At 33.2% G+C, this 141,977-nt stretch overlaps 16 protein-coding genes and 2 pseudogenes across 38 annotated transcripts; 10 read left to right on the forward strand and 8 right to left on the reverse strand.

Annotated features, from left to right (window-relative positions):
• The first annotated feature begins 1,146 nt into the window (after positions 1–1,146).
• On the forward strand, positions 1,147–3,007 carry LOC107912215 (putative pentatricopeptide repeat-containing protein At5g47460). Its single transcript, XM_016840298.2, has one exon. The coding sequence runs from the start codon at positions 1,186–1,188 to the stop codon at positions 2,989–2,991; it is 1,806 nt and encodes a 601-aa protein (XP_016695787.1). The 5' UTR covers positions 1,147–1,185; the 3' UTR covers positions 2,992–3,007.
• Positions 3,008–3,097: 90 nt separating this feature from the next.
• Positions 3,098–5,030, reverse strand: LOC107912216 (metalloendoproteinase 4-MMP). Its single transcript, XM_016840299.2, has one exon. The coding sequence runs from the start codon at positions 4,894–4,896 to the stop codon at positions 3,811–3,813; it is 1,086 nt and encodes a 361-aa protein (XP_016695788.2). The 5' UTR covers positions 4,897–5,030; the 3' UTR covers positions 3,098–3,810.
• Positions 5,031–15,831: 10,801 nt separating this feature from the next.
• On the forward strand, positions 15,832–20,804 carry LOC107910920 (O-fucosyltransferase 29). Its single transcript, XM_016838841.2, has 9 exons — positions 15,832–16,062; positions 16,157–16,247; positions 17,209–17,285; positions 17,538–17,626; positions 17,719–17,908; positions 18,403–18,586; positions 19,135–19,229; positions 19,321–19,649; positions 20,427–20,804. The coding sequence occupies exons 1-9, from the start codon at positions 15,832–15,834 to the stop codon at positions 20,782–20,784; spliced, it is 1,644 nt and encodes a 547-aa protein (XP_016694330.1). The 3' UTR covers positions 20,785–20,804.
• An 819-nt stretch (positions 20,805–21,623) lies between these two features.
• On the reverse strand, positions 21,624–33,338 carry LOC107912213 (uncharacterized). Of its 10 annotated transcripts, none has more exons than XM_041105455.1 (18): positions 33,183–33,338; positions 32,918–32,982; positions 30,024–32,128; positions 29,548–29,913; positions 29,023–29,184; positions 28,212–28,609; positions 27,780–28,038; positions 27,623–27,695; positions 26,955–27,007; positions 26,754–26,858; positions 24,930–26,674; positions 24,577–24,688; positions 24,037–24,217; positions 23,393–23,460; positions 23,156–23,271; positions 22,224–23,069; positions 22,012–22,102; positions 21,624–21,887 (listed from the first exon to the last, which is right to left on the reverse strand). In XM_041105455.1, the coding sequence occupies exons 3-18, from the start codon at positions 32,116–32,118 to the stop codon at positions 21,871–21,873; spliced, it is 6,687 nt and encodes a 2,228-aa protein (XP_040961389.1). In that variant the 5' UTR covers positions 32,119–32,128; positions 32,918–32,982; positions 33,183–33,338; the 3' UTR covers positions 21,624–21,870. The 10 variants fall into 10 exon arrangements, with proteins under 10 accessions (XP_040961389.1, XP_016695786.2, XP_040961392.1 ...); XM_016840297.2 differs by having other exon boundaries at positions 32,891–32,982; XM_041105458.1 differs by having other exon boundaries at positions 32,918–33,055; positions 33,183–33,335.
• A 1,581-nt stretch (positions 33,339–34,919) lies between these two features.
• Positions 34,920–36,671, reverse strand: LOC107912212 (60S ribosomal protein L15-1). Its single transcript, XM_016840290.2, has 4 exons — positions 36,535–36,671; positions 35,966–36,132; positions 35,410–35,607; positions 34,920–35,319 (listed from the first exon to the last, which is right to left on the reverse strand). The coding sequence occupies exons 1-4, from the start codon at positions 36,536–36,538 to the stop codon at positions 35,074–35,076; spliced, it is 615 nt and encodes a 204-aa protein (XP_016695779.2). The 5' UTR covers positions 36,539–36,671; the 3' UTR covers positions 34,920–35,073.
• Positions 36,672–37,782: 1,111 nt separating this feature from the next.
• LOC107912211 (uncharacterized) lies at positions 37,783–41,025 on the reverse strand (annotated as a pseudogene).
• A 2,317-nt stretch (positions 41,026–43,342) lies between these two features.
• Positions 43,343–44,305, reverse strand: LOC107911269 (ethylene-responsive transcription factor ERF038). The gene has a single exon (XM_016839143.2). The coding sequence runs from the start codon at positions 44,260–44,262 to the stop codon at positions 43,576–43,578; it is 687 nt and encodes a 228-aa protein (XP_016694632.1). The 5' UTR covers positions 44,263–44,305; the 3' UTR covers positions 43,343–43,575.
• Positions 44,306–49,565: 5,260 nt separating this feature from the next.
• LOC107912210 (peroxisomal acyl-coenzyme A oxidase 1) lies at positions 49,566–55,110 on the reverse strand. Its single transcript, XM_016840289.2, has 14 exons — positions 54,698–55,110; positions 54,027–54,135; positions 53,874–53,935; positions 53,487–53,696; positions 53,127–53,214; positions 52,891–53,053; positions 52,264–52,462; positions 51,861–52,058; positions 51,474–51,605; positions 51,157–51,277; positions 50,767–50,877; positions 50,479–50,548; positions 50,043–50,226; positions 49,566–49,942 (listed from the first exon to the last, which is right to left on the reverse strand). The coding sequence occupies exons 1-14, from the start codon at positions 54,833–54,835 to the stop codon at positions 49,733–49,735; spliced, it is 1,995 nt and encodes a 664-aa protein (XP_016695778.1). The 5' UTR covers positions 54,836–55,110; the 3' UTR covers positions 49,566–49,732.
• Positions 55,111–57,273: 2,163 nt separating this feature from the next.
• Positions 57,274–61,724, forward strand: LOC107910919 (DEAD-box ATP-dependent RNA helicase 10-like; annotated as a pseudogene).
• Positions 61,725–62,841: 1,117 nt separating this feature from the next.
• LOC121223611 (uncharacterized) lies at positions 62,842–64,000 on the forward strand. The gene is made up of 2 exons (XM_041105459.1): positions 62,842–63,369; positions 63,727–64,000. Exons 1-2 carry the CDS (start codon positions 63,218–63,220, stop codon positions 63,914–63,916), a joined length of 342 nt encoding a protein of 113 aa, XP_040961393.1. The 5' UTR covers positions 62,842–63,217; the 3' UTR covers positions 63,917–64,000.
• An 11,892-nt stretch (positions 64,001–75,892) lies between these two features.
• On the forward strand, positions 75,893–77,664 carry LOC107912209 (homeobox-leucine zipper protein HAT4). Its single transcript, XM_016840288.2, has 4 exons — positions 75,893–76,316; positions 76,430–76,749; positions 76,845–76,924; positions 77,018–77,664. The coding sequence occupies exons 1-4, from the start codon at positions 76,184–76,186 to the stop codon at positions 77,349–77,351; spliced, it is 867 nt and encodes a 288-aa protein (XP_016695777.2). The 5' UTR covers positions 75,893–76,183; the 3' UTR covers positions 77,352–77,664.
• An 816-nt stretch (positions 77,665–78,480) lies between these two features.
• LOC107912208 (phosphatidylglycerophosphate phosphatase PTPMT1) lies at positions 78,481–85,030 on the forward strand. 4 transcript variants are annotated; one of them, XM_016840286.2, is made up of 6 exons: positions 82,567–83,318; positions 83,481–83,603; positions 83,779–83,872; positions 84,027–84,109; positions 84,194–84,283; positions 84,405–85,030. In XM_016840286.2, the coding sequence occupies exons 1-6, from the start codon at positions 83,082–83,084 to the stop codon at positions 84,777–84,779; spliced, it is 1,002 nt and encodes a 333-aa protein (XP_016695775.2). In that variant the 5' UTR covers positions 82,567–83,081; the 3' UTR covers positions 84,780–85,030. The 4 variants fall into 4 exon arrangements, 1 of the variants encoding a protein (XP_016695775.2); XR_005920918.1 differs by lacking the exons at positions 82,567–83,318; positions 84,027–84,109; positions 84,194–84,283; positions 84,405–85,030 and adding exons at positions 78,481–78,689; positions 79,506–81,231; positions 81,295–81,390; XR_005920919.1 differs by lacking the exons at positions 82,567–83,318; positions 84,027–84,109; positions 84,194–84,283; positions 84,405–85,030 and adding exons at positions 78,482–78,689; positions 79,506–79,639; positions 80,192–81,390.
• Positions 85,031–103,643: 18,613 nt separating this feature from the next.
• Positions 103,644–105,590, forward strand: LOC107912207 (phospholipase A1-Ibeta2, chloroplastic). 2 transcript variants are annotated; one of them, XM_041105460.1, is made up of 2 exons: positions 103,644–104,878; positions 104,963–105,590. In XM_041105460.1, the coding sequence occupies exons 1-2, from the start codon at positions 103,786–103,788 to the stop codon at positions 105,313–105,315; spliced, it is 1,446 nt and encodes a 481-aa protein (XP_040961394.1). In that variant the 5' UTR covers positions 103,644–103,785; the 3' UTR covers positions 105,316–105,590. The 2 variants fall into 2 exon arrangements, with proteins under 2 accessions (XP_040961394.1, XP_016695774.1); XM_016840285.2 differs by having other exon boundaries at positions 103,644–105,590.
• Positions 105,591–110,292: 4,702 nt separating this feature from the next.
• Positions 110,293–113,146, reverse strand: LOC107912205 (GTP-binding protein YPTM2). Its single transcript, XM_016840284.2, has 8 exons — positions 112,888–113,146; positions 112,295–112,367; positions 112,124–112,171; positions 111,982–112,029; positions 111,620–111,691; positions 111,374–111,529; positions 111,160–111,263; positions 110,293–110,605 (listed from the first exon to the last, which is right to left on the reverse strand). Exons 1-8 carry the CDS (start codon positions 112,899–112,901, stop codon positions 110,509–110,511), a joined length of 612 nt encoding a protein of 203 aa, XP_016695773.1. The 5' UTR covers positions 112,902–113,146; the 3' UTR covers positions 110,293–110,508.
• Positions 113,147–119,543: 6,397 nt separating this feature from the next.
• LOC107911267 (hydroxycinnamoyltransferase) lies at positions 119,544–120,809 on the forward strand. Its single transcript, XM_016839140.2, has 2 exons — positions 119,544–120,210; positions 120,269–120,809. The coding sequence occupies exons 1-2, from the start codon at positions 119,752–119,754 to the stop codon at positions 120,635–120,637; spliced, it is 828 nt and encodes a 275-aa protein (XP_016694629.1). The 5' UTR covers positions 119,544–119,751; the 3' UTR covers positions 120,638–120,809.
• Positions 120,810–128,161: 7,352 nt separating this feature from the next.
• On the forward strand, positions 128,162–132,740 carry LOC107912204 (cell division cycle 7-related protein kinase). Of its 6 annotated transcripts, XM_041105462.1 has the most exons (16): positions 128,248–128,407; positions 128,529–128,621; positions 128,707–128,783; positions 129,000–129,683; positions 129,833–129,899; positions 130,000–130,062; positions 130,181–130,244; positions 130,359–130,452; positions 130,528–130,611; positions 130,687–130,776; positions 130,897–130,924; positions 131,037–131,573; positions 131,646–131,707; positions 131,874–131,983; positions 132,065–132,152; positions 132,234–132,740. In XM_041105462.1, the coding sequence occupies exons 1-16, from the start codon at positions 128,392–128,394 to the stop codon at positions 132,462–132,464; spliced, it is 2,388 nt and encodes a 795-aa protein (XP_040961396.1). In that variant the 5' UTR covers positions 128,248–128,391; the 3' UTR covers positions 132,465–132,740. The 6 variants fall into 6 exon arrangements, 4 of the variants coding, with proteins under 4 accessions (XP_040961395.1, XP_016695772.2, XP_040961397.1 ...); XM_041105461.1 differs by having other exon boundaries at positions 128,162–128,621; XM_016840283.2 differs by having other exon boundaries at positions 128,162–128,621; positions 131,037–131,558.
• Positions 132,741–133,325: 585 nt separating this feature from the next.
• On the forward strand, positions 133,326–135,180 carry LOC107912203 (bax inhibitor 1). Its single transcript, XM_016840282.2, has 6 exons — positions 133,326–133,628; positions 133,830–133,973; positions 134,060–134,151; positions 134,426–134,612; positions 134,703–134,858; positions 134,966–135,180. The coding sequence occupies exons 1-6, from the start codon at positions 133,518–133,520 to the stop codon at positions 135,014–135,016; spliced, it is 741 nt and encodes a 246-aa protein (XP_016695771.1). The 5' UTR covers positions 133,326–133,517; the 3' UTR covers positions 135,017–135,180.
• Positions 135,181–135,287: 107 nt separating this feature from the next.
• Positions 135,288–138,166, reverse strand: LOC107912202 (uncharacterized). Of its 5 annotated transcripts, none has more exons than XM_041105467.1 (5): positions 137,916–138,152; positions 137,421–137,516; positions 136,778–137,119; positions 135,507–136,440; positions 135,288–135,342 (listed from the first exon to the last, which is right to left on the reverse strand). In XM_041105467.1, the coding sequence occupies exons 3-4, from the start codon at positions 137,053–137,055 to the stop codon at positions 135,507–135,509; spliced, it is 1,212 nt and encodes a 403-aa protein (XP_040961401.1). In that variant the 5' UTR covers positions 137,056–137,119; positions 137,421–137,516; positions 137,916–138,152; the 3' UTR covers positions 135,288–135,342. The 5 variants fall into 5 exon arrangements, with proteins under 5 accessions (XP_040961401.1, XP_016695769.1, XP_040961400.1 ...); XM_016840280.2 differs by having other exon boundaries at positions 136,778–137,153; XM_041105466.1 differs by having other exon boundaries at positions 136,778–137,153; positions 137,421–138,166.
• Positions 138,167–141,977: the final 3,811 nt, after the last annotated feature.

The following is a 141,977-nucleotide window of genomic DNA, read 5'->3' on the forward strand; positions in this document are numbered from 1 at the left end:
AACAGAGAAGGCAATATGACAGTGATTTTAACAGTCCAATAACTTAAATGAAAACTTTTGAATGGTTTAGTGAACATGTTATAACTTTTTAAAATTGAGTGACCAAAACATAAACTTACTAATAGTTTAGTGACATTGGGTGCAGTTTACCCATTTTATTATATTTCTAAAATATTTCTTAAATTATATATATATTTTAAAAATCATTCTAATTAGATTACACTTAATTTTTTTAAAACATTTGGATTTAATCATTTTAATAATTTTCAATGCAGTCCTTAAACAGGTAAATTATAATTTTCAACGCTTTAAAAATAATAAAAGTAATTTGACACGCTACCACACGAAGTTGTTGTGAAAATTGCAATGCGAGTCTCACGTAACGTTGTTGTTAGTAATAGATTGAAAAAAAATAAAAAAACCATATTATTTTTGCAAATCAGTACACTATCTTTTTTATCCTTGACATTAGGATCCCTTAGCGGTTGTCTTCTAATCTTTCATTTCAATACAGAACTAAATAAAAGCAACTAAATATTCAAAATAACATTACAGTATGGGATCAAGATGCTATAGACAACTAAATAAAAACTATAGGCAATTGTTGTAATTTCTTTCTACCCACACAAGGTTTATATGGAATACCTAGGCCTTCCTTACATCGCACATCTCAATTGCTTTCTCTCTCTCTTTTTGGTAAGATAATGTCTAATTTCAATTCCAATCTCTCTATTTTTTCTGTATTGTAATTTCAGTTTTAATCCATAAAATTAATCTCTATACTTTAATTTTGACATAATTTAATACCTCAAATTTTATAATGTTACTAGTTAGTCTAAATATTTTATTCTAGTTAAAATGCGTATGTGAATTTTTAAGAATGATTAATATCATTAAAATTCCCTATTAAATTTAAATCTATTATGTCGACAATTTTTTTTTTAATTTCAACATGTCATACTAAATTCATAGATGAGTAAATCGACCTAAATATATTAAATGAATTTAAATTTAGAATATTTATATCAAATTATAAATATAGTATTTATAAATTTAAATGATTTATTAATAACATAAAAATTATAAATAGACGGTATAAAATATAAATCTTAAGTAGTATAGATTCTTAAAAGGTTTAAAGCGTCCGAAAGATTCTTTATATTTCCAAGCCATATATTAAAAGCTATGCGAAGAACACTCTTGGGGAGAGTCCAAAACTACCAGCTTAAACAACAGCAGCGATCATATAATCTCCTATCAAATCACCTTATTAGCACCAATGTCGTCTCTAAAAGGAACAATATTTACAACCAAGTTCGAAAAGAAAGCTTTGAACCATGGCTCAACCTCATTTCAATCCTTGCTAATGGAGGCATTGACATGGACCTTACGTTACACGAGGCTTCAAAGATGCTCCACTCCGGTATTAAACCAAATGACTACTCCCTAGTGCACCTGGTTCGGATCTCAACTGATCTGGGTTATGACTCTTACTGCCAACAGCTTCATTGCTACCTTTTGAAATCTGGGTTTGCCTCCAATGCGTTTGTTTCTAATGCTTTGATGAGGTTTTATCGGCGAATTGACTTGTTGTGTGAAGCGGATAAGCTGTTTGTTGAAATTCCTCAACCGAGTGTTATTTCTTGGAACTCTATGATTTCTGGGTATGTTCAAACGGGGAAGTTCCGTAAAGCTTTGGGTTTGTTTCTTGAGCTTCATAGGTCTGAAGTTTGTAGCAATGAGTACTCATTTACATTGGCTTTGGCTGCTTGTGGTCAGCTGGGGTTTTTGCAATTAGGCAAGTCAATTCACTCCAACGTTTTGAAATTTGGCTTTGAATGTGCTGTTGTTGTTGGGAATTGTTTGATTGATACGTACGGAAAATGTGGGGCTATGGGCGATGCCATTTTGGTTTTTAATACTATGATTGATAATGATATTATTTCATGGAATTCAGTTTTAGCAGCCTGTGCTAGAAATGGAAACCTTGAACAAGCCTTCAGTGTATGGAGCGAAATGCCTATCCGTGATACTATATCTTACAATGAATTGATTAGTGGCATTGCTCAGTTTGGCAACATAGATGATGCAATCGATCTTTTATCTAATATGCCAAACCCGAATTCATCTACATGGACTTCGATTATGACAGGATATGTTAATCGAAATCAGCTGCGGGAGGCTCTTCGGTTTTTCAATGAAATGCACTCCAATGATGTTCAAATGGATGAGTTCTCATTTTCAATAATTCTAAGTGGAATTGCAAGTCTCTCAGCTTTAACATGGGGAATTTTGAGCCATTGTTGTACAATAAAGCGTGGCTTGGATACATCTGTTGTTGTGGGAAGTGCTCTCATTGACATGTACTCCAAATGTGGGCAGATTAAGATCGCTGAGTCTATGTTTCAGTCTTTACCTAAAAAGAATTTAGTGACCTGGAATGCCATGATCTCTGGTTATGCTCACAATGGTGATTCAGCGAAAGCAATCCAGCTTTTCGAACAGCTAAAAACCAAAAGGGACTTGAAACCTGACTGGGTCACATTTCTTAATGTGTTAGCTGGATGTTCTCATAATGAAACACCACTTCAACAGGTGTATCAGTACTTTGAGTCGATGATCAATGATTATGGGATTCAGCCTACCATTGAGCATTGCTGTTGTTTGATTCGGCTGATGGGTCAACGAGGAGAGACCCGGAGAGCAGGGAAGCTGATTTATGAACTTGGTTTCGGATCATGTGCTGTTGTTTGGAAGGCTTTGCTCGGTGCTTGTGGAGTTTGTACTGATATGAAGGTCGCAATGATTGCAGCCGCAAAGGTAATTGAATTGGAAGGTTACAATGATTATGTTTATGTAATGATGTCTAACATTTTTGCTTACTATCACAAATGGGGGGAAATGAGTGTAATGCGAAAGCTTATGAGAGAACAAAGAGTGATTAAAGAAGCTGCTTGTAGTTGGATTGAAATGGAAAATGTCAAGCAATAAAAGAACTCACTTAACACTTCTCTTTGCATTAGGCTCAATATTGCAGAAATCCCGAATGACTGGATCATCCAATAGAAACTGGGATTTGCCATGTCTGAAAAGTGAAAACGTTGTACTTATGCGTGAACCCTTGCTGGAGCTTCACAACCTCCTAATTCCGTCAAGCGTCTTTCTTCTACCATAAGAATCGTTCCGCCATATCATAGAGAACACACAAACCAACCATTTTTTATGGTGGACTACTTTGACGAAACATTCATCAATTATCACTTACATACCTTACAGCTTAATCACCTCATGCCAAGTTTTCAATCTAACAATGAACCAATGAGTGATCAGTCGGCATATCAGGAGGCAACATATGACAAGGGAAGTCAACCCATATTTATATCCCATTTGCTCCCTAAGGACTCTCTTCGCTCCTCACACTCTTCTTCGAGCTCCAATCTCATCTCTTCATTCTCTCTTCCTCTTTGCTCTTCCCTTTTTTCCCTCATGCATACCTCGCAGCTCTTCGTCCATACAGGGTGAATTTACTCTGATTTTTACGCCACTTTTTGGTATCAACAAAAACACAACACGTTAATTGTCAATTTTCATGTGTGTCAGCCTTTCATCTCTAGCATACATCTGAACTTGAGCACATATATGTACATTTGTTTTAGAGACCTATATTTGAATCATATCTGGACAAAAATAAGAGTAAAATTACAAATTTACATCTTTAAAAACCAAAGAATTGTTTTAAATAATGGATGTGAACATATTTTTCCTTCACCCATAAATAATCCTATAAAAAAAAACAAACTAAATCATCATCTAAAGAATAAAAAACACTAGCACTACCAAAGCAAAAGTCCATTTTGATGATCTACAAACGAGACCATTTCCTTTGTTAGAAGAAATTTCAGATTCCCACAAAGAGCTGAACTTGAAGTTAGGGTTTGACCCATACAAAGCTTGGACACCTTTTACATCATCAAGTTTGAGGTCTACTTTTCTGCTCCGAGGACTCAAGCTTGGATACATGACGGCGTCCTTCACCGAACTATGACCCAACCCAAGTATATGACCAATCTCGTGCGTCGCCACCGATTCCAAATCAACAGCCGCCTTTGATTTCACTTTATTGAAATCGACGGCCCACGTTTCAGCTTCATCGAAGTGAAGCCTTCCGTTCTCCGGCGAAAACGCGTGAGCTAAAACACCTAAAACCCCGTCGAACGGTTCCCCGTCTCCGTGATCTCTGCCGAAAAACCCGATTCGGATATCGGCTGATTCATAGTCTTCTGTTTCCGTAAAGTTTACTGGAATCACCGAAGCCCATCTTGTAAACGAACGATTAAAAACTGTTCTAATTTCCGATGAGCTTATGTAATTGATCATGTCCGAAGTAGAAAAAGCGTATGTTAATGTCATAGGCATATCCGAACCCGACTTGGCGTTCCATCTCGGCTTTCCATCAAAATAAGTATAGTGTTTCGTTGCATGGATCATCCCCGGAGCGGTATCAGTGTCACCACACCTCGGCGACATGATCGTCGATATCGTGTCTGAATCGAGTTTTCCGGTGACCCGTAACCCGAGCTTTTGTTGGTATAAAATGACGGCGGATTCGAATTGAGTGTCGTAAACGTCGGTGAAGTTACCGTCTTGGCCGTCGGGGATGGACAAGTACCCGAAACGTTGGAAGTACTTCTTGAGCTCCGACATGCCGTTGATGACGTGGCTATCCTTATCGGCGCCTTTAAAACGAGTGAAATTAAACCACGTGGACTTGTGAGTATCATCGGTAGTTATGACAGTTATTCGTTCGGGTGTGATTCTGGCTGGGAAACAAGAACGTGGGTAAAAACAGAGGAAAATAAAGAAGAAGAAGGAACAGTAACGTAACAACAGAAACATGGTTTTCAGTTGTTAGTTACTTTTTAGGATTTGAAATGCAAAATAAAAATGGGAGGAATTGGTGGAATGGTTGGTTTTTATTATGTGATTGGGTAAAGGATCAAACCCCTATTAAGTACGACTTTTCAAATAGAATCCTGGTGGCTGTATTTAAAGAGGTAGGCAAAAGCTTAAAATGAAAAAGTGTTATTTTAATCCTGTTATAAATATATGGCGAAGTTGCAATTTAACACTTAGAAAATAAAAATAAAAATTTATTTTTAAATCTTTAAAAATGACCTCTCAAATAATTATAATTAAATTTTCACTCCTAAAGAAATTTATAAATTCACTCATATATGTTGAAATGAAACATTAGAAGTGAATCGGACAAAACTACAAGTAAAATTAATTTTTAAATTATCTTTTAGTTTTTTTTAAGAAAAAAACGGTGTTTAATTATATTCTGCTTTGAATTTTTATTACATTTTTTTTAAAAAAATTTCAATATTATTAAACCATTCTATGTACAATTCATGCATAATTAACAATAACAAGTCATTATCACACATCAGTAATAGATAATTCTTATGATTTGATGAATATAAACGCTTAAAATCATTTAGCTAAAGTAATTGAACTAAAAATCATGACTTCAATCAATTTAACTCCAGTTAATTTTTTATTAAACCGGGTTTTTTTTTAAAGCAAGGACGTTTCAAAGTTCAAACATAACGAAGGCGAGAACAAAAAAGGAACGGGAAAGTCTCGTAAATTCAGCTAAACTGGCCGTTTCAACGAGACTCATTGACTTTGAAAGCAGACATTGGTGGGTTAAGTTAACCAATAGTTTCTAATTAGACTTTTATTAATTAATAATTCGGATTTATGATCTTATTTTGAACCTGATTTGGTTCAAATTTGGTTGATGAACTGTTTATTATTGTTTGTTGACCAAATTACTTGATTTCATCATTCATCACTTCAATTTTTTTTCAGACAACTTTCTATTTTGTACCATAACTTATAACACAGACAGACAAATACAGCCGGTTGACTGGAACATCTTTAATTACGTGTTTCATTCTCCCATCATTTTGACAAGTGTTCGGTAGTTTTTCCTGAAAATGAGATCCATTAACGTACTTCACAATTTAAAAGCCTTCACTGAGAAAATTCCAAGTCAGACGAAAGTGGACACGAATTTTCAGCATTTGAAAAAATTTGTTCACGCCATGCACCAATCTATACGCCCATTGTCAAGGAAAAAGAATTCCAGAAATTTTAAAAAAAAATTGTCGTGTTTTTTTCGGTTTTTATTTTATAAATAAAATAGCTGAAATTCAGTTTGAATGAACTAGGTTATCTATAGTATTTTTCTATTTTCAAATAAATTTTACATAATTAATTGACCTCATATGCTAGCATTCATTTCTAAATGAAAGATATTAGATTAACATGTTAGAATGAGATAAATAAGCAAGTAAATTATTATTGATGCAATTTTTAGATTTTTTTTTGAATTATAAGAGGAGGACAAAATACTAATAATAAAGTAATTAGCGCGACTGGAATTTAAATCACACTTAAAATAATGAATACGTTGATCATTAGACTAACATATGAGGTTTATTTTGACACTTTTATTAAGAATATAAAAGGAGTCAAACTTTTAAATTAAAATTGTTTTATTTAGAAATAACTTTTCATTTTTCCAAAATTGTTTTTGCTTTCAAAGAAATTTAAAGAAGTATTAAAGCAAATCATAGGAAAACCATATTTAATTAGAAATATATATGTGCTAATATAAATAAAGTACCCAAATTGTAAATTCAACAATGTATTGTAAAAATATTGTATTTTAAAAAATATTTAAAAAAACATGGTGATTTTTAGATTATTTGAAAATATATGGTAATTTCCTCTCTCCAAAAAGTGATCTCAACATGTAGATGGTAAGTTCACTATGCGTAAGATACGTGTCCTACTTTACATTTCTTTTTAAAAATGAGTACAGTCCAATTCAATATTATTATTTTTAAAATTTAAAATATAACATGTGGCACATTTACAATAAATTTGTAATCTAATATGACTGGATCGCTTTTTTTTTAAAATCTATCATTTTTTTAAATAATCCAAAAACAACCATATTTTCTAAAGTCTAAATTCAAATTATTATTTAATATTTATATTTATTTAACTTTAATAAAATTAAGGAATTGTGAGCCGGGCCTGGGATGAACATCTCCATCACCTGGACATTTCAAAGAAAGAGAAGAGGGGGGCTGCTTTTTCAGTTTGGTATGGCAAATGGCATTTTAAGGCTAGAAGTCTTCCGTAGTAATTGGTTTATACCCACACATTACTTTTTACAATTGTTGATTGGTTTCACTTTCAAATCTACAGAGATATTCAGCTTCGAGCATTAAAAAAAAGGCAGGTAAATGTAATGATTGTTTGAGATAAGTGATATTATTATTTATCGACCCACTAATGATAATATTATTGATCGACCCACTAATCAACTTCAACACCTTGTAGACTGGTTTAAACATGAACCGCTTTTTTGTTTTCTTTTATTTTTAAAATTCACTATTACAAATACAATACAAGTTAAATTAACTATAATAAAAAAATAAACTAATATAAAAATACAATAGACTAAACAACATTACATTTATCATAATATTCACATTTAATTATTTTAACAACTCCACCCAACAAGTCAAGACAATTTTTTTCAATTGTTTTTACTCCTTTCTACATTATCTTTTTTATATTTGCAGTCCAAAAACCTCGTTAATTCTGTAAAAAAAGAATATACTATTATAAAATAAAATCATTAGTATTGACTGGATAAATGAATTGTGTGTAAATAAATAAAATAATAATTGTGTCGTGAAAGAACCACTGTTTTAGAAGAAAATTCGCCCCTTGATCGGTTAACATAGTACTTCAATATTTGTACATCTGAATAAAAAAGATAGAACAAAATTAGTGTTGCTCTTATTGAAGAAACAGAAAAATAATTGGAAAATAGAGCTGGAAAATTGATCGGAAAATATAATGAAAAGAAACAGGTGAGCTATGGGAGAAAAGATAAGTTATTGTTGTGTATTGTTGTATGAAATGAAGAGAATATTGAGCAATTTATAGAACATTCTGAAAGGAAAAATTGTACCTTGCAGGGTTAATCTAACTGCCAGAAGCCAAATTTTTTCAAAATTATAACAAACTATTAAAAGAAAAATATATATTTAAAAAAAAAACAACAAAAAATTTATTCAAAACAAAACACGGGCGGTGCATATTAACACGGACACAAACTAAATTGGGCGGGCAACAACGACGACTGTATTAGAACTTTTAACTTTAATTACTCAATAAAAATAAGAGAAAAAACTATATTTAAACTCTTTTAAAAGCATTCCTCGTTACCAACAAAGCAACATGTCATCAACATATATATTTTTTGGTTCAACGATGTCATCGACATTTTCGATTTTAAAGTGCAAAGAAGTTGAGTTACGTGGAAAAAAATTGGGAGTGGCGGGTGCTACTTGTCTTATGAATTGTTCTTATTATTGCTTATTTCATTTGTCACTTAGTCATTGGATATACCCCAAATGGTCCAATGCCCGTGTTTGCTTTCCTTTCATATCGGTTTCTTTGGAATGGTTTTATTTGATTCCATTGATTAGATAAGGTGGTTATAGAACATATGCTGTCTCCTTCTTGGGGAATACACCTTGGATTTAGACTCATGAGATTATTTCCTGTAAAATTATAAATAATAATAATGGTGAACTTTGATATTATAATGGTAAAAGTTAAAAATTAATAGCGATGCATGTATTTAGATTTAAATACAATGATATCCATAAAATGAATTAAGTGAGAAGTTATAAATTCGAAGATTAATACAATCAAAATTTTAATTTGTTTTAATTTTTGAAATTAATAAATAATAAAAATTATATTTATGTTGAATAATAATTTCATTAATATTAATTAAAAATAATATTAAATAATATGTTATACTTTTTTCCATTATTGATTAAAATATTTGTTTTTAATTAATTAATTTAATTTTGCAATGATAATATCTAACTATTATATTATTGTATAACTTTTTTTAAAAAAATAATTGTAGAACAATAAAAATTATTATGGTTTTTAGAAAAATATTATACCTCAAAATTTCATTTCAATTAGACATCGAGACAAGAAATAATCCAAAGAGAACTTTAATATCTTAAACAAAGTGATCTCCAAATGTTTGAGTTTTTCAATCAATCAAATTAGTGTTAACATTGATAGGGAATGTTAATTTTTTTAAAAATAGTTTGCGAAGTGTCGTTCATCCAAAATCAATAGATCCCACAATAGGTTGATATCATCCTCAGGTCGATTTAGGGATTTGTCTCGACTTTTCAAAAAACTCAAGTACTTGAAGAGACTACTTGAGTCTTGTGTACATAGAGCAAAAGCCTCTAGCAAGGTCGGATAATGCGCCACTTGATTTGGAGACAATACCAACTTATTGAGGAACTTAATAACTCCAAATGAACGATGTGTTTAACAGATTTCTTCCAAAAGAATTGACCCCTTCAACAAACTCAATTGATATTGTTCAAAATGTAAAAAATTGGGATTAAAAAATTAGCTTCCATTGGTTTATTGGATTAATAATTAAATTTGGGTTTGATTAATGAACTATGACATCCATTTCTCTTATAAAGAAAATTGATTATCCAAGTTTACTTTAATTTAGTCATGAATTATATATAACATCAGTAGTAGATTTAGAAAAAAAATTTAGGTGGAATTAAATTGTATATTTCTACAATAGTAAAAATTAATTTTATTATTTTATATTTTTGTCATTTTTAAAAGGTTAAATTAATTTCTTATTATTTTTTAGGGGTCAAAGTATAATTTTATTATTACTAATTTAATATTTTGTAAATAATATGTAATTATTATTTTTTAAAAGTAGGCAAAAAATAGTTTATTTTTGCTTTTTTTTTTGGATGGAATTAAATAAAATAATTTAAACAAATTAAAGTAAGATTACTTAACACATTTATTTTGGCGGCAAACACATTTATTTAACGGTATTACTAAATTGACCCTCGTCTTAACCGAAATTTCTATCATAATTATAGCTTATGTTAAAAAACCGTTAATCCTCTTCTTCATTCATCAACTTCCTTATAAACCTGAGCAATCCCATGCATCTCCCCCTCTCTCTCTAATCTCTATTCTTCAATTTTATTTTTGAATTTTCTTTCACATTTCCCCCTATCTGTAAACAAAATCAGAAACCTCTAAAATCTACAGCATTTCGGAAAAGCTTTGAGAATGTTGATCGCAGGACGGAAAGAAGAACTGTGATTGTTTTTCAAATTTGACCTCCGTTATCGTGTTATTTACGAACATACCCTAATTATTGTATACTCATTGATGGTCGTAGTCTTTGGGGGATAGTGACAGAAGACATGGCGTTTTCATGAAATTAATATGGTGAAGTTAATGGCGGAGTCGGTTGTTAACATTAATGGAAGACAATTAATAATGGTTGCCATTAACATTAATGGGAGACAATCAATAATGACAACCACCAACTTTGGAAAAGTGGCAAGGGATAATTTTTTTTTGGTCCTTGAGATAATGGGCTATTTATTGTTTGGTCCTTAAACCTCAACTATAAATAGGCCTTCTCATTTCTCATTTCAATTCATCCCAACCAATCTTTCTCTCTTAGTTTTCTCTCTTCTCCCATTTGAGAATTCTTAAGGAATTCTATTTGTTTGTAATACTTTGGAGATAGTAAAGTTATCATCTGGTGTTAGTGCCCGAGGATGTAGGTATAATTTACAGAACCTCGTTAAATCTCTTGTGTTCTTTCTTGTCCTATTTTTCTTTCAATATTTGAGGGTATAATAGTAGTATTTAATTGTGCTATTAAATTACTATAGAAGGGATATTCTGTCTAAGGAAAGACTTGGTATTTAAGAGATCCATGTGATCCACCTCTCTTCCCTGGGAATTGAACTTTGTGTGATTTTTTAGTACAATAATTTACACGCTTCCGACCCTATTGGAACAACAAGTGGTATCAGAGCCTAAGGTTAATCGTAGTATGCTCTGTGGTTGCAGTTTAAACTGATCTTCCACATCAGAAAAGATTTCCTTAGGTATATTGAAAGATTATGGAGAAAACGGTCGGTGTAGGAGCTTCAACATCGTCCATGTGGACAAGACCGACAATTGCAAATGCAAGATTAGCCGTGGAGATCTTTGATGGCACGGGCCATTTTGGTATGTGGCAAAGTGAGGTTCTAGATGCCCTTTTTCAGCAGGGTCTAGACATTGCCATTGATGAAGAGAAACCAGATGATGTACAGGAGAAAGATTGGAAGGCGATCAATCGGTTGGCATGTGGCACAATTCGATCATGCCTTTCTCGAGAGCAGAGGTATGCTTTTTCAAAGGAGACTTCTGCAAATAAGTTGTGGGTGGCACTTGAAGAAAATTTTTTGAAGAAAAACAATCAAAATAAGCTCCACTTGAAGAAAAGACTGTTTCGCTTCACATACGTCCCAAGTACCACAATGAATGATCACATCACCAAATTTAATCAGTTAGTCACTGATTTGCTAAATATGGATGAGACATTCAAAGATGAAGATTTGGCTTTGATGCTGTTGGGGTCACTTCCTGAGGAGTTTGAGTTCCTAGAAACTACTCTACTTCATGGCAGGAGTGATATATCTCTGAGCGAAGTCTGTGCAGCCTTATACAGTTATGAACAGAGAAAGAAGGACAAACAGAAAAACTCAATCAGAGATACAGAAGCTTTAGTAGTCCGAGGTCGTTCATACACTCGGAAGAAAACTCAAAAGGGGAGATCAAAGTCAAAGTTCAGACTCGGGAAAGATGAATGTGCTTTTTGTCATGAGAAAGGCCACTGGAAGAAAAATTGTCCAAAGCTGAAGAATAAGGGAAAAGCTGCTGTAGATGCTTGTGTTGCAAAGCATGATACTAGTGACTCTGAACTATCACTGGTTGCATCATCATCGTCGTTCCATTCAGATGAGTGGATATTGGATTCGGGTTGTACCTATCATATGTCCCCTAACCGGGAGTGGTTCTCTGATTTAGTAGAACTAAATGGAGGAGTTGTTTATATGGGCAATGACAATGCCTGTAAAACTGTTGGGATAGGTTCAATCCAATTAAAGAATAAAGATGGATCAACCAGAGTTCTGACTGATGTTCGGTACGTGCCCAGTTTGAAGAAAAATCTCATCTCATTGGGAGCCTTGGAATCCAATGGTTCAGTTGTTACTATGAGAGATGGGGTTTTGAAAGTGACATCTGGCGCACTTGTGATATTGAAGGGCATCAGGAAAAATAACTTGTATTACTACCAAGGTAGTACAGTTATTGGAGCAGTCGCTGTAGCTTCCGGCAACAAAGAATTGGACTCAATACAGTTGTGGCATATGAAGTTGGGACATGCCAGCGAAAAATCCTTGCAAATTCTGGCAAAGCAAGAATTGTTGAAAGGTGCAAAGGCTTGCAAATTAAAATTTTGCGAGCATTGTGTTCTGGGAAAGCAAAAGAGAGTGAAATTCGGTACTGCTATCCATAATACAAAAGGTATTTTGGAATATGTTCACTCAGATATGTGGGGGCCTTCCAAGACACCTTCATTGGGAGGAAAACACTACTTTGTTACTTTTGTTGATGACTTTTCCAGAAGAGTTTGGGTGTATACCATGAGAACTAAGGATGAAGTGCTTAGAGTTTTTCTTAAATGGAAAACTATGATCGAAAACCAAACTGGCAAGAAAATCAAGCGGCTTAGGACGGACAATGGAGGGGAATATAAAAGTGATCCGTTCTTCGATGTGTGCCAAGAGTATGGTATTGTTCGACACTTCACAGTTAGGGATACACCACAGCAGAATGGATTGGCAGAGCGTATGAATCGAACATTGCTGGAGAAAGTTCGATGTATGTTGTCCAATGCTGGGTTGGGCAAGCAATTTTGGGCTGAGGCTGTGACATACGCTGGCCATCTTGTTAATCGTTTGCCATCATCTGCATTAGAAAGAAAAACTCCTATGGAGGTATGGTCTGGAAAACCGGCTACAGATTATGATTCCTTACATGTGTTTGGAACCACTGCATATTACCATGTGAAGGAGTCAAAGTTAGATCCGAGGGCAAAGAAAGCTCTCTTTATGGGAATCACTTCTGGAGTGAAGGGATTTCGTCTTTGGTGCTTAAGCACAAAGAAAATGATCTGTAGCAGAGATGTTACCTTTGATGAATCTGCGACATTGAAAAATGTAGCAGATAAAGATATTCAGACGAGCAATACTCCACAGCAGGTGGAGTGTACTCCAAAACAGGTGGAGTTTGAGCAGATGGGGATTTGCCCAGTTAATAAGTCTAATTCTCCAGCCACAATGGAGGAATTAGAGGTTGAAGAGGTTCTGACCCAAGAACCACTAAGTACACCAGAACCAGTTGCAGTTGCAAGGCCACGGAGAGAAATTCGTAAACCTGTTCGATTTACTGATATGGTGGCCTACGCCCTTCCCGTTGTTGATGATATTCCTATCACTTATCAAGAAGCAATGCAAAGCTTAGAAAGTGATAAATGGAAAAGCGCCATGGATAAAGAAATGCAGTCTCTCCGAAAGAACAATACTTGGGAGTTGGCGCAATTACCGAAAGGTAAAAGGGCAATCGGATGCAAGTGGGTATTCGCAAAGAAAGATGGATCTCCTAGCAAGAAGGATATTCGCTACAAGGCAAGATTGGTAGCTAAAGGCTACGCTCAGAAGGAGGGAATTGACTACAATGATGTATTTTCCCCTGTTGTGAAGCATTCCTCCATTAGAATTTTGTTGGCCTTGGTAGCACAGTTGAATTTGGAGCTAGCTCAACTTGATGTTAAGACGGCTTTCTTGCATGGTGAGTTAGAAGAGGAGATCTATATGACTCAGCCCGAAGGATACACAGATGCTGGTGGTAGAAATTGGGTTTGTAAGCTTAACAAATCGCTATATGGATTGAAGCAATCCCCGAGGCAGTGGTACAAGCGATTTGATAGCTTTATGAGAAGGTAGAAGTACACAAGAAGCAAATATGACAATTGTGTATATTTGCAGAAGCTGCATGACGGATCTTTCATTTATCTACTCTTGTATGTTGATGATATGTTAATCGCTTCGAAGAGTCAAAATGAGATAGATAAGCTGAAGGCTCAGTTGAATCAAGAGTTCGAGATGAAAGATCTAGGTGAGGCCAAGAAGATTCTCGGCATGGAGATAAGTAGAGATAGACCGAGAGGCAAGCTCTGTTTAAATCAGAAGCAATATCTGAAAAAGGTATTACAATGTTTTGGTGTAAATGAAAACACAAAACATGTAAGTACCCCACTTGCTTCTCATTTGAAACTTAGTGCTCAATTATCTCCGAAGACTGAAGATGAAAAAGAATATATGGCGAAAGTCCCATATGCTAATGCAGTTAGGAGTTTGATGTATGCGATGGTGTGTACGAGGCCTGACATTTCACAAGCTGTTGGAGTTGTGAGCAGGTATATGCATGATCCTGGAAAAGGACATTGGCAAGCTGTGAAATGGATTCTACGGTATCTTCGAAAAACCGTAGATGTTGGTTTAATTTTTGAACAGGATGAAGCACTTGGTCAGTTTGTAGTTGGATATGTTGATTCCGACTTGCTGGTGATTTAGATAAACGTCGTTCAACTACGGGGTATTTGTTTACTCTTGCGAAAGCCCCAGTGAGTTGGAAGTCTACCTTACAGTCTACAGTAGCTGTGTCTACTACAGAGGCAGAATATATGGCAGTTACAGAAGCTGTTAAGGAGGCTATTTGGCTTAATGGATTGTTGAAAGACTTAGGAGTTGTTCAAAGTCACATAAGTTTATATTGTGACAGTCAGAGCGCTATTCATTTAGCGAAAAATCAAGTCTATCATTCAAGAACCAAGCATATCGACGTAAGATATCACTTTGTGCGGGAAGTCTTTGAAAAAGGAAAAATTCTACTTCAGAAGATTCCGACAGCAGATAATCCCGCAGATATGATGACCAAGGTGGTAACAACAATCAAGTTTAATCATTGTTTGAACTTGATTAACATCCTGAGAATTTGAGCACCTTCAGGTGTATGGCGCTCGAGAGCGCATTTGTAGGCACTACAAAAGATAGCTTTATCGAATTTGGGGAGTTGAAGGAAGTGTGTGAAGATGTGATTATCCTAATCAAATCTTCAAGGTGGAGATTGTTAACATTAATGGAAGACAATTAATAATGGTTGCCATTAACATTAATGGGAGACAATCAATAATGACAACCACCAACTTTGGAAAAGTGGCAAGGGATAATTTTTTTTTGGTCCTTGAGATAATGGGCTATTTATTGTTTGGTCCTTAAACCTCAACTATAAATAGGCCTTCTCATTTCTCATTTCAATTCATCCCAACCAATCTTTCTCTCTTAGTTTTCTCTCTTCTCCCATTTGAGAATTCTTAAGGAATTCTATTTGTTTGTAATACTTTGGAGATAGTAAAGTTATCATCTGGTGTTAGTGCCCGAGGACGTAGGTATAATTTACCGAACCTCGTTAAATCTCTTGTGTTCTTTCTTGTCCTATTTTTCTTTCAATATTTGAGGGTATAATAGTAGTATTTAATTGTGCTATTAAATTACTATAGAAGGGATATTCTGTCTAAGGAAAGACTTGGTATTTAAGAGATCTATGTGATCCACCTCTCTTCCCTGGGAATTGAACTTTGTGTGATTTTTTAGTACAATAATTTACACGCTTCCGACCCTATTGGAACAACATCGATTTCGTTGAGTCCGTGATGGGCGTGGATAAGGAGTGGAGGTTTAGCGTGGTATGGCCAACAAGCCGCTGTTTCATTACCAAAACGGCAGCGTCGTAACCAACAAGCATGTGTTTGGCAGGCGGCGATCCTCTGCTGCGTCGCAGAGGAAGCCGATCTCAATGCCGCTCCTCTGTGGCATGATGCTCTTCTGCTTAGGTATGCTTTCGCTCTTCACTGGCCAAATGGCGTCTGATCTCGACCGGTACTCCCAGCGATTTATGAAACAAAGTCTCTTCAATTTGGTAAACTGTAAAAATTAATCGTTTATGTTTAAAGTTTTGAAAATTTCTTTTTATTTTTTGAACATTTTTTGTTATCTTGATGCAAATTCTGTAGGATGAAAACAATAGAGGACCGATTGATATATGGGAATCTGAATATGCAAAATACTTCTATGGATGCAGCGTAAGAAGTGCTACATTTCCTGGTAAGTTGTATTTAGTTATTTATTTTTAAATGCATTTGGTTTATTTTTGGAAATTTTGATATTCTTCACTTAAAACTGGAATAAGACTGAACTTTTAATCCTAACAGGATTTGTAGTTTTATATCTGTAATTCAACACTCGTTTTTCGGTATCAATTCATAGCAGAGTGTTAACTGGTGCACAATTGTTGCTTTAGATGTTTATGTTTCTTTACTTTGTTATGCAAAGTTCTCATTTCTTTTGTTTGAAGTTTCAAATTGTCTGCATCTCTTTAAGTTTGTGAGTTTAGAAGATGGCAGCAGCTTTAGATTCTTTTGTTGACAGTCACTAAAATGCTTGGTTCTGAGGTTAGCAAAATTACATTATGTTATTGTTTAGCTATGTGATCTTTTTTCAGCGTCTAGACTTGCAACTTTTATTTCTTTTCCTGAAGTATTCTTTGTTTGATGTATCTCCGGATACGAGTTTGAAGATGTCTCAGAAAACTTAAAAAACTGAACATACTCGAGTACGAGTAGCATAGCTTGCAAATGCGACTCTATGGTACTCTTATTTATATGTGTAGTTGGTCATGTTGAAATGGATGAGTCCTTAATATATCAGAAAGTTAATCGGTTACTACAATGTTTAGCTCTTTCTTAGTACTTTGAATTTGCCTATGTGTATAATGTGTCAACTGATGCTACTGGTGTATTAACTTTGAAGGCTAAAACTAAATTTTATATGATTTCTTCCAGGAGTTGAATAAGATGAAATTAACTTGGTCTGAGCAATTTGCTGGAGCTTTATTTTTCTTTGTAGCTTAAGTTTTCTGTAAAATGATTCAAACTACCAGATATCATGTATCATCTGTTTCACTTTTTAGAAAAGAACCCATTCGACAGTGTTTTCATTTATATTTCACCAGTCCGTCTGTTTCAGTTTACTGATTCTTCGTTTACATTGATAATTTTATATCTAGATGCTATTAGTGAGCAATCACCAAATGGTTATTTGCTTATTGCTGCAAGTGGAGGACTGAATCAACAAAGAACAGGAGTAAGTGAAATTATTTGTCACCAGCTAAGCTGAGTTACTTTGACATTTCATTTTTTCTTTCAAGTATTTGTACCAAACACCCATATACAACGTATATCCAGAAATGTGTATAAGGATATGATCTTCTGAAAATCCTCTAATACATGAAAAATCTTAGAAAAACATTAAACATACGTTGCCTGCTTTTCCATTTCCATTGCTTACATCCGAGTCTGAATAAGTATAAATTAATAATTTGCTTCTGCCACACAGATATCAGATGCTGTAGTTGTTGCACGAATTCTTAATGCAACCTTAGTGGTACCTGAGTTGGATCATAATTCCTATTGGAAAGATGATAGGTAAGTTGAATCAACTTATTAGAAGTTCTGCTAAATTGATATCATCGTATTCCTCTGTTACCTTATCAAGTGTTTTTTTTACTAACATGCAGTGACTTCGTCAACATTTTTTATGTCGACTGGTTCATTTCTTACCTTGCAAAAGATGTTACTGTTGTCAGAAGAGTTCCTGATAAATTCATGAGGTCCATGGAAAAACCTCCATACACTATGCGTGTCCCAAGGAAATCCCCTCCGGAATATTATCTAGACCAAGTTCTGCCAATACTTAAAAGAAGACACGTAAGACTACTTGCAGATACTCCACACTAATGCTATTTTAGGTTGATTATAAGGAATGGTTTCCACAATTTTTAACTTTCTGTTTCTTGTTCATTCCCTCAGTGTTCTGTATAAACCCAAAAATTTGTGAAATTAAATGCATTTAGTTCCACAAAATATCTAGCCTTCCATGTCATTAAGAGAGATTTTAAACAAGAAGAGTGGCGATAGAAGTTATTAACTTCAATCCCCTTTTAGTTGTTTCGGACTTTCGGCTTAAAAGAAGAAAAAAGACAAATAAAAATTTCACATTTTTCAGCTATGTTTTGTTTCTCCACTTCTAGAGAATCTGATTAGTAGCTTAGAAGATAGTTTTAACAACTTATCCTGTTATCTTCTCTGCATCTCTCCATTCCAGGCACCATGTTCGTAGAATATTATTTTTATAGAGCATTTTCTAGGATCTTATATGGTTAGTATGGGGGAGTGCAGCAGTTAAATTGAAAATTTTGTAGGTCCTGCAACTGACAAAGTTTGATTACAGACTGGCCAACAACATCGATGAAGACCTTCAAAAGTTGCGTTGCCGGTCTAATTTTCATGCTTTAAGATTTACGGAACCTATTCAAGCACTTGGACAAAAACTGGTCAAGAAAATGCGTCAGATGGCTAACCGTTTTATGGCAGTCCATTTGAGGTTTGTTCCGAATTCTAGAAGGGCTAAATTTAGTAGGAACTTGACACTGTAACTTGTTGATATACCACCTGAAATTGGGATTTGTCAGTAATTCACGAGTGGATGTACTTATTTTGAAGTTCCTTCACTTTCAGGTGGTAACCCCTAAGACCTTTAAACCAGATATAGAATGCCTTTCCCTTAAGTGCCCAATCCTCAAATTTTGGGAAATGCGTCTTGGCTTATTATCCAACTAAGTTATATGTTACTCAGGTTCGGGTGAGTTTTAGATATGAAGATGCTTTTTTTTTTTAGTTTTTCCATATTTTTGGAGAATCATGACCTATACCCATGTTCGAATATGTATTGAAAACGGGTGTCAGATACAGATTCTTATGGCAAAAAATGAAGAGTAGAAACAAAGGCATACTCCTGCAGCATTTGAACTTCTGAGTGTATGCGTATTCAATTATAGCACATTGGTTCGTGTACATACATAGAGAAACATTCTTAAATATGATTTTAAAGTTTAAACTCCGCAGGGCCTGTTTTCACTCTTTTAATTACTGGCTTGAACCCGATATGCTAGCATTTTCTGGTTGTTACATTGGTGGAGGAGACAAGGAAAGATACGAGCTTAGAGAGATACGATGGGAAACATTGCCTGTAAGATTCCCTCTTTTATAATTTCAGAACCATTTATAAACATTGCCTGCATCTATTTAGTTAAACTGCATCCATCCTCATATTCATGCAGGATATAGATGCTGTTGGAGAGAGAAGGCGAGGTAAATGTCCACTTACTCCTCATGAAGTAGGCTTGATGTTAAGAGCACTTGGTTTTGAAAACGACGCATACATCTATGTTGCATCTGGAGAAATATATGGTGGAGAAGAGACTCTGGAACCACTAAAAGATCTCTTTCCAAACTTGTATACAAAAGAGATACTTGCTAATGAAGACCTGAAACCTTTTCTTCCTTTCTCTTCTTGCCTTGCTACTATTGACTACATTGTTTGTGATGAAAGGGATGTTTTCGTCACCAATAATAATGGAAATATGGCCAAGATTCTTGCAGGTCGAAGGTGAGAAATCTGAGCTATTTCTTTCTTGCTAATTTTTTTAAGTTGATCTAGAAAGGCTCCAAACATATCAACCATGACCATGTGTTGATTTTACATACCTATATAACATATCTGTGGAGCTTTTACGTTTAATATTTAAATCGGTTCGGTTTATGTTTTAGTCGAATTTCTTTTAACACCTACTATAATTTATTTCTTGATTTTTCATAATAATTTTTTATTTTAAAATTTTGGACTTATTTTAACAAAATGAGTTTTGTTTTATAACATTTGAATATTATTTGATAAAATATTTTAAAAATTTTAAAAATAATTTTTCAGGTAAATAAAAAATAATCAATAAATTATATGTATATTTAAAAAATTATATATTATTTTTAAATTATTTTATTTTAAATATAAAATATTTATTTTTACATAATTTAAATTTAATTATAACTTTATTTTTACAATATTGGAGGAAGGAGAAGAAGCTAAGAGAGTTTGAACTCATGTAATCTAAATGTTAGAGGGGTGTTCTAACCAAAGTTCTAATCAATTGTCAATTAAAACAAAAATGGTATTCATTTCAATTGTGATTTTTTTAACTTATATTTCATAAACTATTCACACACCTGAATATTCAGATTGGTTCTTTATTTTTCTTGCTCAATTTTTATCTTAAAATTTTATTTTGATTATTTCTTTGCATTTTACATGGTTCAGCATGTAATGCCATCGTATTTAGTATAATGTTGTTTTTTTTGCTTGAATCTATGTTCTTTTTATTAATGAAAGGAGGTACATGGGGCATAAGAGGACCATAAGACCGAATTCTAAGAGGTTGAGTCCATTGTTGATGCAAAGGGATCAGATGGATTGGAATACCTTTGCGGAAAAGGTGAAAGCGGTTCAAAGAGGATTCATGGGAGAGCCAGATGAGATGAGAGCCGGACGCGGTGAATTTCATGAGTATCCCTATTCTTGTATCTGCGAGAAGCCGGCAAGTGATATTATTGCAGCAGGCAACAATGGTGGTGGTGATGGAGATCATCATCAATCACGACAATTTAAAGAAAATGAAGGATTGAGGAAGAGAAGTAATGAAGAAGAGCCTGTTTTAGGAGCCAAAGAGGATAGAAGATGTATTTCCTGACTAAGGGTGGGTTTGGATGGGCGGTGCATTTACCTGCGGTTAGTGTAAAAACAGCGGTGGCGGTGAGATTAGATACTGTAGCGATACTGTAGCGTGAGACAAAAAGTAAGTTAAACACACCGCACCGCACCCAATCGCCCATCCAAACCCACCCTAAGAAAAAAATGGTACATTTTGAGAGCCAAAACCTGGTCAGGTCAGAGGGAAGTCTCTTTTGTTTCTTCTCGTTTTCTCCGGTTTGATCCATGAAAAATTTATTTCTTTGTACAGTGAGAGACGAGTTTAAGAAAAAATGCTATTCTCTTTACATATATATATTTGCTGGGAAAAATACTAAATAGGTATGTGGTAGTAGTTTTTAATTTATTAAAGTCGGATACTGGATATTGTTCCGTTTGGTGGACTATATTCATTTCGATCAATTTATTAAAATGCAGCTCAATAATATTTTATTTTAGTTTTATTTTCAAGAGGAACTTTTTGACGAATAAATCATTACAATGAAAGAAAATGAGTCAACAACAATTTTATACCTTATAGATTCAATCGAAGAAAAAACAGTAAATTAAATTAAATTCAAAGAGAAAATAGTATTGAGTACTTATCAAGATACAATCACAAAACATATTATCTTAAAAAATGACGTTAGAAAAACAATAAATGTCTTTTGGGTAAAGTCTGATCCTTAAAGTGCAGAGAGTGAAAGAGAAAAGAAAGCTGAATAAGCTTTATGAGAAGTTGGTAGCAAGAGAATTTTATGGATTTGTTCACTTGCAAATAAAGCAAGCCAAGCCAAACTACAAGGAGACTTTCTTCCACACTTAACCTAGAAAGGCATGGGGACCAAAGAGAGATTAGATTATAATATTATAATTGTAAACAAAACTAAAATTCATTTCAAAATAAATATTTTTATATATATCTACTGCTACATCTCAAAAGCCAAAGAAAAAATTTTGGTTCCTAGCTCTATCTGTCAATATCATAATTTACACAAGCTACACCGTTGAATGTCGCCTGTTGTTCATCCAATAAATCTTGAGAGGACTGGGTTACCAGGTTGTAAAACAGCTCGTTTTTCGCTTCTCAACCTTGGTTACTTCCTGTTATATAGCCGAGACTGTTAAGTTACATTCACCAAACAGTACATTTGGCAATAAAAACAAGGTCTAAAAGAATGGTATTACTACTTCAAGAATACAAAATTGATGAGAAATTAAGCTTCACCTCTAGTACTCCTGCTTTGACCTTTCTGACCTTTGTCATGTGAAACTGGAACTTTTGAGATGATCAATGAGCTTTGTATACCTTCCAAGAGCTGTGGACAACAAACAAGATCTTTAAGCGGCACGACAACAGCCACTTGTATATGTGCAATATTAAATGCATAAATTGTTTCAACTTATCAAAAGAAGAAAAGTCCACAACTGTTTACTTACTCTTGATGTTGGCTGAATCTTCCGATTAGATCTACGAGGTTCAACAGCTTCAGATACAATTTTCATTTCCTCCTCAACTTTAGCCAACTTCCCAGAAACTGGTGCCAGTTTCCCTTTACTAATAGATTCGGATTTAGCGTTTGATGTGGAAGCTTTCTCGGGGGGTGCATCTGATGGGAGAGCAGCACAAGAAAATAAAACCTGACCCTCTGCAGCTCCATCAGAACTTGAAGATCTCAACTCCAAGTTATGCTCTCCTGATATATTCTCAGCACCGCTAGCAGAATCCTTGAATTTTGATACATCTGCAGTGACAGCATCATCAGGTTCAGAACCCACAATGCTTGATAAGCTGTCCTTCTGAGGAATAGTTCTACTAGAAACACTAGGTGGTTTTCCAGACTTGAGAACCTTAGGCTTGGATATAACATTTCTTTTTTCCTTCGGTTCAGTTTTATTTTTTGTTCCAGGCTCAGATCCCCGAGGCATTGAATGCTTTGTAAATTTAGCTGAATCACTTGTTCCAAGAGTTCTACTGCTCCGATCCGCAACATAATGTTTGCTTACTTCCATAAACTTTCTTTTCTTTCCTGGCTTAGGAACACCAAAAATAACCCTTGATCCTTCTTTCTTTAAACCAGAACGTTTCATTCTGAGTGAACCAGGCTTACTCTCGTCTCTGGTGCTTTTACCGATATTAAATATTTTTTCACCAGCAGTTAAATCCAGCAATCTTGTGTTGTCAGGTTTCTCAGATTCCTTACTGTCAAAACATTTAGTACTATCCTCTTTGTTCTCTATCACAGGACTGCATATCCTTGGTCGCTTTTCCAGTGGGGTATCACCCTGAAAACAGATCAAAGGCTTAGTACAAAGCAGCCATTAAAGTATTATCAGAGGAACATCAATCAGAAATCTAAACAACATATAACCTCGTGGGAAGAGCCATCATTATCCCCACAACTGGACCATTCAACCCAATTACCATCCTTCCACATCAGAGAAGGACGAAGAAGCCATGCTTTGACCACAGATGTTTCTCCTTGAGCTGCAACAAAAATAATAAAAAGAGACCTTTATTATTCCCAAAGCAGAGGCTGCACAGACTTCAATACTGAGCACATTGCAATTGAGATTGTTAACAAAATGTTGTACACCATCATACATACCAGGAAAATGGATGGTAAATGATGTTTCATCTTTCTTGCTCTTCTCATTGACAACTCCCTCCCACCAGCTGAAAGAAAAATAAAAATAATAATTTCAACATGGTTATTTTCTTGATAATTAAGGCTGAAGAACTTCGTGCAATTGACGTTCTTCATCCCTCTCTAACTAAAAGATCAAGAAAATAGAGGATGCATGGGAGTGCACAGCATTTGATTCCAAAGCCATCCCAAAAAGAGGGCTTAAAGTATAGCTTATAAGTTAAGACCTTGGCTGAACATCAGTTTGTTCAAAAGATAATAACAACTTATCAGATTAAAAAATGAAAAGACTTGGGATGCCACAAGAAGATCTATGTAGATTCTTAAACACTGGATCATTGTTTTATTTAATGACTTTTGCAACAACAAAGCAACGAGAGTTCTGAATATGGATACAAAATTATGATTTCACCTTGTAGTATTGTTAAGGGCAATATGACAAACCACTCATGTTGCTAGTTTGGCTAGCAAATCATGACAAATTATCCTTGCACTACATACTCATAATTCACATAGATTTTTTTATGCCTCCATTATCTTCAACAGTACCATTCCTTTCTTGTCCGATGCACTGCAAGAATGTATATGAAATAATGAATGCATACCTATCTTGTATCCATGCATCAACCCTATCTCCAGTGGACCAATTATAGTCCCCCATGGCAGCCCTGCATCTCTTCCTCGTTCCTTCAAAAGGCATGGCTGTAATAGGACGAGAACTGCGTATCCTGGGTGCTCTATCCCCTTCACCTTCAACCTCCACCCATTCCTTTAGCCTATCACCATCTGTGAGACCAGCAGTTGATTAAAGTTAGTTAAAAAAGCATCCTCATCAGATGTTCACACGACAAACTTTCTAATCAGCTCTGCAAGAATATGCTTTTACATAAGAAACTGAAAATTGGAACACACTAGATGCGTAAACAAATACATTAGAACAGGAAGAGATCCTCATTTCGGTGTATTTAATCATATTTTCTATCTCCCCACAATAAAAGTACACATCATGCAAGCAAAGTGAAATTGGATAGACACCAACATGGAATTTATTAAAAATTAAGGACAAGGATTGTCATAGAGATCTGCTTTGCTAATTATCATCATTTAGTTGATTCAACCAAAGCAAGTTATGTGTCATAGCTCACCCTCTGATCGAAGTTCATTGTAACACACATAAGCTTTGCCATCTTTCAACTCCAGAATATCAGCAGGGAACCATGCTACTTTCAACCCACCTCCATCTCCATCTCTCAATACCTAGAAATCAGGAAATCGTAAATCGTAAAAGATCTTATATGAACATAAGATAAAAAAAAAAAAACATGTACAACTGCAACAATTCCCTAAGGTAACTAGGAAACGCACAAAAAATTTCAAATGCACTACTATATGTACATATTTCCATCGAATAAAGCTGCATCATTAGAACTCAGTAAAGATATATCATTCAACTAAAGATTAAAAAGCTCAACTTATATATCAAGCTCAAATTACAAACCTCAACATGGGAACCTTCCTTCACATTGTTATCTTTAGAAGTTTCCTTTGCTTTCCCATGTTCAGTATTAGTGGACACCCCTTTACTTTTGGCAATATCTGAAGCTTTGCGACCCTTTTGTCCCTTTTTGTCATTTCCACTTGTTGCAGCAGAACCCAAAATGCCATCTGTCAACCTGGAATGATCCTGCACGGAATCTCTGGCCATCTCTCTAAGAATCAGTGATATTTCATGGTTATTACTTTGGTTTTCGTTCTTATCTGTGGGAACTTCTTCTGAATGCCCGACAACTGAACCAGGAGCCTCCACATTACCACCTTTGTCTAAGTGTTCTCTGATAGCAGCATTTGGCTCAGGAGATGCATGGGATACTTTCCAGTATGCCTCAGGACCAGCTTCTACCAATTCAGTCAATGGGAAAGGCTCCCCCATAACAATTTTTCCAGCCTGAGATACTGCTTCGGCTGCCAGCTCAGCAGCTTTAACAACGGCATCCATGTTTTCAGCTTGCTTTGAGGCAGCTGAAGCAGCTTCCACCCTCCTTTTAGAAGCTTCCTTTGCAGCAACAATAACAGAATTTGAACTAGTAGAAGCATCTTCACCCCTCAAGATGGATGCAGTAGTTGCCTTGCCAAGCTTCTTCACACTATCAGAAGACAGAGCATTAATTGGAATAGGATCTCTGCAGCCACTAGGAACCAACACCTCATCAGCCATCATTTTTGCTTGTAGGGCAGCATTTGAGGCAACATTGGCAGCCGCAGCTGCAGCCTTTGCAACAGCAGCCGCTGCTGCTATGGCAACTGCTGCAGAAGTCAGCTTAGTTTCAACATCTGGTGCCAACCCAGTATTTTTTTGCTTGTCCAACTGATTCCATATTTCTTGACTGTGACTAACAGCAGCAGCAGCAAGGGCAGCAGCAACCTCCGCCTGCTTCTGAGCCTCTTTGAGTTTACCAAGGGTCTCTTCAGACAAAGTAGCCTTCGGATCTGAATCTCTGTCACCCTTTTCAAGATAATCAGTAGAGACAGACGTAATAAATTTGTCAGTGGCCAACTTTGAAACAATGGCAGCGGGGGTTGTAATAGCAGCAGGCGTAGAGGCATGACTATTCACAACAGTATCCAAAAGAGTCTCTGTTTGAGAATGCAGTATAATCTGCCCATGGTCCTCAGAAACTGTAGACATTTTTCTTTTCCTAGGCTTTGGATCAGCAGAATGCTGACCAGTTCTAAATGTTGCATTTTTGTTGTCAAGCAGGGGAGTCCCTGCAAGGACATTGGCAGGACTACCACTCTGGACCATAGGAACTGTTGAAACCTGTTTCATGATGGAAGAATTAGGCACAGATGCTTCTCTTACAGGAGTTAAATTAACTGCTTCTGTGATAGGAAGTACAGGAAAATGGGTATTGTTATCAAATGCAGAACTCTGTGGAACCCAGGGGCCACGAAAAGGGGATTGGGACATCCAAGGAGCATTATGTCCAACAAAATTCCTTATAGGTGGAGTATGCAACGGAGAAAGTGCCTGCTGATAGTCCGCAACTGCACCTCTTGGAATACTAGCTGGTTGAAGGGCGTCACTGGAAGGTGTAGGAATAGTCCAAAGTGGTGAGGAAAGTGGGATCATTGGCTTTACAATTGTTGTTGAAGTACCCCTGTTGTTGGACAGACTGGCAGGTGAGGATGTAGTCTTAGTCTGAAGTGCATTTTGTTTGATTGATTGATCGGGAGTTTTAGCACCTGAGCATTTCACCGAGGTATGCAGTTAATAGATAACAGCAAAGAAAATGATTCAACTATGTAAGGTCAAGATAGATACCTATATGTGTCTGCAACGGAGTTTCAGGGCTAACAAGAGATTTTTTACAATGTACCCTGTCCATACATGCTTGCCAAGCTTTCTCCCATATGGTTCTTCCACCATCTGCAAAAGATACAAAAATAGTAACTAAATCTATATTTAAAAAACAAAAAAAGAAAAGCCCAACGTAAAACATTGTTAGAGATAAGAAAACCTAACCAGGTCCCCCAAATGCTGATATCATATAAGCTTCATCAGGTGCAATTCCTTGACTGCAGAAACAATGTATTAGATGGATACACTCAAATGACTAGAAATCCTAAAGAGAAAAGCAAACACCATAGACAACTAGACTTGACAATGATATCACGGTACATTTATGAAAAATCTCAATACGTGCTCCATACATATAAACTAGGGATAAATCAACATTTAGACCCTTAACTCAGCAACTTTTCCCAACTTAATCTCTGAACATATTTTTGGTCCACAATAGTCCTGGAAGTTGGCATCTTTTCCCAGTTTTGGTCCATGTGATGATGTGCACTCTTATATTTGGCCACATCATTGCCTAAAAATTATAAGTTTTTATTAAAAAATTGTGATGAGTTGGCACAACCTTGGAGTGCCACACCATCACATGGAACAAATTTGGGAAAAGTTGCCAAGTTCCAAGACTAATGTGGACCAAAAAAAAATTTCAGAGACCAAGTGAAAAATTGTCAAGTTCAGGGATTAAATGTTGCCTTAACCCTATAAACTAATCATTGTTAATTTTCAACAACCCAGAGGGAAGGAAAAGGATATAACAGAGCCTCAGTATAATGCCAAAACATGTCGATGTAGTACAGATATATACCAAAATGAACAAAAGTGTCACTACTTACATCAGAGCACCATATACAAAAATCTGAGAACGTAATTGAACTTGTTGCAAGTCTGTAAAAGGCTGGTTAAACACTGCATACGAAGAAGCTGAGGTTTTGAAGTCTGGAAAACTAGATACTGAAGTAAAAAGAACACCAAATGGTTTCATATTACCACCTTCCATGTGTCCCAAGTACTGCATCTCATTGGATTTCACAAGCTGGCCAATTTCAGATGTACTGAGTGACACATTACTCGTTCTACCACTTCTTTCTGATTGTCTTGCAGGAGTTGTATCTTTTGCAACAACACCCTTTTTAGCAGCTTCCTTTCCTGTGCTCTTACTACCAGCTCGCCTTGTTTTACGCTCAGAAGACCCCTTGGAACCACCACCCAAATTTTCCCTTTTAGAGGTTGATGGAATTCGCTCAACAACCTTCTTGTATGAACACAAAGAGTGAGAAAGCAAGTGCAACACAGACAGAGCATGAACGGGATGAAATGGTAATATACAGCAGCACAAAATAGTTCTAAAAATCATCTAGAATATACAATCAGGAAACTATTATTAGAGCACAAAAAGGTCCACTTAAATAAAGCATCACTTACAGAGGATGTTTTGTCATGTTGAACAGTAGAAAAAGGTTGCCAATTCTTGCCAGCTTCTTTTTCAGACAAACTTGCCAATGGAGATACCTCGAAGGTGAAACTTCCATCTCCAGAAGATGCAACATGTCCTTTAGTATCCTGAGAAATAGACATCTCTTTATTTCCTTCCCCATTAGTGACCCCAGACACTGAAGCACCCAGATCTTTGGATCCTTTCACAGTAGGTGTTCCGATTTCACTTTCTGGCTGCTCAGAAATTCTAACGAGAATTGGAGATCCACAGGAAGGATTGTCAAGATCAGCACTACTACTTCCACATTCCATTATGTGAATCTTAGTTTGAGATTCGGATGAAGGTGCAGAAGGAAAGGAACTATTATGTGTCTTCACATGATCACCTTCCACATCAAATTAATCCATCATAAGAATAACATGAAATAATGTGGGAGGGAAAAAGGAAAACTGATGAAATAGTCTCACCAAAAAGAAATAGAGCCATTGAAGAGGCTAAACATGCAATTAATTTAAGGACTGTACATCTCTAGAAACAAGTTCCAGACTTCATAAAATACCCTTGAACAGGACATAACTTCACGAGCAGAAATTATAAGCAAAAGAGATGCATCCCAATAATCTGGGGAGAAATGGAAGGGGGTGGCAACAACAGAAGAAGACAAACCAACTTTTACTGACATGACAGAGAACGGATCTAAAGGAAAAGACTCGGAGGGTAAATGATGAAAGATTCCACCATGAAAGCTTAAAATATCTAATTACAATTTTTTTTTTAAAAAAAGATAAAGAAACTCACCATCAGCATGATGCACAACAATTTGACCACTGATCTGTTCAGAAGGTAATTTGTGGTCACCATCTTCAGGATGATTTTGGTCAGCGTTATGGGACAGTTCCTTTGAAGTTGAAGGCTCTGAATTTGTTAATGTTTTGTTATTATCTTGAATTGATACGGCACCTGGGGGAATTTTATTGTAGTGAACATTAATCTTGTGAAGACTCGAGCAACAAAAATGCAAGGGTATGTGTTTCATGAAGTATAAACAGTGGCTCATAACCAAACAATCATCAACACAAAAAAAGAAAACATTGCAGAACGAACTACAATGAAGCAAGGAAACAGCACCATAATGGCAAGGTATGAATAACAGTAAAACTTCCCATTAAAACTGCTCTAGCTATAGCAGACTACCAAATAGAATTTGCATACACCCTACAGGATTAGTATGTATGAAATTGACAACAAGAAAGTCTATAAGTTGGGGACTTGAGATGATTACTAGGCAAACCAAGAAAACCTATGTTAATCATAAAGGGTCACCTGAAGATACTGAAGAACCCCTTTTGGAAACAACTTCAGCTTCGGCACCATCAGTCTCTCTCACAATTGAATCAGAGACATTAGAAGGTGCATGCATATTCTTTACAGCCTCCAAACTGACACCATGAACTGTCTGGTCCCCACTTTGGCCGACAGCATTAGAGGTATCCTCACTTGACAAGGACTGATCAACTTTCTTACAAGAGGACTGTTCACCAGCCTCACAAGGTGCACCTTTTACTGTTTTCATTTCAGTACTCTTCATAATTGAGAGACTTGCCTCTGGAGATGACACTTGAACCTCTTTCTGATCAAAAACAGCAGCAGAAGGGAGACTCTTACCATAAGGCAAAAGAACACAATCCACTGTATCATGGTAATACCAAGTTAGCAAATGATGCAGGACTGTAAAAGACGGCAACACAAAAGAACAAAAAAGCTCAGTTATCAAAATTAAAGCTTAAAAATAAACATACCTGACTTCCCACTGATGGCAACATTGTCACCTGTGCCAAAGGAAGAGGAATCAACTCCCTTTATTACAACCGGAGACCCACCCTCCCCGTGATCTGTTTTACTACAATCAGAAGGCAATTGGGTGTTCTGCTTTGCAGCAGCTGAAACACTCTGATCAAATTTATAATCATCATTATGTTCAGAGACTGTAAATTCCTCATCTATTCTCGTAGGTTCTGCTCCCAAAGTATTGTGGGCACCATCACCTTCACCCTTAGAACCTTTAACATCTTGCACTGACAACAAATATTTCTCAGGCTTGCTGCTCAAGATTTTTGAATCAGAGTGGCAATGAATTTCTGACAAATCTTTCTCAATGGCATCACATGCTACCTGCACCATCGAATCCAAGTTATCCAACTTTGACTCTCGACTCACAGAAATTTGAGCATCAGTATTGCTGGTTTCGCTTTCCTTCTCCTTAACGTTAGTATCACCAACAAAGGGCATTGGTGATATGTTATGTAATTTTCCTACAGACAAGACAATATCTTTGGATATGCCAGTTCGAGGAGGACTTTCTACACCCAAGGCCTTGCTGCACCCTTCCACCATATGGAGGTCAGAATTCTCTTTCAATATCCTATCAGATGGCTTGCCCACAGTAGGTATAATATTTCCAATAGCATGTCCTTCTTCCTTAGATTGAATGTCCAAGGCCGAATGCTTCTGCACATGCAAGGTAACACTTGCACCTGCATTTCCAATCAAGTTCTCACCATCAATGTGAACTTCTTGGCTTGAATCAACATTTTCCCTTGCTAAACTGACAACAGTTTCATCAATGACATCATTTTTAAAAGGTATCTTATCTTGACTCTCTAAAAATGCACTACTAGAACGGGTGTTTTGCACAGAGGGAATCACAGTATCAACTTGTGACCCAGAAGCAAATTTATCTGCCTGTTCCCTGTTATCCACTAATTGATCAACCGAAGCTTCCACTTGATTTTGATTAGCAACAATTTGTTCACCATCTTTAGACTCATCTCTCTCAGGTAAGTCAGTATTTCTCATGTTTGGAACTTCCAATGCCCTATCAATAGAGGGCTCAAATTCATGTGATTGAGAAACATCTTCAACCAACAAATGATCTCCTGATACATCACCTTTCAACCCAGAAAACTTTCCTGGAATCTCACCTGTCTGTAAGGCAGGCTGTAAGCTGCCGTCTACTTCAGAAAGACCACAATCTCCATGTTTCAAAGTAGGTTCCATCTGCTTTATTATGCCGCCTTGTTCATCACTGGCATCTGAATCCTTACTACTGGCACAGGTGTTTTTCACAGAGGGAATCACAATATCAGTTTGAGACCCAGAAGCAAAGTTATCTACCTGTTCCCTGTTATCCACAAATTGATCAACCGAAACTTCCACTTGATTCTCGTTAACAACAATTTCTTCACCATCTTTAGACTCCTCTCTCTCAGATAAGTCAGTATTTCTTATATTTGGAGCTTTCAATGCCCCATCAACAGAGGGGTCAAATTTATGTGTTTGAGAGACATCGCCATGATCTCCCAACACATCACCTTCCAACCCAGATAATTTTCCTGGAATCTCACCTGTCTGTAAGGCAGGCTGTAAGCCTACTTTAGAAAGACCACTATCTCCATGTTCCAAACTAGGCTCCATCTTCCTTATTATGCCACCCAGTTCATCACAGGCATCTGAATCCTTACTAATAGATTGACCAATAACACTTTCGTCCTGTCCTACAGATTTTAATAGCATTTCAACTGATTCAGAAGAGGCAGCCTCAGACCAGACATTGTTGTGCCTAGAAATTGAACAAGGCTCAGCTGCACTTGAACTAAATGCAATCCCACTACTCCCCCGTGAAAAATCTTCAATCCACTGATTATCTTCACCGCTTTCAATGCCAAGAAAAGCTTCAGTTTCAACCAAACTATCAAATCTTAAGCGCCCATGAAGGTTATCATCAAAATCAAATTTGGAGAGAGCATACGGGCGTAATACAGGGGGAAATTTATTGTTCCCTTCGCCAGCTAAATGAAGATTTGGGCTTTGGAAATCATTGTCATCATAATCCATGAGTGTATCCCTACAACAGAAAACACTTAGAAGAAGAAAATGGGTTGTGGAATTGCAGTTCAAATAATACACAGATAATGAGATCAGGCCTTAAGGTTGTAAGAGTATCCTCGTACAATGTGAATTGCCTATGTAAAGTTATGAAACTTTCTCCAACCACATTACCCAGTTTACTACTTCCCATAGAGTTGAATACTAACTTACAGTTCAAAGAACATAAATTCAAATGGATTAATTAATGCAAAGCCTGAAAAAGATGCCAACTGTTCACATTGCATGGCCCAATGCCATAAAAAATTTGACGAGTAAAAATGAATAAATGACGTGTATGGATCCTTTTTTTTACTTTCCCAATATAGCATGAAAACCTGATATACTACAATTATGAAGTTTGATGCAAGTCAATTCAAAAAAGGATAATGTCTGCAAAATTTTAATTGCATGTAAACATGTAAAAAAAACACAACCTTTCTTCTGAAACGAATTAAACAAAACCTCTAGCCCGAACACATTAACCATAAAACTATAATAAGCGAACGAAAATGATATAACATAACAGACCGAGCTTAAGTCAAACTAGAAAAGAGAAGAAAAGAAGTTCGTTTCAATCTAATTAAGCGGAAACCCACAAGAACATCATTCTAAACTTTCACACTAAACTCACAATTTCAAAAATATAGACAAATGTGTTCAAGTTATAAAAAAAATGACAAAAGAAAAACCTAAAAATAATTTGTTTATTGAAAAACCAAGTAGGAATATGAACAGTTACCAGAGCAAGTAAGTCTAGAGACGCTACCTCCCTCCATCCGGTGATGAAACCCAGGCGATTTGATATCAACTCCTCCCTAATCGTACGGTCATCTAATGCACCAGAAAACTCCAATTCAGAACAACACCACTCCAACCAAAAACATAACAACAAGACGAAATCAAACTAAGAACAAAAAGAAAACCAAAGAATAGAAGATAAAAGTTAAAAACGAAAAATGAAAATTGCTTGAATAAAACCTAAGCTAACGGAGGATGAAATTAATTGAAGAATTATTTAGCAACTGACTCACCGGAATCTTGAATTCTCCGGCGGATCGAGTTAGGGTTCCGGGGAATAGGAGTAAAAAAAGGAAAGTCAGTTAAAGAAAGAGAGGGAAATGGTTTTCTCGCTTGAGAAAATGAGAAAAATGATGAAAACGAGGGGATGGCGAATCGTAATTTTGAAATTTTAATAAATTAAATAAAATAAAGCTCTAAATAAACGGAGACCATTAGATGGCCCTCAATGTTTCGCAATGTCACACTTGCCTTGTTCTTATGCGCTTGATAAAACGTCAAATAATCAATACTAATATATATTATAAGCTTTTCATTTCATCACTTAATTAAAAGAATGTTATAATTTAACCATAAACTATTTAAAAGTTTTTCACTATACTGTTAAGCGACATTTATGTAATTGGTTTAATAATTATTTCAATCCTCAATTTTTATGATTTTATCAATTTGACCCTAATTCTATATAAATTATAAAAAAATAGAATTTATTTAAAAAATAGAAATTTGTATACAAAAATTCTAAAAAAATAAATTCTTGAAAATATTTTTACCGAAAACTAGTATTTATAGGAAACAAATTTATCATTTAATAGAATCTAATAACAAGTTAAAAATATAACAAAAAAAAAGTTCAATCATTATATGTTCCCTCAACATTTTTTATACCAAATTAATAATATATTTAAGTCAAGTTTCATGCACCTAAAAAAATCCATTACTAATATTATAGAGGCTTGTGAAACCGACTCTCATACCATATTTTTAGCAAAAAAAGCAAAAATATACCATATTTTTTTCTATGTTTATTAAAGAATGGGTATCAAATACTTCTATACAAATAATAAAGAGAGAAAATTTGAAGGGTTTAAAAACAATTTTTTCTCCTCACTTATCTATTTTTGAAATTTTTATTACTTTTTTTATTTTAAATTTTAAATTTTTTTAAAAATAATTTCAATTTTTATCATTTTATACATGATCGGAGTTAAATTGACAAAACTATAAAAATCGAAAACTAAATTTATTATTATACCAACTAAAAAAAATACCACTTAACCATCAAGTGACCTAAAAAATAATTTTGACAATTTTAATCACCAAATTAGAATTTTTTTTAGTTAAATAAGCAGAATAAAAACTTGAGTGACTAGTTGCAGAATTTAGTCTTTATTGATAATTATGGTTCTGATCCTTATATTACTTTAAAATTGAGATTCATTTTATATATTTTAATTTTTGACATTTTGATACAAATTTTATTCAAAGATTAGTGCATATTGTAATAATTTTTATTTTACAAATTAAACTAAAACTCTTATCTTTAAATATGTTCACATAATTAAACCAACCTAAAGTGAAGAACCATTCAGATAATGTTAACAGACTCGTCTAATTTCAGTTAATGTAAAACATAATTTTGTGAAAAATACGGTCCGAAAATATAGTTTGTTGTTCTATCAGACCAACCCAAAATTAGATGATAATCCAATATAAATTTTGAATGAGGATGATGCAATGATACCGTGAGGCGAAATTATTTTATTTACAGTTTACTGATACAGAATAAACATATATTATCAAATATTAATCTTAAAAATATAAAAAATAATTAATTAGATAAAAAAAACTCAATTCAAATACTTAGCCTACTACGTATTAATTTTGGTTGTAAAAGGCCCTCCAAGTTAGCTTCACTTGAAAAATGAAAACCATTTTTCCCCAAAGATATTAGAGAATCTGGAACCATATTTCAGACTGAAATAGACTCGACATTTCTTTTCATCGAAATTGAATAAAACTCAAACACAAATAAACTTGCAAAAATTTCAGACTCAGTAAAAGGAATTCCAAAATCCCACAAAGATAGAAGCAATTAATACGTCTGAAAGTATCCTACTAAACTCAACGGTAACGACGAAGGGAAAGGGTGTTGTTTCTCTTCCAGGTAGCCCTTCGAGACGGCCGATTCTTGTGGTGCAAGTGACCCTTTCCATGCAGACCCCTGTTTTTCTTACCTGCAGATGTGAGTCCTCGAAGTTCCCTGTGCTTGTGAACGGGATTGCAGATCCAGTTAATTCTCGGGTCGTTGCGGATCGCATTGTGTGCAACATCAACAAGGATAACCTCAAAGTACTTGTAAGTAGAATCCTACAAAGATCAGATCATGCACAAAGCAATGAGGGCAATGGAATCATCCAGTAAATGGAGAAACCAGAACATTTAGCAACTATTACAAACCTCGTTGATCCAGTATGAGTTAACAACTCTGAGACCTCCTAATTTTCGACCAGCTCGCTCCTCTGCAACAGACCGCTTGCTGCGCTGGAACTTCAATTGGGTAACACCCTGGTTTGTGGGCTTACCATAGACAATACCTTTGGGAACAGGCCTCTTTCGACCACCCCTTCTAACTCGAACACGATAAACTACATAACCCTGTAAAAATACACATCTACTTTATTTGGGAAAATTTAAGTCAAATTATGTACAGAGAGCCTTACTATTCCCTTATACCATTTAGCTCAAAGCATTCATATCTAACCCATGTCCGACACTAGACATGCGCTTAGGGATACCATACTCTAAACATCTTCCAAATACATGAATAAGCTTAGACAAACTAAAATACCCAAACCTTACACCCAAAATTAAGTATTAAGATATAGCATATGGCATTTGCAAACAGTTAATTGTTTAATTTAAAGAACATACATTGATTAAATTTTGAGAGAAAGCCCTAAGCAAATCAAGATCCAGAGCTATGTTGTTTAGAATGAAACGGAATTGACAGTACCTGCTTAGCCTTGTAACCCAAGCGCCGAGCCTTATCAGGACGAGTAGGGTGGTTGACCCTAACAATGGCTGGATGCTGACGGTATTCCCAGCACCTCACCCTCTGTAAAAACCTCATCACATCCGATTGCTTCTTCCTCCATAGCTCCGACACGTACTTGTAAGCCCCTACATTCAATCATCCCACATAAATCACCAGAACAATTAAAATAATTAAGGCTTTTTTTTTTTACGTAGAGAAATCACTATACACTTCAATGGTCCTGATTTTAAGCCATAAAAGCCCATATATTTTATGAATCTGCAAAATACTTTCTTTAAAAATCTGAGAAAAGAAAACCTATTAAAACGAGCTCAAACAAAGATAATAACCAAAGAAAAAATGAAAAATCTCACATGATCTTTAACTTATTTGAAACACGTTAAGAATAAAACGGGGATCAACCCCTTAGTAGAAATGTGACAAAAAAATTAAGAGAAACATAGAAGAAAATGATTCATAGAAAAGGAAAGAAACAATATGTAACTATAAACAGTGAACAGAGAAATAAATTGAGCTTGGAAGAGTACCCATTAGCGAGCTGCGGAAAGGTTGGCTAGGGTTTTCTCAAATAACAGAAGATGGATGGCGAGCGCTAGCGGGGTAAATGACATTTTATAAATGACAAGCCTGATTGTGTTGCGGCCCGCTATTACACCCATGGGCGGCAACGGATGCTAGCCCAAACAGGCAATCCAAGTATCTTTAATCTCCATTGAGCAGCAGCATCCTTCAGCCCAGGCCCAATAATATAATTTATTTATATACAATTAGAAACTACCCTAAAAACATTTTTTAAAAAGTAATAAATATTATTATAATCAATTTATAATACCATAATATTTTTTATTAAATTAATACCGCAAGTTAACTAAACACAACTTAATTAAGAAAGATACTTTTATCTTTTTTATCTTTTTTTTTATATAAAACCTTTAAATAAAGCAACTATAAAAATTGCATTTTATACACAATGTCCAAAAATTTAACTTAAAATTGATGAAAATTTGTGCACAAAACCTTTATCACTTCACCATTAATTCATCTAAATGTATAACTTTTTTTATAATCATGTTTTTAACATAAAAATTTTACCTTTTCACCTACATAATAAATACGACATAATATATGTAAAAATATATTTATGAAAAATTTAAATTAAATTCAAGCAAGGCTTTGATTGAAATTGTTTTGTTAAAAATTTGATGTCGAGTTCAAATCCCATCATAGTATTATTTTATTCAAAAATATCATCATATTTATTACTTTATATATTTAAGAATATTTTAATAATTTCTCAATTGGGTTAATGTTTGATTGACTATTTGAGTCAAGATATTAACTCAATCAAAAACTTAATATATGTATAAATATGAATGACATAATCTTATATTATTTTAATAATAAGCTAAATTAAACCGATTTAAAGTATCAAAACTCAAAACAATTAAAACCTATGATAATCTGAAAATGAAAAAAAGTCCATCTATTAATGGAATGTTAAGGACCAAGTCTGCCAAAAAATAAATTGTTAAATTTCCATAGTTGTAGAGTATAACTAATTAAGAAATTGAGGATAGAAATAGATTGAAAAGTGTATAAAAATTCAGTCTTTTTCAAAAAAATTTAGTGCAAGATTTTGGACATACACATGGTACCCAATAGCAATGGCCCTTGACCTGTGGGAGACGAGGGATGTGGCAAACACAAATATAGGTATATAAGCAACGGAAGAATTGGCAGTACATGAAATTCCCACTCAAACCAAAACAGTTTAGTTACCCAAAATTTATTTTCTTTCAATATCTTATCCTGAAGTTTTACATCAAACACTGTGATCTATTTAATCTAAATTTTAGGAGAACTCTTTTTCTAAAAACGAAAAAAGAATGAAAAAATATCATACATCGGTCAATATTAATGAGGATACGATTACTACATATGCCAGAAAAAAGATAATGGCTATCTGAAGAAAAAACTTAGGATTTCTCCTCATGTTTGGAGATGTAACCGCCCTGCAGACCAGAATCCTTATGATTCAGCAAATGTTTTTTTTTTCTTTTCTTTTTTTTACGGTGGAATTTATGCTGTGATCAGATATTACCTAGCAAATCGCTGTGAAAGTCGATGAAAAGGCAAACTCTGGATGAATACAATGCCAGGTCCTGTTAGAACGGCTGTCACCAAGTTCTCACTCTGCAATTTCACAACCAAAGAACATAAAAGAATTACAAGGCCATGTATAGGCAATAAGAAGTCATCGGCCTCAAGTGAAGAATAAGAAGCAGTGTAACCGAGACAGTGCAAATAAGGTTGTCAACCAAGTTATTCAGAGTGCTCAACCATCGTTACATCTCTGAGTGTATAAAAAACCAACTGCAAGCAACTTACTCCAAAGACTGCTCGTCGAATAGGACTATTGTACTTGATTTGGACATTGATTGAAGCAGTAAGGGCCACAATGCACGACATATCAACTGCTAATACCTCACCCACCTCAAGATTTTTCTGCACAACTAGCAAAAGAAAGAAACCCTAACCCCCACAGAATTCCAGAGATCAATTTACCTAGCAAAATCAAATCAATTGCAATATTTTTTTGAAACTAGCAAAGGGATATGTTTTAAATGATTGGTTAAGCAGTGAGAAGTATTTTTGTTTTCCTTTTTAACTTTCCTAGGAGGGAAGGGGAGAACAAAGAGATCATAAAACAGGCATTTTAATTTGCGTAGAATAAATTATAGCATGTTACCCTGCTTGACACATGTTATAAAACCAAAAGGCAAGAAAACAATTTTCTTTTTTTGTGGTATCCCTTGAACTCAAGTAATTCTAACAAAAGATTAAAGGATGTACTAGAAAATATACCAGATCCGCCAGCAATGATAAATGCAAGCCCCTGGCCAGATAACTTCTGCCTCAGAAACTCCTGTTATGCAACAGAAATATATATCAGAAAAATATATTTGAATGCAGCTTCAGTATGCATCCAAGAGAATAACCGAGATGTTAAAATTTATTGGTATGTCACCTCTACACCATTTACAACATTCCGTGGTCGCTGATCAACTGTATTGTTGACCTTCACATCATTGATGGAGCAAATAAATGCATCTAGCTAAAAAATAAGTTTACAAAACGGCATCAAGATTCAAGCTAATGGAATGAAAAGCAAGCTAATTATGCATCAAAATTGAATTTCCATGCAGTTATCGGAATTCTCTCCTTCAAAAGATGAGTAGAAAGAAAGGAGACTAATGCTTAGGGGAAAGGAAAAGAGAATGACTGACGAATAAGTTAGGTACCTGACGTAAAAGCTGTCAACCAAACATTGCTAAATCAATCTGTTAAAATAACATGAAGCAGGGACCAAAAAAAAAAAAAAGCTTAAGCCCATCGTAAAATAACAATTCCAACAATTCCAACATATAATAATAAGTATATGTAAAATTTGGTAAGTTTGAAACACAAACCGGAAGAATTCTTGCAAGAGAAGGTGCAGAAATTCCAACAAATCCATCATTTGGACCAGGGTTTCGAAGAGCAATACTAGTTATGCTCTTGCCAAAAAGCCATTGCCACATGCCTACTTCATGTTCAGGAACATAAGTGTTTTCCATTTCAATAGACCCAGACATGAAGCACATGGACCCTGCATTTTGTTACCTTCCATATCAATTTTGCATGAACTGACGTCTACATGTAACAAACAACAACTAACAGAATGTAGCAAGAGTATCATCTTATTGACTAAGCTCTCCGCCTTTAGCAGACAATCCAATTCATAGAAGTATCATGATTGTGTCTATAAAGAAGAATAGTATGATAGAGATAAATGGTTTAAATTGTTAGTAAAATATCTTCTTGGTTTTATTGAACTTCTGACACCTCTGCCCACTATACTTGTACTACAATACATTCTTGGCAATATAAAATTGTCATAACATTGTAGAACACAGATCTGAACTCCAAGCAACCAATAGCACAGTTATAAACCATCTTGAAAGACTCACCCCATTTAAACTTCAATGAACGCCTATCACGGTAATTTTAAGACCCTGCTTCCTATAAAGCATAAAACTAGAGTAGCAGTAACAAAACCAAGGAATACAACAGAGAGCAAAGCAACCACCTACCAGGTTTCGCAATAACCTCTTCTTGAGGCTTCAACATTATCTTGTAAAAGAAAGAACCAATACCAAGATTGAAATAAGTAAAGGTTTCAAAACCTAGACATGGGGTCTCATAGGCATAAATTCAATGAAATATTCTAGATAAAAGCTTGGAACATGGAAGTACCTGAAGTATTTGAGCCTCACCACCCAATATTTGAAATGGGATAACAGCATCTTGCTGACTCTACACAACTTTACACCAAAAAGAGACTATTATGGATATATATAAGATACATTTACACACACATGCTGAGGCATTTAGGCTACACAAGATTAACATTCTAATTTCCACTAAAGCTAACAAAATATTTGTTGTTCACCGAATTCAGCACTTAAGTCTTAGGAATAAACAACGTGATATAAAAAAATTTTACAAACGGGTCAACTTCAACACTGAAATCAATGTCAAGTCTATTTAAGGGAACCCCAATCATTATTTCTCAACGATGCGAGTTAAACATAACAGATCAAATGGCATAACATAACCTAAATTCCATTGAAATGCAAGCCAGTTGCAAAAAAACAAGGTTGAGTCTCTTCAATTTTACCTCAAATTTATCATGAAACAAACAGAAAACCAATACAAGAGTAAAAAGAGTTTTGCGAAAAAAAGGAAATATTACCTGATAAACGTAGGGTTGAAAAGGAGTAGAAAGAAAAGGGGCAGTCATTGAATGATCTCGAATATGAAATCAAATCCTTGAAATTTTCGAGGAAATCCTTGAAGTTTTCGAGGTTTTAATCTGAAATGTAATTCAGAAGCGGAAAATGAAATTAAAAAACAAAATTAGATTATTTGAAAATTCACCGTTCCACTTCTGTTCTTTATCGAAGCGGGCGATGGACGAGCTGACATTAAATAGGTGGAGTTTCAAATTACTGAGTTACCCTTATTAATTTAAGATTTTGTCGGGTGATTTGGCGGGGACTCTGATGCTGTTACTCGGTGGCTTTCTAGTCCTTTTAATGGTCAAAGTTGAATCTTTTGCTGACAAGGCGATATCTTATTGGTTGCAATCGAAAGTCTCGTCGTGTTCGAGTTTTGTCACGGAGAAGGCGACGTCGTTTGAGAATATCAACCGTCTTTTCTAGGGATAATGGCAAAAGTACTTTAACGAAAATTTTACTGTGTTACCTCTACTTTGAAAATGTCCATATGGTAACTGAAGTTAGGGTCTGTTTGATTGATGGAATTGATTTTTTGGAAAATTATTTTCAACTTTTTCAGTGTTTGATTGGCGGAAAACATTTTCCATTTGGAAAATGAACTCCAAAGTAAGGGAAAATGGGTTACATTTTAGGAAAAATGTCTTACCCTTTCAATTTCCGTAAGACATTTTCCGTGCTCTCCTCTCTATCGCCTCCTTCATTCCTTCCTTCATTTCCGGTAAAAAACTACTTCTGTTTATCGATTTTCCAGTAACTTGTTTTTTTAATTATTCAATACTCGTTTTTTTAACACAATTACAAATAATTTATTTGATATTAGTTTTTTTCAATTTATAACGATTAATATTGTAGCTTAATAATTGAGTATTATTATAAATAAATCATTGCAATATAAGTAAAAATAATTTAAAATATAAAAATTTATTAATATATATTAATATATGTAAAAACAACTTTTCCGAAAAATATTTTCAAAAAATCTGTCAAGCAGCAGAAAATATTTTACACAGATTCAAACAAACACCAGAAAATATTTTCTAGTAAATCATTTTACAGAAAAGTAAAACATTTTCCAGAAATCATTTTACGGAAAATATTTTACTGGCAATCAAACAGACCCTGAATTTCTATTTACTAATCTAGTACCTATTGACAAAAATTGCCACGTGGACCAATCATATACTGTCATGTGGCATTATCTTGCAGAAAAAGTCAACTAAACTTAATTTTTAATATGGTACATCTACTTTCAAAATGTCTGAAATTAGACATAACCTCTCCCAACTTTTAAATAAGTGAATAAAGGCACTTCGACAAACTCAAACTCACGTCTTCCTGTATTAGCAACAACATCAATGCCAACCAAGTTAAAATTCAGTCAACATATATTAACAGTTAATCCTACTAACAATAGTTGGGTTCACGAGGTGAATTTGAATTTAAATATCAGGGATAACATTATCAGAAAAGATAATCACAGAAGACATAAAAATTAACTTTATTCAAAAAAATATATTAAGGACATCAATACAGTATGTATGAGTTAAAAAATATTCTATGCACTTAAACGTACTCAAATCTACATCATTTAGATTGTTACAATAAAAACAATACTAACTAATTAGAATTATTTATGAGTCAGGTCTAATTGTGAATTAATTCCAAAAAAAAAATTCTAGCCAAAAGCCAATCTATCTAAACCCACAAATAATTTGTTTACTATTTAAAAAAATAATTTAAATTAATCATTAAAACAGTAAAATCGGCTTGGCCGGATCGACTCAAAGTTTAAAATATAACCCAAATGTATAGAACCAAGTCAACAATAATGTTATATATGTTGTTTTAAGCGAATAAAATTTTATCAACTCTTTAGGGAAAAAGTGCAGTAGGGCTCTCTAATACTCTCTTTCATTTTGTAACGTCAAGGAGGCCCTCCTCCCCTCTCTTCATCCACCTTTTTTTTCCTTTTTTTTCTCCCCCTCTCTATCCTTTCTCGTTTCCTTGCCTTTTTCTCTCTCTCTCTCTCTCTCTTTTCACGTCACGATAATTTTTACACCCTGATGTCTAAATATTAACGTATAAGTGAAAATTTTCGCATTTGCTTCCTCTTATTAAACAACGATGACTTGATTTAAGTGAACTATACTCTTTTTTTTAATTATTTTTTAGGTCTTTAGATTTTGTCTTGTTCTATCTCTACAATTTGTATCGAATTTAATGTAATAATTTTTACAATTTATCTTATATTGTTTATACAATTGTCCAAGATTTAATCCTCCATTGTAATCCTTTTTATTAAATGATTATTTATTTATTAAAAGAAAAGGCGTGGCATAAACATCACATTTTTATTATCCTATATTAACATTGCTTAATATTATAATTTTATTAGCAAAAATAAGAACTAACCATTTACTTAAAAGAAATATGATTAGATTTCACACGATGAGAGAGTTACAAAATTAAGGAAAAAATATTGACACATTAAAAATATATTAAAGTCTATCAAGTATAAATTATTAATGTAGTATAATTTACACAAATTCCCTAAAATTTACACATTAATAATGCATTTTAAACACGATTATAATAGGATAAAATATATTAATACAAATTGTTTTTTTAATATTAATTGTCCATTATTAATTAGGCAACAAAATATTTTTAAACCGTCGCTTAAACTCTTTTTGTTGTAGCTATAAGCTGGGAGACGATCTCTTTGGCCTAGAAATACTCCCTAAGGCGCGACTCTGAATATCCAAAGCCATTTTCAACAATATCATCATCGGTTGCAGTGACCGGCCATGGAAATGAGACCCAGAACTCATCAATCCGATGGTTCATGTGCATCAACAGATCCGGAAGGTCTATAAATGCATCATCATTAATTAAAGGTGAGCTTGATGACGATGAGTCTCGATGAGGAATCAATTGATCAGCACCATCGTCATCATGTTTATGGCTGCTTTTCGTGAAGCTCATGGCGGCTGCTTTAGCGGCGGCAGCTTGGATATCCTTCGGCGACGAACTACGTGGACGGGGAAGCTCGTGAGCTGAGTCGGGGAAATTGAGATAAGCCGATTCACCTTTAATCGTCAGCGCTGCTACATCGTGTGCTCGAGCTGCCATCTCAGCTGTTTCGAATGTGCCGAGCCAAATTCTTGATTTCTTCTTAGGTTCCCTTATTTCAGATACCCATTTGCCCCATTGACGCATCCTTACTCCCCTGTATGTTTGATGTTTCCCTTCAAATATTTCATCGTTTTTAACCTTTCCCTTCCTTTCGTTTCCAGTTTCCGGTTTCCGGGTTCTCTCGGACTTAAATATTTCCGCCGCCGACTCGTTTTCTGGAGGAGATGAAGAGGATTGAGTCTCCGACGCTGCAATCAGTGGCACTTCCGTAGTGGACATTGTTTTGGAGCAGTATATTGGGCATTGCTTGATGGAGAAGAAGCTCACTTAGCTTCTTATAATTTAAGAAAGAAACTAGGAAATTTATATTAGTTATTATAATATTTTTTGTGAAATATTTTTCGAAATTTTGTTTTACATCTTAAATTAAATTATTAAAAGGGTAAATTCTAAAAATAGTCACTTTTGTTTACTTCAGATTATATTTTTAGTCACTTATATCGTTTTATTACGAAGTGGTCACTCTAGTATTAAGCTCCATTACCTCCTTAATGGCGGTCTTACGTGGCAGGTCAAATAGGTTTTAAATGCCAACTTGGATGTCATACGTGACAATTCAAATTAAATTTATTTAATTAGAAACTTATTTTCATCTCAGCAACTGGACATTCAAGTTGGCATTTAAAACCCATTTAAACTGGCACCTAAGAATGCTGCTAGGGAGGTAACGAAGTTTAACGGTAGAGTGATCACTTTGTAACAGAACGATAACATAAGTAACTAAAACATAACATTTCAAACATAAGTGACTAAAATGTAATTTAAGACAAATAAAAACGACTGTTTTGTAATTTAACCCTATTAAAATTTGAAAGTTCATATTTCACCGTAAATAAATGTGATGAACTTTCTTAAATTATTTGAGGTTATAACTATAATTCATCGATTTATATTATTTGTAATTTATGTTCATAAATTAATTTAAAGGAATCGACACTAGCTTTTACCCCTCATATTTAAACCCTTAAAAAATATAAATTGATATATCTATAATTTATCTCTGGGGCGTAGCTAGGGAAGCTAGTAGGGGGGTCAGCCCCTAAATCAGAAAAGTTTTCAGTTAGACCCTTTAAAATTTTAAATTAATAAAGGTAAAATTGTATTTAGTCCTTTAAAAATTAAAATGATGAAATTACATTTTTACTATCATAAAAATTACAATTTAATTTCGGCCATGCTAAAAGAATTTTCTAACTTAGCCCTTGATTAATCTTTTGACCCCTCATCTTTATTTATTTTTCTTCCTTTCACCCATACTTTATATTTGTAATTAATTGCCCTTATAAACTACTAAAAAAAAGTATTTTTGGGTATGACGTTGAGTTATTTTAGAAGTTTGGTTGATGAGTTATTTGTGGACCAACAGTATGCATATTATTTTTTTACATATCTATTACAAATTCAAACCATGCATTTTCATATGAAAGCTGACATCGTCGATCTATTTCCTCAATCAGTTTACATGTCTGTTTCAATTTATTTTCATGAATTATTTTAATGAAAGAAAATTATTTGTCCCTTTTTAACCACAATTACGCTATTTTTTTCCCGTTCACACTTTTTTGATTGTACTAATATGAAGAAAATCAAATGTTTAGAAGATCGTAGGGTTAATATACTATTTAGAATCGGAGTTTGACTCTAATATTTAATTTGGTATTTACGGATTTTTTGTCCTACTTGAGTTTACCTTTAATATTTAAATTAGTATTTAATTTTTTTTAACTTGATACTTAAGTGTTTTTTGTCTCAATTAAATACTTATATTATTTTTGCGCGTCAAAATATTCATTGGATCACATAATATTATTTGGACAAAATACCAAATTTAATATTGAAGCCAAACCCAAGTACCAATCTAAAACAAAAAAAAAAGTCAAATACTAAATTAAACATCGAAAATAAACATAAATATCAAATCAGATATTAACCCTAATATATATTGAGTATGTTTTTTATATATAAGTTTCGATTTTGTTAAGGAAATATTTTTCCCCTGAAAGCCTCTTGACATGATGGTATAATAGAGTTAAAAAAAGGGCTATCCATCAATGGAATCTGTGTTTAGTGAGAATTGAGTAAATTTATTGTCATTTATCCAAATAATTGCATGAATGAACTGTTTTTCTTTTTGGGATTTTCTTCTCTTGGATATTTGTAAATATCGCTCGTATACGTTTTATTTTAGGTGAAAACACCGTTATGGTCCCTTTCATTTTTTTAATATAAAAAAGATTACATATAGGCACCTCAACCTTTTTTAATATCTTTGTATTACTATAGATTTAAATTTTATATAATATAAGTTACATAATATGTAAAAAACAACATTACAAATTTAAAAAACAATTTGTGTAAGGCCAACTTCAGGCATTGAATGCTTGAGCTTAAACGGCCTATTCATATTTTAAATGAGCTTGATTTTTTTTTGAAGTGTATTTTTTTGGACCTAATATTTTTGTCAAAATTTTTTCATTTTTTGGGAAAGCTGTCCAGCTTGGGAGGGTAACTCGATCATTGAACATGTCTAATTGTATTAAATATCTTCAATTTATCAGACAGATTTTAAATTAGCCTTTAAACTTCAATATATTCTAATTGAGTTATTAGGTCCTTTTGTCAACTTAGTGGTCAATTTAAACATTAAATGTTGGTATGCATATGGTGAGGTGCAATTTAAATATGCTTATCGATTATAATTTAAATTAGTCCTTAAGCTTTAAGATATTCTAATTAGATCATTGAGTCCTTTCGTTAGCTTAGTCATCAAATTAGATAAATTAGATATTAAATGTTAGTTTGAATCTGGCGTGAAGCATATTTAAGACACCAATTAATTTGTAAACATACGTGTACTTATCACATGAGAGAATGTAGATTTAAACCTTAAAAAATAACATTATTGAGAGAAATAATTATAAACCCTAAATATGTACTGTAAAATAAATATGAATAATATTAACAAAATCATTCATTTTATATAGATTTTAATATATAGTATAGTTTTTGTCATGTAAAAAAAAAATCAAAACATAATCACTCTTATACAATTTTCCTTAATTGTTTTAAAAACTGGTTAGTGGCAAAAAAAAATCATCCCTCATTAGGTACAATATTCCAAATATATATAAATTTATATTAATATTAAAATAATTGCATTAGAAAAATTAAATATCAAAACTAATGACCACTAGAAAAAGGGGCCAATAAAAATTTTTGGGCACTGCGGTTAACTCAATGTCTAATATTTTGTTGAGTGAATTATAAAATGAAGGTAAAATTTTAACAGCAAGACGATTCGCATGACTCAAATCTAGAACATACCTGAATTGGTGAGTATTCTGACCATTAAGTCAATACATGGGATTCTCAATCTAATTCAATACATAGGGTTCTCAATCTAATATTTATAGTATATATTTTATATTTACTTTTAACTTTTTTTTAAGTGATAGACTACAAACAATTGGAATATTAGTATTTCATTTCCTATAGAATGAATTAATTTTATTTTTAAAATAAAATAAATCTCAAAATAATACATAAATTTTGATTCAATGCGTGATGCAATATGTAAATTTTAATTTATATAATAATACTCATAAAAATCTAATTTTCATTCACTTTTATTTATAAACATCTGATTTTGATTTTGTTGTGCTTTTGTAAAATCAATTATTTCTTTGTTACATGAATAAAATTGTTTGTGTATATAATTAGTGAACTTAATATAGATGCCACTTACTCTATACAATTAGTAGACTTGAAATGGTATCATAACAATAATAATATTAATGATTTGTAAAAATAAAATAAAAATAAAATTGTATATATCACATTAAAAAACAAATCAACATTTATGAAAAATTTATTAATTGAATTATCCTATTCGTGCGAGAGAAGTAAACCATGATTATCTGAACTGGATCAGATTAGTTGATTGGACCAAGAATCGATTTGGAGAAAAGTCTTAGACCGATTGAACTGTGAATCGGTACAGGCATAGTGAATCAATTTAATTTTTTTATGAATTTTTAATAATTTATTTAATTGAACCAGTCGGATTGACAACTCTGTGATAACCATTTCGACTATTGGTTCACTGGCCCAACCAAATCGATTGAATAAATAATTAAAATTTCATAAAATATCAAATACAATAAAAAATTGGTTTAACTACCAGGTTCGACCGATTCTTACCAATTCCCAAATTAACTGATCTAATGACTTTTTCTAAACCGATGCCCTGATCAAATTTCGATCCAATTGATCCAATTCAAACAACATTACCTTGAAGAAAACCAGTTCATGTGCCAAAAGTCTTTTACATCCTTTATTCAAATCCATTTACCGTCGAAAACACTTAACATTATTTAAAATATCAAAAACTATTTTTTACTAATACTTACAATAATAAATAAATAAAAATACTATTATATAATTATTCAAATAGAATTAAATCACTCCAAAATTATAAAAGTTTTGCCTAGTCTACACAAACCATGCAGAGCCAGAAAATTTATTTGGTAAAATGGAATTAAATTGTATATTAATTTTAGGGACTAAAGTATAATTTTATTATTACTAATTTAAATTTTTATAAATTATAAAAAAATTTAATAAAAAATTTTCTATTTTAAAGTGAACAGATTTTGCCAACTCTCTTAGCTTCGCCACTGCACAAACCCCAAGATAGTGATCAAGAGTTGGTATCATCTTGAATATACAATACAATCTAAGCTAGACTAAGATTTAGGTGCAAGGATCCAATTGTCGAAACGCATAATAAAAGTAAACAATGCAAAGGATCCGAAATAATAATTTTGACTGACCTATGATGAAATTAATAGTTGATGGGAAATATAACTAACACATTAATTCATTAAGCTGTTTTAAGCTTTCGTCCAACATATTTTCTCAGTGCTCGTCTTTCCTCAACTTGTCAACATCATGCTTGTCTTTCATGTCTGTTTTGACACAATTATTGAGTTGTCTAAAAATTTAAAATACATTTACACAGTTATGATACGAAAAAGGCATACAAATACGAAGAGAATATAAAAATCATCGGATTTGTTTAAAAGTGTAAATGATATGCCCATGTTAGTAAATTAGATTTGAATTAAAAATAGCTTAAATTTGGTTTAATCAGTAGAGTTTATATTAATTTGTTTTGAATTATTGAATGAGCGATATTTTTTTTAAGAATAATTTGAGTTTAAATCATAATCGTATAAAAACGGAATCTTTTATTATTGATATTTTTAATGCATAAATCAATTTTAAGACGTTTTGAAGAATCTTAATTCTAAAACTTTGGGTATTAATGAATACATGCAATAGGCATAGCAGTGAATATCCAGATGTCGACAGGTTTTTAGCTGTGGGAAGTTTTTGTATTACCTGGAAACAGGGACAAGGAAGGAATTCGGTACGGAGGCTAAAATGAAATTTTAAAATTTTTGCGGGAGGTAAAATTATGTTTAAGAAAAGCTTAAATGAAATGCTTGATAAATTGGAAGGGACCAAAACTGATAGTATCCCATTTAAATAATCAAGCCATAATCTAAGTACACTGTTGGGCACAGCCGTAAACCTGACTTGCTCTTTCGAATGACCAGTATCTCTGCACTTTATTTATTCATATAACACACTATACAATTCAACAGCAAGATGGTTGATTGTTTTTTTAGAGTCTTGCAACGCGAATATGTTGCTTCAATATTGGCCGAATATACTCGTGGTAACCATCGGGTATGACAGTCTCGTTCAGAGGATCTTTCCACGCTTCCTCGTAGAGTTTTGGATACACATTTCCATCATAGCGACCAAGAACAGAGCCAAGGTAGTGGTCAGTGTAGTTGAATGCATCGACAAGTGCAATAGCATTTGGACGGACCTGAGAGACGAAAGAAATGAGATCAGAAACTAGTGGATTGCAGCAGTCTTTCAAGCAAAAGCACCATGTAAAGTAACAAAATCGGATTATCGAAGTGAACCTGGGAGTACAATAATCTCAGCTGTTCATTTGCTAGTGCACCTTGCTTTGGGGTAATGCAGCCGGAGGCGACAAAGTCACCGAGATGTTTGTGTAACAGACTTAAAGCATATACATTAAATAGGATCTCCAACTGTCTTTTTACTCCCTTTCCGGGTATGTCTTGTTGCAATTTCTCAATGAACCTGAGAAAGAAGGTCTTAGAAAACATTTTGCAACACAAAATAAACAGTCGAGAATAATCAGATCCCATTTGGTTACTCTATCCGTTTCCCAAAACATTGCCATGAAAATTTCATCAGGAATTAGAGTTCGGGTCCTTCCATCCAAAAAACCAATAACTTGCATGACTTTATGCAAAGGGCCACAATAAGAGAACTCGTTAAAAATTAATTTTGTACGCAACATCTCATATCAATAAGACCGGAGAAGCTTACTTGGAAACAATAATTAACTGAACATGAGCGACTGCAGCCTCGGCCAAATCAGTTGCGAGTTGAGCAAAACCTGAAGACAGACAAAGGGATATATGGAAGCACATCAAACTTACGGACATCAATCTTTTGCCTTATAGCATTGACAAAATGATGATCATTGAAAACTCATCCAAAGTTTTAAATTACGCGACTCAGAGTATACAAGAGTTAACTTGGTTAACGTGTCGAGTGAAAACTATACTGATATAAAAGGGTGGTTATGCCTTGATCATGGTAGATGGGACATACCCTCTTCTTGATTTGGAAAATTGTTAAGGTTTTTTGCACAGGTGACTGACATCCTAGCAGCCCTCGCTTCAAATGCCTCCAATATTACATTAGGCTTTAGCCAATCCTCAGCTGCAAGCCAACGAAAGAAATGAAATTACCATGTTTGTGAAACACCCCTAACCAATAATAATTTGTCAATAACTAGGAATTGCTGTAAGGTTAACACCATATACACCAGTCTGTAAGTTGGCAACAGTTTGTAGATAGAATTGAAATAACCTCACTCATTGAATTCGGGAAAACATTACTGTTTGGAAGAAAGACAATTTTCAATCTTTCAAGACATGAAAACTTGAAAAGCCAATATAAGTAGTAAAAACAGCTCAAGAGAAAATGTATAACAGATACCCCTTTCAACTTCACAACGGCATTGCAAGAGGTGTTCTGATCGTCCCATGTAAGCTATTGTCCCGACAGGCTTCTTTCCAGACCCCAGCTGGGAAACGGTCTTCATTAGAAACCTTGCAACCTAAAGAAACGTTTCCACTTGCATTGAAGTCAAAGATTCTAAACACAAATAGCAAGACATACTACTCTATACTCAGATTAAGTCTCCATTAGAATATTAGAATTCATCCCCTACCATACTGAAGAACAAAATAAAGATGATGAAAAGGTGTTGAAACTTGAAAGTAGAAGGGGTAATATTTTCTCATCTGACATACCTGTAAAAGTAGCACAACATTGTCACCTTCATAAGTACAGGCAGGGACATAAACTGCAAATAACTCAGGGAGCCCACTGCTAGAAAGATAACCATGACCACCACATAATTTCCGGCATTCTTCGATTGCATCCTGCAACCATATTTGTTTCAGTCAAGCTAAAAGCATCCCCCCCCCAAAAAAAAAAAATTTAAAAGATGTTATTGACAGTTATTATGTAATGAATGCCAAAAAGAATGTTAACTTAAGAGATCATTTATGCCATCAAAATGGTGATCCAAGCGATATTATACGAAATAACTGCCCCATCAATATATATTAAGCAACAGAAAATATTCAATATATTAACAAGAAGGAAGAGTGACGGAGGTTAGTAATGTGACATACTGCAGTTGCAGAAGTAGTAACAGATTTCAACCCTGCAGTACATGCATGGACCTCAGGTAATGTGGAGAAATCACTGGCTTGCAATCTTTGGGTCACGTCAGTGTATAGCCATTTCAGCCACTCACCAACAAATCTGAAAGCATAGGCAGAAGCAAGCAAAGGGAAGAGTCTACTTTGCTGAGTTTTATAGTCAATCACCTGAAATAAAAAAAAAAATTAGTGTTAAAGCATTCGATGCGCATCAGCCTTCAGCACAAGCAAAATTAATTCTGGAAATTCAGCAGCTTGCAGACTCTTGAAACACAATTATTGGAACATTTCTACAAGAAAGAGTCTGCAAACCAAATTGTATACAGCAACCCATATTTGAAATATGTATATAAGATCCAAAAGGCGATCATACCTGGGTCTCCGGGCCACCATTATGCGAACCAAATTGTCTACGAACAACACTATACCTTGTTGCAATACATACTGCCCTTGATAAAGCACAAGAAGCGTCAGCTACAATTTTTTGTCGGACATATACCATCGTACCATAAACCAGCTGGCGAGGAACATCAGATTGCATAAATTTCCCTTCTCTTGTAACCTGTGAAACACTGCGGCATTCGGAGAGGCATAAGAAAAAGCACACTTTAGAACAGTCAACTTGTTTATCCATGAATATCATGCTATAGGAGTGAAACTTCAACTTAGATTAAAATTTATAAGTTTTTGGTTTCTTTCAGATGGTTTTCTTCCATCAATGAAAGGAAATTTATAAATTTTACATTTCTGAGCAGTCCAAAACTCCTGTAGGCGTTGAGTGAAGTAGCTGAAACTTTTGCATCTTTATAACATCACTCAAGAAAAGTGCTCATTATAGGATCATCCAAGAAAAACTCATTTAGAAGATACTTCCCAACATGCAAATCTAAACTTATCGGTAACCTTAAACCCTTAATCAAATGACAGATGAAATATTTACCTTCAGAAAAAAGTATCAGACAAAAGAGACAAGACATAGAGGCAAGGTTAGAGAACAAACCCCATTAGCATTTGGTCCCTTGGAATGCGAACATGATCAAATCTCAGAACACCATTATCCATGCTGTTATATGCGCCACTTCCAAATTTCATTCCAATATCACCCACTGTTATGCCAGGAAGAGGTAAGTGATCGTCCAAACTACGCAGCTGGACAATAAAACCTGAAAAAGGGACATTCAGAATTAATATACAAAATACCAGCAAAATAAGTAAGTTTATGCATTTCATACTTACCATGCACTCCATGGTCTTGTCCATCTGTTATAAGACGAGCATAAACCAGAGCATGTGTGGATACTTTACCCAGTCCACCAGGCCACCACTATTAATGACAAACCCCATTAGCGAATGTTAAGTCAAGAAAATACATTAAGATCGATTTAAGTTTAAAGCCTTTCAATAAGAATGTATAGTGCCCTTACGAAAAATACAACAGAACACAGGAAAAGGAGGAGAGAGCAGTTGAGGGTGTCTCAGTTAAAAAGAATTGAGAACGACAACTGAAGCACCTCTCGTGATATATTTCATAGAAAGATGTAACTAATCAATGTCAAAGAAAGAATCAGTTAAAGGCTTGTTAACCATTTTACGCACTTTGCTTGAAGTCAATGTGGGACTATGAATGACAAATTCATCAGTCTCAGGATCAAATGTTGCAGTAGTCTCTAGCCCTTGGACATTGGAGCCATGACCAAGCTCAGTTTGTGCATAGCATCCGATAATTTGCATCTTATATGCCATTGGAAGCCACTTCTGTTGCTGCTCATCATTTCCTTGTCCTTTAATTGCAGGTATGAACATTCCCTGTCAAGAAAATATACAAAGAAGGTTAAGAAAACTCTTTGAAGAATTGTCATATTAAATCCCCTGCTAACATTTTATATTAAATTCGGGAAATTAATCAACCAAGGCATGTTACGTTTTCCAAACATACATTTACATGTGAAGGTTAGAAACAGGAAAAGAAAAATAGGAACTTACCCAGTGAAGGTCTGTGAAAACAGGCTGATCGACAAAAAACCTTAATTTAGAGGCCTCTTCTTCTGTTAAAAGGGAAGATTTCTATTAAACCAGATATGTCCATGGGAAAAATCAATTTAGAAGAAGAAAAAAAAACACAGCTGAAAAACAAACCAGAGAGACGAAGCTCAATTATCCGCTTCCATGCATGAGCAGCTTTTCGCAAAGTATCTTTAAACAAGTCCTTCCTAGATAGCATAGTTCTATTATCCTTTCGAAAGACCTTCAGAAAACAGCAACAAAATTATTTTAAAATGGAATTAAAATAAAAAAAATGTCAATATTAAAAGTGACTTTAATCCATTAGGTCGGTGAACATGTAAAAAACTAAAAAATCTTGATTAACAACAAGATCACTAGCTCAGGCAGAAAAATAATAGCCAGAAAACACATATATTTCGTCATTTAACTTTTTCAATCATGCCAATTCTTGTGAAACCAATGAATAACAGTACACCAATGTCAAAAACTTCAGCTTAATCTTTTTTCCCACATGTTCTCGGGAATCAAACTGCAGAAAGAAAGTTAGCTCAGAAAGTAAAATGAATCACTGGCAACAGTGAAAAATGATAAGATGCTCTCTAATATTGGATTTTAAGTTGAATTTTGAATTAGTACTTCCAGCCCCCTCGAAAGAAACTAAGAGATCAACAGAAAACAAAAGGAAAAGTGGAAAACAAACAGATCAGTCAACAACAACTAAATAACAAAATTTAAAACATTAACTTTGCTTTTCACATGCTTTTATCCGCCAAAAATAACAAATTAAAGAAGAAAAAACTCACCGGATCGCTAGCAACGAGACGAGCAACTCGATCGGAGATCTCATAAGCTTGACGAGAACCAGCCCAAACGATTTTCATCTCTTCCACATCAAACTCCGCCTTTCTCCTCTCTTCCGCATGGTAATCCAACGCCTCCATTTTTTTTCCTTCCTTTGGTTTCTCGATTCGAATTCGCGCTTGTAAAAGAACAAATTTTCAAAAAAAAAAAAGTATTTTGATTTTGGAAAAACAAAAAGAAAAGATTAACAATATAGGATCAGCCTAGATTGAATATACTGTGTGCCGGATTTCAGTTGAATATATAATTTCTTTTGATAAAAAGTTGGATATTAAAAGACAATTTTGAGGATACGTCACTGATTATGGCTTGTGGCACGAACCTCACTGTCTGAAGCAATCTAAACCGGCCATTAAAAAACACGTGATTTATTTTTGGTCAATGTTTTAATTACGGAGAAATAAAATAAAAAGAAAGAAAAATAGGAAAATGGGGATTTTGGAGCCCGACAAGTTTGAACGCTAATATATTCGGATTTGGGAATCCACGATGATACCGATTTCCGACCACTTTATCTTTTCTTCTTTTTTTTATAAAAAACAAATACTAATCTATACTGCAATATATAAAAGGGTTTTCTTCTTTCACACCTGTTCTTAATTTCTTTTACATTAATGATAATAATTGTTAATTTTCAATTCTATTCATCTACCTTTTAATTATATAAAAATGTCAAAGTTGAATTTCCATCTTAATTTAAATATTTTATTAACATAAATTTAAAGAATTGTTAATCTTGTTGAATTTTTTTGTCAAATTCAAGTTCACTATAATTCTATTTTTATGACATGATTATCAAGTGAATAGTTTTTTTTTAATATCACTTTTATAAATTTAACAATTTTAACCATTAAATGTAGATTTTTAAATTAGAAAAATAAAAAGTTTATTTTTAAAAAAAAAATATAAAGGCTAAATTCCAAATACACCGAGAATATAAAAACTTGAAGGTTACTAACCTTTAATTTTTAATTTTTTTGTCTAAAGATAATTAACTAAACGCGGAATAATATCAAATTTGAGAAGGATGAGTATTTAAAATACTAACAAACACGTATTTTATTTTTTTATATATTTCTTTTTAATTATTTTTTTGGTCAATTCTTTTTAATTATTTTATTATACTCTATATATATTTATCATCAACCTAACTTTATTTATTGGAACTTTTAACCATATATCAATATTTTTCATTTGATAATTATTAAATTCTAAAACTTTTTGTTTGAATTAAAAACACAGCTACCTCGTCAACAGAAAAAGTATTTTAATGTGGGTAGATGTGAACTTTTAAATAAATCCTCCACGTTATATTTATACAGTTGAAAAATACATTTGGTATAATATTAATAAAATCTTTTAGATTTCACGAGAAAAATTAGGAATTAACAAGTATTTTATAAAGATATATTAATATACTTTAAAAATATATAATAATTTTTTAAAGTTTATTGTAAAATAAAAATGCATGATTAGTATATCAAATAATATTAATATGTGATATATTAATAATATATTTTTTATTTTACAAATAATTTTTAAAAAATTGTCATTATCTCTTTTTTTAATATTTATTTTTAAATAATTTATTATACCTGACTCTATTTGTATATCATATTATATATTTAAATTAAAGTTTTCTGTATTTAATTTAAATAAATAATATATGTGATGTTGATATAAAGGACGATTATGGGTTGCCTTGAATTGATTTTATCCCTACGAAAAAGAAGCACGCGCGTAAGGAGATGGCCAAATCAATCATTGCGGACAAAAAAACTTTAGTTGGAGAAATTTAAAAGCTCCCATTATTCGAATTTAAATGTTTCAATACTTAATTCAAATAATTTCAATTTTAATTGAGTTTTTAACTTTTAATTAATAATTAAAAAATTTCAATTAGAACTTAAATACAGACAAGCAACTTTATCCCCAACAGACAACCTAGTCAAGTACAAGAATCTAGCTTAAATACACATAACTGGATCCAATGCTTCCTTAGTATCAACTAATATTTATATCTAAGTCCGACTAGCATAATTTTTAACATTTCAATTATAGTAAAAAAAAAGTAAGGAATGTTGTAATAAATACTAAAAGGGATAAAATATTATCGGATAAACTATTAAAATAATTATTTTTATTTGTCTCGGCTTAAATTTTAGCCATTTATGTCTGAGATATTACGTTTTAGTCACTTACGTTATCGTATTGTAACATTTTATATATTTAACCGTTAATTTCCGTTAACGGTATAATGGTAAACTCATGTGGCACGTTAAATTATCATTAAATTTTTTTTTAAGAATTTAACTTAAAATTACTAATTTTAATATATTTAAACTTTTTCTAATTTTTTCTTTGATTTTATTAAAACATTTTATAAATATTTTTATTACAATATTATTTTTAATATATTTTTTCTAACATTTATCTTTCTGCTGTTTAATTTGTTGAGAACCAGAATTGTTTTTTTAAAGCTACCCCACCGCTTTTTGAAACTCTGTCTGAAACAAAGATGGCTGAAGGAAGAAATAAAGACGTTCAAAGTGTTAGCTTTATGCGAGGAATTAGTGGAAGCCTGCGACGAAATAAGTTGGAGAACTCCTACCAAAATCCAAGCAGACGCCATGCCCCACGGTCTTGGAGGTTCTCCCGCCTTCTTAAAAAACTATCTTTAGTAATTTGTTTGATTCAATTCTTTTGTTTTGTGTTTAAAAGATTTGTGTGGATTTTTGTATTGAAGGGAATGATTTGATTGGGCTTTCCCAAACGGTACCGGTAGAACGGCGGCGTTTACTCTTCCCATACTCCATGCGCTTTTGGAATGCCATTCGAAACAAGGATATAAATGTGCACCTGTATTTTTTGCTTTGGTGCTTTCCCAAACACGGTCTGCTATCAAACAAGTTGCTTAATTTCGTTATCAAAAAAGAATTTTCTTTTTCTTGTTGGATCTTGTTTGGTTTAATCATATTTGTTATTGCAGGGAGCTTGCAATGCTGAACAATTTCAAGCTTTAGGATCCGGGGATCCGGGTTTGGCCTAAAATGTGCTGTTGTAAGTTTCCCGCCAAAATATACCACACTGTTAGCAAGATAGTTACTTTTTTTTTTCTGTCTAATAGAAATGAAATTTCATGCTTGAGTTGTTTTTAGTTTATACTTTACATGTCTAAAGTACCGCAGAGTTGTTTGCTGACTTTGAAAATTTTGGCTTCTTAATTTTTTCTTATCATAAATCAATTTATTTGGATTGCTTAAATTTTGGTTCTTAATTTTGAAAGCTTGTTGGAGGGGTGGACCTCATGCAACAACAAATTGCCCTCGGGAAGCAGCCGCACATTATTGTAAGTTCATTTGTTCTCCCCCTGTCATATTATCTAGAACTTCAAGTAATTTGAGCTTGAAGAATCTAGGTTAAGTTGACCTGTGGTATAAGACTTGGTTGCTATCATAAAGATGCGGATAACAGTTAGATAGATAAAAATTGATTGCAATACTAGTGTGTTGAGTTGTTTATGCCTCCTTCTCTAAGTTGTTTATTTTCTAAGATGTAGTGACAGAGATTATGCTACATGGCATCTGTTATGTTTATGCTTGATCTATGGCTGTCACGATCCTCTTCCTTAATCTTGATATACTGGTTCACCACACTATATGAATGAATATCCCTTGTATGGTACTGATGTCATCTAGGTTAGCAGTGATATCTAGTTTCTTTATGATTTACTTGCTAAGAATTGCGGAGAGGGCTATGTACCTTAGGTTTTGGTATTTCTGTGAGTTTATTTAGTTAACATCATGTGCCTTGGTGTTCACTTTGATGGAAAAACTATATCTAGAGTTTATATGATATTTTCGTACTCTTAGTAAGCTTCGTTAAAGGTGAAAGTAATACCCAAAGAGAAAAATGTTAGTATCCTTCTGCTCTTAGTAGCTATCAATTTTTAGGATGCACATAGACAATGATGAGGAAAGAGGTACCTTAGGACAAAGAATGCATCTGAATCGTTTTTTTTAATGATTGAAATTTAATCTTCGTCCTGTAGGTTGGAACTCCTGGACGCCTCATGGATCACCTAACCAATACTAAAGGTTTTTCTCTTAGCATGCTAAAATACTTGGTAAGAATTTCTTCTACTTCTTCCTCCTTCTATCTTTTAAATTCCCTTTCTATTCAGTAATTGTGGTCGTATTTTAGTTTAAAATGACCGAGTCTTATTTTGTGAAAGATTTGTTATTCTTTTTCCAACCTTTTTCTTGAGGCAACCTTTTGTCTTTTTTATTTTAGCTTATAATAAATCTATTGTATATGTCTTATTGGTTCTGTTAAATAACTTTTCACCTTCATGATATGAATGCTAATGTCTTACATGGCACTTTAAACTAGAGTCAATGCCTCCATATAAGAGTTGTTGGTTGATATAATTGGAGTAAAGGAGTAATAAAATACCTATCTTGTAACTTGCATTTCTTGTTGACTGTTTGATATGCATATATTGTTGAAATAATATGTGCATGTATTTGACTGGTCTTAGATGAGGCAGATAAGTTGCTGAATGAGGATTTTGAGAAACCACTTCATGATATTTTGTTGTTCTTGGCACCCATATTTGTTTTCTGCAACCATGACCAACAAGGTATGCGGGGGAAAGCGAATATTTTAAGTATTCTTTAAGAAATATGTCCATATACCATTTTGAGTCTTATTCCTTGTGATAACATTTGTTTTATGCAACCAAGACCCAAAAAGGTGTGTTTGGGAAACATATATTTTATGTATTCTTAAGAAGCATGTTCATATACCATTTTCTGTTTCAAATTGGATGTGGGTTAGAAACTATAAGCAAAAATACATTCAAGATCTGTATAGCTGAACCTTGTAATCAGAGGCTAGTTTGATCTTGGTTATTGTGAGTTAATAATTTTGCAAAAAAGAAGGAAGTAGTGCATTGGTTGCTCTTTCTTACTGTTGTACTTGTATGCATATGTTTTCTTATTAGGACCCAAAAAATATCATGGCTTTGATCATGTGGATATGAATGTTTTTCTACCCTCATGTTGCCTTATTTAATCTGCCATCAGGGAACGGTATTTTCACAGTTTGACCTGATTTTTACATTATGAATGGTTTTATTTTAGTTAATGTTTGACTACAATCTTTATTGATTTTATAGGTGAAGAAGCTGCAAAGGGCATGTCTGAGAAACCCTGTGAAGGTTGATGATGCTATTTAAGCAAAAATTTTCTGCAATCTCCTTATTCTAATTTTAATGTTTTAAAGACTTTCAGTTTTTCTGTTTCCATTTTAGATTGAAGCTGCGCAAAAATATTCTACTGTTGACACGTTGAAGCAACATTTTCGGTTCGTAGCTGCAAAGAACAAGGTTCCTGAATCTTTTTAGCATTAAATTTCTTCTTCAAAGATGTGAACTATGATATGGATCATCAGACCTGTGAGATGATTTTCATGATGGTTTTGTGCTGAAATTCTATCTTCGAGAGAGATCAAGTTACTGAAAAAGATCGAGGAAACTTTTTGGTCCATGTGATACTAGATGCACTTGAGTTTAGTAGTAATCGTCATTGTGTTTGTTAAAGTAATATGAAAATACTGTAGAATCACTTCAGTTGAATCAATGGTAGTGAATGTGTCATAGGTTTAGCACACCTTGTGACCCCTGGTTGGTGTGCAAGAGAAACTTTCTGGAACCTGCTAGGCTACTTATCCTACAGTGAAGGCAGCAACTGGATCCATGATTTGTGTGATTCAATTTTCATACCTTAAAACTTTTACATCTTAGTGCCACAGTTTGAACAACTAAATTTGACACCCTTTACCTTTTTGGACCCTTAATAGATAGCTGTATTCAGTTGTCTTCACTTCCTGGAAACTGGCATGTTAAATACTAATATTAGCACCAGAACCCAGTTTGAGCAAAACATAGGTCATCATATAAGCTAGGCCCGGCAATCTTTGACAGTAAGTACAAGTGTTCATGCTTCGTGGTTGAATAAGGAATTTAATTTTTGTAGCTGGAACTAGATTATAATCCAGTCATGATAATCCAGTCATGCTTCGTGGATGATAATCTTTTCAGTTAGTACTGTAAACGGATGAAGCATGAAAGATCTGTGTATTGTTGCTTTTCTTGTTACTAGATATCTAAGTGGTTTTTTTTTATATATTTTATTTTGTTGTGATTACAGGATTGCTTTCATGTTTATATTTTGATTCAGATGTCAGGATGTACATCTATGGTTTTCACTTGAACATGTGATCAAACTCGCCTTTTGTCTTTGCTTCTTCAGGATCGTAATGTAAAGGCAGTCTTCATTAGTGGTCAAATGACTCAGGTATCTTTCCCGTGTGGTGATATTTTGATTTATGTTTCTGCTCTACAATTGGGGAGTGCAATTATAACTTGTGCATTTTGCCGACGTATTTATAGGCAAATAGGCTAGAATCCTTGAATAAGTTCAAGTCTGGGCAGTATAACGTACTTGTCTGCACTGATGTGGCTGGTAGAGGACTTGACATTCCATCTGTGGATATGGTTGTTGTCGAAACCATTTTTAAAATTGAAAAACGGGGATCGACTTTTAAAATGAAAATGAGAGTCGCCACCGATATTTTATTAAGGTGTGATCGGATCACTTTGAAAATAATTCCAGGTCTGCGAATTTTGAGAAAACAGGTTTGGGAGTCGGTTACGCACGAGGAAGGGTTAGCACCCTCGTGACGCCCAAAATTGGTACCGAATTAATTGTTTAATGTCTTAATGTCGAAATTTTGAAAAGATTTTAAACACGATCCTTTTATTTTGAAAGGATGTCATTTTATCTTGAAATAAATCATCACACTTAGTAAGTCAGAGTGCAACATTTTAAATCCTCAAAATTAAATTTATCTCTTGACTTTTAAAACCTATGCACTTTGAGAAGGATGTCCGATTATTTGGGTTAAATGAAAGAAAACAAAACCCAATAAGTTAGGGTTCGATTTCACCAAATTCTCAAATACCGAACATTGCCTTTATTTTAAAAAAAAAATTCTCGTCTCGAGAAAATAACATGTCATATCCAATGCGTTAGGACACAATGCGTCAAATTCTCGAGAATGAGCCTCTATTTATGCGTTTTGATTAAAACATATTCTCGATTATTTAGATTCAACGAAGAGAATTATAACCCAATACGTTAGGGCTCAATTTTCGAAGATTCCAAATGTCGAGTATTTGCTTTATTTGGAAAGTTTTTTGAATAAAACAATTTTGATACTTAAACGACATTAGACGTAATCTTTTGAAAAAACGATTGAATAATAATATACAACGCGAAAGGATAATTCATAAACCACAATATATGTTAATGAACATAAACAATCGATAAATACCAATAAACAATGTCATACACATAAAGGCACTAATCTCACATCACATATAAATATTTACGTCGACATACAAAAGATAAATGAGTTAATAGTCGATTTTAAAAGAAATACCAAGCACCGTAACATAAATTAAAGAATGAATAGCATGAAAGAAAAGAAATTTGGAATCATCAACGTATAAATAATAAATTATACATAATTTCGAAATAAATGATTAATATGAAAAATTTAAAATAGATTAAAATAAAATCAAAATGAATATTATACGAAACGGTAACACAAATAAATTTTAAAGTAAATGTTCATAGGATGAAAATCAAAATAAGTAACATACTAAAGAATACGCATTAGTCCAAATAAGTATCATATATTAAATAATAATCTTAATACAAATAATAGTATACATAATAAAATATACAAAAAAATTAAAATAAACAAGATGTATGATGAAATAGTGTTTAAAAAGTTATATATATACACGGGAAATTTTAAATAAAATAAAATAAAATAAACTAATTTTAAAATAACATATAAAATAAATGACTTAAACTAAATAGTATATAAAAATACATGAAAAAAAGTATTGAGTTTTTAGAATTCTATAAAAATTACAAGATAACAAGTAGCTAAATAAATTAATAAATAAAGCTTAAACAATTTAATTGAGTAAATAGGGATTAAACTAAATTTAAAACAAAGCCAGAAAGAGAAAACGAAAATAAAACAGAGTTTAGGGGCAAAATGAAGCACGTGAATAACGTGGGGGACTAGTTGGGACATATTCTCCATCCTTCAAAACGCATAGCAGCAGTATGGGCCAAAACGAGACAACATCAAAAAGGCGGGGCAAATTTATAAAATAAAGGGAAATTGGATCAAAACAACGAAACAAATCAGGGGGATTAATGGCGCAAATATTCCCTCTGAGACCCAAAACGCGCGGGTCTGGCCACGCTCGGGTCGGGTCATCAGGTATGGCCATTAAACGGTGTCGTTTTGGAGTCATTGTGACAGACTCTAAACGGCGCCGTTTTAGAACTGTTATAAAACCTTAAAAAAAACCCTAAATGCTATTCAGCCGTCTCCATTCACAAATCAAACTAAAAAACCTAAACCATCTCCTCCTGCATGCGCCGCTCTGTGTATCGTCCATTCAAGGACTCTTCGGACCTAGCCCGCACTCCGATGACGACGGAGAGGGCAAGGACCCGACCACAAGGTAACTTCCCTCCCCTTTTAATCTTTGTTCTTCATTCTTTTATTCAAAAATGAATCAAAACCAAAACCGAAAAGAAAACCGAAAAAGAAAAAAGGAAAAAGAAAACGGAAGAAGCAAGAGAGCGATTCAAAAAAATCACCTTTTTTATTTTTTGTATTGATTTTTCTAATACAATATGTGTGTTGTTTTTTTCTTCCCCCCCCCCCCCTTACAAGAATTTTGTAATGGCTTTGATATAGCCAAAAAGAAATACCAAAACCCCTATTTAGTTTTTCTTTTTCTCTCTGCTATTACCATTTTTCGCTCAATTTCTGTGCTATTTTTCCGTCCGTTGCGTTTGCTGTGTCTTTCTTGCAGGTACGGGTGCGGAGGAGTCCAGCTGGAGATGTACGGGGGCACGAGAGTGGTATTGGCGCACATGCGAGGCCAGGGGCTGATTGCGGCGCTGGGAGCTGGGTACTACCTAGGGTTTTCTGATCTACTGTTTTACATTTTGGGCTGCGTTGTGCTTTGGGCCAGGGATAAATGTTTGAGTAATTTAGGTTAAAACAAGTTGGGCCACGTTGGTTTGGTCTGTATTATTTTTTAGCTTGTAACTATAGACGTTAATAATAATAATATTTTTATATTGGTTTTATTATCTATAGTGGGCCGGGCAAAAATGGGCTCATAGAGCTGTTAATTATGATATCCCCACAAACCCGAAGGTTGGCCTTTACATATTTCATACCCTGAAAAAACATGCATTCTGTTACTCTACAAAATGATCTGGTCTTTAAAAGATAAGAGAGCTACTGCTGCCTGTGTTTTTTGCTAATTTTTATGTAGGTACACATCCATCAAGTGGGTAGAACAGCTCGTACTGGAAGATCTGATCTTGCTATCTCACTAGTGAATCAGTATGAGCTGGGTATGCCACATTTGCTAAACTTGTTTACAGAATGTTAGTTGATGAGCAGCCTGTCCAGCACAGTAACCTTTTTTTTTGTTTTCTGTATTCCAGACAATAAAGTTACCCGAGTGTCCTGCTTTAGAGGACGAAGTCATGCAATACTATGAAGAAGTCGCAGATTCCAGAAGAAAAACACAGACGGTAATCTAAGTTCCTTTTAGTTTTGTCTATATTTTCATTTTTGATTTGAATATAACCAGGATTGAAAACACTAACTATATTTTCATTTTTGATTTGAATATAACCAGGATTGAAAGCACTATTTTCATGTTTCATACTTATTTTATTTCGTCCCAAAGAGTTACTTAAATCGTATGCAGAATGTCTCCCTTGTAAAGGATTCACCAATTGGTTAGTATTTCTTGTTTTATAGTATTTTGCTTTTTTTTTCTTTTTTTTATTTCGAAGCTTTTTCGTAAACTCATTTATTGGGATGACACATTGTTTTCCCAATCATTAAATTTTGAACATCTCCGCAGAAACTCAAAGAAATGAGAGGCACAAGGAGGAGGGGCAGAGATGACAGTGACGATGTAGGAAGATATCTAACCAGCAAAGGCTAGTCCTCCAACAGAGTTAAAGATAAAATATAATCGCCTGCTTGTCATGTTATTTATATCTCCGTTTACGTTCTCCCGATTTCCGACTAAGTTGTATTTGAGGATAGTATAATTTTTTTTATCCAGGGTAATGACTTATTTGGCCCTTCAACTTTATAAAAAGGTCATTTCAGCCCTTTATTTAATTTTTAACCTCTTTTAACCTTTGAACTTGGATCGTTTATCAAATCATTCCAAACATGGATGGAAAAGGTAACAGTTGTTAACTTTGCTAATGCATCCACGTGGCAATCCACGTGTATGTCACATGAGTAAACTTAACAATCGTAAACTTTTTTATCTATTTTAGGGTGATTTGACAAACGACTCAAGTTTAAATGCTACAAGAGGCAAAAAATTTTAAATGGTTAAAATGATTTATTTTGTAAAGCTGGAGGTTTAACCTTTGTTTTACATCCAATTCATATTATCTCCTTATGGATAAGGAAATGTAAGAAATGCATATATGATAAAAAGGATGCCACAAGCATTAATCTTTGTTCTTTTGAAATAGCTGGTCCATTATTTTGGTTTTTATTTTTGTCTGTGTTCCAATTCAAGCCTGCAGAAAAATATAGAAGTTGTAATTGCAGTTTCTAACTAAAAATATTGCATGCGTAGTTGATTTAGCAACTGTTGTAATGGCAAAAAAAACCCTTGATCTCAATGTTAGGTTTAGTTCACATTAAGTTCAGATATTCCCTATTTGCTTTACTGGTTTTAAAAAGAAAAATCTTCATGGATTGGTTCTTTGGCCCTTTTGGTTTAATTTAGCCACAGTTTCTAGTGCCCTTTTGCTTCTTTTTTACAATATTTATTTTTTAATATTAATTTTACATATATAGTGGTTTCTTAATCACTTTTTAACTTTTTTCGTATAAAAATATTTGTATTTATTTTATAGGTCTGTTACTTTTTTTTTATGTTTTGATTTTCTTAATAAATAACTTCAATTTTTTTCCTTTTTCTTTGCAACTTATTTTCTATTTACCAATATGATAACTTTTTGACATGATATAAAAAAATGTATTATTATAATCAATTGAAGCGCATTTAATATTCTTAATCAGATGTATTTATCTCTTTGAATTTATTTTTACTCACAATTTAAATTATGTTTTAATTTTAATTTCGTACATATTACATATATGTTATTACTATTTGCTTCAAATTTTACGTTTTATTATTTATTATATATTATTTTTAAATGCATGAATTATATGCTTGTCTTCAAATTTTATGCTTATGATTTCTATTTTTTATTGTAGGCATTTATGAAGCATTGATATGAAAAATCTTCTCATATTGGATTAGAAGGGCTAATAGGCGTGCATACGTATGATATTAACACATTTTGTGTTTGTCTAAATTTGGTCTAGCTTAAAATATGGGTATAAAATTTTGTCAAAGTCTATCTAGGTCTGTCTATATTATTTTTTAAAAAATTAAATATATTTTTATTTTATTTAACATCTAATAGTTTTATATATTTTTTATTTTTTATAAATTATACAATATATAAAATAACATAATATAAAATATTGTAAACGTAAAAAAATGTTCAGCCCATATTTCGGGCGTAATATTTTTTCCAAATCCTTCCAAATTTTGGATGAACTTTCAAGCTTAGGCACATGACCCGACCAATGAATAGGTCTATATTGGACACAAGAAATTAATCATTATTGTAAGAACATTGTCTCATCATGAATAGGTCTACCTTTAAATAGGAAAATAAAACACGTTTAAGCACACTCAAACTCACATTTTTTTGCATTAACAAGAATGTCGATGCCATCCGAACTAAAGCTCAACTTATTAGTGGCGATTTATTGCCTTTTATATGCTCATCTTTATATTTAGAAGTATTTATGTTTATTGTTATTATTTTGTGATGTTAATAAAATTGATAGCTTATTACAAACAATGGTTAGGTACAATAGTAAGGTACGTTGCATTTTCAATAGGAAATACAAGTTTAAACATTAAAGACAATATTGTTAAAAAGAGGAAATCACGAATCTCAAATATAGATCATAAAATAGATATAAATGATACCAGTAAATTAATAATTTATTTTTATGAAAAAATTTATACGCAAAAGCACTAAGTTAGAATTTAAATATAAAAATTAATAAATAAACTTAATAAAATTAGAGCTCAAATCATAATTTGAATAAAATGTAGAGTCCAAAAACTCCAACTCAGATCAGCTTGATTACCCGGTTAAAGATTATATTCTCAAAATTAGTATTTTATTCCAACCCCTTAGGAAACATCCTCGATTTTAAATATATTAAAAAAGAAAGGGATTGTTGACAAGCTTTTTGCATTAAAATTTCAAGTTGACAGGATTCACATTACCGTCTTATAATTCTATGATGGACATCAGTTTCATAGTTGGAAGTTAAGGTTAAATAATTAGTTAAGTACATATAACTGTCGTTTTTATAAACTATTATTAATTATAGAGTTTTTTACATCCAATTAATATATTTAATGTTTTTATTAAATTAATATTACGAGTTAGAAAAACATGAATTTATAAAATTAAATAATTCAAAACTATTATTATAAAATAGAAAAGTTATTTACTTTCATCCATCACAGTTAACCACATTTACTTACTTTCTCACATTCCCTCCTTCATTCACTTAAAATTTATTTAAAAAAGTTTCATCCGCAAAAATGGGTCTACAAATCCTAAATTCCTAATTATTAAGGAAGCACTTCATTAATAAATAAAATAATTTTAAAAAATAAATATATAAAAAAAGATTGATGTGTAATATACAAAAATAGACCTACTATTATTTTTAAATGATTGGACTCTCATGTGCCATCATGCTCTTTTTGTCATCCCCATTTATTTATATTGCAAGTACTCCAACCAAACATGCTTTTCTCACACAAAACCCCTCCAAACCATTCTAAGATTCTTCGAAATTCCAAGGATTGCCCTCAACCCCGCCCGTGAGTTTATTTTAAAATTGTCGACAAGAGGATAAACATGTAATTTTGCTTAATCTGTATTGTCTTTTAACACATACATGTGCATTCCAACTCGGAGTTTTAACATCGATTAACTGAAAAATTTTTCCAGATTATTTATTGAGCCGTTAAAATCACATGGTGACCAACTCACCCGGTCAAATTAACCGACATGTGGGACCCACTAACTGGAACGAAAGCAAAAGCTGGCTAAACCACTTTCTTAAGGGTTTCACATGCACGTGTGAGTGATCAGATAAATCGACGGCTGGGATTCGGTTTCCAGATCATCGGATGGGTGAGAGGAGTTCGTACTTCTGGTCGCCGGTAAAGCCGGTAAAGAAGTATTTAAAAAAATAATAAACGAAACCAGGAGGCAAATGATTTAGGTTTGACTATTGACCGAGATCCAGCAAATGGAGAAATGGGAGGTTAAAAACTAAGACCCAAAGTGCACGTGTGGGTTAACGCGAAACACGTGTGCTTTGCTGTCCGTCGGTTGCATGAAAGTTCGTGCGCCATGTGGATTTCACGTGAGGGGGTAATAAGGGCGGCGCAACCTCCCGTGGAAACTCGAGGGTTTAATGCAATGAAATAATAATCACTTACAACTATCGTACGAAACAACATATTTTATGTTTTGAAAAGATAAAAAATTAACTAAGCAACGTTGTTGCCGATATACAATAATAGTTAGTGCTACCACTTCGAATACACCTCTGATATTATTTTTTATGGATTTCTTTTTGATTTTATCAAAAATTTGAGTGCCTAAAATTATAGAATGAGAACTCATAAAATGTTTAAAATGGTGAACCATGTGCATTAATGATGGTTAGTTTTATCCTTCAATTTTGCTTGGAGTGTGAATACTCTTTCGGTTTTGCTTAGAGCGTAAATATTTAAAAAGACAATAACACTTCATGAAATATATAAAAAAAAAAGTTAAACTATGCACATTGGTTATAGTTGGACTTGAACCGACGTCTTGTATCATATAGAGTATTTTTTATTGAGAATATTATCGTTCGAACACTTTTTAGAATCAAGAGAAAAAAATTTCTCATTAAAGTTCATACCCAATGTGTTGAAAGTTTAACTCAAAATTTGATGTTTGACAAATATAATATGATAAGGGTAAAAATATCTTGAAGTCCTTTGTAGTAAGAGTCAGATAGTATTTTTTCCCCTTTTACTCAAAAAATATACAAATTAATCCATTATATTAGATTAAAGAGCAAATTGAGCTTTTCTAATAAAAATTTATCAAGTTCTACTTTTTAAAACTGATGTTACTGTCAGAATAAATAGACAGTTGCACATGGTGTGTTATGTGTATATCATTTTGACATACAAAGATAAATTTTTAATAGTAAAAATGGATAAAAAAATTTAACATAATGACCAATTTATTTTTTATCTAATATATAAATATTAATTTATTCAAATTTTAAGTAAAAAAATAAAATACAAACCATATAAAGAATAAAGAAATTTATCATACTTTTCCTATCATAAATCAACAAATCAATTTAGTATCTCAAGAGATGAATGAGAGCCTTGGCTTTAAACATGGATATTGATAGCGTAGGAAGGGAGGGGCTAATGGCAAGCTTCTTGGTTAGCAAAACAAATCAAAGAACCAAAAAGATTTCAGAGATTCTATATATGATAGAAGACAATGGACATGACATGACTAAGCTAAACTGAAATGTCTAATCCAAACCGAAGGGTCGACCAAACAGTAGGAGTTCAAATTCCGACCACTTAATCCACACAAAAATAAATCATTTGAACAATCTTTTTTTTAAAAAAAGATAATGATAGCAACATTGACACATTGTTTTGATTGAGAACAACCTTAAGGAAGGGGTCTGCTTCACGTGAAAATCACATGGACTCATATTGAAAGGGTCCCCTCGTGCATTTGAAAAGAATATATTGTTGGATAATGAAAATTCCATTTACTATGTGAATGATGTTTGAGAGGTAAATTGAATTCTTAGATATTTTTATTTAAATAATCATAAATAAAAGTAACACTGATTATATATAATTTATATATAATTTAGATCAGGAGGTATTATATAATTTAGATCAGGAGACATTGTTAAAAAAATTTTAAAGTTAAATCCATTTAATTTAATTTTTAATAATATGTTAATAATATATAAAGTTATACACTGTTAATTAATCACATAATAACCCATGAAAAATTATGTCTAATCCGTTCGGTTGCGATGCATAGTTACGACATAGAACAAGCGAGGCCAAGAGGGTCCAATTTCATGTGCATGTCACATGGTGATTAGGAGAAGAGACCAAAGGAAAGAATTAACAGAGGGGTTCCAAGGCAAAACTTATTCGAGACAAACGACGTCGTATCGTTGGACTGCTTCACAGTAGTCCCATTACTTAAGGGTCCTTAGAAACAGAAGACAACGTGGGGATAGCTTTCACGAACTTCAGTGGGGACACTTCAATCATCAACCCGACATCATGTTGGGTGGGGCCACCACAAAATTTATTGTCAACCGTCGGATCCATCATCCATTCATAGGATCTGATGATGAGGGGTTTGATTGTGTGATGTTGTTTGGGAGTTCAGTGTTATCGGAGGGAGTAGATTCGTTTCTTTTTTCCTTTAATATTTCATTGTCATGTCAATAAACGAATTTTATATATTATTATTAAATAATAATATATTTTTATTTTCTCATTTTACCTTTTAAACCTATCAAACTCATAAATTTCTTAAAACACATATGATAAAATCTTATAAAAGAATGAAAAAGCACCCAATTAATACATATAAAGTTATAAAATTTAAAGAGAAATTCAAAAAAGAAATCCTATAAAATCGAATCGAAATCCAAATGGTACAAATTATTGTGAATCTTAATTCCTCCCATTATAGTTGTGTAATATGCTTGGTAAAAGGTATATATGAATGATGATGATGTACTCAGAATGCCCCATTTAATGGTCAAGTTGAGAAAGGGATGGACCAAGCCTTTGAATGACATATTCCTAACCAATGATTTAGATGGCATGCCCACTTCAAACCATTAAAATGCAGCCGTGGGGGAAGAGAGAAAGTGACATTTTAATTTAATATATATTTTAAAAATGTAATCTTTAGTCTCCCCAATCAATGATTAAAAGCATGCCACCCTATTTGTTACTTTAAAATTAAGATAGTTATTTAATAAAAATATTAATAAGAATCTAATGGTAATTATTACGCTGATTTTTAATTAAAATTACAGTTAATTTTCTCTTTAATTAAACAAAAAAATACTTTAAATTTGTAAACAAAGGATATTTGATAATTTTAATTGATTGTAATTTTATTAAAAAAAATAGCATGCATATTATTTTATTGAATTTAAGACCTCAACTTTACTATGAACCTAAAATCTCATTAACCATTTAAAAAATGTTAATTAGTGCTAATGCAAAATAATCTTTCATTAAAATGATATTCATAAAATAATAGAATTAATAATAAAATAAGTTAAGAAATAATAATTTATTATATTTCTAGAAAAATGAATGCAACTATAAAAGGCAGTAGCATACCATTTGACTGCAAAATAATAGCAATAATGATTAGCTCATTTGATAAGGTGCTTTTAAGTCATTTAAATTGCATTTTAAGGGCATTAGTGTAATTGCATTATCATCGATTATAGTGCTATACTGCTGGCTTCGGACCAAGTTGCATGAAAATCTGGATATTGAGATAGGCCAATTGAGATACAGATAGGATAAAAATTAACGGTTCCCGGGAAGGAATCCCAAGCTTATGCCATGGCGCGTGGAGTTCAAGCTACTGGTGTTAAAAGTTGAATCAGGGAACGTGTAATGCAGGGAGGGAATAGGGAGCGTGGTCGGAAAGGAAAGGAGGAAGTTTCAATGATTGTGAGTGCGTGAATTGTCGGGGCGTGGAGGGACAAAGTGACACGCACGACCGTGTGGGTGTAAGAAGGCAAACGAGGGATGGTGTGGGGCCAGAGAGCACGTGTTCCGAAGGCAAGACATGTTGGTCCACGTGAGTTAAGGGAGAAGTTCAAGTTTTGTCATCCTGCTTTTTCGCTATCACTTCATTTCCCCCACGCCTACTCCCTGCCACGTGAACTCCACTCTCCTTGTCCCCCATTCCCACACGCTTGCTTCACCATGCCTTTTGGCTTCTTGACTTGGCTCATCTCACTTAGCCAATGAGCCATTGAGCCTATTTCACTTGCAGCACATGATCAGAATATCTGAAAATCAATGATTATTGTTTTTTCTTCATCAAAAACAATTATTGTTACGTCGATCATAATTCACACTGAAGCCGATTAGATTACAGCCATTGAGCCATTGTTCCTAGCCGACGCACTTTTACTTGCGTCACGATCACGCTTTGTATTAGGTCAAATTTTATAGAAAGTTTTGTATCGTGTATTTTTAATGGATTTAGTTCTTATCACAGTTTCTTTCTTCTTCTTCTTCTTTTTTTTTTTTAAATTTTGTTAATTGAATCCGTCAGATAATTCACCACGATGGGTGAATCAATTAAATTTTCATAAATATTTAAAAATATATAATTTAATATAATATTTTGAATCCTTCAGATAATTCACTGGGATGGGTGAATCCAATTAAAATTTCATAAATATTTAAAATATTTAAAATTATATGATTTAATCTAATTAATTCTTTAATCGAGTTTAACCGGTTCGTACGTACATATTTCGAATCAACCAATTTATTGTCTTACTTCAAATTGATGTATAAGACGTTACCAATTCGACCAACTGACTCGTCTTGGATTTACCAATCTTAGTTTCTACGTTGTAATATGATTAATATAATATTTTTAACTTTTTTAAAATATGTGATTACTTTATATTTATTTCTTACACTTAAATAAACAGTTTTTAAATAAAAAAAGTTATTAGATTAGTAAAAGAATAGGGTAAACACATCATTTGTCATTAATTTACGAGTATATTTTCGTTTTGGTCACTTGACTAAAAAAAAGTTACTGTTGGGTCATTAAGTTATTTAAAAGTTTTTATTTAAGTCACTAGACTGTTAAAATCGATGCTCTATGGCTTTTTCTGTTCGCATTGCCTACACCAATTGAAAACTCTATTTTTTCTTTTCTTTTACAATTAAGCTTTTTTCATGAAACAACATTAAACGTCACAATTTTTTCTTTAATCTCCAACACTGACATCAGATCGACTTAGAAAAAAAATATGTTCTTCTACTTGTCAATATGGACTAATCTACTGTGCCGATTGTCAAATCTTCACTTGAAGCTTACTGGCGAAATTTTAAAAAAATCAACAACCTAGTGACTTGAATAATTTTTTTTGAATAATTTAGTGACTTAAATGAAAACTTTCAAATAGTTTAATGATCAAAATGTAACTTTTTTTTATTTAAGTGACAAAAACAAAAACTTATTATTAGTTTAGTAACTAATAGCGTAGCTTACCTAAAAAAAACACATAATAACAATAATTTTAAAACCAGATTGAAGCCAATCCAATCAGTTCGACCGATTCGATTACAAAATTATTAAAAAATTAAAAACAATCGACTCTAACTGTCAATTCGTACCGATTTCTAATCCAATCAATTTTAAATCATTCTTTAATCTTATACCTCAACTGATTTCCGGTTAATCCATGTTATGAACAATCTAATACAAGCAACACTTCATAACACATAAAACAGCTTATAGAAATTGATATTTTCAATAATCCAATCAATCCCAAGGTTCCTTTATCATCGGAGGTGTAGTACACGCTCCAATAAACGCATTGGTAAAAAGATTATATATATTAAAAAATAGAATGAAAGCGTTTTTGTTTTAATAGATGGAAAAGGTGGGGAAAGCGACGCCATCCCTCGTGGTAATGGCATGGGAGAGATGAGGGGGTTGGTGTGGGCCCTACATTTGACAACCAAAAATAAATAAGTAATTTATCTGTTTGTCTGCCTGTCTGGTTCCACTCATGATTTGATGCTTTGCCCCAAACCCCATCAATGGTTTCCTTATATAATTGGGGAAAAAAATCAGAAGATTAAACATGGGCCCCACAAATGGGGTCGATCTGGAGCGTTGGATCAGGATATGAGGTGTGATCAAGGCGGTTGGTTGAGAGGGCATGATGACCATGGAGAGAGTGGTGGTGTTCAGGTCTGTTCTTGTGTGGGGTTCGTGGCAAAATAAAAATAAAATTCAGCATTTTTTATGGTAATAAATATTAGTTCCTATTTTCATGTGTTTTTTTTCTTTCGAGAATTTTAATTTATTTTTTTATATTACTTAATTCTAAATCAAGATGAAAGGGAAAGTAGTCTTCGTATAAAAATGACTCTCTTTTCTTAGTTTGTCTTAACAAAAACTTATTAGTGATTGATTACCATGCAATTAATGCATGATTAAATGATTTTCTTAACGCATGGCATCACATAATTCATATTCATAATGTATTGAATATAATTTCTAAAATACAATATGGTTGTGTGTGCTTATGCTTTGCTATTAGGTAATGATATTGTCTTTAAGATCAAGGTTAAGCCTGTATTGGAAGGTCTGCATTTAGTATGGAAGAGAGGTTTCAGATAAGTGAAACTCGAGTGTGATAATACGCTTCTGGTTGAAACACTCTTGGTTGACGGAGCGACAAATAGCAGAATGGTGAAACTACGATTAATTTATGGCCTTCTATATAGAATGTGGAAGGTGCATATAAAGTATGTATCGAGAATACAAAATAGAGTGGCTGATTATATGACTAAATTGACTAGAACTAGATCCCAAATATTACAAATATTTGAACAGCCTCCTAAGTCGGTGCTATATTTATAGTTGTTAAATTATAATAGCCTACGTGAATTTAAAGTGTGATTTCTTTTGTATTTGTCTAAGGAATATTTTTTTCAATCGGAAAAAAAATTAATATTTTATGCAATACGATTACTCAAGCTCAACAGGTGAATTCAGTTAAATTTAATTGAATAAATATAATCAGGAACCATGCCCTATGATAGGTTATATTTAAAATATATAGCTAGTCCACAAAGCATGCTAAATGCCACTCGCATTAAAAAAATGTTGCATGAAATGGAAGCTAATTCACGTTTGGTTGTACATTAACTAAGCAAACCCTAAATCTTCCTTTACATTTTAGAAAATTATTATTATTATATTGTGGCTTTATTATCACATTGAAAAAATTGTAAAAATATTTTTAAAATAAAACAGTAGTTATTGAATGAAAATGGTGAATTTGTATGATAGATATTGTTTTTGTATCAAAGTAAATAATAAGTTCTCAATAGTATTTTTTTTAAATTTTTTAAGTATAAATATAAATAGTTGTTCGAGTAATCACGAAGTAGGATCAAATTATTATAGTATAAACGGATCAAGAACCGGAATAATTCATCCTAAGCCGACTAATCAAACTAAAATTCATATTTGGCAACAACACATGGAATGATTTGAAAACCCAAATATGGGTATAATATGTCTTAAATTTAGATACTCAAGACTCAATGTTTTCGTTTTGGCTGTTGGCTTCAATGAAGTAGTTTTTTGAAAGAATTTTTTAATTTAAAGATAGTGTATAAATAGTTAATATTCAAGATTCATGATTTTCATTAGAAGTACAATATGTTTTACCATTGGGCTTAATATTTGTTGATTAAAATTTTTCATTTATATATACAAATTATTTCCATTAGAAAGTATATTTATTTTTTAACAGAATCTTATATTTAAATTTCTAATGCTAACACAATAATAATTTACATTTATATTTATTTTGCTGATTGGAAAAACATAAAAACATTACATCACAATTATAAAATAAGTATGCCATATGTTTATATAAATATTAATATTTAGTATCCTGTTAAATATATATTTACATTATTTTTATATATATTTTTTGAACAAATTATTATTTTTATATCACATATATCTGTATCTTTATAATTTTTTGAATGTCCAGCAGAGGTGGAAATTATTTTGGGGAGCAAAAGCCATGATTGAGATAATGGGTTTTCGGACAACAAATCATGATTGAACTTACACCACCCACTCTTTCATGTTCTTTGCTTTCTATATATAATCCCCACTTTCCCCTTCTCTTACATATTCATCAATCACTTTTCAACTCTCAAACCTTCAAATCTCTTTTCTTTCTCTCTCTCTCACTAGAGAATCCAAGTTTCTGTTTGGCCAGAGAGAAAATAATTAATGATGGTGGGAAAAGATCAAGATCTGGGCTTAAGTCTAAGCTTGAGTTCTTCTCAAAATCATCATTTGCTTCAGTTAAATCTAAGCCCATCTCTCGTTCCATCTTCTGCTAATCAATGCTATTCTCCTTCTGGTATTTTCCCGAGAACCAAACAAGCTTTACTTTCTTTAATTTGTTCTTTTTGAATTTAGACTAAAATTTCCAACATTTTTTAACGTGAAAAAAACTATGGGTTTTGCATGCAGATCCAAACACGGAATCTTTACGGGCCGAGACTAGATCATTTCTTAAAGGGATTGACGTTAACAGGCAGCCATCCACGGTCGATTGTGAAGAAGAAGCCGGAGTTTCATCTCCGAACAGCACGATATCGAGTAGCCTGAGTGGGAAACGGAGCGAAAGAGAAGGTAATAACAATGGCGACGAGCTCGAGATCGAAAGAGCTTCTTCTCATGGCATCAGTGACGAAGAAGACGGTGATACTTCGAGGAAAAAACTTAGACTTTCTAAAGATCAATCTGCTATCCTCGAAGAATGTTTTAAAGAACACAACACTCTCAACCCAGTAAGTAATTTGAATATTAGAGCAAAAACAAGTGAAAAATTACTGTTTGGTTGCCGAGAATTTTTTTTAAACAATGGATATAATCTTTTCTGCAGAAGCAAAAGTTGGCTTTGGCTAAACAACTGGGGTTACGACCAAGACAAGTTGAAGTTTGGTTCCAAAACAGAAGGGCTAGGTAAGCGATTTTACAGTTTTGTCCTTTTGGTATCACGGTTATTTACAAAACATGGGACTGTTGTAATTAATTTTTTGTTTTTCTTAATTGCAGGACTAAGCTTAAGCAAACAGAGGTTGACTGTGAGTTTCTAAAAAGATGCTGTGAGAATCTGACGGAGGAAAATCGGCGGTTGCAGAAAGAAGTTCAGGAACTGAGAGCACTCAAACTCTCCCCACAGTTTTACATGCAAATGAACCCACCCACTACTCTTACCATGTGCCCCTCATGCGAGAGGGTGGGGGTCCCACAAACCGCATCATCCGCCGTTGATCCAAGATCTCATCATCAACTAGTCCAATCACACCAGCAGAGGCACATAACGATCAATCCCTGGGCCCCATCTGCTCCCATCCCTCATAGACCATTCGATGCTCTTCATCCTTGATCGTAATTATAAGCTATCCAAAAGGGCATTTCGGTCAAAATCCCTTTTTCAAAGGATTTTTTAGGTCTGGTTGTTAAGAATGTGGATTTTGTTGGGTCTTTGATGTTTTGTATTAATTCAGACCCATCCATCCAATCCTTTTTTGTTGTCTTTCTTTTTTTGACATATTTTAATTAGTTTAATTAATTAATTTTTGGTGTTAAAATTAATAATTAGCGAGTCTCTAATTGAATCATCCACCTTCAATTTGAGTGGTGGGAAAAAAGCAGTTTGGTTGTAAAGTGTAAATTCAATCAAAGCTTATTAGCGCAAATCTTGTGTTCCAATTACCATTTTGCAATATCACTAAAAGGAATCTCCCTTTTTTATGATTTAGGGTTTTGGAATATATTAATTGTGAAAATTATCCTAAAGTTTAGGGGTATGTGTCTACCATTTGAACATTTTGTTTGACTGCTAATTACCTTTTAATAACGTCTAAAGCCACTTATAAGGGTACGCAATTCCATTGTAATGCTAATCTTTACTCTCTCTCTCTCCAATATTTTCATATCTCTGTTCTCTTTTATATAATGTCTAAAATTATATATAATTTCTTTCAAACTTATAAATAAGAAAATAATACGTTTCAGTGCACTTGAACAGCATAAAAATTATCCATAATATCGATGAATATTGGTGTATATATAATTATAGATCATAAATATAAAAAATATTAAAAAAAAGTTAAGGCATCTGCCCATTATTATCCAACCAGATTCATCCACCAGTTCCATCATATTTCAACAATCATAAAATTTACTACAATATTGATACTAACGATATCTGTGTGTTTTGACCTAGGGTTTTAAATTTATTGATATTCTTTAAAATATTTTCATATATACATATTTATAATATAATTGAAAGATTGTTAATAAATTATATATATTTTATCAAAAATTATATATGTGAAAATAAACGGAGATTACGTCGTAAACAAAAAGTAAAATTAAAACTAAATGACTATAAATTTTTTTATTTTTTAATATTGTATTAAATAATATCTTACATTTTCCCACACTAACAAAATTAAATCCAATCCAATATTTGTAGGCCCAAAAACCCAATACAAAATTTCGAAAAATAAAACCTAAAGCTATTTCGTGACTATTTTACTTTCTTTGCTCCTTTGTTCCCACCTTCTCACCCGCCTAACTTAAAAACTGCCTTGAACCGGACCAATAAACCCAACGCCGGTCGGTAACAGCTCGCCGTCAACCATTCTCGGACGTCGGTTGCCGCCTTTCTTGCTAGTTGTGGCATTGTTCATCGGCTAACGCCTCGTCGCTGCCCACTGTAAGTTATTTTTTCTCTCTTGCGACATTTAATCTACCGTCGACTGATGTTCAACCTTTCTTTTAAAATTAATGAAGCTATTGATGTTCAACTTTGTTGCCTTGCTCATCGCCTAACCTTTCTTTTTTTTTCCTGGAATTAATTAAGGCCTATTTCGAAATTCTATGTTTCTCATTCGAAACGGTAGCAACCATGAAACAGGTAGTAGCTTTTTCAATGAATTAGGGTTGGTCATTGAGTTTTCTTTTGCTATCAACCAAGAGAAATGAGGTGTTAGTGGGCTGTAAAAGTTGTATAAACAGCTAATTATTCATGAGAAATTCAATTATTTACTATAATTTATTAGTATTTCCATCATGGCTTGTGTAATTTAAAAACGAAACCAGCTTTTTTACTTGATATCTTTCGGTTACTTCGGTTAACCGATTGGACCAACCGACTAAACTCGGTCGCTATTTCAGTTTCGATCAAAGTCAGTTTGGTTTTCAATTATCAGTTTTATAGAGTCTGTTAATATGCCAATAAGCTTAGCCATGAGTTTTGCTAATATGCCAATAACCTTTGGCTTAGGAAATGTTGTGGTTTTCGGTTTTACAGACGGGACTCATATTTGAATACAAAAATTGGATATATGCTCGATACTGATATATTTTTAATAAAATGAAAATTATACTTAAATACTCATGTTCAAACATATATTCGACTTGAATACTCTTATATCTTCAACTAACGTTGTAATTTGTAACATTAACAATTATACTTTTAAGATATAATTGTAAATTACCTTAAAAAAGTTGCTCTGCGACTATAATGCAGGGTCGTCTATAAGATCATGGTTGCCCGGCTATGAGTTGACCGGACATTACTGGGCCGCGTACGAACAACTCAATATACCCTCATTTGTGCCAACGCTCAGCCAACCTCATTCAGAAACAATCTCTTTATATCGGGTAAGATTTGCCCTTATTGTTTTGTTCTAGAATCCCCATGTCAATTGCTTCACTCTCCCGGTTGATTTCACTCTCAATTTACCCGAAACAAAGAAAAGTTTTCACTCTTCAATTCAGCTCGACTTCTTCTGCAGACAAATTCTTCACCCTTTTAGAGAAAAAACAAAGCAATGTAGAGAAAACCCTTGCTTTAGTCAATGCCAAATTGGAGCCAAACTGTGTCTGTGAGGTGTTAAAAAGATGTTCCTTTGATATATCTCAAATGGGCCTGAGGTTTTTTATATGGGCAGGTCTTCAATCAAATTGTAGGTATAGTTCTTATATGTACAACAAAGCTTGTGAATTTTTGAAAATTAAGCAAAGTCCATTTCTTATTTTGGATGTTATTGAAGCTTACAAGGTGGAAAAGTGTTTGGTTAATGTTAAAATGTTCAAAGTTATTTTGAATTTGTGTAAAGAAGCTAGGATTGCTGATGAAGCATTGTTGGTATTGAGGAAAGTGCCTGAATTTAACTTACGTCCGGATATTACCATTTATAATGTTGTTATCAGGCTGTTTTGTGAGAAAGGGGATATGGATATGGCTAATAAATTGATGAAAGAGATCGGCTTGATTGATCTTTATCCTGATATGATCACTTATTTTGCGATGATCAAGGGGTTCTGTAATGCTGGTAGATTGGAGGATGCTTGTGAGTTGTTTCAGGCTATGAGGGAGCAAGGGTTTTCTCCAAATGCCTCGGTGTATTCTGTGCTTCTCGAGGGTATTTGTATGCATGGGAGTACGGAGAAAGCATTGGAGTTTTTGGAGGAGATGGAGACAACAGGTGGGAGTTGTAGTCCAAATGTCATCACATATACATCTGTAATTAAAAGCTTTTGTGAGAAGGGTCATACAATGGAGGCATTGAGAATTTTGGATAGAATGGAAACTTGTGGGTGTGCTCCTAACCGTGTAACTGTTATTACTTTGATCAAAGGGTTTTGTGCTGAGGGACATGTTGAGGAAGCGTATAAGTTGATTGATAAAGTTGCTGGACGTGGTGTTTCTGATGGTGATTGCTATAGTGCTCTTGTGGTGTCTTTGATTAGGATTAATAGACTTGATGAGGCAGAGATTCTCTTTAGGAAGATGTCAGCAAGTGGGGCCAAACCAGATGGCATTGCTTGTAGTCTAATGATTAGGGAGATCTGTCGCAAGGGACGAGTGCTTGATGGTTTTTGCTTATATGATGAAATTGAGCAGATGCGATTCTTGTCATCCATTGATTCTGATATCTATTCTATTCTTTTGGTTGGCCTGTGTCAGCAAAGCCATTTGGTTGAAGCTGCAAAGCTTGCTAGGTCAATGCTTGATAAAAGGATTCGCTTGAAAGCTATTTATGTTAACAAAATCATCGAACATCTGAAAAACTCTGGAGATAAGGAGCTAGCTATTCAGCTCAGTAGAATTGCTAGGTGATATTTTCAAATATCTCAATTTACCCTATTAATCTTTCTCTTGTTAATCACCCTAAATGGTATATTCTGAAGGCCGAAGCGATTTGTATAACGATGCTACCTTGCTAAGCAAAGCCATAGTTGCATATCAGGTTGCCAGTGTACTTACTTCATAATGCCATTTGGTGCTAAGCAAAGCCATAGTTGCAGATCAGGTTGCTAGTGTAGTTCATAATACTGTTTGGTAGAGATCTTCGCGGTGTTCACGAGCTTTTATTGATCACAGGGAACTCAAGCTTATCAAAATCTATGTAAGTACTGCATGATGAGTGAATTCTATTCATTTGGAAATTGCAATGCATCAGAAAACACATAATGTTCTGTTTTGTTCTTGACAAAATCTTGAAAGTATCATTGTTGCATTGATAAAAAAAATAAAAAAGAGATGTAGGGGAAACTGTGAGCCTCCACCTCCCGATGTCATTGTCTTTTTGTTATACACAGTTAGCAAATTTGTTTTCAAGCTCTTTGCATTTTAGGGTTCTTATAGATGCTGAAATGGAGCTCACATGAATGACTGGTTCATTTAGCTTTTGTTATTTACTTGTGAACAGCTTAAATTCCATGTGCATTTTTTTTCGGATTAGATTGGCTGAAAAAGAATGCTTTAAAACCACCATGTTATGTTCCTTGTCAGTTTCTTTTTGGTATGAACTGGATTTACATTATTTAAGAATGTTGTTTTTTCCCCTTGCTTTTTTCCTTTTTGTATTGTTTAATTTACAAGAATGTTAAAATATGTCATAACTCCACTCTTCATAAATTTGAAATTTAATCCTTCTACTTTTCAGATGTTAGAATTTGAGTCTAATTATTAACACAAATAAAATTATTTTGTTAAATTTAGTTTCATTACAATATCATCTTTTTAACTACACTATTATCAAGTGAGTATGTTTTTTTATTTCAAAATATCATGGCAGCCAATATGAAAAATAGAAACATTAAATTCTTAAAAATATAAAGTTATATTGATTAAATTTCAAATTTGTAAAGATTACATGGTCATATTTTATAATTACAAGAAAAGTGATGAAATTGTTATGATGGCCTTTCAATGTTTCCTTTTTATCTTTGGTTTAAAATTCATGCATGTATAAACATGTATTCATTGAAAGTAAAATGTAAATTTTTTTTTTGAGACGGTTAAAATTATATTAAATATCCTGAAAAAATAAATATAATTTTCAAACTAATATTTTAAAGATTTGTTGTATTAATTGTGTGTAAAGATAATTCATACTTAGAAATGATTTTTTTATCATTATTTAAAAATCAATACGTGATTGAAGGGGGAGAATTTATTGAATTTTGTTTGTGAGGTGATAATTAGAAATATATATATGCAGTGGAAAAAGCCCTACATACCTTAACTCAACACGTGTCATTTATTTATCCACTTGTCAGAAGTACCTGCTAATCGTGCCCCGTCATTTTAGATCTCCTCCCTCATCCTCATCCAGATATAAATTTCTGAATTTCGCGATTTTTCCTCTTTATTTTATTTTAATAATTTTCTTCGAAGTTAGTTGTAAGTGCAAAAAACGGAGGAGTGGAATCCAGGAAATCATCTCTTCACGATTTCCCACCAAAAAATCGGGAAAAAAAGGATAATCAGGGGTAGGGTTTCCCCTTTCCATCAATCGATCACCGTTCGATCAATCGACGTCATCTCCGGCTTGTTCCCGCCGTCTGATCGACCCTCTTTTTTCAAAATACGTTGTTGATTTCGTTTAGAAATCAAAATCCGGTCATGTTTCATTCCATTTCCTGTTCAAATTTAAAACATTAGGGTTTGCGTTTGAAAAGGATTATAAATATTTCGTTTTTTTTGGGGTTTCCTTTTCTGCTTTGATCAAATTGTCCAAATTCTGTAAATTCGGTGATTAGGGTTTGTAATTTTGTGCGTATTTGTTTTCATTTCTGTTGAATTCTTGGGGCTATGCATATTGAGGAATTGAAGGTAGGGGAAGGGGCGGAAAGAGCTGGAGAAGAAGAAAATAAGAGTTATTATGGAAGTAATGAGGTCTTGGGTATTGAAAGAAGCGTTGAGGAATGGGATGCGAAAAGGGTATTGGTAGGTGCGGGGGCTCGTGCACTGTTTTACCCGACCTTGTTTTACAATGTTGTTAGGAACAAGATTCAGCCTGAGTTCCGGTGGTGGGATAGAGTTGATGAGGTGTATAGCTTAAAGTTCATGTCTTGTTCATCTTAAGTAGTTGATGTTGTTGAAGATGATATTTATAATGTGTATTTGGATAATCTATATTGTAATCTGCTATTCTTACAAGTGCAGAGTTATTTTACAAGTTCTAATATGACTTTCTTTTTCTTTTTCCAGTTTATACTGTTAGGTGCTGTTCCATTTCCTACTGATGTTCCAAGGCTAAAGGAGAATGGTGTTCGTGGAGTAATCACACTAAACGAGCCTTACGAAACTCTGGTTCCTACATCTCTTTATCATGTGGGCATTCCGTTCTAGTATATTTACATTATTCATATTTTACTACTTTTCAAGACCTTGTATGTTTGTTTTGTGAATGTTGTCTCTTTTTACATTATGAAATTTTCCATTTCATTATGTTGTTAATCCTTTCATGTTTAACGTTGTTAATTTTCTTTCTGCAATATTGTGGTAGAATTATGGCATTAACCATTTGGTGATCCCTACAAGAGACTACTACTTTGCACCATCTTTGACATCGATATGCCAAGCAATTGATTTCATTCATAGTAAGCGTTCTTTGAGGGCTTTGCTTATGTTGGTCAAGTTTGCCTGATAGTGGCCTTTTTCTTACAAAAACTATAACATAGTTCAAATGTTTCTCAATGCTTTTTTTTTTTTAATTTCTATTGCTGAAATGTTATTTCTTTCTTTCTCCTGAAGGAAATGTGTCACTTGGGCAAACTACATATGTCCACTGTAAAGCTGGTCGTGGCCGCAGCACAACCATTGTATTGTGTTACCTGGTTAGTGCTGTATAGACTATAAAGGTGTGTGGACCGTATTACTTGTTGGTTCTAGCTGCACTGATGAATTTTGGTTCTACATAGGTATATTATAAGCAGATGACACCTGTTACTGCATATGATTATGTGAAGTTGATCAGGCCAAGGGTGCGTTTAGCTGCTTCCCAATGGCAGGTATAATGTCTTGGGTTTCACTTTCTCCAATCCAGAGTTCAGGAATAATGAATCGGTATTTCTATAACCATGATTTTGAAACAATGGGTTTGAGTAATCTCTCTCTTTCTTTCAATTGCAGGCTGTTGAAGAGTTCTACTATCTTAAAATGAGGAAGGCTGGCTTCCACAGCTACATGATGGATTTAATTTTAAGAACTTCAGACTTGTCACCTGCACGAGACCTTGTGACTTTTGATGATGGTTCGGTAGTGGTGGTAACAGAAGCTGATCTTGACGGATACGACCAGAGTCTTGAATCAGGTGCCGTGGGAAGTACAATATGGGCAGATCTTAGCATGGTTTATCGAGTTAGAGTTGTCGGTCAGGCAGCACTAGCAAGAATCTCGTGCTTGTGGATAACCTGCCAAGCACATCAAAAGATATCAGCAAAGAAACTCGCTACAGAAAGCAGCTGCCTTGGAAGTACCATCAGTGTGGACATCCATGTCTACTGAAAACCTGCTGTTACAACACAGGAGATGTTGTAGGTAACATCGTCCCTTTTTACCTTCTCGTGTACGTACATAAATAAATATCGCGAATAATATTTTCTTTAGGCTGAAGCGAAGTATATATGCTTGTTCTTCCCTTGTAAATTGAGTTGCCGTTGCTTATGAATGGAACAAAAGATAGAGCATAACTGCTTAAGGATCAAATTGTATATCATTCTCATATTATATGCAAATATTTTACATGTCTTAACGAAGTGCTGCCTTCTCTGGATTATTTATGATAAACCATGCCTTAACTGCATGCTAGGTAATTACAAAGAGCGGTCATCTTGGCATATTATGTTGGTGAATCATTTTCCTTTTTTATTTTAGGATCAAGGTAATCATGAATTTCACATCGATTGTGTATCTTTAACATTTGGTTGGTGTATTTTGGGGACAAAATCATGAGATCAAATGGGCTGAAGCGGATAATATATATTTAACTTATGGCTATGTATTTATTGCGACTGTAGTTATAATAAATAATGGTAGCAGTCGAAATTATACGTTACTTGATACTAAGCATAAATTTGTTACATCGAATAAATTAAGTTTATTTAATGTGAAAAAAATCCAGCCGCTGCTTCTCGTGTTGATCATCTGTGATCTATCCACATACAATTTTTAACCATTTTCTCTCCTTATCTTAATCTATTTTTCTTAACTTCTAAGATTTGAATTTTTGCACGTACAATTCCTTTTTGGATAATGGTATCTTTATAAAAGAAATCATCACCATTTCCACGTCTTACTTTCATCAACATCTCATAATTAGTGGAAACCAAAGCTATTAAAACGGAAACGGATGACGACCCTTTTGACTTCAATTTTGTCACTTTTAATATTGTCAAATTGATTTTTTGTTAAATGAATAAATTGATGGGTGTGTTACGTGATGGTTTATGTGTTTCATAAAAATTATAAAATTTAATAAATTATTAAAAGTGTATAGCTTTTTTAAAATATATTTATTCACATCTTTTTAAAATTGATTACATAATTTTATCATTATGCTTCAAAGAAGTCGATTATTTTTTGAGTAAATGAAGAGCAGCATTAAGTCTAAGATAAAGGGATTGGCTAATGAAGAGGATGATTAACTATTGAAATAAAACTTCCGTTAAAAAATAATTTCTTAATGTTTTACTAGACGTTCATTAATTAAATCAAAATATTAAACCCACAACCTGCCAATGAAGGCCACATATTCTTGGCCCAGAACAATTAGACATTCACTAAGATATTCTTCAAAGTAAGAGGAAAGGCTTCGCATCCATTGCAATATCTTGCACAATTTAGGGGCATTTGTCAACTTCCCGCTCAAATCAATTCCAAAAGCTTTTCTTAACAAAATAGTAAGAATCATGGAGCATTTGAGGATATTGGTTCCGATCAAGATAACGATAATAATAATATTATTAGTAATGTTGTTGGTATGATGGTATGAGTAACTCGGAGCAACTCACCGGGTCACAACCCTCTCAGTCACCGACTCTTAAAGGGCCCAGCATGTTTTTTTCTCTTCTAGTCTTCATTCGGCAAGCCCACCCCTGTCCCGGACATCGCTTCCCTATGGCCAATGCACACTCTTTTGGCAAACCCCGCAATCATTCCTTCACTTTGTTCCATCCCAAGCTCTCCCATCACTCTCTCAGCCAACAACTGCCTCGACGCTATGTCATCAATTGGCATTTCTCTTTTTCCCGCTTATTTAACTCCATATTTTACTATCACTGATAGTTTCACTTCGCTACTGATTCGAGTCGATTAGTTTCCCGAAAGTACGCCTTCACAAGAGAAAATGAGATGGTAAATTTCCAAAGGAAATCATTTTTTTTCACTCTTTTTGGTGTAATTTCGTGTTTATGTTTTTTATTTAGCTTTTAGGTTATTTTTCACTTGTGAATTTTGTTGAGGATGGGGAGGAAAGAGAGTTGATTCCTTCGAAGAAGAGAATTCAAAATGATTGTATAGAGGTATTTTATTGAGCATGTTTGACGCAATAGATTTGTATATCAACTCCATAGAATTGTGATTTTGTTGTATTTTTTAAATGGATTTGATTATATTTTAAGTTTATGATGATAATTCTTTGACTTGGGAATCGGAAATGTTATCAAATAAATCCGTTTTTACTGATTGTTCAGTGTTTTAAAACTTAGACAGGACTGCTAAATTTGGAAAAATCGAATTAAAAAAAAGTAGTTGAATTGAATTATATAATTTAAAAAATATATATGAATTTTTTAATAGTTTATTTGATTTGAACCAATCAGATCAATTAGATTAAGGATCAATAGTCTAATCGATTCAACCAGTGATTTAATTTAAAAAGCATTACATTTAAGACTGAGTCTCCAAAAACTAATTGATGAAAGGTTGATTACCATTTAGCTCATGATATCATTAGATTGAGTAGTCCTTCTATCTTGATTAAAAACATCGAGCTGAACTCTTTCTTACCGGAAGAATAAAAACCACGTTTGATGTGAACATGTCATCTTTTATACAAGTTGTTTTAAGAAACTATTGTTATTAAAACAACCATGACACATGGCACATAGTACAAATAATAAATAAATTATTATAAATTAATACATAAATGCCATAGACAATTTGGTAGTAATTGCAACATTGGAATCATTCATAAATAAATTAGAGATGCTTTAACTCGACCAAACTATTGAAATTTACATCCTAACCCTGCCATCATCAAATCAACTTGACGGTAAACATCGATCAACCAAGAAAAACTATCAAAAGCCTCAAAAGACTAACTGCATCATCAGTACTGCACAAAAAGAAAGGGTTAAGGTCTAATAGTTAACAACATCTGACGTGTTAAATTACGAGACATCCACGAGTTTGATGAAAAATTTTAAGTAAAATATATAATAAAAAAATTTTAAATGAAAACTTTGAGAAAAATCGAAAAGGCAATGTCTTAGGTAGTTTTAATGAAATTGAAGGTTTAATCTATTTGGAATCGCTTTTGAATTACAAGTTTTACATCTTAATTTAATATTTTAAATAAATTAATTAATAGAATTTTGGTGGTAATCTTCATTTCCACGTCATGCTTTTATCAGCATCCTCTTTAAATATATAAAAAAATAGTTAAATGGTTAAGTTTAGAGAAAAGGGCTTGGATAATAAAAGAAATTAATTAATTAATTAATTAAATTAAAGAGCTAGACACGCAATGCATGCTTCAATTATTTAAAAAAAAAAACAAATTAGTGCGTGTGATAAACACATGGTTGCATGTGAATTATAGATTACGTTTGGTTTATGGCAATCCAAATCTTTAAAAAATCTCCATTTAGTCCAATTATTTCATCTTTTTTACACTTACTTTTTTTTTATTTGTAGACAAATTCATCCATTCTATTTTTTTTTAGAAGGAAGAGAGCTTAATACTTATTTTAAAATATACTAATCCTCTAAAATCAAATTATTATTATTTATTTTATAGGTAAAATAAAATAATCAAATAATAGAAAAAAAAGGTAAAAGAATATTGAAAAGAGTGGAATAATTGAACATAGAAAAAGAACAAAATATATATATATAAAAAAGAGAGAGAGAGGATAAATTGATTTAATTTTTTGAAAAGTAATAAATGTTGTTGCAATGGTGTTTTTGTGTTTTCTTCTATAACATCTTTAATTTAAATAAACAACTAAAAAACATTACTTAAAATAATCAAGAGTTCAAGGATCGAACTCATGATTAATGAAAATTTGTACACGTGACTTTTATTACACCACTCGTGGTTCATTCAATAAATTACTTTTTTTTTATAAATATAACTTTTACATAAATATTTTACTTTTACCCATCGTAACGACATAATTTAATACATACTATTTGTTTTTGTGGAGTGTGCCTCGCATTTATTGAACACTTTGCAAGCACATTGGAAGACAATCGATGATGAACCAAAGTAGAGGCGACGTCGCGGAGAATTTCTTCGCTCAATGCATGCATGACCACGACGAGGAAGCATGGGACATCACAACGACGCGACATATTCCTCAAGTAAGCAGCTGCATTTTAGACTCCAAGCAGGGTTTCGTCTCCCGGTTGGACTTTGATTACTTAAGGGATATTTTAGTTGTTTTAGCCCTTCAATCTTAGCCTATTTAAATGGGCCATTGTATCTCATTTTTGTGAGGCCAATCAAGATGTAGTCGCGTATGAGTTTTGAAGAGAGTTTCATGACAGTTATGGGGAAAATTGTGTTCATAAGTTAGAGCTTTGTATTCGGGGTTTTGGGTTTTGTTCTTTTAGATTTGTTTTTTCAATCTTGTACTCTCGTTTTGTTTCCTTATTTAGTGAAAAGTTAATGTCTCTTTTTTCCGTGATTTTTTATCCTCTTAACTAAGGATTTTTCATATAAAATTTGTGTGCTTGATTTTCTTTATTTTTCTTTTTTGTTATTTATTCGAGTCAATCCCCAGCAATTTTGTAATTTAATTTTAATATATAAGGAATCATCTAATAAGATTGATAATAGTATAACAGTATGGATGTAGGTTACAGTTGCATTCAAATTTTATTAAAATTGCAAGTAATGAAAATTCGACGTCAAATTTCGTTTTTAACGTGTCAATTGAGAAAAAAAAAATATTTTAAAATCATAAAGATATTATATTTAGAGTGGAAATGTGCATATAGTTTTTCACTTTCTGAGTTTTAATAATTCTTTAGGAAACCCTTTTCTGTCTTTAATAATGAGTGAAGTAAAATATGAAAATGGATAATAATTAAAATTAGAGGCACTACAATTTAATAATGCTTTTCTATATCAACTATTGAGAACAATTAATGTAGCAAAAGTCATATAAATTTGATTAAAAGTGAATGTTTGATATTTTCTTGGTGAGTGAAGGGGTCACTATTTCGAGTTTCGAGTAAAGATTTTTTTGTGGAGTTGGAAGGTAAGATCTACGAATAAAAACACTTTTTGAGAGGTTCGGTTAATGATCCGAAGACCATGTTTCAAAAGTTTTTCTTCAAATAGTCCAAATTTCCCCCTAAAATTTTAAACTTTTAAATGTTTTTATAACTGTTTTAGTTGTTTCATTCATTATTATAATTTATTTTTGTATTCTTTGAGTAGATTTTAAAATACCCCAAATTAATTTTTTTCTTTAAAAAACAACTTTATAAACTAAACACAAGTTTTGCTGAAATGTTCATCATTTAAATATTATTATCTCTCCTCGTCTATGATTTTTTTATTGATTTTATATAAAAATAAAAAATCATTATCATAATATATATTATTTTATAAAATAAATAATTTTTAATTATCGAATTTAAAAATATACCTTACTTTAAAACACACACACAGAGCTTACTAGTGAAAAGGCAGAATTGACGAGTGCCAATTGCCAAACTATCTCAAAGTGAGAAAAAGGGAGGCAGGTCAGATCCCATTGTTAAAAAGGCCACTTTTCTTTGATGTGTTTGATCCACAATATCAAAACATTTTATTCGCGTTTAAGCCATATACATCGATTTAAATATAATATCATAATCATTTTAAGTTTTTTTTTTACGAGTATTAATTTAATTAACAATGATATCATTATTAATGCGGGAGGACGTGAGTTTGAGTACGATAAGATGTATTATCCTCCTATTGATAAATTAAAAATAAACTACTAAAAAAGTAAAAATATGATAAAAACTTATAATCTTTTAAAAAAATCTTTACGTAATTACAAATAATATACTAAAATATCATCTGATAGTTAAAAACTTAAAATAGATTTAGATATAAATTAGAATAAATTTAGACATGATTCATTCATGGTAGGACAAGATAAGATTGTTAGAATCTCAAACTTACCATACAACCAACTTGTCATTAGGAGCAACAGAACTAGACTCGATGGGGTTGACCTACCTCGATTGGATAGGTTGAGTTTTATATATATTAATTTTTAAATTGGATTTAAAATCAAAACATATAAAAAACCGGATAAAAATTGAAAATGTCATGACAAAAAAATAAATTACATATTTAACATCAAATTAATTGTCGGTGCATGTGACTGAAAATCAAGTGTTTCAAATAATATATAAATGGTTTGCACGGTACGAAAATGAAAGAAAAAAAGAAGTTGAAAAAGTTTTTGAAGTCCATAATTGACATGTGATAAAAACAGCGACAAAATGATATATGAAGTGGATTTATCCGACTTTATTTTCACTTCAACCCTTCATTTTCCACGTTCCATTTAATATATTGTCCGTGAATTAAGTGCCCAGACTTCCCCCTAAAATAGTATGAAAATAATAATTATTTATCAAAATATTATTTTTAATAGTATTTAAATTTTTTAAAAAAATTATATTTTGATGGGATTTCAGATCTAAACTAACGTCTTGTTAAATTAATGTCCGACTTATCATCTCGAGATCTCAATGATAACGGTTTGAGGTTGACAATTATTTATGATTTTCAAGTCGTCATGAATAATGATAATTTGATGTTAAAATTACTAAAACACTCTTAATTATGTATGAATTTAAATACTACTTTATCTTTAAATACTGCAATTATTTAACTTAATTTTTTTTATCAAGTGGTATTCAAATATTACTTTGTATTAACTTACCAAATTAAATTAAAATTGTTATCAAGTTTATCATAAAAATTTATACATCTTATAAAGAAATCAAATTAAAAAAGACGACTTGAGAAATTTTTGGAGACACAAATGATCCTATTTTTGAACATTAACTACAAAGTTAAAATAAAATTTCAAAAAACATTTAAATAAAAGAAATTTCAAAATTTAGAGGTAGATATATTTGTATGAACATTAGCAGTATTTTTTTCTTTTATTTAAGGCTTAGTAAAGATTATGGGTAAAAGAATCGAACTAATGGTTAAACTAATTAGACCATCAATTCATCAATCTAATTAAAAATTTATAAAAAAGTTATTCTAAAAAATAGTTCAATCATCGATTCAATCGTTTTTAAATTGATTCAAGTGATTCATACCAATTACGATTCAATTGATCTGATACTATTTTTCAAGTTGATACTTCCACTAATTCCCGATCCAATTAAATTAATCTGCTTCAAACATTCATATATATATATACTTACATGGAGGTGTTAGAAATGATGGACCCTAAATTTCACCATGGTTCCAATTATCCACTATGCAAGCGTGCAAAGCAATTTCATTGTGGTGGAGCAGATTTTAGGCAATTTGAGGATGTGCAGCAAGTAAAGTGGCCAAATTACTGATATCATTCACTGGGTTGTAGTGTTCCGACATGACAGATTGATGGCTAGGGAAGGCAACCATACTTTGAAAAGGTTTCCATTGTAGATTGATTAATGGCCTACACCATCTTGCACCACCGTTAATGGCCACTTTTTTTTAGTGACTTTGGTGACTCCTCTCCACATCATATATATAATACTTATATAAAAAGAAAGCCTAAACGATTCTATCGTGTTCTTCTTGTTTTTTTTTTCCCACTAAAAGATAACGATAATATTTCAGTATTGATCTTCTGTTATGTTTAACATTTGATTGTATACTTTATCAATACCATTAGTTGTGGTGAGTTTTTCTTAAAACCACCTTTCCAACATAAAAAAATTTAAATTTTGCTATTATTTTTGTATTTTGAAAAGGTCATAGAATTAGTTAGAGTTGTTTATGGATTTGCCCGGATAAAAATGCTTAAATTAGGGTCCTTATTAATTTTTTAAAAATTTTCTTTTTTCATATAAAAAAATTTAAAACATAATACATCAAATATGCTAAAAATATTAAAATAAATGTTTCCTAACAAAATTGAAAATAAAATTTTTAAAAAAAATCTTTATACTTAAATAACACTAAAATAAGTGCAACTTAAGAAGCAAATGCATCTAAAATAGTAGTAAAATTAACAATAAAACAAGTGTTATACAATATCTAAACATTAACAACAAAATAGTAGCAACATAATAGTGAAATGATAGCAAAACAGTGGGAAAACAACAACAAAACATAGAAAAACAGCAGGGTTTTTTTATTGAAAATTCGGGTCGAGCTCGACCCAAAAAAATCTTATCTGAGGCCTGACCTATTTTCTAAACAAACCTTGTTTTTTGCCTAAGCCCATCTTTTGGGAATATATTTTTGCCCAAAACCTCTCATTTTTCAGGTGGCATTGCCCTTGGACAACTTTAGATTTAATCCATGTACTTTAATTTGATCAATTCTAGTCCTTATACTTTTCGAATTGGTCAATAGTCCTTATACTTTTTTAATTTTGAAATTTCAATCTTGACTCAAATAGTAGCAATTGAATCTATTTAGTTAAATTTAATTACTAGTCATGTACTATGTGTATAGTTGTAGATTTAGTCCATATTCTTCAATTGGATAATTCTAAATCCCTATACTTTATGAATTTTAAAATTTCAGTATTGATGTAAATGACAGTCGTTAATCTACTAACTGAATTTTTAATGAGTAATATGTGAAGCTAACATGACATTACACATGTGATAATATGTTTGCCAAATTAGATTTTGAAGTTGAATGAATTTAATAGTTATTGTTTGGTAAAAACTGGAATTTTAAAATTTAAAAAGTATAAGGACTAAAAATGATCAAATTAAAATACAATGATTAAATCCTAAAATTTTGCAAAGTACAAGGACCACTAATGGAATTTAACCAAAAAACCTATTTTGGCATGATAAGCTTGAAATGAGTAACTTTTAAGAAATTTTAATCGAAATTGTAACACCCCTTAACCCCGAACTGTCGCCGGAACAGAATTACGAGGCATTACCGGACGTATCGAACGATTTACAACAATTCTTAAATAAATAACCAATATATTAAAATAATTCATAAAATTTATTAGTTTGTTTACCAAATGACTTCATTTTTTTTATAAAAATTTCGGCAGCATTTCTGCTTATTTTTACATAAAACCCCCTGCAAATTAAAACCATATAGTTCCCAAATATCACCAATTCAACCAATTCATTTCACATTCACATTTTCTATTCTAAATACTTCTAATCAAACTCAATCTACACAATATCAATTTAAAATTTAACAATGTACTAATTAGATAAAATAGATAGACTTCTTTCATTAAAATCCATAAACTTTTAATACTAACATTTTTAACCATTATATATTAAAACATAATAACCTTTATACACAATCTATGTACATGCCACCTTTACCAAAGGAAAAATACATCACCAAGTTTTGCCGAAGCCGGGATTAATCTGGATGCTGAACCGGGACCTTTGACTTCTATCGACCTGCGCACGGAAACAACCATACGCTGAGTAATTCATACTCAGTGGTATTACCATAATTCAAATTATAACAATAATGTACATGTAATGCATAAATCGTATATACAATTTAAATTCAATATTTCAACAATAGCAATTCATCAACCAATATCGTATATCCACAATTTGAGTTTGAATAAATCACGAACCTTAGGTTCATTTCTCAATCTCATTTCACATTTCAATTCACAATTCAACTTTTTCATATCATTTCAATAGCACGTTTGACCAACTCGTTCGGTTTATCATTTCATCATTTACCCTATTAACAAAACTCGAACTTTGGCGGATACACGGATCCAACCAAACACACCAGATGGCACCCAGTGCCTCATCGGATAGTTCGAAGCAATAGTTGACACCCAGTGTCTCATCGGCAAAGCCGAAGAAAGTTGGTACCTAGTACCTCATCGAATCTATCCGAAGAAATATAGTGACACCAAGTGTCTCATCGACTCGAGGTCGAAGTATCCCTGAACTCTTTCAATCCTATGGCATGCCAACTACTCAGCCCGACTAGTTAATAGGGTATTTAAATCACATATATTCTCAATTCAATCACAATTTCTCACACTTTCAATTCAATCATTTTTCCACCTTCAATCAATAATTATTTCACAAATTCACACATTTTCACAACTCAATACATTTCCATACAATTTAATACCATTCACAATTCGATTCAAATTCATTTCCCGCTTTCAATCAACAAACAATTCAAATATTAATTCATATAAACTATTCAATTTAATTCCCACTCATAATAATAATAATAATACTAATAATAAATTAATACTAATATTATACTTACCTCACATTTCATTTACTAGACACATAAATTAAAATTTAGCATTTAATAATAAATAACTTGAATTATAGTAATACAAACCGTTATTCTCCCGTTTTAGTCCTCGATAACTTTCTCCTTTCCTTTTGACGCCGATGCCTCGGGTTCTTTGTTAGCTACGAAAATAATAATTTGTAATATTAATTACAACACTAATTATAATAAATAATTGAATTTCTATTCAATTTCTTCCTAATTCTCAATTTAATCCTAACTAAATTCACTTACTTTCCTAATTCAATTCACACTCTATTTCTATTCAAATTTCATCCAAACTAAATTTTAACAATCAAAATTTCAGCATATTTTGCTAATTTCGAATTTCCCTCAATTTAGTCCCTAAAACATAAAACTTATAGTTTCTTTTACAATTTAATCCCTTTTTCAATTCTAACTTAAAATTCCTTCAAGTTAATCCCTAATTCATCTCTTTTGTTCAACATAAACTATACTTGAAAACCTATGAACTTACAAAATATCAACTTAATTCCATCAAAACTTTGTTTTAAAGCTTTTAAAACATTAGAATTAAGAGAAAAGGGCTAATTTGACTTACCAATCAAAGCTTTAAACCTTAAACGTTCAATTTTTCCTTTTTCTTTCTTTTTTCTTCTTTCTCCCCTGTTTCTTCTCTGTTTCGTCTTTGGCTATTCTGTTTCTTTCTTCTTTTGTTTCTTTTATTCTTTTATTTTAACTTACTTTACTTTATTTCCTTTATTTTATTTCTTTTGTTTTCTTTTATTTAATTACTTTAATATAATAATTAAAACAAATATCTATTTAGTAATTAAATATAAGTATTACAAATGTATGTATTTTATTAATACACTTGTATTAAATATCACCATACATTTGTCTTTATTTAATTTATTTCTTAATATAATATTTATAATATAATTAATTTAATAATATCCTTTATAATTAATTTATATATTTATATAAATAAATAATATAAAAATCTAAGATTTTTACAATGTTATGCCGCCTCAACCTCCAAATGTGGCTTAATTGCCCATTTGGTCCCTCTTATTTTCTTTTGATCTATAATTAAACATTTACCCTTTATTCAATTTAATCCTTTTTCCTAATTATTCTTAATTAGATTAAATTCATCTATCTAAAACTTAATTAAACACACAACTAGTCTCGTAAATATTTCTAATGATTATTTTCGGACTCAATTTACTAAGACGGAGGCCCGATATTATACTTTTTCGATGCCCGTGAATTTTGGGTCATTACAGAAATAATTAAGGGTGTCAACTATTTGGACTAAAAAAAAGTAGTAGAACTAGATTATGTAAAATTAAATATAAATATTAAATTCTATATTTAAACATAGTAGAGGAACCATATTTATAATTTGACATAAAACATTATATACCTAGCCATGGTGTTGAGACACTAATTTAATCAAATATACTATATATAGTGTAGATTTTGTTTTTATATTCTTCATACCCGTTTTACGGTCTATGTTTAGGATTCATAACTGTCCCTCTCGGCAATATTGTCTTTAAGATCTAAATCTATGTTCTCCCTGTAAGTGTGCCTTACTATTACACTATACCCACACTTGTTGGTAGTGTGCATTATTTTTAAAGTATATGGTCAAGAATTATCAAAATTTAGAGTTTGTTATTCTATTAACAGATATGTCATTATATAATATGTGGATTTTTTTTGAAAGAATATATGGATTGTTTTTTTAAAGGAAAATTAAGTCATTCCATTAGTGGTATTATACCATTCGGGGGAAGTAATGAAGGATAAGCTCCATCAACACAATAAAGGCTTCAACCTCAACGTCAAATGAACATTATGGTACGCTAACAATTGGCTCTGCCATAACTCAAGTATGAAATTTTTCGAGTTATTGCAAACACTTAATACAATAAAGAAATCAACATCGGATGGTCCAAAGCAACAAGCAAAAATTGGCAAAAGAATCGAATATCCATAAAATTGGATAAGACGACAACAAAACCATCTCTAAAATCACTTGCAAAAGTAAGACTACATATATAAGCAAATAGAAACGTGCTATAAAAACAAACAAAAACTTCTAAAAACGTGCTACAATATTTGTCTATACAATTTAATCTAATTAGTCTATAATTATTATAGGTTAAACATTTAGAATTTAGTCATCCTACTTTTAATTCTATAAATTTAATTCTTCTACTTTTCTTTTCTTTTTTTAAATGTAAGTCTAATTGTTAACATTATTAAGTTTCTTTTATTATAATTTTTTTTATTAAATTTAAGTTTATTACAACACCATTTTTAACATGGCGATTAAATGTGTTTTTTATTATTTTAATATGTTACACCAGTGAATTTAATAGAATAATTTTAATTATTTTAATATTTAAATATGGATATTGAAATATTAAAAAAAGTTTAAAGAAATAAAAGTAGAAGAAATAAAATTTGAATGTGAGAAGATTACAACCACTTTATATTATTAGCTAAAAATGGAAATGTTGCCCGATCAAGGGGGTTCAATAGGCTGTTGGTCGAGCTCAATTGCTCTCAGGCTGTGTGTTTGTTGAATGCTCCTTCTGCATGTGAGAGTCCCTTTGAGTTGGTGTACCGTATTACTGCGTTACATGCTAATGTTGGGCAAGTGTTTGTGAGGCATGTATTCCGAGAGGCGAATTATGTTGCTAATGTTGTTGCGAAGGTGGTGACCGCTCTGCTTGGGCGGTTATGTCTCTACCCGATCTTATCGGAATCTTGTGGGTTTTTTACTTAAATATATTTTTAAAAAAATTAAATACCTAAATAGGTTGTCAGCTAGATTAATTACCGAAATGGTACGTTTTCTTTAATCGCGCCTATCAGATAGGCGCAAATCAATTTTTTATATTAAAATACTTTTTTTGTTTAAATAAAATATTAATTTTTTATTTTTATTAAAAATATTTAAATATATATACAAGTAAAAATTCGGTCAATAGGTCAAAATACGGGTCAAAAACGGGTCGCGCCTGTCAGATAGGCATGACTAATCGAGCTTGACAGGTAGGCGCGAATGGTCTGCCCGCACAGTCCCCCCTCCCGCACATCTGCTATTGCATGCCCCCCACCCCGCTGCCCCTTCTTTCCGCACAATACCCCTCCTACAACATCTATTGTTGCATGCATGCCCCCCTCCCTCGCTCCATCTGTTAGCAACTGTTGTTGCATCATGCTGCTGCTGTGTCTAGTCCCTTCAATGGGAAAAAGTTGCAAATGGGGGACCAACATGTGTTCCCTTATAGCGGCTATCCGTCATTGTAACTCATTGTACGATGCATCGAAATCTCCGTACAATTGCTCTATTGCCATCTGTTTAGCTATCCATGCCTTCCGGTATGATACTCAATATTGGAATTGTACCTGCATTTTGGCAATCAATACTTGAACTTTAATGGTCGGCATGCCTTTTAGCATTGACATGATGCACATACAGATAGTTTTGGAGTCAAGTTTTTGATGATATTCTGTCATACGTGTTGAAGTGTGTGTAAGGCCCAACAAATTTTCGTATCTCTCACATCTGCGACTTCTAGATAAATGCAGCTCGTATCCGCCAATTGCAGCCTTCTGCTGACTTCCAACACTCTCCAATATGTAATATTGGTTTAGACACGACGACTTTGTAGTCTACTGATATATTCATGCTATACCGCTTCATGGCAAATACGCATTCTTCCTTACTTTCGAATCTCTGGCCCACGAACAACTCTTCAGGATCAGAATATATGGCCATTTGGTGAGCAGATAGTATTTCAGGGTACTCCGAAAACTCGGCTGCCCGCACCGTATCAGGGTCTATCCAAGACATGTGTGCCCCAGGATTATTGTGTATCACAATACGACGAATATGGTTTCCGACTGAAGATGCGTTAACGTTTCCATCCTCATTCACGCCTTCGTCGTCAATATCATCCGAGACCTCATCCACATTGGGATCACTCTCACTATCGACTTCGTGATCAGCAAGATCACTACTATAGTCATCACCAACCACATCAGTCTCGGGTGCAGCATTAAGACTAATATCGATCCCATGTATAGTTGATTGACTATCAACATACGACATCAGAATCACCATACACGGCTCTTGAACTCCATCTTCTTCACCTAATGGAGTGGGATCTTCAGTTGCCTCCACACCAGCTAACTCAGCAAATAACTGAATCGATGCATTTTGGTTGCTCTGTGTCCCACAATAAAGAGCGACCATTGTCTTCACGTCTTCATCGTCTACAAGTTCCACTTCGGTAAATTTTATTGGATCCGTCGAAACTGGAAACTTGTAGAAAAGTTTTGATATCCTTCTCCCACAACCTCTATAAATTTTTTCACTAAAATTTTCCTTCATATCATCAAACGAGATATTTCTATTAAATCTCATTGCTACTTGTTTGCGACATTCAAATATACATCCCACGGTTGTTGTCAAAATTTCTCCATCGAAATAAACACATACAAAAAACTGATTCTCCATCTTTAATACTAGATTTGTTAAAAAAAATTCAAAATTCTTAAAACAGTTTCGAAATGCAAAAAAAATTACATAAAATTTTTAATGTAAAATTTTTCATCCAGAAGCTAACAAAATTAATAACCTAACAAAATAACATTCAAATAATAAAATTACTAACAAGACTCTACATTCTATTTAAAAAGAAATAAACCAAAATACCTTATCATTCTTCTTGTTTTCCTTTCTTTTTTTCTTCTCCCTATCTTCTTATTTCCGTTTTGTTAAATTTTGTGCCTATTCTTCTGCTAAATTTCATGTCTGTGCTCATTTGATTTTCGGGGTATATATAGGGGAAAAATTAAGCAGTAGTGGCCCCCACCATTCACGCATTTGAGTTAGGCACAACTAGTTGCGCCTGTCAGATAGGCTCAACCTGTATTTTGTATCTATACCAGGGTTATATACTGATCCGGAAAAAAAAATTTATTAAAGGAGAAAAAATAAAATATTTTAATATAAAAAATTGATTCGCGCCTGTCAGATAGGCGCGATTAAAGAAGACGTACCATTTCGGTAATTAATCTAGCTGACAACCTATTTAGGTATTTAAATTTTTTTAATATATTTGGGTAAAAAACCCTAATCTTGTCATTCTAATTTGTAGCTAGATTCGTCGGGGTTGTAAGCTTTTTAGCTCTCTCCCGTTAAAAAAACCCAAACCGGGATTTTATTTATTTTTATGTGATTAAATTTAAAAAAAAAAAAACAGAGAATATAGTGGTGTTTGGGAGTTGAGAAAATATCAAAAGCTATGAAGAGGACGTTTTGACTAGAATTTGTTTTCTTTTATTCAACGAGAAAACTCGTTCAAAATTCAACATTTATGAAAAGCTTAGCTAGCTAGTTGATCGTTAATCCTTTGTTTTAGCAAATTGGGTTTTTTTATTTGATTTAAGAAAATATAGAGAAATATTTCGTAAGGGTTTTTAAAATTATATAAGACAAATTCAAAAAGTAAAAATACGAGACCAGAATGTTTCAATTTCAAATATATCAAGCACTAACCTGCATTTTTTCCATTTCGTCGGGAGGAAAAAGTAAATATCAAACATAAATAAATGTACACTTTGTGATCAATTTTTTCATTTAATTATAATTTTAAATATGATTGAGAATATAACTATAAAAATTGTTATTTGGTATATTTTTGATAAGTTTTTTAATGTTATATGTATGATTAAAATTGTAAGGCTTGAATTTTAGATATTATATTATTAAAAAGAGTAATTGTAAACTTCAATATGAATCATAAAACAAACATGAAAAGCATAAAAGAATTTCTGTCCTACATTATTATTTTAAATATTAATTAAAAATTACTCTCAATAATGAATTTTATTTTTATATAAATATTTAAAAAATATTGGCACATAACGAGATTTGAAACCAAAATATTATGACATTTAATCTTTCAATTTTACCATTTCAACCAAAACAATTTGTTGCTAGGGTAAACTACAAAATTAGTCGCTTTTGTTTGTCTTAGATTACATTTTAATCACTTACGTTATCGTTTTGTTACGAAGTGGTCACTCTATCATTAAGCTCCATTACCTCCCTAATGGCAGTCCTACGTGGCAGTCCAAATGGGTTTTAAATGCCAACTTGGATGTCCTACGTGGCAATCCAAATTGAATATATTTAATTAAAAACCTATTTTCATTCCAGCAATTGGACATCCAAGTTGGTATTTAAAACCTATTTGGGCTGCCACGTAGGACTACCGTTAGGGAGGTAATGGAGTTCAATGGTAGAGTGACCACTTCGTAACAAAACGATAACGTAAGTGACTAAAACGTAACATTTCAAACATAAGTGACTAAAATGTAATCTGAGGCAAACAAAAGTGACTATTTTTGTAGTTTACCCTTTTTGTTATTACAATATCATTTTTTAATTGCCTTGACTTAAATGGAGCGACGATTAAAGTTCTTATTAGACATTTATTTGACACAAGTTCAAATCGTATTACCTCATTTTTTACCTTTAATATTATATCGAAAAAATGTCTTTTTTTTTAAAAAAAAAATTGATTACATACATTTTTCACTCGTATCGCTAGGGGTGATCAAATTTCGATTAAAATCGAATTAATCGATCAAACCGATCTAGTTTAGTTAATCGGTTGGTTAACCGATGTAAGTCAGAGGTCGGTTAATGATTTTTTAGAAGTTTGGTTATCGATTACTTCGGTTCGAAATTAACCGAATTAATTGAATTAATCGAACTTAATAATTAATACTACAAATTATATGTAGTTTTAATTCGGTCAAATGAATATTATCAATTTATTATTATTTTATATGTTTTATACTTTTTCTAATAAAAAAAATTAAGTTTCGGTTAATTTGATTAACCAAAATATTTTGGTTCAATTAATTTTTGTTTAAAAAAGTTCAATTCAATTAACGGTTAAAAAAATTAAAAAAATTAATTAATACTAATTCATTTCGGTTAACCGTTTGAATATAGTGTTCCAACATCTAACGTTAAATAATGACGATGATTATAATATTGTCCCCCGTTTTATAACTATATAAAAGTTGTTGTCGAATTTAAGGGAAAAGAAAAAAACAGAAAACGTGTTCACATTTCATGGTTCCCTTGACTGAACATAATCCCGTACTCGGTTACACGGTTGTTTCACTACGGTTCGGTTTCCTTGAAAGTCAGCTAAACAAAAACTTTGAAGACTGTGGAAATGGGGAAATAAATGAAATTTGAAAAATTCTTTTACGTAAACGGGAGTAATTCATATTTTATATTATATAATTAAAATTTTTCAAATTTTGTTTTTTTAAAGTTCGTATATATTTGCTATAATACTTTTAAATGTTTTTGTTTTAATTAATTAATGATTCAGAAAGGGTTATGGGTAAACTACCTAGTTGATACTCAACTTTTAGGCGCATTCATTTTGATCACCTTTAGGCGCATTCATTTTGATCACCTAAAATGAAATCATTGCAATTTGGCCACTCAAATTTTAGGGTATTTTCGTTTTAGTATATGTCACATCATGTTTACACTTTTATTTTGATCACCCAACTTTTAGGTCACTTTCATGTTGATCACTAAAAAAATATTTTTTAAGTAATAAAAAAATTATTAATTGATAATGTCAACCGATTTGTTACGGTAATATTAAATTTTTTTAATTTTAAAATTTTATTCTATATTTCCCGATTATCCTTAATGACATCAACTAAAATAACTCATTGATAATTTGGGTTTTTAGACAACCATTAAAGACGATAAATTTCATTGATAATTTTTGAAAAAAATAATTTCAAAACATCAAAATAAATTAAATAAGTTGCTGAAAGTTTTTTATCCATTAATAATGTCAACTGATTTGCTACTGTAATTTTGAATCTTAATATTAAAAAAAATATATTTCAAAACTCAAATTTAGAATTTTTGGCAGTGGGATAAACAAGTAGAGTTTGATAAATTTTATGTACTATTTTAGTTTCTACTCTTTTTTTCACTTTAATTCTTGATTTTTTTTACCCCAATCAATACTAAAAAAATATATTTTTTGGGTGACCAAAATGAAAATGCAAACATGATGTGCTGCTTATAGTTAACTCTCGTTAGAGATTTAACTCTTGAGTAACTAAAATGATAGCGTCTTAAAAGTTGGGTGGCCAAATTGCAAGGATTTCATTTTGAATGACCAAAATGAAAGTCCCCTAAAAATTGGGTGACCAACTAGGTAGTTTACCCAAAAATTTATAAATTTATTGTTTATTGTGTTTATATAATTATATTTTAAATAATTTTAACAATTAAAACATTATAACTTTATCCTATTCAATGAGAAGGCCGAATCCAAGGGTCCTTTCGGTCAATTCAAACTCCAAATAAAGTTAACTACCTTTCTCATTGATGGCAGACTTTTCTTGAACTCGGTAAAGCTGAAGGGTGTAGCTTTCTCAATTAATTTTTCCCCTATAATACCAAAAAGACCATATAAAACATCTCATAATTTCATCATTACCATTACAAGACACTAAGGTTCTTTATGTAATTATGATGTGAAGTGTGGGTATACATTGGAAAATCATTGTCTATAAATACCTTTACCTTTAAAGTTTAATATCCACTTGGTCTTCCCATTAGCTGTTCGATTTAAGCCCTCTGTTTCTTCGCCTTCGCCATCGCCATTGCCATTGCCGTTGCCTTTATCTTTGATATAATTTTCTGTCAAATTTTCCGGTTTTCGTTACTACATGATGATCGGCGTCGGGTTGACTCTTCCGGCTCAGAACTTGAACGTCTTCAATACCAGGCGAGCAAGCTTCAAGAGCCAGAAATCACCTCTAAATCCAACTTCTCGAAGACATGTTTCATCGGCATCTTCGACTGAGTTAACTCGGGAAACCCTTTCCAACCTCGAAAAGCTCCTTCAGAAATCAAACCAACCCGACCCGGAACGGGTCGTCAAAACTTCCACCAGCAACGGGTCGATCGAAACCAAAGGTAAGGGTTTACTCGAAGGGCTTAACCTGTCCCGGATTTGGCCTGAAATGAAAGCCGCCGAAGAGATGTCTCCCCGCCATTTAAATAGGCTTCAGAGGCTTTTATCCAAAACCATGGAGTATTCTCCGAGGAACAACCTCGGTTCTCGTTGGAGAGAGTACCACGGTTGCAATGATTGGTCCGGTTTGCTCGACCCTCTTGACGAGAATCTCCGGCGAGAAGTTGTTCGGTACGGTGAATTCGTTCAAGCTGCTTACCATGGTTTCCATTCGAACCCGGCCATGTCAACCGACGAGGCTCCTTTACCGAGGCACGTGGCGTTACCCGATAGGTCTTACAAGGTGACAAAGAGCCTCTACACAACCTCCTCCGTCGGGTTGCCGAAATGGGTCGACGACTTGGCTCCGGATCTCGGGTGGATGACCCAAAGGTCAAGTTGGATAGGGTATGTAGCGGTTTGCGATGATAAGAGGGAGATCCACCGCATGGGGAGGAGGGATATCGTGATTGCTTTACGTGGAACCGCTACGTGCATGGAATGGGCCGAAAATTTCCGAGCCCAACTGGATCAAATCCCCGAATCCGATGATCCGACCCAAAGGGTCGAACGCGGGTTCTTAAGCTTACATAAAACACGCGGCGCTCACGTGCCTAGCTTGGCTGAATTAGTGGTCGAAGAAGTGCAAAGGTTGATCGAAATGTACAAAGGAGAACCCCTTAGCATTACAATCACAGGGCACAGCCTTGGCGCGGCGCTATCTCTTTTAGTTGCCGACGAAATAAGCTCGTGTGCCCCTCATGTGCCGCCGGTTGCCGTGTTCTCTTTTGGAGGACCTCGAGTAGGTAATAAAGGTTTTGTCGAACGATTAAATAAGAAAAATGTTAAAGTATTGAGAATCGTTAACAATCAAGATTTGATCACTAAAGTTCCAGGTGTCTTCATCGGTGAAAAAGCTCAACAACAACAACAAGATAACCCATGGACATACTCTCACGTCGGAACAGAATTACGGGTTGATACTAAAATGTCACCTTATTTAAAATCGAACGTGGACATAGCATGTTGTCATGATCTGGAAGCTTACTTACATTTGGTGGACGGATACTTATCATCAAAGTGTCCATTTAGGTCGAATGCTAAACGAAGTTTAGCGAAACTACTTCATGATCAAGGATCAAACGTGAAACAATTGTATACACACAAGGCATTGAGTTTAAACCTTGAAAGGGATAGGTTTAGCTTCCCTATGCCTAGTTGTTTGCCTAGTCCATCTCAATAAAAAGCGAAGCTTGTTAGAGGGAAAAAAAGAATTTGCACATATACCATTCAAAGAGGGTGTCCCATATTCTTCCCTTCACACACAATGAAAAAATATTTCTTTGATTATTTATTTATCTTTTTTTTTACGTACCATGAGAGAATGGAATGCATAAAGTTCAATTTGTGACCTTTTTGTCAATGTACAACAACTTTGGTGTTCTAGTTATAGCTATATCAGTTTAAAAAACTTGACTTCAATGTGAATTGAGTCTTAACTCCATTAGTATATATCGGTATTTTTATCAGTATAAAAAGACATGAGTTCGAGTGCACTGAAGCGCATTATCCTTTATTTAAGGATCGAGAAGGAGCTATTAATAGTTGTAGCTGTATATTATATCAACAGACAAAAACTAGGAATCATCTGTAACTCCCATTTCTTTAATGAAAATGAAAGCAAGAAAAAACAACACAAATTTTTTTATCTATGAACCACTAAATTATTTCAAAAATTATTTTTGGTAATAAAGCATATCGAAAACAAAAGAATTTTGATAACTTTATGAATTAAGTAACTTTGAATTAGTAATAGAGATTTTATTGACTTTCCTAACTCGATTCCCAAAAATACAGTGAAAATATTCACACGTCTTTAAACGAGCTCACAGTTCTGTCTGCCTCATTCGCAAGTATTTCTCTGAGTCCGTACTGCCTTTCTGTCACTTTTCTTTTCTCAAACATTTTCTTCACATATAAATACACACACGTACTATCACATATAAATTTGTAAATCAAACTTTCGGTCTCGAATATCAATAAATTTACTTCAGCTAATTATTTATCATTTGATCAATATTGAAATTTTAAAATTAGAAAAATATATGGACTTAGAATGATTTAATTCAAGAATATGAACCAAATTTATATTTGCAGGAATAGTACATAACTAGTAATTGAATTTAACTAAACGAATTTAATTACTATTGTTTGAGTTATAACTAAAATTTTGAATTTTGAAAAATATAAAGACTAAATTTAACTAATTCGAAAAGTATAAAATACAAAGACTAAAGCTACAACTTTTAAAAAATATAGGGAGCAATAGTAAAATTTAACCATATATACAGATAAGTGGGTTTTGTAATCCTTATTTCATGGTATTATTGAAATTGAGGTAAAAACATAAGAATTGGTGAGCCTTATTGATTTTCTTTGTTTCTGTTGGTTCATTGACAATCATTTTTTAATTATTGAAATTGAAGTTAGGTGTTACCTTTTTTTTTTTTGTCAAAATTTGGATATATTCATTACCAGTTATATTGAGTAATCTCCTTGCTATAAATATTTTTTGAAGAGGTAAACGATTAGCTATAAAATATATTTTATTCTCATGAGTGGGATCGAAACTTCAACCACCATAATTGTTATCATATTTTCTTATTATATAATGAGTGAGACAAAGAATAAGCCTCGATGCAGTGGTGGTTGTAAAGTGACTTAAAATGCAAAGTGATAAGTCCAATGAGATGTTCAAGAGGGTACTACAAATCTCTGATGAAGGAAGCAAACTGAAAGGCGTCGCTACAGTGAAGAATCTCACTATTAACCATTTATCACATTACAGTCCATAATGGGTCTACTAGTTTAGAAGTGCATAGCATCAGTGTTCAAACCACAACTTTTATTGGGTAAAAGATTGTTTGCTAAATTTATGTTGTTTTTAAATCTTCGATATTTTATAGGTATACAGATAAATTTAACTTTTAACATTTGTATATTTTATTAATTTAACTTTTATTATTTTAAAAAAGTTATATTATTATTTTTAATTTAAATATTACTAAAATATTAAAATTTTAAATATAACATGTAACATCCTCAAAGTCCCATTAGTCGTAAATAATATGAGATAAAATCTTAGCCAAATAAGATATAGGATCAAAGAAAATGAAAGTTGCAATATATCAAAATAGAGTTAAATCAAGAAGCATGACTTGATGTATTAAGGAAGGGACTAAATCATAAATATGTGAAATTTTTTAGCTCAAGTGTAAATATTCAAAATTTAGGGAGCAAAGTGTAAAAATTAGAAAGTTGAAGGACCAAAAGTGAAAATAATCCAATTTACTATTTGAGGGGCTAAATTGAATATGTGAAGAATTGTGAGGGACTAAATGATAATTTTACCAAATTAAATGATGGTTTGGCGGTGAAATTTTGAAAGATCATAATGGGTAAAATGGTCAATTAGCAAGAGGGAGAATTCTAGAATGTAGTGATGATGTTGACGGTATTTTGGTGATTTTTTTAATTAATTAGTTAAAAATTATTTTATTAATATTTTACTTAGATGTTTATTATTATTTTATTTAGAAAATGGTAGCATAAAAAGAAAGGAAGGATGAAGGAAATTTATCATCCTTCAAACATGAGTGAAAGGATGAGAAAATAAGTTTTCTTTTCTTTACAATTTAGTGTTTTGCCATGAAAACCTACATTTTTACCCAAAATTTTTTAAAATTTCCTTAGATATTAAAGAGAGAAGATGAAGTAGAGATTCTAGAGAATATGTTCATCAATTTAGAAGTAAGAAAATAGTAGATGAAAGTGGGGAAAATGAGAAGAAAAAGGAAGGAAAGTGGTGAAGATGAGAAATGCATGGAAATGAAGAAATTATTGACAAATGAGGTAAGTTTCATACTAAACCTACTTGTATTTCAATAGATTGAGTTAAAGATATTTTGAGTAAGATGTATGAAACATGTATTTAATCTAAATACTAGAAATAGAAAGTATTTGATGAAGAATAGAGACTTAATTAAAACACTAAATTGGTAAGAGAATATAATTTGTATGGTGAAAAGTACTAAGATTAAGAAATGAACATGTAATCTACACATAAACATAAGTGTCTAAATTGTATAGTAATCAAAAGTACGACAATTATGTGTGAATGAATGAAAGATAGTGCAAAGAACCATGGAAAAGAAAATATTTTTTTCATTAAAACAGTTTGGACAGCAGCAGTGACTTAACTTTGAAAATTCACCAAAAATTATAGAAATTTAGTTATATTTAATTCAATCTCACTGAGTCTAGTTTCATATGGAAAAAACGGTGAAAGAAACAGAATTTTATAGCTCAAGATATAAATAATTTAGTGACTATGACTCAAGTGGACAGCTTTGATATGAACACATAAGTAAATAGTGAAATTATAGGTAATGTTACATATAAGCATGTTATATACTAAAAATTAAAGATTCTAATAAATATATACATAAAGGATATGGAATGGAGAGGAGGAGGAGGAAAAAATATATATAAATATATATAAAGTAGATGAATTTGAAATGTTTCGAAATGGTTATAAGTAATGGAATGATTAATACATGTGAGTATGTTTAAATGAATTGATAAAATAATAAGTGAATAATTGTTAATTGATGTGATATTGAATTCTTTGTTAAAATTTTATGAAGAATTAAATTGATTGGCACAATTTAGAAATAAATATGAAATATAGGTAAAGTGGGTAAACTACTTTTGAAAATGCAAGTCCTCCAATGGTCTAATTTGTAGAACTTTAATATTTGTGTTAATTTTATATACTTTGTTACCTCTAATTGAATATCATGTTTTTATGAGGACTTGATATTAGAAATAGGTGTAAGTGGATGATATGTAAAATGAAGTGACGGTTATGACATGTGAATATATATTCAGGTAATGATATATAAAAATAAATAAATAAAAATAAAGCGTGGAACTTGTAAAAAAATGGAGACGATGTTACGATGACAAGTTCGCCATGTCACGACGTGGAAACCCCAACGTCGCGATGACAATTTAGAAATTTTTATGAACTTTACAGTTTGGCCTTTGATCATTGTGGATGTTTCAATGAGCTCCTTTTAACTCATTATTAGTTTTATCGTAAATTCAATTATTACTAAAATGAGTTAATGATCTACATTAATTAAATAATATGATAAATTGATATGAATTTTCAATAGTTGCTTCGGCAACGAATGTGACATTTTGATGCCTTGACTCGACGATTGGGTCGGGTATGGGGATGTTACATAACATCATGGCGATTCACATATATTTCATATTATTTTTAAATATTCTATGAATGTTTTTATTTTTATTGCTGTGCTCTATGCAAATGGAACCAGGATTCCTTGCAAGTTTGACTTATTGCAGTTTCTTTTGAGTAATAAAAGTATCCCAATTAGGTACAATTATTCATACCTCTAATTTTCAATTTAATGAATTGAAGTAGTTTTTTTTTATTTTTTTGATAATAGCTGGATATTATATTTTTATTGAAAAAAGGGAAAGGACGAGAGGCAACAAGTGCAGTCCTCAATAAATAAGCACATCTTCCATCTAAACAAAAAGATAAAATATTCGGCCTTAAAAGGGAGCTCAATCACTTCCTCCGAAGAATCAGTAGAACCAAACAAGAACAAGAGCCCATTCAATATCTACCCAGTTCCTTCCAGTAGGCAGCAATCAAGACCGGCAAAACAATCCACCAACCCAACAAGCAGAAAGTGGTTTTCTTAGTTGTGATTTGCATGAAATCAAAATTCCTCGCATGTTTGACTTATTTACAGTTTCCTGGATCAGGGATCGAATTATTCATACCTCAGGTTTTCGGTTTAATAGTCCACCGGTCTAGCCCTTGTGACTTAATTAAGTAGAATATGCTTCTTCCATGAGCTTTGTTCTTTCATAATTATTTTATGCTTGATTTGTGTAAATAATATTCCTTCCACCTGTTCTTAGGTTAAACCAAATTGTGTAATAATATTCCAACTTGATAAAAAAAAAAGGTTTTCGAGGAAAATGGTAAACTATTAGAAATTCTAATTATTTAAACTTTCTTTAGAATTTATTTTTTATAAAAGGTTTTGTTTATTCAGATTAGACCAATTGGTGATGGTAGGAATTGATTTTCACAAATATCCATATTTTGTACAAAATGTAGTCATTAAATCAAATCAAATTAAAAGAATAGAAATTTAGAATCGAGTATTTAATATAACAAACAAAGATAAGAATATAAAAATCATGTAGAACCATCTTTTACTATCAAATGAAATAAAAATCAGACTAGTTTTTTTTTTCCCCCAACTACATGCAACAAATAACACAAAAGGACAAATATCATCACATGGACCAACTAAAACTAAATTTTCATTTAAGAAGAGCAGCAACCAGAGTTCTGGTTAACGGGCTGTCCTTTGATATTCACCGTTGGAGGTCTCGCATTGTTCATGCCTGGTTGGCTAGCCATCCTGTATACAATCATTGCATGGATTGAAAAATAAAATACAATAATTGAACTAAACAAATATTAACAAATATTAATAGTAAAAAAAAGTTAGAACAGTAAAAGTACTATGGAGACCTGATACTAGGAGTGGGATTGCATTTTGCTCTACTCAAAAAATGGGTAAATTAATTCTCATAAGTTGAATAAAAGCTCAAATTAGTCCTTCTGTTAAAAATTCCATCAATTTCTATTGTTAAAAATTGGTCTCTATATGCTAGCATGATGTACATGTGGCATGCCACGTACCACTGTTTGATTATTCCATCAAACCAATTAGTTTTTAACTGTACAAATGGATGAAAATTTTAACAAATAGAACCAATATGCTCTTTGAACTAACGTATAGGGACTAATTTGCCTATTTTTTAAGTAAAAGGGGCAAAATGCAATCTGACTCCTAATATAGGACCTCCATGATATTTTTAACAAGTTATAACAATATGCAAATCTAATTTAGTTATACACTAATATATCATAACTCGTATGCATATATACACACATATATGTTATACATACCTATTCTTGATTGAAGCAGCCATGGCCATGAAAGCCTCTTCAACATTAGTGGCATCCTTTGCACTTGTTTCCAAGAAAGGAATCCCAATGTCATCAGCAAAAGCCTGTACAGAAGGAAAACAAGAAATAAGTGATGAGAAGTTGAGGACTTTTTTTCAATACCTAAAACTGTATAAATTTGGGATGGGTTTGTATGTGCAATCGGTTTTATTACTTTAGCTGTCTCATATGACACAACTTTGTTTTCTGTTAGATCACACTTGTTCCCAACCAAAAGTTTGTTCACATTGTCACTGGCATAGCGGTCAATTTCGTTTAGCCATTGCTTGACATTGTTGAAACTCTCTTGGTCTGTCACGTCATAAACAACCTGTCAAGATTGAAAGAAGCATTAGTTTAGTCCTGCAGAAAGAAAATTAAGGGAGAAAAAACATAGATAAAAAGGTAGATATGGGCTTACTATGATACCGTGAGCCCCACGATAATAGCTACTAGTGATTGTCCTAAAGCGTTCTTGGCCAGCAGTGTCCCACTGCATATCCGGAGACAAACATGAAAAGCAATCAGCAATCGAGAATGATCAGAAAAGATACAGCTTTTTAAGTGTATAAATTGTATCATATATTCTACGGGAAAGAACTAAAAGGATTTAACTTCTAAACAAAGAATTTTGTAAAATTAGAATTGACTAGAACTAAGAATATGAAGGCAACTGATTAAAGTAGACCAAACTATGCATGTACCAGATCATGGTATGCATTCCGAATTGATAACTTTCAAGAGTCAAAACCGGATTAACAAAAGAAAATATTTGTGACTTACAATTTGGAGTTTGATGGTTTTTCCATCCTGTTCCACAGTACGGATTTTCTGCATTTGGGAACACAAATCAGATTTAAGTTGCTACTAATATGTTTGAAATAAACAAACCAGTAGTTTAAATAAGTATTAAGACGATACTCACAAAGTCAACACCAATGGTACTGATGTAGCTATCCAGATATGAATCATCCTGGTTGACCAAAATTAAAGAAAAATGATTTTCAAAGCATTAACATTTGGTGAACGGATAGAGAATATAACAAATCATGAAGCTAAGATCCAAAAGATTAAAATCAAAGGACCAAGAACTTACAGCAAACCTCAAAAGTAGACATGATTTCCCAACACCAGAATCACCAATAAGCAAAAGCTTAAACAGATAATCACTGTCATTAAAACAAACAGACCAAAATCAGGATATTTATACACAGTATATGTGTGTGTATATATATAAAATCTCAACATATAAACATAGATCAATTGAAATCTTATAAAGCAACCAAGCTCCTTGATACGACTTCAGAATATAAACGATCGATCGATGCACGATTATTTCAATCTTTAAGCTTTAATTTCTTCGAAACATATTAAAAATCTCCAGAAACTTTTAACTAACTTAAGAAGTTACTTCCAAAAAATCACAAAATTTTAGCTAAAATTATTATTTCTGATCAAACTTACAGAGCTAGAAAGTCAATAAACAGATCTGAAACAAAAATCAATCGGATCCGATTCGCAAAGCAAATCAATAATCAAGATAAAGAAAGAAAAAAATAAATTATAGGGAAAACAAGCAGATCCATATAAATATAAATTGAAAATGATTAATTTAACATGAAATCAAAATGAAACTAGAAAATTAAAGGTTTTTTCCTTCAGATTCGAAAAAAAAAATTAAGAGCTCACTATTCGGGATTCATGATGGCGACGAGTTAGAATAAACTGAAACCACGAGGTGTCAGAGGAGATCACAGAGGTGACGAGTAATCGGGCGTTACGGTGCGATTTACCGGTGATTTGAGATCGCCGCCGGAGAGAAAGAGAGGGGAAGGGAGATCTTTTTACCGTGAGATGGAGGAGAATTCGAAGAAGCAAAAGCTACGTGGTGGTGTATTGTTGTCATAAATAATAAAGAGCCAGAATTATTGGAATTTTTATTTTATTTTTGTTATTTATTACTTTTGATTAAATTTAAATTTAATGAGAATTGCAGGATGTGAGCTGTGACGTAGCAATGGGAATCAGTTGAATGCCACGTGTCATGCACTCGTCTATTGTTAAATTACAATTTTGGGCATTTTTTGCTTTTCCTTTTCTCCGAAATTGCATTTTCATGGAAAATTTTCTATTCTATAGTTATTTAAAAGTTTTTTTATGCCATATTTAATTTTACGTGGGATGTGACTCCCTTCTTCTTTGTTAAACTATGTTATTTAAAGGATCTTGTATCCCTCTTCTGAAAAGGTAATTAAATAGGTAGTACAACATAATTTTTTTAGAGGCGATAAAATATAGTTGTAGATGAGTTTTTGTAGTAACTGTTGACATTATTTTTTTGATAAAAATGAGGTCGACTTGGATTTTGAAAATAAAAACAAAAATGGGAGTCGCCACCAATCTTTTTTGATGAGGTGTGATCGGGTCACCTCTAAAAGTGGTTGTTTTTAATAAACGATTTAATTTTTATTAAAACAATAATTTTGGTCTACGAAATTCAGAAAAACGGGTTCGGGAGTCGGTTACACACGAGGAAGGATTAGCACCCTCGATACGCCCAAAATTGGTACCTAGTTGATTACTAAATGTCTTGGTGTCGAAATTGAGAACTTTAAAGAATTTAAAAATACGATCCTTCTTTATGTGTGTTATTTTAAAATTACTCGAATAAATCAAAATGGAAAAATGCCTTCTTATCTCGAAGCAACAAGATGTCACATCCAGTAAGTTAGGACCCGACACCTCGTATTTTCGAGAGTAAGCTTGCCTTTTATTTTTTTATTTAAACCTCATTTATTTCAATTTTCAAAGGATATTCGGTTATTTAGGATCAACGCGAGAAAAATCGAAGCTCAGTAAGTTAGGGCACGTTTTCTCGAATTTTCTAAATACGAAATATTACCTTTATTTTCAAAATTTTATGTGTTTGGAAATTTAAAAGGATATTTTGCTATTTAGGTTTAATGAGAAAATCGAGACCCAGTAAGTTAGGGTACAATTTCTCGAATTTCCAAAATGCAAAATATTGCCTTATTTGAAATTTTTATTTTTACGAATTTGGGTAAAAATGTAACATTTAAAAATAATGTGCGAATGAAGGGTTACATTGATGGAATGATAATATAGAGCATAAAATAACAATTTATGAATAAAATGTTGCATCAATAAATGACAATAATATGAAACTAATATATATAACAATCTAAAGTAAATAATAATTTAATATGAATGATTTATAAGAACAATAAATAATAAAAATTCGAATAAACAATATAAGAGAACTTAAAATAAATATAAAACATTTTAAAATAAATAATATTATATAAAAAAAAGTACAAACAGTTTCAAAGAATATATACATACATCTGAAAATTTAAAAGATACATATATATAATAGTTTACAATAAATAATAAGTAAATAAAACTTAAAGACAAATAATAATAAAAGAGTTTTTTTGTTTAATAATAATAATAATGATAAACAAATAAATTCAATGGACCCAGGACCAGATTGAAATTAAAACAAAATGAAATGACAGAATTTAAATAAAAGGGACAATCGGGGCCTGAACTAAACGCGTGCATAGCTACAGGGACGAAAGGGAAATATTCCCAAACCGTCTGAACGGCACCGTTTCAGGGGACATCTGTGCATGGTCCATGGACCAAATTGAAGCAGAGGCGAAGGGCAAGGGACTATTTGCGCAAATATTCCCTAGAGGGAGAACGTGCGGATCCTCTTTCTGGCGGGTCGGGTCGCGGGTCATATCTAAAACGGCGCCGTTTTTGGCCACCGATACTAAGGCCCAAAACGACGCCGTATTGTAGCTTATATAAACAAAAAAGAAATAAAAGAAAAATTATTTCCTTCAGTTTTTAAGAAAAAAACAGAGAGAGTGAGGCCTCTCTCTCTCGGTATCTCCCAAATCCGGCCAACAGGGCCGACTCTCGCGCCACCGTGGGCGTCCAAAGACCGAAATCTTAGACGGGGGAACGAGGAGATAAAGAAAAGGTCCCTTCCCAAACCCGAATCTGACGACGGTGAAGGACCACCGGCGGCGGGGTTGCGGGTCTGCTTCAGGTAAGTTTTGCTTTCCCTTTTACTCTCGTATTTCCCCTTTAAAAAATAAATAAACAAAATAAAAAGAAAAGAAAAGAAATCCTTTGACTGAAATCAGTAATAACTTTGCTATTGTTTTTATTTCTCCTGTTCGTAAAATCAGGAAGAAGATTACAATGGTTGTGTTCGGCTTATATAGCCAAATCTTTAAAACTGTTAAACTTCTATTTTTTATTGTTTCTGTTGTCTTCTAGTGCTTGTGTGTTGTTTGCTCTATGTTGCAGGTGATAGGGGTGTCAGACGCGTGGTGGTAGCATGCGCGATGGAGGCCGGTGGCGTGCGTGAGCGGCGATTGGTAGCAGAGGCAACGTGCACGAGGCTGGCGCTTAGGGGTCAGACCTAGGTGCGGCGCACCTAGGGTTTCCCTTGGCTGAAAAGTTTCTTAGTTTTGGGCTAGGGTTAATTTTGTATTTGGGCCTGGGGCAAAAATGGGCTCTTACAGTAACTATAGAGAGAATTTAATACCCCTTTCAAGTTTACTCTGTGAGAGTCAAGACTTTATATTCGGAGTTTTGGTAATATACATTTAGTACATTTAAGTTTATTTTTTCTATATTTTATATACTTACTTAGTGAAAAGTCAAAGCATAAAATTCGTGTATTTAACCTTTTTAATCTTTTTTATTTCGTTGTTTATACAAGTCGATCCCAGAAAGACTAAGGATATAAATAATTTATGGCATAATTTATTTCAGGTCATCCAATCCAATTAATGAATAAAAAATAAGAGTATATTCCTTGCTTACAAGTTGAAATAAAAAAGGTGATAATGAAATAAGCACTAAAATTAACTTTAAGCAAATTAATTAATTATATATATCCATAAATCTTTTCTTTCTTATATCAACTTTTTTACAATAAGAGGTGATAAGAACTGTTCAATGATTCAATTAAAATTTTAACTTTAATCAAAATGCAATTTCAACTGAAATCTTTTAGCATTACTTCATAAAATTTATTGATTGTATCATTTAATTAAATACAGGTATGCGTAGATTAAATATTAATTCGATTAATATTTTTAGTGTTAAAATATTTTAAAAAATCACTTCAAATGTAATATGAATAGTTTTAGAATAATATAAAAAAATATTTAGTTATAAATAGCCAAGTATTACAAGAGATGTACAAAATTGATAAGATATAGGTGAAAGTCAGCATCAAAATGCAAGATATAAATATCCAAATTATAAAACAATTATATAATATATTATTAATAAAAACAGTAGACCATGTTGATACATATTATAATGTCGGCTATGAAATTTAAAATTTTATATGTATCTATATTTTTTTTCTTAAAAAATGAATTAATAATAAATTACTGACCACAAGATTTTCAAAGGACATTTAAGTCATTTTCAAAACATATGATTTAGTTATTTCATAGAATAAAATATTTTCAATTCAATAAAACTGGAAAGCCAGACGAGATTTCCTTGCGCTTCGTTTACGTGTGTATGTATTGTTTTGTTGCATGAAATGAACGCAGCCCTTTGACGATTCAAGCGGTTCAGCTACGCGGATGGTAGCCGGAAACCAGGCGGTGCCTGCAAAACACCATTGCCAATGACCCTAAATGTTAGAATGAGACAAAACAACAAACACGTGGTGGGCGATTTCCTCTTTAGATTTAACCTCTTTTTTCACGTTGATGAAGTCTTTGACCAAAGCTCACGGCTCGTGGTTAGCTTCCTTTGGAATTAATGTTCAAACAAGGTGGCTTCTAGAAACTTCTTAGTTCAACCCAGTTAATTAAATCTAAATATAATGAAAATATATTATTCCTTAAATGTTTTTTTTTTTATTTTCTTTTATAAATAAATCTGGAAGATAACTAAAAGAAATCACCCAACCAAATTTTTTTGATTTGATTCTATTCTATTTTTAATAATTTAGTTGGTTTATTTAGATCTTGATATATAAAAATCAAATTGACATGAACACTCTACTTACCTTACCCCATATTAATTCCATATTGATGGCGGTTTAATGATTAACTAGCGCCTAGTATCATGAGTTGTGGATTGAAACTCGTGATAAATACACACAGAACATTTCATTGAGATCAACTGATTAAATGAGTCTCATTTGACATACTTTAATCAGTTCGATTTGTGAAATTTACGAAAAAACTCAACTACTTGAAATCTTGGTAGCCCAATAAAAGAATCTAGTAAAACTAGAGTTATTAGGGTTAATATACTATAATCCTATGTTATAATATTGTATAGTGTTTAAGTTCTTAGGACTTTCATATTGTAGATAGATTTTGATATTGTCTGTTGATATAATTTAAATTGTATCGTTGGATCTAGGAGTGTTCAACTATAAATAGAGTCAATCCTCCTCATTTGTAATAATTTCATTATTAAGTAATCAAATACTTTTGAAAGCATTTATTCAAGTACCTTGTGTGCATAGTTTTTTGTGATTTTTTTTGTTCATTAGTTACTTTTTTGTCTTTGAATTTGCTTCGCCTTATAGATATTTTTTTGTGAATTTTAATTTTTTGAGAATAAGGCTGACTTAGGTGAATTAGAAAATAAGTTCTCACCTAGACTGTGCGGTTTGCTAGAATAATGTTCTAGTCCCGTGATACTAGCGGGGACTTAAATTTGAAAAAAGTAATGTTTTGGTAAAAATACCATGGAAGTCCATGAAGGCACGAACTACAACTTATTGTATTAATATTTTACACTCTCTATTAAAAAAAGAGTAAATTAATCGTTATATATTAGATAAAATAGAAAAATTGTCTTTTTCGTTAAATGTTTAATCCATTTATACCATTAAGTGATGACATGACTGATAGAGTAATCAAATAATAACATATGATATGCCACGTGTACTTTATGTTGAAGTGATATTGTGTCATGTCAATAATTATTTAAAATTTTAAAAAAATCTTAAAAATAAATAATTTTAAAATAATTATTTGAAAAACCGTGTTGAAGATTAACTTGGACAGCCTTCATGATTACTAAAAGGCTTGATATTTCTTTTGGTTCACGTACTATAATTAAATTATCACATTGATATTTGACTAATTTGACCTACTTTTATTTTATATTATTCATTACCTCAATCTAAATTTTTGTTAAAAAAGTGAAGTCAACCAATGGCATGCTACCATGTGTCAAGGAAAGTAAAATTGTTTTTATAAAATCAAAAATAAATTATGATTTTTTAATTTTATTTATAATTGCCTGAATTTTAAGATTATTTTGGTTTTTTATGATTTTTAATTATTTTCAATTATTTTTATATATTTTAAAGTTTTTAAGTGAATTTTTAAAAAAATATATAACTGACAACGTCTCATTGATTGGTTTAATTTTTTTTAACAGAAATTTAGATTGAGATAACAAGAATACAGAATAAAAGTATATGAGTGAAACTGATAAAAATAAATTAAAATACAAATGACAAATTAATAAAAAGATAATACATGTACTAAAGTAATAATTTAACTATAATAAGTGGGCTAAAAGAAGTATTAAGTCTCACTAAAACTTTCTGTTACCGCCAACTTTAAATTTAGTGCTGTATATCAGTGTATAATGTCCCATGCTGCTCAATTTCAAGGCGATTTCCATTTTTAAGAGTTTCCAAAGCTTACAGTAAATGCAAACCACCAACCCATCGTTAATTCGTTGTCTGAAGATTAATACTGAACCCACATTTGTCATATCAGGTCCACGGTCAGAAAATTTTTGGGCGGAAATTAAATTATAAATTTATAATAGTAAAAGTATAATTTTATAATTTTAATAATCAGCTTTATAATTTTTAAAAAATTAAATTAATTTTTATTATTTTTGAGGGTTAAATACAATTTTATTTTCATTAATTTAAAATTTTAAAAATTTTAAATAGTCTAAATAAAAAAAAATTCATTTTAGGGTCGAACCCCTGCCACCTCTAATTTCGTCCCTGATGAGGGCAGGATTGAACCACTAATAATTTGTTCAACTGATTTTTTTTCCTGAATTAATAAACTTACTAATTTGGGTTTTAATATGCTTGTTTAATATGCTTGTTGGGCTTTAGTTGGGGAAACAAGACACGACGAAACACATGGAAAAAGACACTTGCAATGTGCCACTTTAACTAACTTTTAATTACAGAGCTAGGGAAAGCTTTATTTAGATTAGATTAGCAAATTTTGTTTATTAATTATCATAACACATTAGGTATTCCAGTAAACTACCCCCTGCTCACTGGCTTTCCTCTTGTCCTCAATGGTTAGATGCTTTGTCACATAGTCTTGTCAAGGTTCGAGAGCTGGTAACCAAAGGGAAATCAAAGCAAACTACCCCCTGCTCAAAATTTAACTTTCACGTGATTCCAATTTCATGAACTAATTAGGCCATAAATACCATCACAATTAGCAAAGAAGTAACTTGTTTCGTTCACAAGCTTTTCCGAAGATGGCAAGCCATGGCAATAGTTTAGTCCCTAAGGTATCCATTAAAGGTTTTCACTCGGTTACTCCGATGAGAATAACCGAACCACGACAGACACGACGAGTGCTGTCACGGGATCTTGTTGGTCCGGAGATGTTCCAGAGGTGTTTCAACATGGTCCAATGCTATACGAAGGGAGAAGATTCAGGTTGGGTAGTTGCAGGGTGGATTAAAGAGTCACTTGGGAGAGCTTTGTTGGAACAACCGATGATCTCCGGACGTCTTCAGAAAAGGGACCGAAACGATGGTGAGTTGGAGATCGTGTCCAACGATTCGGGCATTCGAATAATCGAGGCAACGATTCAGACTACTCTTTCGGAGTTTCTCGATTTGAAGCAAAGGGAAGAGGCTGAAGCTCAGCTTGTTTTTTGGAACGATATCGATGAACATAATCCACAGTTCTCCCCATTATTCTATGTTCAGGTAATCTAACAGTCTTTCATTTAATCACTTTCAAATGGAGCTAACAATGTTTTAACAGGTGACCAATTTCCAATGCGGAGGATACTCGATCGGAATCAGCTGCAGCATTCTTCTGGTAGACTTTTTCTTAAGAACTGAGTTCATCAAGACATGGCCGAGCATTCACAATAACATTGTCAACCACAACAATGAACGAAAGCTACCCTTATTTTACTTGCCGGGTGTCAATGGTACCACCGACTCCTCCCCTAATTTATTCAGCGCAAGTACTCCAAACAAAAACGAAAGCAAAACCATGGTGTTCAAGATCAATGCTGAAAGTAAGAATATGGAGATTGAATGGTGCCAACAAATTGCGTTAGCTTGTGTTGAGGATGCGGAGAACGGTCTTGGAAGTGAAATGGGTGCTGAGTTTTGTTTGTTTTAGAATGAATCATTTGAGGTCATCAAGGTAGAAAGCTGCTCAAAACAAATTGGGATGATTTAGGGACAAACTGTTAACATTATGATTAATGGCAGACAATTTTAATGGAAAACAATCCAAGTGGTGCAAGTTTAGCACCCTAAAGTTGACTTTGAAAAAGTGGCATGGGATAATTTTTTTTGGTCCTTGAGATAATAGGCTATTTATTGTTTGGTCCTTAAACCTCAACTATAAATAGGCCTTCTCATTTCTCATTTCAATTCATCCCAACCAATCTTTCTCTCTTAGTTTTCTCTCTTCTCTCATTTGAGAATTCTTAAGGAATTCTATTTGTTTGTAATACTTTGAAGATAGTAAAGTTATCATCTGGTGTTAGTGCCCGAGGACGTAGGTATAATTTACCGAACCTCGTTAAAACTCTTGTGTTCTTTCTTGTCCTATTTTTCTTTCAATATTTGAGGGTATAATAGTAGTATTTAATTGTGCTATTAAATTACTATAGAAGGGATATTCTGTCTAAGGAAAGACTTGGTATTTAAGAGATCCATGTGATCCACCTCTCTTCCCTGGGAATTGAACTTTGTGTGATTTTTTAGTACAATAATTTACACGCTTCCGACCCTATTGGAACAACAAGTGGTATCAAGAGCCGAAGGTTAATCGTAGTATGCTCTGTGGTTGCAGTTTGAACTGATCTTCCACATCAGAAAAGATTTCCTTAGGTATATTGAAAGATTATGGAGAAAACGGTCGGTGTAGGAGCTTCAACACCGTCCATGTGGACAAGACCGACAATTGCAAATGTAAGACTGGCCGTGGAGATCTTTGATGGCACGGGCCATTTTGGTATGTGGCAAAGTGAGGTTATAGATGCCCTTTTTCAGCAGGGTCTAGACATTGCCATTGATGAAGAGAAATCAGATGATGTACAGGAGAAAGATTGGAAGGCGATCAATCGGTTGACATGTGGCACAATTCGATCATGCCTTTCTTGAGAGCAGAGGTATGCTTTTTCAAAGGAGACTTCTGCAAATAAGTTGTGGGTGGCACTTGAAGAAAAATTTTTGAAGAAAAACAGTCAAAATAAGCTCCACTTGAAGAAAAGACTGTTTCGCTTCACATACGTCCCAAGTACCACAATGAATGATCACATCACCAAATTTAATCAGTTAGTCACTGATTTGCTGAATATGGATGAGACATTCAAAGATGAAGATTTGGCTTTGATGCTGTTGGGATCACTTCCTGAGGAGTTTGAGTTCCTAGAAACTACTCTACTTCATGGCAGGAGTGATATATCTCTGAGCGAAGTTTGTGCGGCCTTATACAGTTATGAACAGAGAAAGAAGGACAAACAGTAAAACTCAATCAGAGATACAGAAGCTTTAGTAGTCCGAGGTCGTTCATACACTCGGAAGAAAACTCAAAAGGGGAGATCAAAGTCAAAGTCCAGACTCGGGAAAGATGAATGTGCTTTTTGTCATGAGAAAGGCCACTGGAAGAAAATTTGTCCAAAACTGAAGAATAAGGGAAAAGCTGCTGTAGATGCTTGTGTTGCTAAGCATGATACTAGTGACTCTGAACTATCACTGGTTGCATCATCATCATCGTTCCATTCAGATGAGTGGATATTGGATTCGGGTTGTACCTATCATATGTCCCTTAACCGGGAGTGGTTCTCTGATTTAGTAGAACTAAATGGAGGAGTTGTTTATGTGGGCAATGACAATGCGTGTAAAACTGTTGGGATAGGTTCAATCCAATTAAAGAATAAAGATGGATCAACCAAAGTTCTGACTGATGTTCGGTACGTGCCCAGTTTGAAGAAAAATCTCATCTCATTGGGAGCCTTGGAATCCAATGGTTCAGTTGTTACTATGAGAGATGGGGTTTTGAAAGTGACATCTAGCGCACTTGTGATATTGAAGGGCATCAGGAAAAATAACTTGTATTACTACCAAGGTAGTACAGTTATTGGAGCAGTCGCTGTAGCTTCCGGCAACAAAGAATTGGACTCAATACAGTTGTGGCATATGAAGTTGGGACATGCCAGCGAAAAATCCTTGCAAATTCTGGCAAAGCAAGGATTGTTGAAAGGTGCAAAGGCTTGCAAATTAAAATTTTACGAGCATTGTGTTCTGGGAAAGCAAAAGAGAGTGAAATTCGGTACTGCTATCCATAATACAAAAGGTATTTTGGAATATGTTCACTCAGATGTGTGGGGGCCTTCCAAGACACCTTCATTGGGAGGAAAACACTACTTTGTTACTTTTGTTGATGACTTTTCCAGAAGAGTTTGGGTGTATACCATGAGAACTAAGGATGAAGTGCTTAGAGTTTTTCTTAAATGGAAAACTATGATCGAAAACCAGACTGGCAAGAAAATCAAGCGGCTTAGGACGGACAATGGAGGGGAATATAAAAGTGATCCGTTCTTCGATGTGTGCCAAGAGTATGGTATTGTTCGACACTTCACAGTTATGGATACACCACAGCAGAATGGATTGGTAGAGCGTATGAATCGAACATTGCTGGAGAAAGTTTGATATATGTTGTCCAATGCTGGGTTGGGCAAGCAATTTTAGGCTGAGGCTGTGACATACGCTGGCCATCTTGTTAATCGTTTGCCATCATCTGCATTAGGAAGAAAAACTCCTATGGAGGTATGGTCTGGAAAACCGGCTACAGATTATGATTCATTACATGTGTTTGGAACCACTGCATATTACCATGTGAATGAGTCAAAGTTAGATCCGAGGGCAAAGAAAGCTCTCTTTATGGGAATCACTTCTGGAGTGAAGGGATTTCGTCTTTGGTGCTTAAGCACAAAGAAAATGATCTGTAGCAGAGATGTTACCTTTGATGAATCTGCCACATTGAAAAAGGTAGCAGATAAAGATATTCAGATGAGCAATACTCCACAGCAGGTGGAGTGTACTCCAAAACAGGTGGAGTTTAAGCAGATGGGGATTTGCCCAGTTAATAAGTCTAATTCTCCAGCCACAATGGAGGAATTAGAGGTTGAAGAGGTTCTGACCCAAGAACCACTAAGTACACCAGAACCAGTTGCAGTTGCAAGGCCACGGAGAGAAATTCGTAAACCTGCTCGATTTACTGATATGGTGGCCTACGCCCTTCCCGTTGTTGATGATATTCCTATCACTTATCAATAAGCAATGCAAAACTTAGAAAGTGATAAATGGAAAAGCGCCATGGATGAAGAAATGCAGTCTCTCCGGAAGAACAATATTTGGGAGTTGGCGCAATTACCGAAAGGTAAAAGGGCAATCGGATGCAAGTGGGTATTCGCAAAGAAAGTGGATCTCCTAGCAAGAAGGATATTCGCTACAAGGCAAGATTGGTAGCTAAAGGCTACGCTCAGAAGGAGGGAATTGACTACAATGATGTATTTTCCCCTGTTGTGAAGCATTCCTCCATTAGAATTTTGTTGGCCTTTGTAGCACAGTTGAATTTGGAGCTAGCTCAACTTGATGTTAAGACGGCTTTCTTGCATGGTGAGTTAGAAGAGGAGATCTATATGACTCAGCCCGAAGGATACACAGATGCTGGTGGTAGAAATTGGGTTTGTAAGCTGAACAAATCACTATATGGATTGAAGCAATCCCCGAGGCAGTGGTACAAGCGATTTGATAGCTTTATGAGAAGGCAGAAGTACACAAGAAGCAAATATGACAATTGTGTATATTTGCAGAAGCTGCATGATGGATCTTTCATTTATCTACTCTTGTATGTTGATGATATGTTAATCGCTTCGAAGAGCCAAAATGAGATAGATAAGCTGAAGGCTCAGTTGAATCAAGAGTTCGAGATGAAAGATCTAGGTGAGGCCAAGAAGATTCTCGGCATGGAGATAAGTAGAGATAGACCGAGAGGCAAGCTTTGTTTGAATCAGAAGCAATATCTGAAAAAGGTATTACAATGTTTTGGTGTAAATGAAAACACAAAACATGTAAGTACCCCACTTGCTTCTCATTTGAAACTTAGTGCTCAATTATCTCCGAAGACTGAAGATGAAAGAGAATATATGGCGAAAGTCTCATATGCTAATGCAGTTGGGAGTTTGATGTATGCGATGGTGTGTACGAGGCCTGACATTTCACAAGCTGTTGGAGTTGTGAGCAGGTATATGCATGATCCTGGAAAAGGACATTGGCAAGCTGTGAAATGGATTCTACGGTATCTTCGAAAAACCGTAGATGTTGGTTTAATTTTTGAACAGGATGAAGCACTTGGTCAGTTTGTAGTTGGATATGTTGATTCCGACTTTGCTGGTGATTTAGATAAACGTCGTTCAACTACGGGGTATCTGTTTACTCTTGCGAAAGCCCCAGTGAGTTGGAAGTCTACCTTACAGTCTACAGTAGCTGTGTCTACTACAGAGGCAGAATATATGGCAGTTACAGAAGTTGTTAAGGAGGCTATTTGGCTTAATGGATTGTTGAAAGACTTAGGAGTTGTTCAAAGTCACATAAGTTTATATTGTGACAGTCAGAGCGCTATTCATTTAGCGAAAAATCAAGTCTATCATTCAAGAACCAAGCATATCGACGTAAGATATCACTTTGTGCGGGAAGTCTTTGAAAAAGGAAAAATTCTACTTCAGAAGATTCCGACAGCAGATAATCCCGCAGATATGATGACCAAGGTGGTAACAACAATCAAGTTTAATCATTGTTTAAACTTGATTAACATCCTGAGAATTTGAGCACCTTTAGGTGTATGGCGCTCGAGAGCGCATTTGGAGGCACTACAAAAGATAACTTTATCGAATTTGGGGAGTTGAAGGAAGTGTGTGAAGATGTGATTATCCTAATCAAATCTTCAAGGTGGAGATTGTTAACATTATGATTAATGGCAGACAATTTTAATGGAAAACAATCCAAGTGGTGCAAGTTTAGCACCCTAAAGTTGACTTTGAAAATGTGGCATGGGATAATTTTTTTTTGGTCCTTGAGATAATGGGCTATTTATTGTTTGGTCCTTAAACCTCAACTATAAATAGGCCTTCTCATTTCTCATTTCAATTCATCCCAACCAATCTTTCTCTCTTAGTTTTCTCTCTTCTCTCATTTGAGAATTCTTAAGGAATTCTATTTGTTTGTAATACTTTGAAGATAGTAAAGTTATCATCTGGTGTTAGTGCCTGAGGACGTAGGTATAATTTACCGAACCTCGTTAAAACTCTTGTGTTCTTTCTTGTCCTATTTTTCTTTCAATATTTGAGGGTATAATAGTAGTATTTAATTGTGCTATTAAATTACTATAGAATGGATATTCTGTCTAAGGAAAGACTTGGTATTTAAGAGATCCATGTGATCCACCTCTCTTCCCTGGGAATTGAACTTTGTGTGATTTTTTAGTACAATAATTTACACGCTTCCGACCCTATTGGAACAACACAAACGATGTTAGTTTCCGACTAGGAAATAAACCCGTTCATGTTTCCCATTGGTTTCGGTCGATTTTGGGTGGAGTTGTCGTCTTAATTCCTTCACCAGAGGAGGAGCAGGGTGCATACACAGTTAATATCTTTGTCACAGTTCCTAATGAAAAGTTCTGAGAGAGATATCATGAGGATATGTGTGTATTCATGTCATAATTGTATTAAAAGTATTTTATATTTCGAGTGCGAGTCTTTGGATATATTTTCTAGCTTTAATTTTAGAGAAACCTAAAAATTGTAGTATCCCGTGGTTATCTTCTTGTATGATTGCTGCAATAAAATTGATATCAGATTACCTTCAAGAGAAGTGCTGCGAATAAGAGCTCAGGCCATTAGCATTATGGAAACGGCATCCCAGTCTTTAGTGGAGGGCCAAGAGCAGTGCCAACTGATCCGGTGCCATGGATTTATGGAGTTACTGTTGCCAAAGCATGAGAATCCCAAGGGCTAATTTGGCAATACTTTTAAAAAGTGCTGTGAAAAGGTATTTTTGAGAGTGTTTTTAAAAAGTTTAGTTTAAAATTTGAGTATTTAACATTGCTGTCAAAAAGTACTTTTGAGAAATAAAATGTTTATTTTAGACATGTTATTATTAAGTAACAAATATGTATTTAAATAATATTTAAATTAGTTAATATTATTATATTTTAGTAAGAATATAAAAAAATTATTATAACTTCTTGTTAATATTTTAATATATGAAATATAAATTTTAAATATTTTTAAGCAATAAATATTAATTATTTATAAAATTTAATTAGAATGTATAAACTATATTTTAAATATTTAAATATAACCATTAAATATTTGTAATTAGTATTTTAAAAAATATTTTTTTTAATTTTAATTAATGATTTTAACACATTTGTAATTAAGCACCAAGAAAAAAAGTACTATGTTATTAGAGGGATGAAAAAGTAATTAAGTACCAAAAGTGCTTTTGGGAGAAAAAAAGCTAAAATTTTTAGTTTCTCATTTTCAGAAGTGTTTTTAAAAAGCACTTCTGAAAAGTTAAAAATTTCAGTCAAAAGCAACATGTTCTGCACAGTTTTTTTTTCCAAAAGTGCTTTTGGAGTCAAGAGTGCTTTTTTTAAGCAATGAATAATAGGCCCTAAGAAAACTTTGCAGCTGTGGTCGTTATAAATGAATATAGGCCATTTACGAACAAGCCAGCTATGTCCATAAGTGAAATGTTGATGGGAAGAATCACCTAATTGACCCACAACACGCTTTACCAAAAAGCAACAAGCCAGAAAAGCAACATCAATGAATACCCAATTTTCGTTGTCCCACTGCCATCTGTAGTCGACCCTTGTTTTGGCTTGGGGCCTTTATTTTCCCACGAGCACAAAACAATCAATGATGCTATTGTATTAGGAGTTTTAGATTTAATTTTATTCCATATACTCAAAAAATGAGTAAACTATAATACATTAGATTAAAAAGTAAATAAGTCATTCTGTTAAAAAATTTCATCCACTTTTACCCTTAAAAATTGGCCCTTATACCTTAGCATGAGGTACACATAACATGCCACATGTAGCTTTTAACAAAAATAACCGATTTGCTCTTTAATTAACATAAAATGACTAATTTATCCATTTTTGAATAAATGGTCAAAATATAATTTGGCTACCTATATATGGATTTTCATAATACTTTAACTCACCCTTAACTATGCTACTAGTTTTCCCAGAGGCATGATAGCTATGAAAGTCATCGACAAAATTGTGTATTTCGTTGAGTTTAGGCTCTAATCTTTACCTCTAATACTTATGATAAGTTGACATATCATTACACATATAATAATATGTTTGTAGCATTGAATTTTGGAAATAGCGGAATTTAATCCAATAAACTTAACGGTTATTGTTCGGTGAAGGCTGAAATTTTAAAATTTGAAAAGTAAAAGGGCTAAAAATGACCAAATTAAAGTATAAGGATTAAATTCATAACTTTTATAAAATACAGGGACTAATATCGAAGTTTAACCATTACTAAAACAATAGCAGGAAAACTCGCACAAGTTAAATCTTAAAAATCCAGATCACGTGTCTGATTCCCGCCCATTTCACTATCGTCTCAAAATTTCCAGCAAATTAGTAAATTACCTCCATTTTTCAAACCTCAACATTTCTCCTCTCTCCACGTCCATAATCGAAATGAAAAGTAACTTGGATCAACTCACTGAGTCACTAAGCCTCTCAGCCACCGAGTCTCAAAAGGCCTGGCATGTTTTTTCTCTTATAATCTTCATCGGCAAACCCGCCCCTATCTCGGACCTCGCTTCCCAATGCACACTCTTTCCGGTAAGCCCCGATATCATATTCTCACTCTGTTCCATCCCGAATTCTCCCATCACTCTCTCAGACGACAAGCATCTCGTCGCTCTCTCTTCAATTGGCCTTTCTTTTTTCGCCGCTTATATAGCTCGAAATTTCACTGTCGCCGATGCTTTCACTTCGCTGCCGGTTCCGTCCCGCAATTTCCCGGAGATACGGCTTTGCAAGAGGGATCGATATGGTAATTTCCAAAACGAGCCATTTTTTCACTTTTTTTTTGTTTAATTTCGTGTTTTTTTTGGTTGACCTTTAAGTTAAATTTTCAGCTTCTGATTTTTCTGAGGATGAGAACGAAAGGGAGTTGATTCCTTCGGTGAAGAGAATTCGAAATTATTGTACGAAGGTATTTTTTGAGCTTATTTTACACAATAGATCTGCCAATTAACTCCTTGACATTGCGAATTTGTACTAGTTTTTAGATTGATTTGACTATACTTTTAGTTTATGATGAAAATTTTAGATCTTCGAGTTGGAAATGCCATCAAGCAAATCAATCTTTAGTAATTTATTCATTTCAGTGTTATAGTCTCCAAACGCTAATTGATGAAAAAAAATTCAGGTGCAGTACCTTTTAACTGACGATATGAACAGAATGAGTAGTGCTAGAGAATTAAGCTATAGAGAAGAGGGCATTGAAAATGTAGAAAGCAAGGTAAATGTGGAAGACTATATGTTGGGAAATGTCAGCAAAGAATTGGTTGGTAGTAAACCTGAAGTAGAAACCAAAGCTGTTATCCTCAATGGTATAAACTTTCCCGAGTGTGCTGAGACGAGCAATATAGGAGTGGCGTTGGGTGGAAAATTTTATGTGGATTTTACCAGAAGAAGTTTTAGAACAGTAGACAATGAAGTGGCTGTGGAGGACAATAAGAAAGAGGAGAAACTTGATTTGGTAAGTAGAAGACAAGGAGTGGAAGATCTGTCTCCTCCATTTAACATTTGTCTTTCTGATAAACCACCTGAACGAGATTTGAAAAGCCTTGATGAGGGTAACTGCAATCATAAGATGCCATCTCTAGGTGAAGAACTCGAAATCGTACCAGCAGCATCTAGTGTTATGCCTCCAGTATTTCAAACCCCCAACAAGTCTTTAGGGGATACCGATGTTGTCAGTACTTACAAAAGGAAGAGGTATCGTGTAAAAGATAATTTATCAGCTCGTACTGCGCAGAAATCAACTCAGAACCGTAAGGATATATATGTTAATGAAAGAAGGGCAAACTCTACCTCTATTTCTCTTCAGGTAGCTCACCTCTGCATTTGTAGCTTGTTGTCTCTTGCATAATGTTCTATTACTTCCATTTTTGTAAGTGGAGTCTATTTAATAAGCCTGAGTTGGCTGCTGTGCTTTATTTTAATTGTAACTTAAATATCGATGTATGCTTGCTTTAGGACCAGGCAAAGCCAAAAGTATTACCTGACTTTGAATCTTATATTGTAGAAGAGGAAGAAGGTTCAGGTACCATAGCTTCAATTTTCCTTGCTTGCATTTCATATCACAGTTCTGCTTATAACTAAGATGATTTATTAATTGGCTAAGGTGAAACTTTAATTGGCAGGTGGTTATGGCACTGTGTACAGGGCTCGAAGGAAGAATGACTGGGCTTTAGTTGCCATTAAATGTAAGAGGAAAATTGATATAACATGCAGTTGCATTGCTGTGCTGCAATGAGGACTCTTATTGGGTTACATGTATGGGTCATTCCCCTGTTGTTATATTATTTGTTTATCTCATTGCAGGTCCTCATGCCAATGCTCATAAGAACTACGTTAACAATGAGCAGAAAATGCTGGAGCGTTTTGGGTAAGAACTAAGAAGTTTGTTTCACTTTAAAGAAAACCTTCTTGTTTATAAAAGCAAAGCAGTTTATATTAAGCTCTTCTTCTCTCTTCCAATCTTTCTTTTTGTCAATGCCAGGGGAAAGAACTTTATAATACGATATGAAGGATGCATTAAGAGTGAGAATTCTGATTGCTTTGTTCTGCAGTATGTTGAGCATGATAGGCCTGAGGTAATTATTAGAATTTTGGAAGCCATGTTTTGTTTGTTCTTCTGCTTGATGGTGAGTTTGTTTCATTGAGAGCAGGTGTTGAAAAGAGAAATAGATGTTTTTCAGTTAAAGTGGTATGCTTTTTGCTTGTTCAAAGCTCTTGCAAATCTTCATAAGCAGGTATGTGATTTTCTGGATGCGATGCATCTATTCTACAAAATTACAAGTTCTTAATAACTCTTTATACACATGCAGGGAATAGTTCATAGGGATGTTAAACCGGGAAACTTTCTTTTCTCTCGTAAGACCAACAAAGGTTATCTTATTGATTTCAATCTTGCCACGGTAAGTAGCTAAGTGCCAACCTTACATGATCCTGTGGTTGGCCGTTTGCATATTCCCCGGCAATATTTTTGTACTCTAATTTGAGGACTATTAGTTTTGTTATTTCTCTTGTTTTGACAGGAAATGCATCAAAAGTACAGGAGTATGGGTTAGTTCCTTTTTTCTGGAGCTTGAAGTTAAGAATCCTAGTACTTTTTACTGTAGGCAATGAAGAGGACCATCTATTTATGATTGATGTGGCATTCTTATGCGTTTCACAGACAAATCCAAGTCGGGATATGATGTAACTTTTCATCATAATATCGTTCCTGCCAAAGCCACTCATCTGACAAATAGCATGAAGTTTTTAAATATCAAATCAAGAGAGGGAATCAATATAGAGGCAACCAAAGGCTCCAGGTTAACTTTAGAGCCTAAGAACATGAGGAAGACAGAAATTCAAAGGAAGGCTCCTCATAATGACTTGAGTAGTTGGAATAAAATAAATAGTCAGGGTGTAGATGGTTCAGGCATTACCTCAACAAAGGATTTAAGTGCAAGGACTCCCTCAGCAGAAAGGCTCAGAGAGCCTTTGCCATGCCAAGGCAGGAAAGAGCTCATCAGTCTGGCACAGGAAGCAATGCAGAGTCCAAAACCTGGAGTGTTACATGTTCCTGCTCCCATGAGAAAGCGATTTGCTGCTTCTCCAGGAAAATGGGATAGACAGATTCTTCATCCTACTCCAATGCCTTTGTGCTCAACTAGCTTAGCTTTATCTGGGGTTGGCTTTGCCAAGAACAAAGGCAAGCATCTTTTGGGTAAATTTTGGAACTTTGATTTGAAAGAATCATTTTCCTTAGTAAAACTCATCAAATTTTATTCACTTGCAGGGGATGGGAAGCATAAGACAAAAGGTCCTTGTGCTGGAACAAAAGGCTTCCGAGCTCCAGAGGTAATGACCGATAAACTTCAATTCATGTTTTGATTTTAAATACTAAAAGAAAATCCCTGGTGCTCTTATGCGTTGAATTCATTAGATAACCAAAACATGTCCAAAAGAAAAATATTAACAGTCTATGCCAGATTTCCTTGATAATTGGTATTCTTATTTTCTTCAGGTCTTATTCAGGTCTCAACATCAAGGTTCAAAAATTGATATCTGGTCTGCTGGGGTCACTCTACTCTACCTAATGATAGGGAAATCACCCTTTATTAGTGATCCCGAACAGTAAGATTTCTTTAACCGAAACCGCTCGATCCAGTTTCTTGTTTGATGGCTTATGTTCCCAACATCTTTTGGCACTTTCAGGAGTATAAATGATATTGCAAAGCTGAGAGGCAGTGAAGATCTTTGGGAAGTTGCCAAGTTACATAATCGTGAATCCTCATTTCCTGAGGTATAATAAATGCTAGTATAATAATGCATGATCTGCAACTATAACTTATTTAAAAGTAAATTGCTAATACTTTTGTTACAGGAGCTCTATGGTAAGCAGTCTTTAACAACTATGAACCTACGGCAGTGGTGCCGAATTAAAACGAAGAGACGAGACTTCCTTACAGAGATACCGAGCTCGCTTTACGATCTTGTGGACAAGTGCTTAACAGTGAACCCAAGATTAAGGATTACAGCAGAGGATGCTCTTAAGCATGAATTTTTGGCTTCAATACATGAAAATCTGGGAAAGCAAAGGACACGAACTCTATAACTCCATTTTTGAAGGTTTGAATCTAAATGCATGGAATTTCCTCTTACATGTTCAAGTTGTATAAAAAAATGCTCCTAATCTAATAGCTAAATGTAAGGTTCACCCTTTTGGGGACGCAAGGGTCTATGGTTTATCAGGGACTAAGAGGAAAACATCTTATATGCTTTAAAACCTATTCTTTTGAGTTAAAATTAAACTTGAGAATTTAAATTCTCAAGAAATTTACTTTCAAGTTAAACCCTATAAGTTTCTGGAATGATATTTTGAGTTCTAGAAGGATGTTAGCAATAAATCCTTTATATTCCCTGAAAGAATAAAAAATTATGATGTTGGCAATGGAAGTAGTGTGTTGACATGGCGATATTCTATTGGTCTACGTGACGCATCAGCAGCAGCCGAACGAAGATCGATGCTTTGGGTTTTCAACCCATGACACCTCGAATTTTCCAGAGCACTTGCGCTTTTTCTTTTCCTCGGTTTCTCAAATATTGGATTAAAGTGCAAAATTCCAATATTTGCCGTATTTAATCATTCTTTTTAATGTTGAGAAATTATCTGGTACCTGGTCTTAAAATATTTAGGTTAATATAAATTTAAAGTATTGAATTCAATAATCGATTGGGAGTTAGACTTATTTTGATGCTTAAATTTAGATTCCATTAAAATTTAATAACTTCAATATATTAAAATTATCATGATATCACTTAAAAATTTACAACTTTATTTTTTAAAGTCAAGACTAAAATGAGTTTATTTGTTAAATTTATGTATAAAAATAAAAAAATACAAGCATTCAGAAAGAACTTAATTATTAAATTCAGGATAAAAAATTACAATAGCTCAATATTTTAAAATTGCTTTGAGCAACTTAATCCCTGTAAAAATAAAAAGTCGTTAAAGTTCTACGAAAACGAAGGGCTTTTTAGTAACTTAATTACCTATAAATTTCCAAGAAAATTATCTGATCCAGGCATCCAGCTCTATCGATAAATACCATTCCACCTCGTAACTAAAATAACCAAATGAATTTTCTTGCTATTTCTCAGCAAACAAATGGATGCCTTCACTTCCTTCTTCGATTCCCAATCGAGAAACATCTGGAGTTACGATACTCTTAAGAATTTCCGTCAGATCTCTCCCATCGTTCAAGCTCATCTCAAGCAGGTAAATCTAATTTGCTACTTAGGATTTTGAACGTTGGATTGAATCTTTCTTGGCTTCTTCTGAGAGTTAAAAACGTATTGCAGTTTTCATCTTTTATGTGATTATAAATGCTTGTTATGATTTTATCCATCTATTTAATTATTTTTCTGCTTATAAGAAAAAGGATCTCGATTGTCTGAGCATAGCGTTTCTAATTTGCAGGTTTATTTGACCTTATGTTGTGCACTGATTGCCTCTGCTGTTGGAGCTTATCTCCATATTCTTTGGAACATTGGGGGTTACCTGACCACATTTGCATGCTTAGGAACCATTATTTGGCTCCTTTCCACCCCTCCTTGTGAAGAGGTAATAATCTTTCTTCATTTGTATAAGATGATGATATTTCTTTTTGCATGTACTCATCTTTTGCTTTGGTTTTATTAATTTTGCAGCAAAAGAGGGTTTCTCTTCTAATGGCATCGGCAGTGTTTGAAGGAGCTTCAATCGGTCCTCTAATTGACTTGGCTATTCAAATCGACCCGAGGTATCTTTCCTATAAAAACTAAATTGGTAATTTTGTGATATTAATGATACACCCATGCTGTGAAAATACTTGGATTTTGTTTCAAGAAATATATTAATTTGTGTTACATTTGGAAGATAATACTATGCTTAATTTCTATTTTACTATTACTATTATCTGGACCTGTGAATCTCATTTGGGTGCGTGACTTTGTATGTCTTTTCCTTTGCAAATGATTAATAATAATACTAAAAAAAGTGGCTTGTACTAATGGCGTATTTATCCACAATGGCAGTGTATTGGTAGCTTCATTTGTGGGAACAGCATTGGCCTTTGCATGTTTTTCAGGAGCTGCTATGTTAGCAAGGCGACGAGAGTACCTTTACCTTGGTGGCTTGCTCTCATCTGGTGTGTCCGTGCTTCTCTGGTTGCATTTTGCTTCCTCCATCTTTGGTGGTTCCACAGCCCTCTTTATGACTGAGGCAAGCGAATATTAGCCACAAACTTTCTGTCTCGTTGTACTTGAAAAGCTGCTATTGACCTTCCCTCTTTGCCTTTGATTGTCCTCACAGATCTACTTAGGGCTTTTGGTGTTTGTGGGATATATGATAGTCGACACGCAGGACATAATCGAGAAAGCACACTTGGGTGACCTGGACTACGTGAAGCATGCCCTGACTCTTTTCACTGATTTTGTTGCTGTATTTGTCCGCATTCTGATAATTATGGTGAGTCAAGCTGGAATACCTGATAAAGCTATCTTTAATGGCTGACTTTATATTAATGTTTCATTTTGGTATACACGAACCAATACTGAACATTCTTGTGTTTTCAGTTGAAAAATTCAGCTGAGAAGAGCGAGAAAAAGAAGAAAAGGAGAGACTAAATCACAAAGCAATAGCTGAGGAGCTTTACCCATCTAACCTTGCCTTGGAGACATGAAAGTTTGTTGCTTTTTGTGCTAAAGCATCATGTTAATATAATAAGTTAATAACCATGTTATTTTATTTCAACTTTTGCCATATATTAACGTCTTTCGCCTTTTGCATATATGATGGGTTTTGCCCACCACACACCATCTACCAACATTCAGTTCCATTCTATGAGCCACTGTTGCACCAATTTCTTCAATAGAACTCGTTGCTGGGAACCCATGGTGGCTCAAAAGGGTTTGTTTTTCTATTGCTCCAATGTTAATCCATTGACCGAATACTACATAAAACCAAAATAAGAAAATGTTTTTAGCAAGTACCAGATTACTGAGTACCAAAGAAACATAACCCAACAGGAAGACTAAACAATGTTCTATTAGGGACGAAAAGTTGCTTTAACACGACACAAGCTAGCACATATATGCCTCTTGATCTTCCTCGTACCTAATATAGTGTTTTCTCCCAAGTTTCATCCACGGTTGGCTTACTCTGACATCCACTCCTGCCACCTGTAGGCTCACTAATCTTCTCATCACCGTTGTCTCTGTAACCATCTTTTCGGTCTTCCGCTAAAAGATGTCTACTCTTGTGACTCCTACCAATCTCCAAGGGTGATGCACCTCTCTTTTCTCTATGCTTTTTGCTATCAATAGACCTGCCATGGTGAGGGTTACTGTCATAACATTTGCTTCTACTATCACCTGGCTGGCATCTGAAACTATGGGAGTCCTTGTCGAAATAACTCTGATGCTTAGGTTTAGATGGAGATCTCCTTTCCGTTTTCCAGTTTCTTTCCATATGCGATGAACCACTCCTTTCTCTATGTTTTCTGCTATCAATAAACCTACTATCGTGAGGGATACCGACATCAGTGGGTCTTTGGTACACCGTATGATAGTTTCTGCCAGTATCATCACCCGACTGGCATCTGAAGCTCCCCGACCTTCCGGAATTAGAATCCTCATGGCAATATCTCTGAGACGTTGATTTAGATGGAGATCTTTCCCTTTTCCAGCTTTTTTCCAAGGGTGATGCACCTCTTCTTTCTCTATGCTTTCTGCTATCAATAGACCTTCCACAGTGAGGGTTAGTGTCAGCCTCAGGACTTCTCGATGCCCTACGATAAGCTCTGCCTCTACTATCACCTGGTTGGTATTTGAAACTCTGGGAATTTGGTCTCCGTTGGTCCTTGTAAAGATTATCTCGGATGTCAGAGTTGAAATAGCCAAGATCCCTCTTGTTGACATGATCTCTTGGGGAATACCTTCTATTTTCCTTGAAAACATCTGGTTCTGGATACCGGACAAGAGAGGTAGATCGGGATCTTGATGTTGAAAATTGCCCACATGTACGCTGTGATTGAAGCTCCCTTTCCTCACTGCCCGTAGACAAGATAGAAACACTCGATGAACAAAAAAAGGTGCACATATTGATGAATACGAAATAGAAACACATCTCTAAACATTGTTAGCATGCATGAAATAGGCAGCAGCAAGTTTGTTGAGTGAAATTCAACATCAGAATAATCAGTTTCACCATAGAGCTAAAGATACCGAAAACTGAGACGTCAATACATTCCAGCTTGTATGTTAAAAAGACAGAAAATCTATGCACAGAAAGACACTCTAATCACCATAACATGCACTGAAGATGAAGCAAATCTATCCTATATGATGAGGAAAAAGGTTTAATACATTAAAGCCATCGGATCATACCTTTTGGAGTTAAACCCTTCTGGTTTCGCATCTGATGTAACAATGTTTTTCCCTTTAAGAATTTCATCAACTTCAGCAGCATCCACTGTGATTTTCTGAACAGTTGCTTTTATCTTTGCCTCCTGTTCATCAGCAAGCTGTTTGGCCCAAAGCTGTTGACTCGCTAGCGACTGTTCAAAACATTGTTCTTGCAATGCTATAGCATCGATCAAAGCCGAGAACGAAGGTTTGTGACCAGGTTGGTTAGTCGTATTCATATCCTGAGAGGTAGACTCCATTGCATAGCCTTCTATCTTGGTGCTAAAGAGCTGATTTCTCCAAGTTTCAGACGAGTTGGTCCTACTATTGCAAGTAACTGATGATTACCATAGTTCTACTGCAGTAGGTTTCAATGGTTTATTTAGTCTTCCACTATGTTACCCGGACTTCAAATTTTTCTCAACGTATCCGACACATATTCAAGAATTAATACAAGATATTATTCTTCAAATATATGATTTTTTTAAAAAGGCATACACATTCCATTATCTCCACAATGGTGAATCACCCAAAATCCAAGTAAAATAAATATTAAAAGGCTTTAACAAATGTACTACAATTCATCAAGTTATACACTTTGAACTCTTGGAGGGAGCAAACTTACCTAAATATGAGCTGATCAATAAGGCAGTAACAAATGGTTAATCTATAAAAGTTCTCCTTTCTTTAACAGTTGGGCAAATGCAGGAACTCTCTCCATCTGGGGAACAAAACATGAAGAACATCAATTAAACTAGCACTTGAGGCCTGAATTGAAAATATATTGAAACAAGATTGCCCCGACCTTGTTTTTTAATTATTAATTGATATAAGTATGAAAATATGATTTTCTAAACATTTTTCAAATACATAAAATTTTAAAAATATAAAAATACTCAAGCATTCGATCCTTACACTCGAATCCAAGTAGTATAGATTAAAACCGGTGTTTATTTTTTCTTTTCTAGCAAAACCCTAACCAAATAACTCACATTTATAATCAAACCCTAAAAAAGCTGGGCTTAATAAATCACAAAACAAATAAAATACCAATAAAACATACATCACAGCAATCATTAAATAGGAAGCACAACAAAAGCCAAAAAAGAAAAAGTGTTACTTTTAGGGAAAAAGAAAAGCGAAACAAACAAAATGAAGGGAGAAACACGCTTCGAAGATCTAATAACGGAAGAGGTAGCGACGAGGAGAGAAAATACGACGAAGAAAGTAGCGCGATTAAGAAGCTAAGACTCGTTGGACTTCTCCATTTTCATGGAGAAAGAATAATTCGATTCATATTTTTTTCCCGAAAAGTTGGGGGTTGTTTAGCGTATCTATTATAATACAACTCCTGCTTGAGTAGTTGTATTTTTATAACTCGGTGAAGATTTATTCTTTACCATTTTAACAAAAGTATTATTTAATTTTTTATGAGCTTTTAATAAATTCAAATTATTTTATAAAGATATTTAGAAGAAGTTTAAATTTTGAATGAAATAAATTGAAATTTTTAATAAACTTTACCTTACATTTTCGCACTTTAATATCTATACTATTTTTTTTCATTTTAATACCTAAATTACTCTTCTTTGATTTAAAAAGTTAATTGTGATTAAAAAATAAACGTCACACTCAACTAACGAACTGATGCATTTTGGTTTTTTCTTCTATATCATAGATGATGTGGGTATTGACCGATAGCCTAATCATTAATTGTTCAACATTGTTGACTGCATGTTGAACACCATTGACTTGACTAAAGAAACGTTTAAGTCCATTTGAATCTAAATAACTATTTACCTAAGTTGATTTTAGTCGCGGCTCAAAATATTATAAAAATTATTAAAATATCATAAAAATTCAGTCTTCAACCTTCCCTGCATATAGTGATGGCAAGAGCGCATCAAAATTTTCAGGACATGGAGTTGAAAGGGATAAGAACCCTGCTAGACAAGGCCAGTTATGAAACTAGCATTGTTCTAGACCATTATCCTCCATGAAACTATTCGCATCACAGCAGAAATGTTCATTCTTAGACAACAATGGTGCTCGCTGTAGTCCGAGAAGCCTATTTGCCTTGCCTCCAGATGGTATCTCTCTCCTGCTGGTCTGGATTCTCTCCATTTTGCCAACGGAAGTTGTGACCGAGATTTGCTGCTTGATGTGCCATCAAAAGGTTCATTCATTCCTGCAGGCAGAACTGCTTCATCCTACTTTGAAGTTTTGGGCAACAGGCAAGGGCTTGTTGTAGCTCAGTAAACCACATCTTGTCCACTCTAACACTGGTTTTTATTTACCTGGACCATTCAGTCGACATCTTTTGCATGCTGAACACCAAAGTCTGAATGAGGTTAGATGGTTGCTCCTTTTTTACCCTTGACCAAAGTTTGACCATGGCTGGACTGGCACTCGGGTGTGGTGTTTGGTTTTTAGCTTTGGAGGAGCTAAGAAGCTACTAGAGTGTTGGTTCTTTAGATTTTGCTTTTTGTTTTTTCTAATCTTATGTAATCCTGTATATACTTAAATACATAGCTAAAGAACATGCACAATCTTGTTAATCTTATGTAATCCTGTATATACTTAAATAATAGAGATGCTAATAACCTGATTTTAGAAACCTACCAATCTTGTTAACAATATGTGGAAATATTATCCCTAAAGAACATGCAAAATCTTTCTTTCTTTCAGAATTCAAAACATAATCAAACCCGATTCCAAATCACCATTCTGTGCCCTCTGAAAGGTGGAAATGGCAATTGACAGAAGTCGGGTTCGGAAACTTCTCAAAGTATGAGACAGTAGATTTGGAGAAATCAATAAAGTAGGCTATGGAAGGCAAAAGACAAAAATCGGACAGGGTAACTTATCCATCTCTGCTCACTCCAAAACTGCACTACTGCATGAGCAATGTAGTGGACAATGACCTACTAAGGTGGGTACCTAGGTTTTCATATGACTTATGAGCTAAACAAAAATGAAAAAATGGAGCGTACTAGACTATGCTTTGATGCAAATGCAAGCACTTTAGCTTTACATATCCCTTCATTACTGGGGAGAAAAAAGCACCTTTCACTTGTTTCCTACTTTGACAAATATCATCATAACTCAGCTCTACTTAGCTGGTCCTGCATATCAATCCACAAGTTAAAGCTTCAATCCAAACCACCAATAATTTCTAGATATTGCTAAAACTTAATGGTCCATTTCCATAACCCAACCAACCTATTAAGACATAAACACATATGTGCCAAGCATGCCCATGAAGAATGGGGAATTAATGCACAGACCCGCACGTGTCCACGCACATACGAGCTACACAAGCAGAACAATCATAGCCGAAACTTGCAATCAAAGTCGGAAACCGGAGGTTCTTTATAATACATACCAAAAGGTTTTTCCATTCATTAACATTTACAACTATGCCTTAATACCAAGGCATGGACTTGAACAACAAAATACTAGCCTAGAGCTTTACAGGTTCATATATTTTCCAGCATACCTGCAATCTAAAGTACAAAAAACACTTCTTGATCTTTGAGGCTTTTCTTTCCATTCATTTCCTAGTAGAAAATATCAGAAACCCAAAATGTTCATCATCTAGCATACTAAAATGCACCCCCAAAAGAACTCGCTGGCCATTACTCTTTCAGTTTATCACTTCCTAGAATTTACCCCATTTTCTCTCTGCAACCTCCAAAAGACTAAGACATACTAAACTCTCATCCTCCTCACAATCCTTTGCCAATTTCAACAGCACATCCAGAAGCTTAATTTTCCTAAAATTATCATTCAATCTGCTTGCATTTGTATCCGAATGGACCGTCCCGGTTTCATTAACATTCGGTTCTTCATCAGCTTTCTCACCATCCTCCGCTTTGCCGTAAGACAATGAAGGCAACTCTGTTCCAAAATCCAACGGCTGTGAAGGCAATACCCGTTTCTTCTTAGGGCCATCTGAATTCGAAGTGCTTTTAATCTTCCTCGCCGAATCAACTTCCTCCTCAGAAAACCCTAAATCTATATCCTTTCCCAAATCAACTGCCCTCCTAGTGTCAGCACTAGCAGTTTTTCCGCCGTGATTGTCGATCATTTCATCATCATTGCAATCATAGAAAGCGGAAGAGGTGGAGGTGGATTTGTATCTAGGAGAGTGGAATATTTCCCGGCCGTCATGAAGCGCGGCACAAAGATCATTTGGCAGGTTGTCCGGGGGTGATTCCGGCGGAGACACCATTGTGATGCCGCTGGACGCGTCGGGGATACCGAAGGGGAATTTCCAGTCCCCGCCGGAATTGTTGACATCAGAATCCGACTGCCCAAAAGAGTCGTGTGATTCCATCAACGATCTTGATTTTGAATCTCGAAGTTCTAAAAGACCTTGGAAGTTGAAAACGCTTGATGTGCTGTCTGCTCTAATTACATTCGTTAAGTTTAATTATTTTATAACATATTTTTTTTTCAACATTTTATATATTAAATTTATTTTTTTCCTTCAATATATTCATTGAAATAAGATCGGTCATTAATTCTGTGTAAACAGGACGAGGATGAAACCTACAACTCATAAACTAATTATTTTTAGATATATATAATGGGTTGGTATCATACAATAAGATAAATTTTTTCTGTGAAGTTTATCGATGAGTATTTATATAATCAATGATAATTTTATATTTAAAATTATTTAATCTAATTCATTTGATATATTTAATATTGTTTATATTAAATATTTTTTAAAAAAATTGGTAAATTCGAAACAGTCTATCAAAATAGAACGATACCATTACGTACTAGTTCCAGTAGAAAAATGGTGCGTCCACCGATGCGGTACTGACTATATTAGTTTTTAAACTCCACAAATAAGATCAAGGGGTAACAAGTAGAGGTGATCATGGGCCGGGTCAGGCCCAGACAAAATTTTAGGCTCGAACCTGACTCGGCCCGAAACATGAGCCTAAAAATTTATCCAAGCCCGACCCGAAAGAAAATTACTAAGTCCGAGCCCGGCCTGGCCCGGCCCATATTAAATTTTATAGCACCAAAAAAGTATATATTTGAATAAAAAGTATATTTGATTAAAAATAAAAAATATATTTAATATATAATTCGGGCAGGGCCGGGTCCGGGCCAAAAAAGTTTTACCTGAGGCCCGGCCCGTTTTCTAAACGAGCCTCATTTTTTT

The sequence above is a fragment of the Gossypium hirsutum genome, chromosome D11 (assembly GCF_007990345.1).
Source record: "Gossypium hirsutum isolate 1008001.06 chromosome D11, Gossypium_hirsutum_v2.1, whole genome shotgun sequence".
NCBI classification, from domain to species: Eukaryota; Viridiplantae; Streptophyta; class Magnoliopsida; order Malvales; family Malvaceae; genus Gossypium; species Gossypium hirsutum.

Excerpts from the sequence above, each read along its gene's own strand:
- LOC121223611 (XM_041105459.1), top strand. The coding sequence starts at position 63,218 with ATGCTATTCAGCCGTCTCCATTCACAAATCAAACTAAAAAACCTAAAC. Across the intron at positions 63,370-63,726 it reads GGCAAGGACCCGACCACAAG|GTACGGGTGCGGAGGAGTCC; the intron begins GTAACTTCCCTC and ends TCTTTCTTGCAG.
- LOC107912209 (XM_016840288.2), top strand. The coding sequence starts at position 76,184 with ATGATGGTGGGAAAAGATCAAGATCTGGGCTTAAGTCTAAGCTTGAGT. Across the intron at positions 76,317-76,429 it reads TCAATGCTATTCTCCTTCTG|ATCCAAACACGGAATCTTTA; the intron begins GTATTTTCCCGA and ends TTTTGCATGCAG. Across the intron at positions 76,750-76,844 it reads AACACAACACTCTCAACCCA|AAGCAAAAGTTGGCTTTGGC; the intron begins GTAAGTAATTTG and ends TCTTTTCTGCAG.
- LOC107912212 (XM_016840290.2), bottom strand. Across the intron at positions 35,608-35,965 it reads TGGGTTACAAGGCTAAGCAG|GGTTATGTAGTTTATCGTGT; the intron begins GTACTGTCAATT and ends GTATTTTTACAG. Across the intron at positions 35,320-35,409 it reads ACTCATACTGGATCAACGAG|GATTCTACTTACAAGTACTT; the intron begins GTTTGTAATAGT and ends TGATCTTTGTAG.
- LOC107911267 (XM_016839140.2), top strand. The coding sequence starts at position 119,752 with ATGGCAAGCCATGGCAATAGTTTAGTCCCTAAGGTATCCATTAAAGGT. Across the intron at positions 120,211-120,268 it reads CCCCATTATTCTATGTTCAG|GTGACCAATTTCCAATGCGG; the intron begins GTAATCTAACAG and ends ATGTTTTAACAG.
- LOC107912207 (XM_016840285.2), top strand. The coding sequence starts at position 103,786 with ATGATGATCGGCGTCGGGTTGACTCTTCCGGCTCAGAACTTGAACGTC.
- LOC107912202 (XM_041105466.1), bottom strand. The coding sequence starts at position 137,055 with ATGGAGTCTACCTCTCAGGATATGAATACGACTAACCAACCTGGTCAC. Across the intron at positions 136,441-136,777 it reads GAAGGGTTTAACTCCAAAAG|TGAGGAAAGGGAGCTTCAAT; the intron begins GTATGATCCGAT and ends GTCTACGGGCAG.
- LOC107912213 (XM_016840295.2), bottom strand. The coding sequence starts at position 32,118 with ATGGATTATGATGACAATGATTTCCAAAGCCCAAATCTTCATTTAGCT. Across the intron at positions 28,039-28,211 it reads AACATGACAAAACATCCTCT|GTTGTTGAGCGAATTCCATC; the intron begins GTAAGTGATGCT and ends TCATACAAGAAG. Across the intron at positions 26,675-26,753 it reads TCCGTTGCAGACACATATAG|GTGCTAAAACTCCCGATCAA; the intron begins GTATCTATCTTG and ends TGAAATGCTCAG.
- LOC107912215 (XM_016840298.2), top strand. The coding sequence starts at position 1,186 with ATGCGAAGAACACTCTTGGGGAGAGTCCAAAACTACCAGCTTAAACAA.
- LOC107912205 (XM_016840284.2), bottom strand. Across the intron at positions 111,692-111,981 it reads AAACCATCAAACTCCAAATT|TGGGACACTGCTGGCCAAGA; the intron begins GTAAGTCACAAA and ends CCGGATATGCAG. Across the intron at positions 110,606-111,159 it reads GCTGCTTCAATCAAGAATAG|GATGGCTAGCCAACCAGGCA; the intron begins GTATGTATAACA and ends GATTGTATACAG.
- LOC107912203 (XM_016840282.2), top strand. The coding sequence starts at position 133,518 with ATGGATGCCTTCACTTCCTTCTTCGATTCCCAATCGAGAAACATCTGG. Across the intron at positions 134,613-134,702 it reads CAGCCCTCTTTATGACTGAG|ATCTACTTAGGGCTTTTGGT; the intron begins GCAAGCGAATAT and ends TTGTCCTCACAG. Across the intron at positions 134,859-134,965 it reads TCCGCATTCTGATAATTATG|TTGAAAAATTCAGCTGAGAA; the intron begins GTGAGTCAAGCT and ends TTGTGTTTTCAG.
- LOC107911269 (XM_016839143.2), bottom strand. The coding sequence starts at position 44,262 with ATGTCCACTACGGAAGTGCCACTGATTGCAGCGTCGGAGACTCAATCC.
- LOC107910920 (XM_016838841.2), top strand. The coding sequence starts at position 15,832 with ATGGCCAACAAGCCGCTGTTTCATTACCAAAACGGCAGCGTCGTAACC. Across the intron at positions 16,063-16,156 it reads AACAAAGTCTCTTCAATTTG|GATGAAAACAATAGAGGACC; the intron begins GTAAACTGTAAA and ends CAAATTCTGTAG. Across the intron at positions 17,909-18,402 it reads CAATACTTAAAAGAAGACAC|GTCCTGCAACTGACAAAGTT; the intron begins GTAAGACTACTT and ends AAAATTTTGTAG.
- LOC107912216 (XM_016840299.2), bottom strand. The coding sequence starts at position 4,896 with ATGTTTCTGTTGTTACGTTACTGTTCCTTCTTCTTCTTTATTTTCCTC.
- LOC107912210 (XM_016840289.2), bottom strand. The coding sequence starts at position 54,835 with ATGGAGGCGTTGGATTACCATGCGGAAGAGAGGAGAAAGGCGGAGTTT. Across the intron at positions 53,697-53,873 it reads TTTTCACAGACCTTCACTGG|GGAATGTTCATACCTGCAAT; the intron begins GTAAGTTCCTAT and ends TTTTCTTGACAG. Across the intron at positions 53,054-53,126 it reads ACAAGACCATGGAGTGCATG|GTTTTATTGTCCAGCTGCGT; the intron begins GTAAGTATGAAA and ends TCCCTTTTTCAG.
- LOC107912204 (XM_041105461.1), top strand. The coding sequence starts at position 128,261 with ATGAAAAGTAACTTGGATCAACTCACTGAGTCACTAAGCCTCTCAGCC. Across the intron at positions 128,622-128,706 it reads TTGCAAGAGGGATCGATATG|CTTCTGATTTTTCTGAGGAT; the intron begins GTAATTTCCAAA and ends TTAAATTTTCAG. Across the intron at positions 132,153-132,233 it reads GTGAATCCTCATTTCCTGAG|GAGCTCTATGGTAAGCAGTC; the intron begins GTATAATAAATG and ends CTTTTGTTACAG.
- LOC107912208 (XM_016840286.2), top strand. The coding sequence starts at position 83,082 with ATGCATATTGAGGAATTGAAGGTAGGGGAAGGGGCGGAAAGAGCTGGA. Across the intron at positions 83,873-84,026 it reads AGCAATTGATTTCATTCATA|GAAATGTGTCACTTGGGCAA; the intron begins GTAAGCGTTCTT and ends TTTCTCCTGAAG. Across the intron at positions 84,284-84,404 it reads TAGCTGCTTCCCAATGGCAG|GCTGTTGAAGAGTTCTACTA; the intron begins GTATAATGTCTT and ends TTTCAATTGCAG.